At 41.4% G+C, this 128008-nt stretch overlaps 3 protein-coding genes and 1 long non-coding RNA gene across 5 annotated transcripts in view; 2 read left to right on the top strand and 2 right to left on the bottom strand.

Moving 5' to 3' along the window:
* Positions 1 to 6537: 6537 nt before the first annotated feature.
* On the bottom strand, positions 6538 to 75502 carry ablim2 (actin binding LIM protein family, member 2). The gene is given in 23 exon segments (XM_034217856.1): positions 6538 to 7488; positions 7583 to 7590; positions 8391 to 8451; positions 10148 to 10206; positions 10303 to 10411; positions 10581 to 10618; positions 12765 to 12818; positions 13877 to 13961; positions 13963 to 13985; positions 17175 to 17456; positions 18457 to 18574; positions 20550 to 20582; positions 21074 to 21217; positions 21406 to 21483; positions 22899 to 22940; positions 23586 to 23644; positions 24487 to 24574; positions 30446 to 30539; positions 32377 to 32503; positions 33747 to 33859; positions 34977 to 35160; positions 63971 to 64129; positions 75299 to 75502. Coding segments are annotated over 23 exon segments (2082 nt in total). The 5' UTR covers positions 75315 to 75502; the 3' UTR covers positions 6538 to 7380.
* A 25312-nt stretch (positions 75503 to 100814) lies between these two features.
* LOC117547267 lies at positions 100815 to 101408 on the top strand. The gene is made up of 2 exons (XR_004569151.1): positions 100815 to 101066; positions 101318 to 101408. It is a non-coding gene; the product is annotated as an uncharacterized LOC117547267 (long non-coding RNA).
* A 9534-nt stretch (positions 101409 to 110942) lies between these two features.
* Positions 110943 to 128008, top strand: part of zcchc4 (zinc finger, CCHC domain containing 4) — a 20418-nt gene continuing 3352 nt past the window's right edge. The window contains exons 1-7 of the mRNA XM_034217877.1: positions 110943 to 111176; positions 112108 to 112309; positions 116760 to 117032; positions 117361 to 117441; positions 126811 to 126883; positions 126956 to 127106; positions 127203 to 127303. Coding sequence (XP_034073768.1) covers positions 111089 to 111176; positions 112108 to 112309; positions 116760 to 117032; positions 117361 to 117441; positions 126811 to 126883; positions 126956 to 127106; positions 127203 to 127303 — 969 coding nt within the window. The 5' untranslated portion in view covers positions 110943 to 111088. The remainder of the gene's footprint in view (positions 111177 to 112107; positions 112310 to 116759; positions 117033 to 117360; positions 117442 to 126810; positions 126884 to 126955; positions 127107 to 127202; positions 127304 to 128008) is intronic.
* si:dkey-219e21.4 (nuclear factor 7, ovary) lies at positions 117154 to 126918 on the bottom strand. 2 transcript variants are annotated; one of them, XM_034217878.1, is made up of 7 exons: positions 126560 to 126918; positions 125904 to 126137; positions 122698 to 122793; positions 119553 to 119789; positions 119443 to 119462; positions 119217 to 119347; positions 117154 to 118190 (listed from the first exon to the last, which is right to left on the bottom strand). In XM_034217878.1, the coding sequence occupies exons 2-7, from the start codon at positions 126129 to 126131 to the stop codon at positions 117592 to 117594; spliced, it is 1311 nt and encodes a 436-aa protein (XP_034073769.1). In that variant the 5' UTR covers positions 126132 to 126137; positions 126560 to 126918; the 3' UTR covers positions 117154 to 117591. The 2 variants fall into 2 exon arrangements, with proteins under 2 accessions (XP_034073769.1, XP_034073770.1); XM_034217879.1 differs by having other exon boundaries at positions 119553 to 119720.

Genomic DNA, 128008 nt, shown 5'->3' with positions numbered 1-128008 from the left:
GCGTTAGAACTATTAACGAAGCACTTTTATACTAATAAAGGACTGGCTTACCTAAAGCCAGTGGAGTAGCACTTGAAATGTTTGGCTCTATGAAACCTGATGTACTTATATTATTCTGTTTTCTTCAAGGTTGTGTCTTCCTGGTCGAATGTACTTATTGTAAGTCGCTTTGGATAAAAGCGTCAGCTAAATGCAATGTAATGTAATGTAATGTAGATCACCACATTATGTCTAATGTTATGTTGATGTCTCGTTTCGGTCATAATGCCATTTGCTGGTTTCAGAGTTATCTAACCGACCGCTCTCAATGCGTCAGGTTGGGTAGTACTGTCTCTGACCCTGTCACCTTGACGAAGGGAGTTCCACAGGGCTCTATTTTGGGGCCCTTGCTCTTTTTATTATATGTAAACAATATTTGTAATCAGATGCAATTTTCTACCTATCATATGTATGCTGATGACACTATTGTATACTCATATGCTCCTTCTCTGGATATGGCCGTTTCCAATTTAAAATCTGATTTTATCACGCTGCAGAATGCACTTCTTGATTCTAAACTGCTTTTGAACAGTAAGAAAACCAAAGCAATGCTTTTTGCTCCCAAGTCAGCGTCCTCTTGCCTCTCCATTGACACCCTTGATGGCATCTCTGTTGAGTTTGTCGATACCTACAAATATCTTGGCTTTTGGTTGGACAGTAATCTCAACTTCAAACACCACATTGAAGTTCTAACTAAGAAATTGAAATTCACTCTTGGCTTCCTTTACAGACTTAAATGTTGTTTTTCAACTTCATCCCGTAAAAGGTTGGTCTCTGGCTTATTCCTGTCCCAGCTGGACTACGGTGATACCATTTATAGATTTGCCTGTCCCACTGTGTTGGCCAAACTTGACCCACTCTACCATGCTGCACAGCGTTATATATCAAATGCACCCTATAGGACTCATCATTGCAAACTGTATAGCCTAACTGTATGGTCTTCACTTAGTATGCGTAGGATGCAGCATTGGTTTTTATTAATGTATAAAGCCATTTTAGGAAAGCTTCCACTGTATGTATGTGCCAGATTTGCTCCAGTTTGTGACTCTTACAACCTCAGACCCAGTGCCTGGATACGGTTCTAGGTTCCTGCTGTGCGGAGCCTTTTTTATTATGGTCCTTGGTCTTGGAATGACCTTCAATCACACCTCAAACTGACCGCACTTGTCTCAATAGCATGTTTTAAATTGAAGTTGTCAGAGGATCTTACCACTAGCTGCTCTTGCAGTAATAAGTAGTGGACCTTTCTTACTGTCCTAATGTGCACAATGTAGTGACTGCTTTTTTGTCTTTTGTTTTCTTAGTTATGTTCTCTGTATTTTATATGTTTGTGTTATGTGTAACGTTGCTGCCTTCTTGGCCAGGTCAGCATTGCAAATGAGATTCTATCTCAATGCTTTTATCTGGTTAAATAAAGGTTAAATAAAAAAAATAAAAAAAGATATGTGCTCTGTGTTCTCTAAAAGTGAACTGATAACTTAACAAAACAAATTGTATTTCAATTTGAAAGTTCACTGCTATGTGTTCCAGCAGTCCAGATGGTACCAGCGTTCTCTGTTCTGTGTTGATGGTTCTTCGACAGGCTTAACTCAAATGAACCAGATGTCTTGAGTCCTTTGGCTTGGTCCTTTAAAACTTCAAACTGAATCAATGGAATCATTCCTGCCACAGACCAGCTTTACTTCTCTCTCCCAATACTGAATACAGTTTACTCTCAGGCTGACACAGAAGAGATGTATCCAATCCTTAAATCTTGTTTGTTTTCACAACAAAACCAGGGGTTATAATGCCTTCTGTGTTAAGGTTTTGACATATCAAATTCCACTGAGAAGTTCATCCAAACACAACTGCTATCCAAACACATGAGAAACCACAAGTAAGAAATGTAAGTTATTATTTTATAATCAAACCATTATTATTGAATTTGTAAGCATATTTCACACACTTTAATGTTTTTATAGAGTATGAGTTCATTATTTGTTTAAGAGATTAATATATTTTACTCGCATTGAAGCACTTTAAACATTTAATGACTCTGATCCTCCTTTAACTGTCAGAACAGCTGTGCAGCTGGGGGCGGAGCTTTGATTCAGAACAGCTGCAGTGAGGGCTGTGCAGCTGGGGGCGGAGCTTTGATTGAGAACAGCTGCAGTGAGCAGGCTGTGCAGCTAGGGGCGGAGCTTTGATTCAGAACAGCTGCAGTGAGCAGACAGCTGGGGGCGGAGCTTTGATTCAGAACAGCTGCAGTGAGCAGACAGCTGGGGGCGGAGCTTTGATTCAGAACAGCTGCAGTGAGCAGACAGCTGGGGGCGGAGCTTTGATTCAGAACAGCTGCAGTGAGCAGACAGCTGGGGGCGGAGCTTTGATGCACGAGTAGCGATAACACCTCTGTGTAGTCTACACTCATGTATCCTCGCTCTCGTCTCCTCTGGAAGCCTCGCCCTCCTCTCTCCTCAACTCCTCTCGCCTCGAGAGGAGTGGAGGGACATTGGGATGAACCTCCCACTTCCAGTCTGTAAGCCAGGCCTAAACTACATCCTGAGCTTCTATGTTCACATCAATAGAAATCTGTATCAATCTTCTCATTTCACTGTCTGGAGGAAAGCAAACAATTTGTTATACTTATTTTGTTTCCTTCTTGTTTAACTATTTCTCTGCACTGTGCACTAATCCTGATGGATCTTTGTGTCGTCACCATCCCACAGCAGCCACAAGAAACTGGTCAGAAATGTCCCATTCGGTTGTATTGCCTCTTGATGGAGTGTCTCTGTCTTGGCTTGAGTTTGATTTTTGAAATTGGTTGAGCAGCTGATTTTTTTGGAGCAAACCAGCAGCACTCTGGGGTCAGGGATCAGGAGCCATGTTTGGTAAAACAGAGGTTGCACTATACTGTATGTGACGCCAAAGACAGGGAGTTCTCATGTTAGGCGTATCGAAGGGTTCAATATTTTATTCGGCCTCCCAGAACGGTTTCAGGAACCTTTTTCCCTGCTGCATGGCAAAACTCAACACAGTTATATCATTTTCAAATGGGGTTTTAAATCCTATGTGGAACTTTATTTGAGACTACTTCACTGACAATAATTCTTCCTGTTTTTAACTGAGGAATCTCAATCTGTAAATAGGTAGTTTAAGAATAACAGGGTTCATACACTTTTTCACCAATGATTTTCAATGACTTTTCCATGACTTCTCCATGACCTATAACCTAATTTTCCATGACCAAAAACATTACTCTTTCTCAGCGGTACCACTGAAAATTGTTTATTTTAAAATGGAACAGGAAAATAAGGTCTGCATATGAAACATGTTGTGCCTATCTAAAAACAAATCCAATAGGCTTACTAGCTTATATACGCTAAAGCAACTAAAATCTCTCACCAGCAAAATACCTCGTCAGTTAAATGCCATTTTACGTTTCATTACTATACGATACAGTATTTATTATCATTATAGTTATTTCGGCGAACACCATGACGTTATTCTGCTGTCCGTCAGCCTCTCCTGGTGTCAGCCTCTCACCAGATCAACCACAGTAGTGTTAGTTTGGTTGAGGACTGACGGAGACTAATGCCAGAGAGTTGAGAGCAGGGGCGGATCTACGGGGGGCAAGGGGGGGGCAGCTGCCCCCCCCCCCCACTGTAGAGCCTGCCCCCCAGCTGCCCCCCTAACTTTTGTTTCCCTAAAACTGTACTAAAACAAACCTACACTATTTCCACAAGCTTCTCAAGCAACAAAACAAGCATTACATTAGTTAAATTGAATCATTTAAAATATCATTTTAGGCCCGTTAAAAACGCAGCTACGGCCTGCATTAAACTGCGGAGCGGCGTTCACACAGACCGCAGCTCACACAGCTGCAGAGAGGGAGCGAGCTGTCCCAGCACCTATGGATCAGCTTCCCCTGGGAGCATTTCCCTTTCCACTAGTTTTGTTTTTACTAAGGACGAGAGCTTGAAACTAAATATTAATAAAACGCTGCCGTGTTTGAATCGATAGCGTTTAACAGACGTGGCGCTGTTTGGGGCGTTACGTTACAAAATACTACGCAGACAGCGTTAGCTGGGAGATCGATCACTTTGCTAAACTACGCGGTAGCCTACTATTAATCCCACGTAAACTACACATCACAGCCATGAGGCCAGATCAATGAAACCAGGATACATCCTTTACCGTAAAAACTGGATCCAAACACAGCTTCATGTGTGCGCTTGATCAATACTTTTCTGATGTTATATGATATGCTACATATTAGCTAGGCTACATGGCCCTAACGTGTAAAAGTTATACAAGCATTTGTACCAGTGCTTTTCACAAGTAGACTATTGCAGGCCAGAGTATAGGAGTGATTCAACAACAACACAAAGACATATGAGAAGTGATCAGGACGAACAGAAGAGGAAAAGGAAAAGAGAGCTGAAGAGACCAGGAGGGTCAGAGCAGGAGGAAGAGGAGGAGATGAAGAGACCAGGAGGGTCAGAGCAGGAGGAGGAGATGAAGACATTAGTGAAGAAGAAAGAAATGTATGTGAGGAATAAAGATGAAGTGTCAGAAAGAGGGACAGAGGCAGGGATCAGGAGGCAAGAGGAGACTCCAGCTGGGACCACATGGTATGTTCTTATTCTACCTTACATATTCCATTACAGCAGCTCAATCTAGCAGCTCTTAGTATTGACAAATATTGATTGAAATGTGTTGCTGCACAGGTCACCTTCAGCTCTCTGAAGAGATGGGTGATGTCATTTGTGTACTTAATTATAATTAAGTACTTACAGTATGCAGAATTCTGAGTATTCTCTGAATCGGGTGCCTTTTGGGTCTTTATATCTTTGAAAAATGAAACCGAAATGTTTTGGTCATAACATCTGGTAGTGGACTACTTACATTTTCCCACCTCAGGCACAAAATATAAATAATTACTAGGAATTTCCTTGAAAAAATAAGGGTTGAAGTTTTTGACAAAAAGTAGGCATGAGACCTTGTTTAGCTAAGATATGGCACCACATGGAAGTCAAGGATATTACAAAATTGTAATATTTTGCAAAACTATTGTTTATTTTTGTAATAAACAATTATTTACTATTATTATTCATATAACAGAGTTGAAAATGTTGAGCTTGTCAATCTTAATCTGAAATACAAAAACTGAAATATAGGTAAGAGAAGAAACTGACACTTTTGTGATGTAATTCCCTCAATGCAGATCACACATGGACTGATCCATTATTTTAATAGGAGGGTAAATGGTATGGCGTGACGGGGTTGAAACAAACTGAGGGACAATATTGCAATTTCATAGATAATTCAAGTATTTTTTCAGAATTGATTTTTGATCAGTTAAAGTTGACAAGCATATGATTATATTAGCAGCAACATTTTGGGATAATTGGCCATTTTGATTTGTTTGATATTAAATTAATATGTAATAATGCTTAGTGAGGACATGCAAATATGTCTGTCTAAGACAACCAATTTTTTAAAAAACAAAATATATATTTAATTTTACATTGTAATGCAAAACAACCTGTTCCATTAATTAATTGCTTTAAAATACATTTTGTAGTTTCCTTTCATTTAAAATGGTTGAGGTAAGCTTGGGGGACTCAAAGGGCACCCGATTGTTTGTCTGAACACCTTGTTTCTCTTGTGCATTAAGAACACTTGTGTTAGGGCATGAATTAACAATAAATAGGTTATATACAGTATAAAATACCACGTACTGTCCGCCCTCCTATGCCACCCTGGCATGACCTCTTGCCTCCCCTTTGCCCCCCCATGTAAAATGTTCTAGAACCGCCACTGGTTGAGAGGACACTATTGTTAATACTGTAAAATAAAGCTCTCATCTAAATAAAACTCAAGGCTTCAGTATCTCACATAAACTAGCATTATGATGCCTGACGATGGAATGAATCACCAGCAATCCAAGCTGGTTTAAAAGGGGACCTATCATGCAAAAATGCCACTTTTGTACGTCTTTATACATGAATATGTGTCCCCGGTGTGTCAGGGAACTCACCAAGTGTCAGAAAACACACCCCTCCTCTTTTCCTCCATACCCAAATCTCTAAAAATGGGGGCTGCAACGGATCTGATACAGACTGATCCAGATTTCAAATTGAAACGGGTGCTCCGCCTATATGGGCAACTCTCCACCTATCAGGGGAATGAGAGGTTGCGTGGCATGGTACAGCATGGTAACAGCATGGTAACAGCATGGTAACAGCATGGTAACATGACGCTCGTGCCTCGCCCCCAGGAGGTCAGCTGCAGCTCATTTGCCACAGAATCAGCCCTTGTGAAGACAGGGCTGGAATAGAGCGAAATGAGGCATGGCTAAAATGCATGATCTGTTTGGTATTTTGAAAAAAAAACTTCACAGACATGTTTTATATAGGTATGGCCCTACAATATATGTTTCAAATATAGCATGATAGGTCCACTTTAAGGTACCATTCTTTAGAACACGTCAATGATTCTAAAAAACACTGTTTACTTTTACTGATGTAGCAGGATATCTAAAGATCCTTCCATCAATGTTTCTACTTTGGGTGGATTAAACCTAATTCAATAAATTAACAATTGAAAATATGCTATCTGATCTGAATTAATATGAAATCCCTGCTGAATCCATTTGTATTGAATCAACATTGAACTGAAATGGATGTGAAATGTATCTTTAGGTTTCTGTAGGTTCCTAATTATTCATCAAGTCATTTGAGGATAGATACACAGAAGGCTGTAGAGCTCAAAATGGTAATTTCAACCCCCTAAATTAAACCCCCTACAACATTTATTTTCACCAGCAACAAAAAGTAAATCTGCATTTTTAACTTCAATTAAATGTAATGCCAATTGTATCCTATCACATGATACTCAAAATCCATTTGCAAACAAGCTGTCAAGAATATCATTCGGGTAGAGAAAAAATGAAATCGATTTTAATTGTATTATATTAAACTAAATTCGTTTTTTTTCTTTCTGAAGTAAAGTGAAAGATATGTAGTCTAAAAATAATTTGGGCACTGGGCATTAAATATGAGCTCCTGTGGTTTTCCTTTTTCGTTTGTACTACAATTGTTTTATTTTTCTGGGATAACACTTCACTCAGAGCTGCTCTCTGACACGGAGCCTAGCCTGTATCATGATTCATGACACAATACAATTCCAATAATGACACCCCTGTCCACATATTTTGGCCAAAGAGTTATCCATTGTTTATAAAAACAAAAGGAGGCCATATGGAAACCATCTTTACAGAAATGAAAGACCTGGCTGATACTTGATCCTTCCTATTTCAGCTCTCTGGCTGTGCCTTCACTTCTCTTTTAACAGCCTGTGTTAGATTAGATTAGGATTAGAGCTCACCTCCAGTCTGGTGCGGTCCACGTCCCTGGGAAGCTTCACTTTCACTCTATGCGTCACTGCCAGAACTTCATAAGGGTAGATCTGGCACACAGAGAGTAAGCATTGTGGGAGATTTATTAGGCTAAGCAGCCAAGGCTGTTATTCGTAATGTATTACCAAATGAGGGACATTTTACCTTGTATTCTGAGAGGCATGAAAAGAGAGAAAGAGAGAATTAGTCTGCGGGAAAAAAACGTTTTTATTTGAAACGCACACAAGCGTACACACACACACACACACGCGCACACACACACACACACACACACAACACACACACACACACACACACACACACACACACACACACACGCGCGCACACACACACACACACACACACACACACACACACACACACACACACACACACACACACTAATAATTCTGCAGCTGGAAAGATGACATCATCGCCCACATTGTTACCTCCAGTAACTGATCTGGAGCCAGAGCTGCAGGGCTCTGCGTGATTGGTCACAATGTAATCAGGGACTGTAAACTGAGCTAAGATATGTACTAAAGGAAAGATGACACAGGCCGTTTTACATTTTATGGTTTAAGATTATTAAATGATACTATTATCTGGAGGGAAAGGGTCTCTTTTTGGGGCTTGTAATATATTGTGAAATAATATTTGGGAGTTCTACTTAGTGTTTCTATAATAAACATCCATTTATTTGTTTGCTAACAGCTATAGGAAGTTTAAGACATTCAGCACTTTTACTATTGTTTTTTCATATCTGGGTCAGAATTTTTAAATCCAAAGTGTCAAAAAGATTAGAAAGTCTACCGTCCAAATGTCTGCAGGTTTTGCAGTGTGTGCTTGAGTGTATAGTATTTTACATTTTCAATTGAAGCACTGTTAGCACTAAAAAAGCTTGCAAATCCTACCATGAGGAGGAAAATAACACAGAAGAGGAGATAAACATTGTGCATTGATTTTCACTCACCTCTCATGCCTCCCCAGCTTTGGGAGTCTGGGTCCACTTCATCCTCCATCATCTCAGCAGCCTATAGGAACACACACACAAACACACACACACACACACACACACACACACACACACACACACACACACACACACACACACACACACACACACACACAACACACACACACACACACACACACACACACACACACACACCACACACACACACACACACACACACACACCACACACACACACACACACACACACACACACACAGACCCTTCAGACCTCATTCACATGTCCTGGCCCACTTCATGTTGCCAAGAACAGGTCTTCATCGTCAGTTTCACTGCTTTGCCTTTGCTTTGATCCCATTCTTTCGGGTTGACCAATAGGAAGCCAATATGACACATTACTCTGATAGTGAGCTTACATTTCTTAGTTTGGAGTAGAAGGGCAGAACCCTTTCTCACCCTTTGGTATGGTGAGCTTTGCAACACTCCCCCATGAAAGATTACAGGCTATCTCAAGGGGCACGACGGGCTGTTTGTCCGGTCACCTTTTCTTAGTTCTGAGAGGTAAGCGTTTTTCTGATTCTAATTGTTTCTGCGTTGTGCATTGGTCTGTGTCTTCCGTTAACATTTGTTCAATTCAAATGTTAAAGAGTATTTTTTTAAAGATGTCAAAACTCTGTTTTTGTATAACTTTATTAAGTGCACTTGCCCAGTAAGTGGATGTTTAATGGAAACTTGTTCAATAATGTATGACCATTTCTCTACCAACACTGAAAACAATACAAAATAAAAATCCCATTATACCTATTCCAACATACATGTCAACAGTGTCAACACACTAACCAGTCATTAAACAATGAATCTTTTAAAGATTTGACACAGCACAACCTAGTGGTCGCAAACAAAACTTCCAAACACCTCAGCCATTTCTCTGAAGAAGCAGCCAAATATTTACATGTCCTCTTATTGCAACACTTCTGGATCAACCCAGACGCACCTCATTTGCCTGAGTCACAAAGGTAAGGGTCAATCTACAGCAAAACTTGCTGTATGCAGAATGATGTAATTGTTGAACACATCTGGAAATATGAATGATGTATAGTATATTTTATTTTGGGTTGTATATGAGTAGCTCTGGCGAGGGTTTTTTGGTCAATTCTGATGATCAAAGTACATGCTGGGATCCAAAGGGTAAGATTAGCAGAGAGAATGTTAACAAAGTCCCAAGTAATTAAAACACATTTGTGTGAAGTGCAACAGTAATTGTATTACCCATCTGTGTACTGCTCAATCGTTCTTCCAATATTAAAATACATTTTTGTCACGAAAGTAGCAATAGAGGCCCGTGACTGAAACAAGTTATTTTGCATTGATAGTTTTCGGATGATCAGTTAAAGGAAGTGAAACGTGCAATATATCCTTTGGCAATTCTACTGTGCAATAACCATCATAATTGTTTTTGTGCAAAAGATAATTTTGATAATACCTCAAACCTTAATACGTTCATGTTCACTTATCTATTAAATGCTGCTACACATTTGTTTAGGCATGGATTAGTACTTTATTGTCTTTATTTAATTTGTGCTTTTTCTCTATATTTAACATGTTAGCTACTTAATAATTGCTTGCCTTTGTATCTGCTATGTCACATTTGCTGTGGTGCTGTAAATGTCCCGCTGCGGACTAATAAAGGGATTCTGTTTCTGGAGCACCGTGGACCGTATAAAGTTCTCATTTCCTTCTGCAGCTGCAGCTCACCTTGTAGATGCCATTCCTTCCATAGCCAGGTAATGATGCAGTCTTATTGTAGGGGAAATCTGATAAATAAACACATCCATACACATGAGCTATCTATCACTGGATATTGTTGGATTCTTGTTAATGACAGCGGGCTGAATTTGAGATATCCTCACTGGGCTGCGAGGTGTCGGTGGGCAGACTGCAGGTGGACTTGCAGGGGTCCAGCTCCTCAGGGCCCATCTGGCCATCTATCTCACTCTTTAAAATCATCCAACTGGTCCTCTGTGAGGAAGAGAGACGGGGGGGGGGGGGAGAGATGGAGGTGATGGATGATTGGATTATGGCAAAGTATGAGTTAATTCATTAGTAAATGGATGTAAAGTATTTGTAAAGTTTAGGAAAATGACTTGAATAGAGAAAGACAAAAACACGCATCCGCACGTAGACCCACCTTACTATCCTCCCCATCCTGCCAGGATGTTCTAGAAGCTGTGAACACAGTCAGATGTTAATGTGCTAGATCACACATTGAGCAGAGTTTCACTCAACAAGTATTTCAATGGAATTAGTAAATTGCTATGAAATCAACAACACCGACCATTGCAACATTACAGACGGTCTAATCTATCCTGGGTTTAGTAATCATGGCAATCTGTGCTACTCAGCAAATAGACTCTTGTACTTAATGTGCTGTTGCTTGTCCACTACTATCCAGTTAGTGTTACGGAAACACGTAACACTAAACAATGCTTAATAACACAATTCATAAACTGTCTCATGGAATCAATAAATCCTGTAGCCGACACAAACAAATCTCAAATGATTCCTCTCTGTGAGGAATAATAATGACACAAAAATATCCATGGCTCTCAATCCAAACAATGTAAACTAAATTGCATTAAAGCGTGGAGCACCTTTCGTGTCAACATTATTCTAATCTTTGACATAAATGACCAGTTTAAGAGAACAAATTATTTGGACAGCATGATTTTCTTTGCAAAAATTAAGCTTCCTTTTATTTATTTTGGTCAATGGTAATGTCTATGGTGATATGATCCACTAACCAAATACCTGCTAAAGCATTAGCACAAATGCTACACAGTTTTAGCTAAATCACATTGGTAAAAAAACAATGATCTTTTATCAGTTCATAGCTTATCATTGCCCCACACAAATAAGTGTAGTCCATTGTCCATGTAATGTCAATTTATACAACTCCAAGGTTAAATCATTAGATACACTCTTAACCTTGGATAGGAAGATACATAATACCCCCCCACACACACTTTTTGGCAGAGAGCACACACCTTGTCCAGTGACCTCATGTCTGCGTGTACACACTATCAAGGTGCTGACAGCAGTTGTATCCATCTGTAGGACTATGCTGTGTGCAGCTGATTAACCTGTCATATCCAATCAAGAGGAATGTTTACTCGGATGATGTAGCTGATAAGAGATCTATGTCAGGATGTTTTGAGTAACCCTGTCATGTGAACACATATGTTGAGGGCAACTACAATGAAAAGTGCTCATCATAAATTGTCACACACAAACAATGGTGAGGGAAGAAGACACATGACCGAAACAGTGACCGGTACAACAGTGATGCCACCATACAAAGGAATCATGTGCTCAACTCCTCACAGTGGAACACACAGTCATAACCATCAAATGGGCTGGTGAGATGAGTGCAGAGACATGCATGCAAAGGGGGGGGAGGCACAGTTAAGAGCCTTTCTCAAAACTATTTGAATCTGTCTGGGGCTCTATGATAGCCTACTTAGCTGAACTTAAGACACTCAATTAAGAAGAAAGGGGGGGAACTACGAATGTATGTGTTTTTAGGTTTTCTTCCTTGTGTCTCTTTTTATCTGTTTGTTTTTGTTATATTAATTTTTTTATTTATGTATTTGTTCTGTCTTTGTATACATGTATGTATGTAGGTACGTGTATGTATGTGCATGTGTACATGTACACACACGTATGTGTATGTGTATATGTGGGTATACATATGTGAGTATATGGGTACATGCATTACCCTTACTATTCTTTATTCCCTTATCTATACATTTTCTTTTAATATTATCTTCTACAGTACATTACTTTACTTTTAGAAGAGCCTTTCTTACAACCATCAGTCCCAAATGGGTTTGATTATAACAATCTGAAATCAAAGTGTTGCTGTATTGCCATGTCAGATCAACCCTTGATATTAGCTAGAGGGAGGAACTGGGCTCCCTCTTATTAGGCTGACATTGAGCCAACAACTGCGGCTGCACAGGCTTCTAGAAGCAGAAATGTTCAATCATGTTAGAGTCTGGCACAACTTCAATTGATAATGTCACAGAAAGTGTTTTGCTAACTAATGCAAAACATCCCTGGTGACATCACTAATTAGAATGTGGTTAGAATTGCAACATATGTGAATGCTTCATCCTGTGGGGTCACCAGAGCTATAGTGGGTTTAATACCCTCGCTGCAGTGCTCTTACACCAGCCCTATGCATGTAGCTCCATGGATTCTACTGAAGGAGAAATAGATGAACAGGGATAATCACGAGGTGCTGACGGCAGGCGGCATGCAACACATCGTGCAGAGACCAGACCAGAGGATGTTAGGAGGGAGGAGACTGTACCATGCTGTTTGTAGATGGGGGGTTTTCTATAGATATTATCTTTGACCAGAGTCTCTGAAGATGTGAACAGACGCAGAGGAAAGAAAAAGGAAGAAGCCAACATGAGAGGGGGAGAGAGAAAGAAAGAGAATGGAGAAAAACAAGCATGAGTTAGCCGTTTTGAGGGATGAGGTATTTTAAAACAAAGTAAAAAGGGGCCGCAGTTAAAAATCAAGACATTTTTCATTTTTATAATTGCAAATCAGACACAATATTTTTCATGCAAAATATTCAAAAATATATCAATGATATTGGTCTCTGAATTAGAGGTTATTTAATGCAAAACAATTCAATAGTATAAGAAACCACACATTGTCCCCATCAAACAGTATTAGCATTCTTTTTAGATTTTTGAATAAAAAAAGGCCCCTTTTATTCTAGTTTATTCTAATGTTGAGGACCAATGTTTTATGTTAGAGATGTATATTACAGGTCCCTAGCACATAGACAACTGCCGGATGTGCATCTAAAGTATTTCCTTTTATCCAATTCCCTCTAGTTAGAAGACACATTTGGTAGAATTATTTTTTCAAACTTACCCCTTGAAATGCTGTTTGACCAAATCATGGGGCAACATACCAAGTGCTGAGGACACACATGGGGCTAAAGGCTCTGTTTCTATGCTTCTACAGTCTTCACTCATACAACCCACAAATACCAAAGCTGTGGCATAGCAGTTGAAGTTTATAGTCATGGAGAAAGGGGTCCAATGAACAAAAAAAAAACTCATATTTGTGAAACATCTTTTTAAACTGCCAAGGGTTGACGTTTGAACCAGGATTTACAGAGAGCTTCTTATCTTTCAGTCACAGGTCAGGAAATAATGCTACTCGGTAACCTTACCTAAACCTAAGTATCAAGTTACAAAATAATACTTACATTTTTACAAAAGATTGTTATAGTTAACAAATCAGTTGGCAACAATTATTTTGCGAAAGCTTGTATATTTATAGTAAATTGTTACAATTGTATAGCTTACCTTGTAATTCATCTCTATATTACTAATGTCAGCCATATAATGTGTTGCAGGAAAATGAGAGAGTTGCAAGCCGAGCAGTGTGGTTGTTGCCTACCTGGAACGTGGAAATGCCGCGGAGCAGCCACATATGTCGAGGTAGAGGAAGGGGATTTGCCATCAGAATAGGTGGATAAGCTGGGGGGTGCTCCGCCCACTCTCACTGCCTTCAGGGGGAGGAAGTTGGGTAGGCATTGCAGATGAGAGGCAAAAGGGAAAGGGTTTGGATAAAACAAAGGGTGTTGGGGGGCAAAAAGGCAGCATTATGGTAGGCAGATCCTCTTGGAGAGCCCCGAGCACCAGGTGAGCACCAGGTTCACTTGAATATTTTACACTACAAAGTCATGACATTTTTGTGTATTATTATGATTGTCAATAGGATAACGCCAATAAAGGTAACCCTATGTGTTATATGACATGTGTCTAGTTTTTGTGTTTGTTGGGAGTGTGAGATTGTTACATTCATTAACATTTAGCTGACTTCCTTTATGTGTTCCTATTGTTACATCACAGGCAGGCTAGGTGATGAAGGCACTGGCACCCTTAGGCCAAAAGTAATAAACACTCTACATCCAGTTTAGAGAAAGAAACAGCAGAGAGAGAGTTTAACATTGTGCAGGAGAGCGAGTGTTAGCTGAGAGAAAACACACTCTCCCCCCTCAGACAGAGAGGAACCATCAGCAGAGATCTTGGATGAGATCACTTACATACACAGCAAGGCTGTTAGTGTTGGTGACTGATCTCAACACACACACACACACACACACACACACACAACCACACACACACACACACACACACACACACACACACACACACACACACACACACACACACACACACACACACACACACACACACACACACACACACACACACACACACACACACACACACACACACACACACACACACATCACCGTACTCTTAGTGCAGGTCTAAACGATGGGCAGATCCTCAATAAAACATCTGGAGCGATATGGAGCCTGATAGGAGTTGTTCGAGGCTTTGGGAGTTTAGGGAGGAGATGTGTAATAATTTATGTGAGCAGATTAAACATTCGGAAAAAGGTGAAAGCCAATAATTAATCAAAACCTTATAACACATTCACAGAAGGGGGAAGAGAGTTTTGGGTTCATTAACAAAAAATAGGAGAAGTAGGGAAATGATAAAAAAAAAGCATGCATTATTCAGCCTTGCAAGGGCATACACTCTCTCAAGTTTCCAAATGATACAAAACAGCTCTAGGTAATTATTTCAAACAGTTCAGTGTGTGTTACTTCCATATGTATCGCCGGATGATAAGAAAATGGAAATCGGGCTTATTGCCCACTGATGAAAACACTTGAATTGAAGTAGTACAAACTGGGAGTCATGCCCTGGAAGAATCACAAACCGGCATCAACGCTTCTTGCCATATGTCAGAGAGATTGTAACTTTAAGTCAGACTCCCACAGCGCCTTCTACAGTATGACACTTATAAGGGGAAACCTGACAGCTCATTCAAGTTTAAGCCTTTTGTATAAAAACAAATCTTTTTCACGGCATGTAAGGAAAAGTTAAGGCCTTAACAAGAACAACGACCAATGTTTTTTTTATTCTACTGGAACTGGCAACCAAATTACTACTCTGTCGCTCAAGCTATTTCCTTTGTCCCTTTCATCTTTCCCATTGGAGAACTCCCCTCTCAGCCTCTCTTCACTGCTAAGGAAAAACCACCAAAACCCTTGAACGCGTGTTTGTGATTTTTCTGTGCAAAAGTGAAAGCTCCCACTCCTCCTTTTAATCCGCAAGATCCAAGCTAGCATATGTGAAAAACATGTGTTCCTACTGTAAGGGTTCTGTGAGTAAAAGCAAGGCTTTGGAACATTCTTGGTGCAGTAGGTACTGTTTGAAGTAGGGCTTTTCCTTTTAATTAGAAAAAAACACTTTATTTGTTTAAATGCATGCCTTGTACAGTCTTGTCAAACCCTGGACCTTGATTACTTTATTGGACTGTACTGAACATCCCTTTTCAAAGGTAAGGCTGTTGCAGCTCTGGAGGCAGTGGTCCCTTCAGACCAGGTGGAACATTACTTGAGGTAGACCTCTCAAAATAACAATGTAAAAATGGTGATTGAACAATCTATTTCAGGATAAAGCTATTTGGGTTGAAATTAGTTTAACATTAAAGTGACAGCCTTAACCTAATGTTTTAAAAATAAGTCGCTGAATATAGTCAAGAGAGTTGTTTGGCAATGTTCTTGTGCTTCTGCAAAAACAAGACCTCACCAATCATTATCTTCAGCCTCCCTGCACACCGCTGTCATTTTATCAGTTAACAAAACACAAAGCCTCAAATCTCGTTCATAATCACATCAAGGACAAAAGGACAACAAACGAGTGTTCATTCAGGAAAACAACAGGGCAGATCAGACAAAGGCAGGCAACAATGAAGTTATCAACCTCCCTCCGAATGCCAAATGTGTCAGGTTCAAGTTAAACCATGCAAAACAACCTCCACAGACACAAGTGAACAAGCAAAATGAGAACACTGAGTGGTCCAACCAATGTACCTCGATGCACCCAATGAAACCCAACAACACCACAATATTGGACAACAACATCACAAAACCTGCTTTCCATTCCACTGGGGAGGGAGACACAAAGAGGAGAAAGACTTCAGGGGTTTTACCGTTAGGAGGAGGTAAACTGAGATGCAGGGATGTCCTAGCTTTAGAGTCAGGGGGGGGGGTCCTGTTTGAACCCTGAAGGGATGGGCAGATCAGGGGATGGGGAGAAGATGAAGCAAAGGGAGGTGGTTGGATAAGCCTTTCTGCAGGAGTTACAGCGTGCAAGTGGAATGTGCACAGTACTGGTTTGTGATGTTGATTTCAAAGACGATCAAACTGTGGTTACCCAATTGCAACACAGCAGCCCAGGCCTTCCCTTTCTCCTCATGAGTAATGGGTCTATGGTGAACCAGGATAACTAATCTTGAGTGTCCAACACATGGTTAATTTGGTGCTAGACCCCAGCCCATGCAACGTGAAGTTAATTCAGTGGTCATATCACAGCACTCCATTCTTAAAGAACTTTGGTCGAATACAGAGAGGACTGATTTTATCTGCTGTAGGGAAGCTGTTTCCATTTTTCTAGTCCTTAATGCAAGGTTTGTACGTTTTCTTTTCAGCTTGGAGAACATATTAGAAACTGTGCTTTAGGGGCACTATGAAATAATAATAATAATAATAATAATAATAATAAGGATGACAGTTTTTGGTTTTGTCTAGGGTTTGACATCAAAAGAAGTTCTGACAAGTTGTCCACTGTCTGTATTGGACCAGATCTTGGTCAGTCTCCGCGTGCTTTGATACCTCTGAAGTAAGGGATGTAGTTGTGCTGCTGCAGCATGGCCAGGGTGGTGGGGTTCAGGTGATAGGACAAGCCTGCACTGCCCACTACTGGTGTGGGCGACAACTTGCCACCACCACCCCCACTCTCTTCAGCCCCAGCAGGACAGTGAGCAGGGACAGAAGGTGAGTCCCTGGCCACAGTGGAGGGGCATCTAATGGCCCCCACAAGGGTTGGAGGCAGGGGGAGAGAGCTGGAGTCTCGGGCCTGGCTGCTGGGTCTACCCCCAAGGCTTACCTCTGGCCCTGAACGTCCAATCAGATCAAACATCATCTTTAATGGAAGTTGGAAAGTATTGTGTATCTTTACAGTTACCTTTTTGTTGCAATTTAGCATGAAAATAAAAGCAAGACTGATGAAGTTAAACAATGAATGATACAATACATATTTAGATTTTAAAGCCTCTATTTATCAAGCTTAGGAAATTGCTGTATGACACATATTGCACTTAATTAATAAAAGATTCACCTGCTTTTTGCCAAATTAGCGTACTTTCCCTATTATTCAAGCCAATCACTCTTTAGTAAACAGCTGTCAAAGATACAGTATGTATTGATTTTGAGATAATGTTATAGCATACATTATTACAGTATTACTTTAGGTTCGGTTTTATTATACTTTATTGGCAAATAATCAAACTAAATCAATAAAGTAATACTGCATCTATTTATTTTGTATCTGCACACAGAGAAAAACAAAAAACAAGTCACGATGTCTACTTTGTGGTAGCTCTTAAGTCTTACAAGAAGCTGGAGTGATCAAGTCGTAGGTACAATCTGTAGAAGGGATTCTAAACTCTTGATTAAACTTTTGATAGATGATGAAACATATAATGAAGCAATGACAGGTACATATTTACAGCCTAAAAGCAGATATTAACTTAGCTTGACAACCATGCAGTTTTCAGAATATCCAATGGATTTTGACAGAGGAATTTAAGGGTTGCAGCTTTTAATCACGCAGTAGAGAAGCATGTCATTTCATTTCTGGTTTTGGGTATCCGGAAATCTTCTCAGAATACATGAGAATTTCATTTCGGATGTTTGTAGCAGATGTGTTCTAAATATAGTAAGCAAGCATTTTTCCCAATCATCTTGTTTCCTAATAAATGTGCATGTCACCTTACACAAATCATGGCTAATGCTTCAAAAATGCAGAATTCAAAAATTAACCTAGAAGTTTTCACAAAACAACAGCAATATATGGATAACGTCTCTGTGTAATGTGTGTGCACGAGGCTGGTACCTGGACGGCTGTAGTTCTGGGGGGAGCGGCACGGGGTGTAGCGTCCGTAGCCCCCCAGAGAGCTGTTGGAGCTGGGGCTGGAGGGCCTCCGCTGACGGGGGGACTTCTCCCCATCGCCCTGGAAACACAAACACATAAAGTAAAGAGGTCAGTGCTTTTGTGAAAAAAATAAACACCCTCACTCCATAATCACCCCATAATGGGACGGGTCAATCAAGGCTTACAAAGATCTAGGTTATACTGTATATACGGAGGTTAAGGTTAAAGGTGGGGTAGGTAAGTTTGAGAAACCGGCTCGAGATACACTTTTTGTTATATTCCATAGAATGCTCTTAACATCCTGATAGCAATGAATATCTGAAGTGCTTTGGCAAAACATCCATAAAAAAATGTCATCTGTGGAAGCTGTAGTACTGTAAAAAGCACGACCAATCATCTGAGCCGGCCCGGCTAAAGTAACTGGATGGCCTACCTGCCTGTCAGCCTTCCATCTGGGCACAAACTTATCTTGTGCCCTCATTGGTCCTGTGCGCGTTGTATGTGTTGGAGGAGGGGCTCTGTGAGGAAGTGGCAGATTTGTTCCGGTTGGGTATTTTCAGATTTTAGCGCACTCAAGCTGGTTTCTCCAAAATTACCTACCCCACTTTTAAGGTTAGTTTATTTGTATAGCACATTTTAAGACACAGAGGCAATTCAAAGTGCTTCACATAGGCATTTAACACATAATAATTAAAAACAAAACAAACACATACACAAAAACAAACAAATAAAAGACAATTCATAAAAGTGATAAAATACTGTCTGCAGCTAAAAGTGCAACGATAAGGCACGGTTAAAGGATCTCAGGATAGGCTGCATTAAAAGGAAAGGTTTTGAACCTTGATTTAAAAGAACCCAGGGTCGGGGCGGACCTCATCATTTCAGGCAGTTTGTTCCAAGCTTGTGGTTCATAAAATCTAAAAGCTGCCTCTGCAAATGTAGTTCTGACTCTGACAGAGAACATGAAGACAGACATCACTATATGTCATGTAAAGTTAGCAGTGGACTAATACAAAAGACCATTACACTCTCATCTTTACTTCAAATCTCTTTCCACTCATTTGAAGGTTGGCACACAATGCCAAGATATCGTAAATGTAAAAATCACTATACTTTGGAATAATTTCAACCAGAATTTCCCCTGACTAGTACATGAGAAACACGGTGCATTATAACTCATGTTAGGAGGACAGCACCTGCAGAAGGAGCTGTCAATATCTCCCGGCTCTCATTGGTTTTCTTTAGCTGTTTTCTCATCCAAAAGGAAAAAGTGAAAGAACAGTGCCCTTAGAAGAGAAGCTCTTCAACAGAGGCAGAGGAGCATTATTTTACTAAATTAAAGTTAATTAGTTACATCTGTACTTATGAATTAGGAGAAGAATGGACTGATGTTGGTGTCTCTCTGGTGTTTGGAGTAAGCACCTACACCTGTCAGCAATGTTTTGAAGCCCATGTTAACAAACAGGTGGATACTGGACCTTCAGATCCAGGGGCATCAACCCAGCAGAAGTAAGACGGCTAGGCATTTCGTCTGGTCGTATACCTCTCCCTCGTTAACTTTTCAAATTGAAAAGGAATAAAATGCAATCCCATGGTCCTTTTTTGTTTTGATGTTGGTTGTGGGATTGGCTGTTACAGCCGACGACACCACAATGTCAACCAACTATATTTCAAAAAAAGGGGAAAAGGTTTGCTCTGCGTACAGGTCAATGGGTTGTGTTTGCTTGTACCCTCCAAAGATGGCTGACTTTCTATTGATGACGTCACATTCCTATTCCCTATAGCAGTGTGTTTTTACAAATACAATGTTATCATAGCTGATGCCAAAATTAAGAACTTCAGACCAAAGTCTTCAAGAAATTACATTACATGTTACTGTGATTCTTTAAGCAAGTGAACATATTGGCCTCATTAGTTGAAACAGTGTTTTCTGTGTTGGTCATTTAAACCCCTATTAGCCTTTTAAGAAATCCATTCGCTGAAAAGATCTTCATTCAGAATTTTAACCCAGATGCAAGTCACCCCCACCTTCCGGACGTGGTGCATTCAATTACCTCAGAAGGGGTAGAAGGAAACAGCTGTGGGGACTGCAAACGAAGAAGAGGAGAAAGCCAATGATTAAGACAACTCATATGTTATATGAGAGTTATTATTGGCTTTTTGTGTGAGAAAAAGTCGCTGAATGACTGTTACTGACTTTACTGTCAGAGTGGGTGACAATGATGATGTAGGGATAGCTAAATTAAAATGAAAAACTTGTATCTATGTGGGATAGAAAAACCATGAAACCTTTTGGGTCAATTAAATTGCTTGAAAGAATAGAGCCATTGTCATCACTTGAAATAATGTGCATTAAAAATGACTGTATTCTTATTATATTTAAAGAGTATAGGGCCCTCTTGTGGCAACACAGTTGTGAAACTGCGATGCAGCCTTTCATTGGGTTGTACATACTTATGTACAAATTCTTAATGAAAGATGTCATAGACAATTTGAACTGTGTGGATTTTCAGAAAGAGATGTAAAGCTAGAAAGAGGAACTGAAAGAGGAATAGTTGAGAGCTGTGAGGGGCTTTACCTCTCCGTAGTGCCTCTCCTCAGACGGGAAGCTGACATACGGAGAGTAGGACAGCATGTCTGGCCGGTCGATGTTGTAGATGGCCTTGGTCTTTGGGAGGGCTGCCAGGTCCTTGTAGTCTAGCATCTCCTCTCCGAGTTTGGCCTGGCAGCAGAGAGAAGAAACACTCCTAAACAATCAATCAATCATGTTCTGGAATATTTGTTTTCTGAGAAACATGTATTGGACAGTACGACAGATCATTCGTATGCTGCAGGAAACTGAGCATCTCCTGCCTGGATGTGAGGAGTGTGTGTGAGGAGTGGATGTGAGGAGTGTGTGTGCAGTCTTACATAGATGACTCTGCTGGGGGAGCCTGAGGCGCTGGAGGCTGGGACCGAGGTGATGCTCTCAGAGGAGGTCCGGGTCACCTGACACACACATTGAATAGATGAGATGCACACAGGTTAGGCCAGGTGACAAAAAAAAAGAGTTATTGATCACCGTTTTTATCCATTAAGGGCATGCTTAAGATATTTAGATCTGATTTACACTTTAAATCTCCCATTTGTCTTGTCCTTTAAGCAAACATATTAAAGCAGTTCATTATGTACATAATCAGTTTTTTACCATTGTAATTAACAAACTAGGTTTTTGTTGTTGTTATCCAAAATCTAAAGTTACATCTTCCAACTATTCAAAACACTAGATAGATTCCATTTACTAATATATAAAGGTTCAAATGTTAGGTTAAATCTAAGTATCTACATTTTAAATCATTTTTTATAATTGTTTCCCACCAAAGAGCACATTTTTGTTTCATTATGTTGGAACAGCACATTTGTGTAGCACAGTGAATTATAATTAGTGAAGCTCTGCCTAACGTGGGATATCAATCAGTTGTGTTAAATCACATGTTGAAGGCCCTTTCCTTTCCTAAGGCCTCTGTTTCTGACCAGTTGTGTGCGTGTTAATCTCTTCATTCATCCTACAGATGCAGGTACTGAAACACATCACTCATGTTAGAGCATCCTGTACGTGCACAGACTGATGATCAGCATGGGACAGCATCATCAGTCACTGACCAATCAAAGGTCTTTAGACCTGCTGGCTGCTGCTACATGGAGCAGCTACAGAAGCATGCAAAGTACTTAGTGCCCAGCACTTAGTGCCAGCACTTAGTACCCCCATGGAACTAAATACAGATTGCGTTCGCACCGGAATAAGTTCCCTGAGGGAAGATAACGCAAATGAAGCCGCTGCCGTCACTTCTTCTTCTTCTGCTTTGGGTCTACTGGCAGGCCGCAAACCACTTCACGGCCACCCGAAGTCCTCGGCCCGGAAGTCCCCGGAGTTGGGGACTGGCTTCAGTAGAAGCTGCTGGGAGTCCCAGCAGCTTCTACTGAAGCCTTCAGAGTAAATCGCCAGAATGCCGACACCTCCTCATCTCCCACCGCTCCCATGTTTTTTTTGTGTTGCCATAAGTTAGTCTCTCTCCGTTGGTGCGCATGGCTAATGCTAATAATGCTAATGCCAGCAAATACAATGGCGGCTTCACAAAACTTTTCAGAGTTTTACGGGGCGTGGTTTGCAATTCGCCCAGCCAATCAAAATTGGTACTTTTTTCTCCTTACCACCTCTCTAGCAGGCACTAAAAATGGGGGTAAAAGTTCCGGAACTAAGTACTCTTTTTGGTGTGAACGCAACATTCCAGGCACTAACGGAACTAAACGGGAAAAGTACGAGTAAAAGTACTCCGGTGTGAACGCTATGGTGTCAGCAGCTCTGAGAGCCCATGCAGCAGATGGGTGGGGGTGAGGGGGTCAGGTGGGATGTTCACACCAACCTGCTGCTCAGGGACTTCAGTGAGCTGGATCCGGACCTGCTTCTGGGAGGGGGAGGGGTTACGATGAGGGGAGAAGGATGGAGATGAAGGAAGGGCAGATACTGGATGTAAAGCTGCAGGGTTCTGATGAAATGCTAAAACAATGGCTGTTGGTTCTGAACTGTAAATAACCCTCCTCTCTGCTCAAATCCTGCATGTGTGTACTGTTTGTCTTGAGGATGATCTTGTCATTTGAATAGCTTGGTGAATTTTTGTTAAATAAATCCAATACTAACATTAAAACGGCTGCTCTAATATTACTTTTATACTGTGCAGAATCCATGAATGAGTCATAGACTAAAATGTAGAAACACTGTAGTGTTGAATATAGACAGAGCACTTTAGTCCATGTCTGATGATCACTACATATCATTCAAATGTTCATTTAGTCTTTCTGACTATGACTGTGATTTACATTAGATCTCTTTTATATAAACAAATACATTTTAGACATTTAGCAGGCTTTATCAGGAGTCTGGAAAGTTGTTAACGAATTTCGATTAGAGAGGTTCAATTTAATTACTTTTGTGTCCTTAGCCAATAATTTGAAGCAATTTTCCTCGCTTCATTATTAGCTGTACAATTAAGAAACCCATAATATCTCTGGAAAAGTAATTATTTTGGCTCTTTGTTGTCTTCTCCACCCACCTTGCTCTTCTCCTCCTGCTTGGCTGCTTGTCTGCATGGGGGGTGCCATATGGAGGAGCCTGAAGACACAGAGACGTACACAGTAACTGGGATTATTCCCAACATTTCACCTGGGTCTAAAACTGGCCAACAAATCTGGTGAGACACTTTAAAGTAATGGTGGAAAAATAACTCAGATCAAGTAAAAGTTATAATACCACAGTGTAGAAATACTCTGGAATAAGTAAAAGTACAAAGTATTATCATCAAAATTGAAAAGTACCAAGTATGTAAAATGCAAAAAAAATTAAATAAGAACCTGCATAGAAACTGGTACTTAAACCTGAGTAAAGAGAACAATATTTTATTCCAAATTATAGTTGAGTAGAAGTATGAAGTAGCATAGAAAGGAAATACTCAGGTAAATTAAGTATCTTAAATATTTACTGAAGTGCAGTAATTGAGTTAATGTACTTAGTTACTGCCCAGCTTGTGAGAAACCCAACAACCAATCCCTGATCCCCTCTCTGGTGCCAGCTGATGGTCAATATCATGGATGGAAACTTTACTAGAATATTTTCTGTGTTTATGATTCAGGCCTAAAAGACTAATGATAACACTTTGATTTTTCACTTTCAATGTGTGCTTGGAGGTCATTAGAGGTCATTTAGATTTTTTTTGTTTAAGCTACTAGCATGGTTACAGAATCTTAGTCTTGAGACATAGAAATGTAATACTTTTACCAGAGTCTAGAGGGACTCAATTAGAAATGTTTTTTGTCCAACAATGGACAGTCAAGTGTTTTAGGATTCAACACTTTCCAGAAAGGCTGACACAGTATCTGTCTTGAAGCTATAGGAGCTATTAAAACATATCAAAGATTGGAAGCCTATTATTCTTCAGATCCAAAAACTGATCTCACCTTGCAGGTACATTTCTTCTCCCTCTGCAAACATCTGCTCACAGCGGGCACAGCGGGCACATGAGGGGTGGTAGTGCTTCTCTCCAGCCTGTGAGGAACAATCAAAAGCAGGTTCTGACCATCAGCACGTTGTTATGACTTGTTTTGCCTATAGGTTAATTTCTAAAAAGGAAAAAATTGTGCACTAAGATGTGGGAACAAAATCTAAAGTCGAAGAACAGAAGAGCATTCATTTGGAATGAAAAACAGGGTCTGACATAATGCAAATCAATAACATATTTGCATTCCCTGCTAGGGAAATGCTCGCCATTTTCAAATTCCCCCACACCAATGTTTCCTGTTAGATAACCAGTGTTGAGATAGCCATATTAGGTTGAACACTTAAAACGAAAGTTAGTTATAATCAATTATATTCTTGTATAACCCACAATGAAAATGCTTCATATTTTATGGTCTTCTATATTTACAGTATAAACAAAACACAAGTGGTTTGTTAAGTTGAGTGTAAGGCCTATTATGGTTTATGGGTGTCACTGATAAGAAAGAGGAGACAGTTTCTACCCTCACAGCAGTACACAAGGGGGGGGGCTCCTGACTTGTTGGAGAAAGACTGAGGCCCCAAAAAGGTGTTTGTGCCATAGCCGAGAATAATATTTTAAAAGTCCTGCACACTAGAGGCCATGCCCAGTTTCCACAAATAGGGGTATGGAGGAGGTGTCTTTAGGTTTTTCTGTCCTGTTTCGAGCATAAAAACACTAGCAGAGAGGGAGCAAACTCGAGCGAGGTTTTTTTTTTCCCTGGTATGCTCTCTCCCGGTAAAGCTCTCTCCCTGAGAGCTGGGTTTTCCTTCGGTAAGGTTCTCTCAAACTTGGTAAATATTGCTTACATTTCTGTTTATTGAATGCTGAGTGAATTGTTGAATGAAAGTTTGAAACTGTTAGATCCCACTGACCATTTACGAGGAACTGCCTCTGAATGTAGGTTTGAATGTTAGTCCTGGCGATCTGTGAGGAGATTCCTTTGGATTATGTCGGAAGACTTTAAAGTCTACATTAAATCGGGTTTATTGAAAGCTGAGTAAATTGTTGGATGAAAGTTTGAAACTGTTAGATTCCACTCACCATTTACGATGAACTGCCTCAAAATGTTGCAGGCTATAGGTGTGAATGTTAGCCCCGGCGATCCGTGAGGAGATTCCTTTGGATTATGTCGGAAGACTTTAATGTCTAAACTATGAATTAAGGTTTCAGATTAGAAAATGACCACCGCATGATATGTTTTATATTATTGTCATATTGTAACGAGAGAAGGTAAAACCCTGTTCAAGGGTGGACTAATTTTTCTTCAAATAAACTGATCCCACCTTTTGGATTGGGACAACTTGAAATACATCTGCGCTATCCTCTCCTGCTTGAAAGATAAGAAATGCACACTGCCACACTCAGACCATTTACCGGTTCTGTTTACAACCTCGATCCCTTCCGCAGGAGTCGAATCACGTGCCCCTGCGTGTTGTCTACATTTGATTAACCCCTTGACTGCCTCACAGTTTTCTGATGTTTTTAATGCTTCCCTGATCTGTAAATTAGAGGTGAACTGTGCTCTTAGTGTGGATGAGCTGATCTCCATGTTTGACTCGACATGTACACTAATATTGGATTCTGTTGCTCCTTTTACGCTTAGACGCACCAAAGTTCTCTCAGAGACGTGGCTCAATGACTGTACTCGTGCTCTGACACGCTTGCAGGCGTGCAGAGAGAAAATGGAAAAAGGATAAACTCCATGTCTCCCTAGAAATCCTTCGTGCTTGCCTTTCCGACTACCAGACGGCAGTCAAAACAGAGCACATTTCTCTGTTAATCTCCAAAAACAGCCATAAACCTCAGGTTCTTTTTAATGTCCTCAACTCTATCAATAATGCCTGTGATGTTTCTTCAACTGTGCCATCGACTACTCTCTGTGATTTATCGAAAAAGAATCTGCTCTTAGGCTAGCCCACACTAGTGCTACCCCAGATTCTGCTCCTTTTCTGTGCCCTGCTGTCCTTGGCCATTTTGAGCTTGTATCCCTCTCTTCTCTCTCGGATGTAGTCAAGCACCTGCGGCCGACAAACTGCACCTCAGACATCATTCCCTCTCGCCTTCTCAGAGATGTTTTCGAATCAGTTGGAGCAAGTATTTTATTACTTATAAACACCTCTCTTAGCTCAGGATGTGTCCCAGCTGCCTTCAAACATGCCATGGTGCAGCCACTACTTAAAAAGAAAAATCTCGACCCCTCCATTCTCGCAAATTTTAGGCCCATCTCCCAGCTACCATTTTTATCTAAAGTCCTGGAGCGAGTAGTCTATGCCCAGCTGCAGCCTTTTTTAACCATGCATGGCATTCATGAAAAGTTTCAGTCTGGCTTCAAACCTATGCACAGCACTGAAACAGCCCTTTTAAGAGTTTTTAATGATCTGCTCCTAGCCGCCGACTCAGGTAGCCCAGCTGTCCTGGTGTTAGACCTGACAGCTGCCTTCGACACTGTGGACCATAGCTTCCTGTTGTTGCGGCTCGAACAGTCCGCAGGCATCACAGGCATCACAGGCTCTGCGCTTGCATGGTTCAGGTCCTACCTGACAGACCGCAGCTTCTCAGTGCAGCTAGGAGCCTTCTCCACGGCCAAATCCCCTCTTACCTATGGGGTTCCCCAAGGCTCTATTCTGGGCCCCATCCTTTTTCTACTAGGTTCAATTCTCACAAAACACAACATCCCCTTCCATTGTTATGCCGATGATGTACAGATCTATCTGCCTCTCAATTCTAATGTCAACTCATTACAGCTATTGATGGACTGCTTGACAGAGATCAAATCCTGGCTGAGCCAAAATGTCCTCCACCTCAACGAGAACAAGACCGAGGTCATCTTTTTTGGACCCCAACCTCCAGCCTCTCCGGTTGATATTCTGGGCTCCCTCAATAAAAACATCCTCCCCTCTGTCATGAACCTTGGAGTGATCTTCAATAGCGCTTTTAAATTTGATAAGCAGGTCAGCAGCGTAGTCAAAACCTGCTTTTTTTTTAAAATACGACTATAGGCTAAGACCAAGTCGTTTTTATATTTTAAAGACCTAGAAAGGGTTATTAACGCCTTTGTAATCACAAGGTTGGATTATTGCAACGCTCTATACGTGGGTATATTCCAGGCGTCAATTAGACACCTGCAGCTAGTGCAGAACGCAGCTGCACGTCTTCTCACTGGGCACATCACCACAATTCTGGCCTCATTGCAATGGCTTCCAATTTGGTTCCGAATTGATTTTAAACTCCTTTTATTTGTTTTTAAAGCACTAAATGGGCTGGCTCCTGCCTATATAGCAGAACTCCTCCATCGCTACACCCCAGCCAGACCATTAAGGTCGGCTGACCAGCTGCTGCTGGTAGTGCCCAAGACCAGGCTCAAAACCAGAGGGCACCGAGCCTTCGCAGCAGCTGGCCCTAGGCTCTGGAACACTCTGCCCCTCCATGTGAGGTCGGCCCAGACCCTAGGTTTTTTAAAAAAATCAACACTAAATACTCACTTCTTCTCCCTGGCCTTCTAGTCAGAGCGGAGCATGACTCATGACATTTCTCTGTGTTTGATTTTTATATTTGCTGCTGTAATTGATTGTCTTCTGTTTGCGTTTGCAGTAATGTGTTATTTATTATTTGCATATACAGCACTTTGGCTCGACCAAAAATCATTTTAAAATGTGCTATATAAACAAAACCTGATTTGATTTGATGCAAAAATATTTGTGTTGTACTCCTGTTTTCACTTTAGAGTGCTTTTAGAACTTATAGTGTTATAATTTCAGTGCCCCACTCTCCATTGCTGTTTATGTTGAAAATAAAACCAAACTTTTCATAACCACAATATTTTTAACTGATTTAAATGCGGAAACTGGGGTTATTCATCAGCATTTCGTATGACTTGACTTGTGACTTGCTTGGCCTGAGCAATGACTTGACTTGACTTGCTTGACTCTGACCACAGTGACTTGGGACTTGCTTGAGACTTGTAGGTTAAGACTTGAGACTTGCTCATGACTTGCACATGTAAGACTTACTCCCACCTCTGGTAATTCCAAAACAAATATGTGCATTTGTAAAAAGTGAAACAATCTAATTTCAATGACAGACTTGCCCCATTTCAAAGTCCTTGCAAAACAAGTCTGATTATATAGAGGTCGAAGAAAAAAGAGCAAGAGAGAGAGAGACTCTCTGTGGACCAACACACAGCCGAGAGAATACTATGAAAAAGATGATAGCAGTACAAGACAGAAAGAAACGTCTCATGCTATAATTCAATAGCTACATTAGTCTCTCTTTCCACCTGCAAGTATTGTCCTTTCAATTCCATGAGCCCAGGCTGAGGCTTCTATACATCTGTAGTCTCCAACTTCACTGCTAAACTATTTATCTACAGTAGCCTACACAACTTGTTACTACAATACCCCACTTTGCAAAACTATTATCTCAGACTTGATGAAAGACATGTCATTCTCTGTTTATATTACTTCAATATTTTGATCCTGCAAATTACACAGTAGAATCAATAGTATACAGTATACTTAGGCTATGTAAGGGTAAAAGCACCAGTGTAAGTGAATACGTTTTCTGAACAAAATGAACTGTGTTTCTTTCTTTGTTTCTAGCTGCAGTCACTAGTAGGCTAAATAACTGTATATGACCTATATGACCTGACCTGTATTCTAGTTGATGAATTTATCTATAAATCCAGAGGCGCGGGAAGGTATTTTGAGTGGGGGTGCTGAGGTGCTGGACTCGAGTGAACACTATTACGGGCACTATAGAGCACGCACAAAAGCACTCCCCACACGCAAACACACAGGAAGGAGCGGACCTCACCTCCTCTAGGGGGGTCCGGGGGGATGCTCCCCCGGGAAGATTTGTTTTAAATATTGAAGTTAAAAGCATCAATCTGGTGCACTTTGAGAGCAACATTAAGAGATCTGGATACATCTCTCAACACCCAGATGAAACACAACTGTAAGCAGATGTTCTTTTTCTTTATGGATATTTTACAAATCACTCCGCTTTCAAACTGTATTCTTGTTTTACTGCCATATAGTATTTCATAACTGTTTTTCCTTTATTCTCTTATTTATAACTATAATGATCATATGAAGGTGTGCCGCGGAAATAATCTTTTGAATAATTTGTGACCAAACCGTTTGAGACCCACTGAGATAACTCTCAGTGGGTCTCTCTCTCTCTCACACACACACTACATGCGCTATTTCCACACACACACACACACACACACACACACACACACACACACACACACACACACACACACACACACACACACACACCACACACACACACACACCACACACACACATACACACACACACACACACACACACACACACACACACCACACACACACACACACACACACACACACACACACACACACACACACACACACACACACACACACACACACACACACACACACACACACACACACACACACACACACACACACACCACAGCCGAGCTTGAATGACACAAGCACACTTTTATTTCCATGATGAGGTTGACGTAAAGCACGGTTAATGTATTATATTATTGAGGTAGAATTGTCCGGGGCTACAGAATTGAATATTACACAGATTATGCACAGCGGGAGCAGCAATAACCGTCAAATAATAATTCAGACAGGGGAGCTCCGCACCCCCTGCCTGCCGCTAGGGGGTGCTGCAGCGCCCTCAACATCCCCCTTCCCGCGCCCATGTATAAATCCATCAATAATCATCACAATACATTACATTTAATTTGGCAGACGCTTGTAACCAAAGCAACAACAAAGAAAGTGCAGATAGATTCACCTCAAGCAAGTCATACCGTTGTGAGTGCTGGTGAATTAGTTACAGGTCTAAAAGTGCTTAGTTATGTGATGGTACCTCCAGGACTTTTCCGGTGATGTAGTTCTTGCAGCTCTCACACTGGATGCCAAACATGGCGTGGTAGTCCATCTCACAGAAAGGGATTCCATCCCTTAAGAAACACACAGTCAGCAGGTCAGTCAGCAGCAGATACAGAGTCGTGTCTGAGCGTTAGCATTACACACAAGGAAACATTTCATACGTGGTGCAAAGCAGAGATGGAGTACTCGAGTCCTGGACTCGGATTCGAGTGCCGATTTTCGGGACTCGGACTTGGACTCGTGAATTCTCGCGCACGATGACTTGGACTCGACTCGGACTCGACTCGGACTCGTGAAGTCTCGCGTACGATGACTTGGACTCGACTTGTACATTGACGCTCCGACTTGGACTCGAGCAAGTTTTCTCTGGAGTCTGATGTCCTCTATCCTGGCGTGTGCACCTGTGAGGCGAGTTCACGTACTGGGCCCCGCTATTCCAGTCTAATGATGTCTAGAGACACACCCCGCATCGTGCTGTATGCTTTCACACATTCTGCTTCCACATCGGAAAGGAGCAGCGCAAAATGCTCCTTATGTGGAAACAATATTGAAGAGAAGGCTCCGTAACACATTACTCTAAGGATCGAGTTCAGACATATAGGCTGTCTTGAACACTATCATCAGAGTAACGTGATCTAATCAATAAATAAAGATTCAGCTGATAACACGAAAGCACATGGCTACTTAACATGCAGAATGACATCATTTTGCATGCTAAGTAGCCATGTGCTTTCTGGGGCTCCATAGGAAAATATTGGCATACAAATGTAATCACTTCTCTAAAAGGTAACTCATTTTAAATATAGTTAGACATATTAAAGGTCATTTACAATAATAATAATATTAATAATAAGCTTTATATTTGTATAGCACCTATTACAAGAATTGTAGCCAAACTGGCTTCACAGCAGTTCAATAGACAGATTAGTATACATACAGGATAAAAGCAATGTAGAGGAGCAGCTACATTTCAACACATATCCACGAAGATTAATACATGAAGACTTGTGACTTGGACTCTTCTTAGGTGACTCAGACTTGGACTCGGACTCGAACACAGGTAATGATGACTCGGACTCGGACTCGACTCGGACACTCCTTGGGTGACTCGGACTTGGACTCGGACTCGAACACAGGTAATGATGACTCGGACTCGACTTGGACACTCCTTGGGTGACTCGGACTTGGACTCGACTACGACTCTCCCTTGGTGACTCGGACTCGAAGAGTGGTGACTCGAGAGTGACTTGGACTCGTGAATTGGTGACTTGACTACAACACTGGTGCAAAGTAACTAAGTATATTTACTTTTTTGACATATCTGTACTTTACTTTTCCATTTAAATCTACTTTATACTTCTACTCCACTACATTTCAGTGGTGAATATTGTACTCTATTTATTGTAACCCTCACACTTACTCTGTACATATAAAAACACAATTTGCTGATATGGTATAATGCAGTGCTGTACTACTTTTCCACACAGTATTTCTAGTATCTACATTTGGTCCACATTGAAGCAGTGATTGGGGTTGTGATTATGACTCTTTTAAGTTGTCTGTAACTGTGCTGCTGCCTATCTAGGGCCAGGACTCTCTTCGATCTATCCTGGTAAAATAAAGGTAAATAAAACAAATAAAAATGCTATATGCATTTATCAGGATAATATAATAACCATAATAATAGAATACTGTAAAGATCCATTTTGCATAACGAGTACTTTTGATACTTAATGTACATTTAGCTGATAATACTTAAGACTCAACTTAAGTTTATTATTCATATTTTCTATTTAGTTTAATATTAGTTTATACGTTTACTGAGTGACATCCAACACTAACCCTATGACAAGTAGTACTAGGTGTGATATTAATGGAGCAGTGTGCTCACAGCAGCTTCAGACTTACTTGCTGATGTACTCAGCATTGAGCACCTTGTTGCACACTTTGCATTTGAAGCAGCCGAGGTGCCAGTGCTTGTCCAGTGCCACCAGAGACTGTTCGTTCTTAAACTCCTTCCCACAGCCGCAGCAATCTGTGGGGAGAGGATAGCAGAGAAGAGGACATTCCAATACATATGACACTTAATAGTCTGCCAGCATTGTGAACCTGGAAATGTTGAGTTTTATGTCACAAATGTAAAGTAACTTGCATACTGTATGTTGGGCAATTTGCACGACTAGCATAAATTGCGTTAATTAGCATTATAGCCTGTGCAGACAATAGTTCAGAAATGGCTTGGCCGATCCGGACACTTTGGGAGTGGGCTTGGGATTATTGAGGATGCTGAATCAATTTCTGACAGTTTCAGGACTACAAATGCCAGTTTTACCCAGAGGGCTCTGTTTGTTCTCCCGGAGGGTAATTTTTAAGTTTTAGGGGAGTCTGGATTATTTGGATCAGATAATTGTCTCTGCATGGCAGTTCCTTCTTAGGTAATTTGGTTTCATGAACCAAAACAATTAAACTAGCAGTGGACATTTTGGTGTCCTGAGAAAAAGACTAAACGCAATTTAAGAAAGTTCCAATTTAAGGGATGGGGCACAACATGAGGATAACAAGCAGTGTGACGTATCATAGTTTGCAGGGGGCACAAGTCTACTTTTGGCATGATTTCTGTTTGGAGAGAAGGTCACAGGAGACAGAGACAGGGTCATAGACAGGGTCAGAGACAGGGTCAGAGACAGAGACAGAGACAGGGTCAGAAACAGAGACAGGGTCAGAGACAGGGACAGAGACAGGGTCATAGACAGGGTCAGAGACAGAGACAGAGACAGGGTCATAGACAGGGTCAGAGACAGGGTCAGAGACAGAGACAGGGTCAGAGGTAGAGACAGGGTCAGAGACAGGGACAGAGACAGGGTCAGGGACAGGGACAGAGACAGGGACAGAGACAGGGACAGAGACAGGGACAGAGACAGAGACAGGGACAGAGACAGGGACAGAGACAGGGACAGAGACAGGGACAGAGACAGGGACAGAGACAGAGACAGAGAAGAGACAGAGACAGGGTCAGAGACAGGGACAGGGTCAGAGACAGGGACAGAGACAGGGACAGAGACAGGGACAGGGACAGAGACAGGGACAGAGACAGAGACAGAGACAGAGACAGGGACAGAGACAGGGACAGAGACAGAGACAGAGAAGAGACAGAGACAGGGACAGAGACAGAGAAAGGAGACAGGGACAGAGACAGGGACAGGGGACAGAGACAGAGACAGAGACAGGGACAGAGACAGGGACAGAGACAGAGACAGGGACAGAGACAGAGTACTGACTGTGGACGGCCTGGATGGGTGCTGGGCTGCTGGCAGGGAGGGGCTCGGTACACTTCTGGCAGATACACTCCTTCCCGTTAAATGTCACTCTGTCGCCGGCGGGGAATGGCTGTCTGCAGACAGGAAGCAGAGGAGGAGGTCAGACTGATCCCTGTGTGCTGCCCACAGCTTACACAGTTTATCTGAGCCTCTGAAACAGAGTGTAGGCTGCTTCAGAGGCTGAGGAGCTTTAAAATGTTTCACTGCAGTTACAATAATTACATACACCCAAACCTGAGTGAGTTCTCTGATCTGAAATACGAAGTAAAAACTATTCTAATGTATTTATTACGAAGCAGCAACATTTAATTTATATATTTATGTACTTTAAATAACAAATGTAGAGAGATTTTGAGTTAATGAGAATAAGTATTACATTACTCAAGTATCTGCAAAAGACCCAGTGTGAAACATCAAATTGTCAAATAGTTATTTCATTCATTTTAGCTTGGAATTTATATGGACACCCCTTTTCCCAAATGTTTGTGTCCTTTGGTGACGGTGGTACACTTGAGCATCATGTTAAACAGAGTTTTATGTCTGAAGGCATTAAGACAAAAGAGTGTAGAGAGAGTAGAGCAGTAAGTAAAACAGTCATCTACATATAAGTGAACTTCTAAAGGTTTCGAACATCCGAACCAAGTTTGTTACTAACGTTTGAAAATGTGACCCCAGAACTAAACTGATTGATTCAAGCTTGGTCACATTAAGAGACCAATATTGAAGTGCTTTTACCAGCACATATTTTGTAATGCCAAATCCCTTTATAGACATTATACTTTTTAAGAGGAATATTATATACACAATGAAACAAAGTTAATGTCTCCTGGCTATGTATGTGCCACTCCAACACAGCTGAGCTGAGATTACAGATGATTCTTGTATAAAAAGTTAAAACAGTACATTGATTGATTTGCCCTATTTAAATATTCTGCATAATAAGCCTGTGTGTTTGGCTATCACAAAAGCAATATTTGTTATCAGATAAGAGCACAGGATTTTAATGATGACATCACAAACCTCAAAACCACACTGGAACATTGTGATCTCAGGTTCAGCATGGATATGACCAAGGGTATCACCAATGTATGATAGCATAGGCACATGCACAGCACTTTTAGGTCTTCTTGTGCATGTTTGCCTAAAAGTGTAAGCCATTGACACATGGAAGTGTGTCACACTGTGTCTTACTTGCAGGAGGCGCAGACGAAGCAGCGGGGGTGGTAGGTCTTCCCCAGCGCGGACACCACCTCCCCCTCAATGAAGTCCTGGCAGCTGAAGCAGCGAGTCCCATACATTCGCTGGTAGTCCAGAGTACAGATGTACTCCCCCTGACGCACGAAGAAGCCTCCCTGGGCCAACTCAGCTCCACATACTGTAGAAAGTTTGGAATGCAGAGAGGGAGGGTGGAGGGTTGTGGAAAGGTGAGAGGTAATGGGAAAGATCGAAAGAAAAATGGAAAGAAGTGTGAGAGAGATGAGACATTGGAAATACACATGCTTCCCTGTACATTTACATATTTAAGATAATTCCAAAGCAAAGCCATAGTGCAAACTAGAAAATGCATTTCCTGCAGAAGATGCGTGCAAATGCTGTAAACTGTGAACATTTGTGGCTGAAAATGCAGAAAAAGCTGAATATTTTATTAGCTGAATGGTAGCTGCTTTTAGCTACAAAAACCAAGTAAGTGTGTTGCTGACCTTAGCGGAGAAATGCAGAAAAGTGAAATGATGTGAATCAAAATTGTTACAGCTCAAAAGCATTGCAATTACTTTGTTGGAAACTTGAAAGTGAAACGTTAAACTGGAAGAGTAGGAAAAATAGTGAAGAAGCTTCATATTTAAAAGAAAAAGTTTAAAAAAGGTATAAACAACAACATGTATAGCCTCAATGTCCTGAAATAGCTGAATAAGTTAATAGTAATAAGAGCCGTCTATGCACAACAACTGCCTTATTAGGCCCATATTGAGCAGAGCATATTAAGACCAAAATTCATGTACAACAACTTCCTTACTTGCAATAAATAAGCACTAATTAGAGGGTTATTGAGGAAAAACTCTCAACTAATGGCTTATTACTTGTAGAATATGGTCATGTAGAATAAGGCATTAATAAGTGTTTTATAATGACTAATAAAGAGCCAATATACTGCTAATATGTTGATTAACAACTAGTTGATGGTTAATTTGTGTACCTTAATATAAAGTGTCACCGTTTTTTTTTGGGTTTTGTGTGTAAAATGTGAAGATGGGAGCAGTTTGTTTAAAGTTTACTTCTCTCTGTTCTGAAGAAAGTTCCGGAAACATGTAACATGGGAGTCTATTGGGAGCTAGGAGGTAGACTTTTTGTCACGCAATTGAGCAGGCCAGACTAATTAATTGCTCCTGAAATCTTTTGAAATTGTTTGAATAGAGTATATTTTGGCTCTGAGAGCAGTTTAAAAATATGTTTTCCGAAGATTTTTAAGACCCTCACTACACTCTAACGCACTCTAGCCCTGAGGAGTCCCTCCCATAGACACCCATTATAAAATCGAAAAGGCCTGAAAATGTACCAAAACGTAAACGTTGATAAGTTAAACACTGTAAAGGATATCAAAAATCTGAAGAACAAGTTTTATAGCTGATCATTTTAAAGTTGGAATGAAGTCTCTAGCTGAAAGTATGTGGAAGGAGTAGCATTTGGCGCAAGGTGTATGTAAAAGAGGATTTGAAGGTTCCTCCCATTGAGTTCCATGTTAAAAAAAGAGTTTAAAAAGCTGAATATAACATATTTTGAAAAAGTTGAAAGTTTCCCATCATGTGCTGAAAAGGCTGAATAGTTTGATATTTGAATGGTTTCTGTAGCTGAAAGTATGCTGAAGTTATTGAGAGCCAAAGTATTAGTTGAAATAAGAAGAAGAAGAGGGGAAGATTAAAGATTTGAAGAACTATAGTGGAATGCCTGTTGTATATTCACACAAAATATTACAACAGGCATCCATTTTTCCTTTCTTAATGCTTCTGCCTGGCAACAGGATATATATGTTATTGTTTTGTGTGTTTTGTCCCATGACAGTCACCACTTGGGTTCGAACTGAAATAAATTGTTGATGACTGAAGTGTCTTGATACTCTGACATCTACAGTCCACAGATGTCTCCCTTGGCACCACTATGAGGCTAATATCTGCTCTGTGTGAGCAATATAAATTGTGGTACAGATATTCAGGGTTGACACGTCATGTTCCCTTTCTATCATCTTCACGTCGAGATCCTCACCTGTCATCAGGGCACCTTTAATGGTGTTTAGTGCTAATCAGAAGCAAAGATCTGGAGCTCAAGCAGTGTAGTAGACATTAACATTTGTATTGTTTTATAAATTGGTGTTTTGTGGTCTTCCATTTTTCTAAATCTCCTATTTATGTGTTTTTTTAATGTATCATGGTCAGTTATAAGCTTAATGTTCCCAGAGCTGCTAGCATGTCTGCACCATAGACTGTTTATTGTCTGCATACACTTAGATTAGTAATCATGTTGGCCTTTTACCTTCAAAGAAAAACGTATAGAATTTGATCTGTACTACACTGCACTATACTTTTTGTACTGTGCTATACTATATTAGTTTTAGTACAGTATATGTATAAACTAAATCATTAGAGAAACATAAACAAACACACCCACATACAAATCTATTTATAGACATTCATTTGAAAAGCAGTTAAAAGAGGAGGGGGCGTTTTGGTGAGCAGAGGCAGTTTTACACATCTGATTGTTTTCCTAAGAAATTCATTTAAAAAAGGACTTTTAGAAGGAGGTGTGTTATCATGCATGTGTGTGTGTGTGTGTGTGTGTGTGTGTGTGTGTGTGTGTGTGTGTGTGTGTGTGTGTGTGTGTGTGTGTGTGTGTGTGTGTGTGTAGGTGTGTCTCTATTGTTTGGCTCTTAAAAACATATGACAGGAACTTAAAATCGCTGTCTCCACTTGACAACACACAGTGATTACACACAGTTACCATGGCAACCACATGACATCACAGACCAGCCACACCCTCAGGGGAAGTATCACTCTATCTTTCCACTCCTTTAGCAAAAACACAACCACTCCTTTATTTTCCCTTCATTCTTTATTTCTGGAAAAAACCAGCAAAGAGAAGATGTTTGGGTTGGTCAACATGCTCAGTGACTCCTCTGTGAACCTGCGTGTGCACACACACACGCACACACACACACACACACACACACACACACACACACACACACACACACACACACACACACACTTAGGTGGTGAGTCATTGTAAAACATGACGTGCAGTCAATGTCACACCTGAATAGCAGAAAGCACATAGCACATGTATATTTAACCCTGCTCACGCTGTCACTCACAGGCACAGTGGGGGTCATTGTGAAAGACGAGGTGGGGGCAAGGTCACCCCTATGTGAGGGCATAGCACATACATATTTGATATGACATGTCCTGTCTGTGAATAATGTCTATGGAGTTGTAGTGAGTGAAAAATAAATACACTTTTCATTTTTTTCCACACACACAAAGACACGCACACACACGCACACACACACACGCACACACACACACACACACACACACACACACACACACACACACACACACACACATATACCATGTATACATCACTTCAGGGGACATTACATTGACTTACATGCATTTCCTGGAGACTTATCCTAACCTTAACCATAACCAACACATGCCTAACCCTAACCCTTGCCCTAATCCTAACCCTTGCCCTTAACCTTACCCTAACCCTAAACCTAACCAAGTCTTCACCTTAAAATGAATGATTCCCCTCATGGGGACCTCCAATTTGTCCCCATAAGGGAAGCCAGTCCCCACACGTGACATGTGTAAACAGATTTAGGTCCCAACAAGTATAGTAATGCTAGACCACACACACACACACACACACACACACACACACACCACACACACACACACACACACACACACACACACACACACACACACACACACACACACCACACACACACCACACACACACACACACACACACTCAGAAACATCACACACTGGACAGGCTACCTCAGATGTGCCTGTATATTTAAATGTTCCGCAACCAGCTCCGGGCTGCTGACTCGCATTAGGCTTAATCTATTTTACATGAACTACAGATTCAATTCATTTGAAGGCCGTTGTATCCAATATGGTTATCCTCAGTGGAGGGCTAAACCTATATAACCTACATATAGTTAAAAAATAGCCATATCTGTATCTGATAGGGTCGCATACATATACTTAGAAAACGCTTTTTCAAAACCTTAAGTTAACGTAGCCGATCAAAGCTTCTTTACAGTTTCTATAAAACCCTTTTTTCAATTGACCAAAACATCTCAAATGTTCAGCTTTGTCCTAATAAACCAGCTTCAATGGAATGCCCTGAAAGTGCTAAATCTTTATTTAAAGCATTAATAATAAATGTTATCGCAGAACCATATAACAAGCTAAAAATCACCGGTCTGATATGTATATCACAAACAAACAAATTTGATTTATTGTATATTTAAAATATATGTAAGTTAAGTTTCTGATATGGACTGTATCAGTCCACCTTTAACTATGAAATTAATCTAATTTAAAAACAAACTTGATTACAAATCTGGCCAGTCAATAGCTCTCTGTCCTGTCAGAGTTTACACATTTGGTTTGGTCCCAAAAGTATTCAGGTCTGGTACCCAGAGCTTGTTTCAATAAAGGAGATGCTCCATATTATATTTACAAATAACACCATGGCAAATTTGTTGCACATCCATCTGCTCAAGCATGTACCTCCCTCACTTAGGCCCATTCCCAAACCGCCCCCTACACCCTACCCCTACACCCTACCCCTCCGTTTGCGCGTTCACGCGGAGGGTCCGCCATATTGAGAGCTGTTCCAAAGCAACGAGTGTGGAGGGGGAGTGGGCTATCAAGCCCTCAAACAGCGAGTCTGCAGCGGTGCTGACTTGAGACCGGTATCTACCTGACCGGAGTCACGCTGTGTGTGTCCGTCAGGAAACACGCTGTTTACAAGTAGTTCCAGCAAACATCCACTGATAAATTGCGATGTTAACAACCTCATGATAACCTCATATGTTTTTAACTTAGGATCATACCTGTGTTTAGTCTAGAAAAAGGTAAATGTGTGCATTTTATTATAAAGTTGTGTATATTTACAGACCGTTGCAAAAACTAAGAAGCTTATAAACATCAGGTTTAAAACTAAAAGAGCTTTGAAACACAATGAAAGATGTTTGGAGTTTTATTTGAGTTATTCATTTAAACTTTTTGTCAAAGAGATGCTGATTTGAAACCGTTGTTACATACAGTTACGGCATTTCCTGTTTCTGCCGGAGAGAGGGGAGGCCGTCCCAAAGCTTGCTGCTGTATTTACTCCCTCCATCTGACAGGAGGGAGCCTCGTTGAGCTGCGAGTGTGGCTACAGACGGAGTTCACTCCATCACGGAGGGGTAGGGTCGAGGGAGTGGTTTGGACTTGGGCCTTAGTCTCCAATTGAACTGAAGGACAAACTGTGGTTCTGAGGTCCTCCAGCGGGGAGGAAGCAGATTCAACAGCCAGTGGAATTCCTCGAAAAGCCTCTGAGTGCATTCACATTATGTAAGTGGATCATAGTGCACAAGATAAGCCTCCCAAGATGGAAGTTATCAGTTTCCTGTAAAGTAATCTTCCTTTCAGCCTTGGAGAATGTTGTAACAAGCTGCCCTGTAAGCTATATACCTTACATTGGTCATTTGAAAAACTCAAGTATTCCTGGACTCACTGTCATAGCGTACTTGTAATTATGCAAAATTAGAATAGTGCTCTTTCATTTTTTTTAATTCATTTTACTGGTTCTGAAGTTATAGCTCTATACTACTGGGTTGTTACAGATAACCATTTGGTTTTCAGCCCCAAAATAGTCTTCTCGAACACGGACTCATGGATATGTGATCCTGCTGCGAAACATTCTGTCATCTGAAGATAAGATAAACCCACTCCTCATCTGCATCTTCATCTCAACTGCCCCCCCCCTCTATTGTCTTAGAGATGGAGGGTTTTTAAATGATGAAATCAAACATAACATTTCATTCCATTACATTTGAGTTGGTTTCAGGATGATTCTGATACATTTGAATTGCATGGCTGCTACAGATATTTTTTCTGTTGCTTTACCATTTCTTTGCTCCATTCTTCTCCGGAGTTGCTCAAGGTGTGAGGCGCCGGGCGGGTGTGGGGATACTCATAAGTCCCCGGTTAGGTGCTTCGTTGTTGGTGTTTTATGTGAAAACTCTGACTGTTGTGTGTGCTTATGCACCAAACAGCAGTTCAGAGTATACGGCCTTCTTGGAGACCCTGGAAAGAGTCGTGTATGGGGCTCCTGAAGGGGACTCTTTAATCTTGCTGGGAGACTTCAACGCACATGTGGGCAATGATGGAGACACTTGGAGGGGCGTGATTGGGAGGAACGGCCCCCCTGATCTGAACCAGAGTGGTGGTTTGTTACTGGACTTCTGTGCTAGTCATGGATTGGCCATAACAAACACCATGTTCGAACATAAGGATGCTCATAAGTATACGTGGTACCAGAGCAACCTAGGCAGAAGGTCCATGATCGATTTCGTTATCGTATCATCGGACCTGAGGCCGTATGTTTTGGACACTCGGGTAAAGAGAGGGGCGGAGTTGTCAACTGATCACCATCTGGTGGTGAGTTGGGTCGAGTGGCGGGGGAAGCCCTCTGGATAGACCTGGTAAGCCCAAACGTGTAGTTCGGGTGAACTGGGAACGTCTGGAGGAGGCCCAAGTTCAGGAGGCCTTCAACTCACACCTCCGGCGGAGCTTTTCGGGCATTCCTGTGGAGGTTGGGGACATTGAACCAGAGTGGTCGGTGTTCAAAGCCTCTATTGCCGAAGCCGCGGCGGGGAGCTGTGGTCTCAAGGTCCTAGGTGCCTCAAGGGGCGGTAACCCTCAAACCTCCTGGTGGACACCGGTGGTCAGGGAAGCCGTCCGACTGAAGAAGGAGGCCTTCAGGGATTTGTTATCCCGGGGGACTCCCGAGGCAGTTGCAAGTTACCGACAGGCCCGAAAGGCAGCAGCCTCATCCGTGGCCGAGGCAAAGCAGCGGGTGTGGGAGAAGTTCGGAGAAGACATGGAGAAGGACTTTCGGGCGGCACCAAAGTTGTTCTGGAAAACTGTCCGACACCTCAGGAGGGGGAAGCAGGGAACCATCCAAGCTGTGTACAGTAAGGATGGGACGTTGTTGACCTCAACTGATGGAGTGTTAGGGCGTTGGGAGGAACACTTTGAGGAACTCCTGAACCCGACAACTCCGCCCTCTATGTTAGAGGCAGAGCTGGAGTATGACGGGGGATCAACACCAATCTCCCGGGGGGAGGTCACTGAGGTCGTCAAACAACTCCACAGTGGCAAAGCCCCGGGGGTGGATGAGATCCACCCGGAAATGCTGAAGGCTCTGGGTGTTGAGGGACTGTCATGGTTGACACGTCTCATCAACGTTGCGTGGAAGTCGGAAACAGTACCGAAGGAGTGGCAGACCGGGGTGGTGGTTCTCCTTTTTAAAAAGGGGGATCAGAGGGTGTGTGCCAATTACAGAGGCATCACACTACTCAGCCTCCCCGGGAAAGTTTACTCTATGGTACTCGAAAGAAGGGTCAGGCCGATTGTCGAACCTCAGATTGAGGAGGAACAATGCGGATTCCGTCCTGGTCGTGGAACGACGGATCAGCTTTTTACTCTCGCAAGGATCCTGGAGGGGGCCTGGGAGTACGCTTATCCGGTCTACATGTGTTTTTGTAGACTTGGAGAAGGCGTATGACCGAGTTCCCAGGGAGTTACTGTGGGAGGTGCTGCGGGAAGTATGGGGTGAGGGGGGTCTCTACTCAGGGCCATCCAATCTCTGTACTCCCAAAGCGAGAGCTGTGTCCGGGTCCTCGGCAGTAAGTCGGACCCATTTCCGGTGAGGGTTGGCCTCCGCAAGGGCTGCGCTTTGTCACCAATCCTGTTTGTAATATACATGGATCGGATTTCGAGGTGTAGTCATGGGGGAGGGGGTCTGCAGTTCGGTGGACTAAGGATTGCACCACTGCTTTTTGCAGATGATGTGGTTCTAATGGCTTCATCGGTCTGCGACCTTCAGCACTCACTGGATCGGTTCGCAACCGAGTGTGAAGCGGCTGGGATGAGGATCAGCACCTCCAAATCTGAGGCCATGGTTCTCAGCAGGAAACCGATGGACTGTCCACTCCAAGTAGGGAATGAGTCCTTACCCCAAGTGAAGGAGTTCAAGTATCTCGGGGTCTTGTTCTCGAGTGAGGGAACAATGGAGCGTGAGATGGGCCGGAGAATCGGAGCAGCGGGAGCGGTACTGCAGTCACTTTACCGCACCGTTGTGACGAAAAGGGAGCTGAGCCAGAAGGCAAAGCTCTCTGTCTACCGGGCCATTTTCGTTCCTACCCTCACCTATGGTCATGAAGGATGGGTCATGACCGAAAGAACGAGATCGCGGATACAAGCGGCCGAGATGGGGTTTTCTCCGCAGGGTGGCTGGTGTCTCCCTTAGGGATAAGGTGAGAAGTTCGGTCATCAGGGAGGGACTCGGAGTTGAGCCGCTCCTCCTTCGCGTCGAAAGGAGCCAGTTGAGGTGGTTCGGGCACCTAGTTAGGATGCCACCTGGGCGCCTCCCTAGGGAGGTGTTCCAGGCACGTCCAGCTGGGAAGAGACCAAGGGGTAGACCTAGGACCAGGTGGAGGGATTATATCTCTTCGCTGGCCTGGGAGCGCCTTGGGATCCCCCAGTCAGAGCTGGTTGATGTCGCCAGGGAAAAGAAAGTTTGGGGCTCTCTGCTGGAACTGCTACCCCTGCGACCCGACCACGGATAAGCGGGAGAAGATGGATGGATGGATGCTCCATTTCTTTAAAAGTGTTAACTTTCCGGAAAACAAAACTCTTCATTGGAACCAATGTTAAGGCTTCTTTAGCTCCCACCATGTACTGCTTTCTTTTTGCTATTGACTGGACTAGACTAAGTCATTTCAGAAATAGAAAGATGTTTATTGTCACTCTAGATTCCCACTAGACATTACTTTTTAGAGCATTTTATTTCATCCCCTGCCTAGTCATCTTTTATTGGTTACCACCTATTTAACATTTATTTTTCTCAGAATAAGAACAAACTTGAAAGTCAACTTAACTCCTGACTCAATTTAACCTGATTTACTGCCTCCCACATCCTGCTTTGCCTCATTTATTTCAACCTCTCATTGCATTTTAACACGATCCACATGCATAGGGACGAGGGGTTGTTGGGGAGGAGAACAACAAGAGCACAAGAAAGGAATAAGAGGAAGACACACATCAGCTGCCCGACTCGCGGCGGAAATACACTGGACCATGTGTATTCCCCTTTTCCACACATGTTTCAAACACTCCACCATCGTTCCTGTCAAAGTCAAACCAGCCTCAACGACTACCGCCCAGAAGCACTCACCTCCATTATCATGAAGTGCTTTGAGCGGTTAGTCAAAAACATTCATCACCTCCTCCCTTCCTAACTCTCTGGACCCCTGCAGTTTACCTACAGAGCAAACAGGTCCACAGACGACGCCATAGCCCTCACCATCCACACTACCCTCTCATACCTCTGGTCTCACACCTGGACCAGAGGAACACATATGTGAGAATGCCGTTCATTGATTACAGTTCAGCTTTCAACACCATTGTACCCTCCAAGCTGGTCATCAAGCTCAGAGACCTCGGGCTCAATAGCGCCCTCTGTGATTGGATCCTGAATTGACGAGACGGCGTACAGAGAGAAGGTTTAAAACCTGATATCTTGGTGCCAGGATAACAACCTCCATCTCAACGTCAGCAAAACCAAGGAGCTGATTGTGGATTACAGGAAGCAGCAGAGAGAGGGACACGCCCCCATCACCATCAATGGGACTACAGTGGAGAGAGTCAGCAGCTTCAGGTTCCTCGGTGTCCAAACCACTGAGGACCTGACATGGACTCTTCACACAAACATCATCACAAAAAAAGCTCGACGGCGGCTCTTCTTCCTCCGCAGGCTGAGGAGGTTCAACATGGACTCCAGGATACTCTGCAACTTCTACAGGTGAACCATAGAGAGTATCCTGACGTTCTACAGGTGCACCATAGAGATTATCCTGACTGGCTGCATCACGGCCTGGTGCGGCAGTTGCAACGCCTTCAATCGTAAGGCTTTACAGAGGGTGGTGAAAACTGCACAGCACATCACCAGGACGGAGCTGCCATCCATGGAGATCTTTACTCCCAGCGGCTCAGGAAGAAAGCCTTCAGGATTATGTAAGACCCCCATCACCCCAGCCACAAACTGTTCTGTCTGCTGCCGTCTGGCAAGCGGTACCGCAGCATCCGGACTAAAACCACTAGACTCAGGGACAGTTTCATTCCACAGGCCATAAGACTGTTAAACACCTGAACTAAGAACATCCATAACATTCACCTGTTTGCAACTCACAAATGATGTATCACCTGTATATAGACTCTTATGGCACTACTTCTATTCTATTTTATTGTATTTACTTGCACTATTTTATCTGTTTTATTGTGTTGCACTATTGGAGGAGCCTGGGACCTAAGATCTTAATCAACATAACTACACTGTAGCTATGTACGAATGACGAATGACAATAAAAGCCTTGAAAACAGCTTTGGCAGTATCCATTAGGGATGATGGACAAACTGAAAGAGCATCCCCTGTCTCCCCCTTACTTATGAAACACACTGTTTGAGCTACATTAGAGGCTAGGTCTCCAACTTGAGCTCATATTGGATCAGCTGCTTAAGCTACTGATTTATAATCAAAGTCTATGTGCCAAAGCGTAACGCAGGTATAAACACTGATTGAAAGACTAGCTTACACAAAGCTGTACTCTTAGTTTGGTTTTATTTCTCCATTCTAAATCAGTCACTTCTGTCTGAAGGCATCTCTAGTAAAGTCAGTCGGTCACTGTCATATGTCTTATCATATTGTTTTAAGATTTTACCAAAACTCTTGAAGGTCAAATCGAGGCCAGGTCTCAAGACCAGGGCTCTGCATTGAGTTAGTTAAAATCTAAAGAGCTATAAGCTTAATGTACTGCTAGAATCTGCTTTCCACCTTTGTAATTGGAATTGTAAAGAGGTTCTATAAGAACTACACTGAGACGGTTCCTTGTTGAAAGGTGCCGTAAAGAGTGTTTTGAAACTCAATAACTACCTGGATTCAACCTTTTTTTCTTATATCACACAATGACTAAAGAGCACTTGCAAACCCCTTTTTTTACACATATACTCATTTATGCAGCTCTCCACTGTGCTGGTGTGTTCTCCATTAGCCCGGAGATGATCTCATTCAGGCTCTGAGCGGATGTAAGGGCCGCTAGCAGCCGCTGGAAAGTCTGTCGGCCACTTCCTGAGAAAAAATTCCCGCTCGTATTGTTGTGGTGGTTTTAGCATGCCGTGACCCCTCTGAGGGATTGATAACAAAGTGAAATGATGCAATTACGGTTTTCCAACATGTCATGTTCATGTTCAAGTTTTTATAAGGGTGGGAAATGTGGTATCTTACACAACAAGAAGAACAATTATCTTTCAGTGTAGAGAAAGGGAATTTAGACTGAGGAATATTGGCACAAACATTTCAGGATGTTCTAAGTTATTTTGAATTGGTGTAATCCCTGTCGGAGCACAGTTGATGTTACACCACACGCGTTCAGCTATATATGTATCTTGTGTTTCGCTTGCATGGAGAACAACCTCGCCTGGAAGAAAGCATCAATGCTCTTAGCTCTTTTTAGAACATGGGGTGTTCCCTTCTGCCACTCAACAAACACCTGATCCACACACAAAAACCCACCTGTCTTCAAAGATAAACAATAATTACTTAAAAAACATTGCGTAAAAAATAGATGAATGAAGTGTAAGAAAAGAACCACGTGGTCCCGCTACAACATGCAGCCTTCCTGTGGGCCAGTCCTTGTTCTTTATTCGTGCTGGAATGGTTTCAGTGGATGTTCTGCTGGCTCGACTCTGCTGTCTGCCAGCATCATGGACATCACTTCACACTGAGAACTACATCAGAACTGTGTCTAAGATTATTCTATTAAAACAGCTGCATGTCTTATATCATGTGTGGGCGCAGGGCCGTCTCTCCCTACAGGTAGATCACGCAGACTGTGTGGGGCCTCACCTCGCGGAGGGGGCCTGATCTTGCGGAGGGAGCCTCATCTTGCGGAGGGAGCCTCACCTTGCGGAGGGAGCCTCAACTGAGCCGCAAATACGGTGCACCTATGCGCTGCAATTAGTGTCGCCGCTGCGATGCTCCACTAGCTCCACTAGCTCCACTAGCAAGGACTGGCCCACAGGAAGGCTGCATGTTGTAGCGGGACCACGTGGTTCTTTTATGTGTGTGTGTGTGTGTGTGTGTGTGTGGTGTGTGTGTGTGTGTGTGTGTGTGTGTGTGTGTGTGTGTGTGTGTGTGTGTGTGTGTGTGTGTGTGTGTGTGTGTGTGTGTGGTGGGATGGGGGGTGTGGGTCAGGTGTTCTCTAGTATATTCTATGACCTTGACTGCATCAGCTATGAGACTGATCTTGAAAGAATGAAATTCAAGGTTGAGCAAGCAGGCGTCGTCTGATGAAGCAGAAGGCAGGGGGGGGGTCTGTCTGTTGTGTAAATCAGTGGGCTACTCTTTATCTTCTAAGTAGATTAGGGTTTTAAGCAAGAAGTAAAATCTAATGTCATTTATTTCCATTGGTGACCAGAATGAGACAGGTTGTGATAAGGCTCGATAGTTAGCCACATTATTTAACTATTTATTTTGGGGTCATCCAAAAATGAGCTCACTCTAAAATGTTACCAGTCATCCAAGATAAGAGACTATCAACAGCCACTAATTTAAGGAAGTGCAATGTAAACTCATTTCCACAGCCAAAATGAGATATTAAACTGCAAAGACACCACAGTAAATGCCAGTGTTTGATTGACAGGTGCTCTCTAGGAAGGGCAGTGCTAAACATCACTGCATTTGCATCAAAGACAGACAATCTGACTCTTCCTTATTCTATATCACTTCAGATCCAATCCTCCCCAGGTGTCATATGCACAATATAGCATTTATATAAAGATTGCCCAACAACTCAACAAGTGGCTATGCTTTCCTTTCGCCCTAAACACGTGTGTGTGTGTGTGTGAGGTCAGTGCTCCTGGACAAATGACGAACCCCCCCCCCCGCCCCCGTTCTGGTCAGCCTGCGTCCAAGAAAGAGACAATCCAACAGCCAACACCCTACTGAGAACATCACAACCATCTGCTGTTGTAACACCCCCGATCCACCATCAGGGCTTCAACATGTGGCCAGCAGCGCCTGGGTAGATGTATAAATCTGTAATCTATTATGGAAATGTTCTTACAAAGACTTGACAACAGAGCCATATTTTAACACAAACCTATAACTATAATGTTTAAGTGAAAGTTATTTTCTAAGTAGAAAATCCACTCTTTTTCAGACTTCAGCAAATAGAGATGGTAACGTGTCATTACACAACCTAAATCTGGACCCCTGTCACATGATAACACCTCGGTTGTTTATGAGCAGGAGATCGTAATCACTATCTCAGTTCAAGGATGGTCTTTGACGTTCAATACGATTGGCTGCTATCAATTCCTTCACGGCTTTGATCTATCCTCCAGCTTAAGAGCATTGATAACATAGTTATATTTTTTATGGGTTTTTTCTAGACCTTGCCCATTTTGCACAAAAAGAGAAATCTGAGAGCAGGCCGTTTCACAAGAAGCCAGAATCAACCTGAGTGTGGCAAGAAAAGGCTGAAGCTAGAGTACAGGAAGTGTGTGCAGGAAACAAGATATCCAAGTGCACACAGTTTGAGGAGAAGCAGAACACATAAATCCCAGAAGGGATAAGTGTGAGGGCAGGGTTTTGTGGGAAAGGGTTACGAAACATGACCAAGAAATCAATGAGTCATGTTCTCAATTGAAAGAACCATTTAAATATATGAATCCACCACCCAATCAAAGGTGTAACTCAGTGTTTCCCATAGGATGGAGTCATAGCAGGGGTGCTAAGGCACGTGGGCCCAGCATAATGTGAGCATGGAGCGCGTGGAATTTTTTAGTGTGTGCGCGTGCGAAGTGCGCCCCGCCAATTTTTTTCTATGTGTCTGCCAGCATAAGAAAGGCTCTTGAGGCCTAGTACCAGGGCCGGTTCAAGCCAATTTGCTGCCCTAGGCGAGATTTTATATATAAAGAATAAATGAAAAATCTCTACAAAAGACAAATACACTACAAAAGCAGAAACTTATTGACATAGGTCATATACGCCAAAGTGGCTTCAAATGTACTCCATATTGTATGAACATGTTTTAATTGGAGGGTGGACGTAACATCCTCTAGGGGGGGTCCGGGGGTATGCCCTCCCGGGAAGATTTGTTTTGAACATTTTAAAGTAAAATGCTTCAATCTGGTAAACTTTGAGCACACAATTACTAGAGACCTGATCTAGGAGGTACAACTCTAAAACACCCACATGAAAAAGATCGGTTTACATTTCAATAATCAAATAAGTATGTGAATATAACCAATAACCAGGGCTGCACATAACTGGTGCGCTGGTGCGCATGCGCACCCCCCGCCAAAAAAGAGCACCGGATCATTTGAAAAAAGGCGTACCAACATTGAGAGAGAGAGAGAGAGAGAGAGAGAGAGAGAGAGAGAGAGAGAGAGAGAGAAAAAAGAGAGATGAGAGATGAGAGAAGAGAGAAGAGAGAGAGAAAACAGAGAGTAAAGAGAGAGAAAAGAGAGAAGGGAGAGAAAAGAGAAAAGAGAGAGAGAGATATTTGCGAGTTGCATAAGCACTGGTAAGATAGCAGGGTTTCCCACACATAGACTTTACTTGGGCGGGCCATTAGCGGCCGCCAAAGTATAATTCGCGAGCTATATGGTTTAATTGTTTTAATCCGTCCACGAGCACGACGGCATCTGCGATCCCTCGCTCTACCCGTCGCTATCGCATGAAGGGTCTGCTTAATGCGCTCCGCACAGTAACCCTGCTGCGTGCTCACTAGCGCACGTCCCCCCCCCCGTTCATAAAGTCAAGTACCCCTCAAAAGGTCCGGTTTATTTCATTTTAAGGATGCGCACCAAGCAACATCTTTGAGAACCAGGGCAACAAAGTTATGTCCACCCCTGCCAATAACCTACCATAGCCAATAACAAATAAATGTAACTTATTTTATTTTTGTTGTTCATTTATATCTTATTTTACCAGTTAACATTTATTAATTTATGCATATTTTTGTATCTCACCAACTTTAAACGATATTTTTGATTTACTGTCCTATAGTATACATTGGAATGATTTCAAACCACTTTTTATTTATCCTAATAATTATAAAGGAGTGTCTTGGAAATATGTGTTTACATAATTTGTAAACACATATTTGTTTGAGACCCACTGAGATAACTTAGACTAAAGTGAACTATCTAAACACTCAGAGTCCTTTACCTCACTGAGCCTCTCAGTCTGACAGGAGAGCTCTCCTCCACCCTGGTTGTAGAAACATCTACTTCTTATATCCGTTAGCGCAGCTAGGACCAGATTCTAATAACAACAGCGCCGGTACCGGTGAGCCCTCTCTCTCTCTCCCTCGCTCGCTCTCTCGCTCCCACGCTTGCACTTTGGCTGTGGGCTGCAGGCGCCTGACAAGCCAACTATGGAGTCAGATTTGGGTCAATATTCTAGCGTGCAAAACAAGCTACTCACAAGCGGAAAATGTGCTTTTACACGCGCATGAAATATTATTTTAAACAGTATAGAACACTCCTATAGTAATAGTATGATATTGTCATAATGAATGCATATTATTACTATAGTGTTTGTAAAAGTATTACACAATTAATGTGTCATTTTTTTATATCAAATTAATTGAGATATATATATATATTAGGGCTGTCAAACGATTAACATTTGTAATCAGATTAATCACAGCTTAAACATTTATTAATCATGATTAATCACCATTCGAACTATGTCCAAAATATGCCATTTATTTATGTATATTGTTGTGGGAATGGAAAGATAAATGAAAGAAGGCGAATATATCCATTTAACATACAGTATCTATGTTTATTAAAACATTTTTCTGCGTGTCAAAATGAAAGACAACCCACACACCTATCAATCATCAAACCGTGGGGTCTTAATTCATTACGTGTTGATTTCTATCAACGGGGGAGTACTTCAGGAAAGTCGACAGAGGGGGGGGGGGGCGGCTAGTGGAGTACTTCGTGACCACAGAGTGTGAACGTTGTGATCAGCTGTTTTAGCGCAGTTCTCCAGTGAAGGGGGGGGGGAGAAAGTCTCCCTCCGCAGCCGGTTGGCGTAGTTTTGGCACAATTCCGTTGTACAGACCGACGTTAACAGCAGCCCTGTCTGTGCACACGGAGACCGACTCTGTCGTCCGGTGATCTAACCGCCTTCTGGAAAAGCTTCACAAGTACGTCGGTACGCAAATGCGCTTTGTGACACAAGTGACGGTACGCATTTCAGATTACGCACATAACCTGCGTACCAGTTATGTGCACCCCTGTACTACAGCAAAAGTATTCTCCGTCGGGACTTCCAGCAACAACACCACGCCGTTATCAAAGATGTTCTATTGAGAAGACGATCACTACGTGACAAAAAATTTCAAAACCGTGGCTACTGAAATCAATCTTACTAACTGCTGTCTGTGCAATTTACTCCGCGCGAGTTGGCAGACTTTATTTTGCTTACTTTAACATCATTTTTCATGGTGGGGCTAAGCCATTTCTTGGTATGGGTGTAGCCTACCCCAGCCATACCCTGGCGCTGCCACTGGTGGCATGTATGGGGCGGGCCATTCTGCACATGCGTTAAATGCGTTAAATATTTTAACGCAATTAATTCAAAAAATTAATTACCGCCGTTAACGCGATAATTTTGACAGCACTAATATATATATATATATATATATATATATATATATATATATATATATATATATTAGCTGTACACTTTACGAATATAATAGCTGTCACTCCTCGGCTCTTGGTAGTTCAGGCATTTATCAAACCTGGCAACTCCGGGCTTCCTGGCAGCTGTCAATTAAAGTCCAGTGGCTCCGCCCCAAAGTGTCAGAAACTTTTCACGCGCACAGACAGACTCCGCGAGCGAGTGAGGCTGACACTCCCGCGAGCGAACAAGAGGGCTATCTCGCTCGCTCGCTCGCGCATAGCCGCTTGCAGGGCTTTAATCTGCGCGCGAGGGTCATTTCATGTGCGTGTAAAAGCACATTTTCCGCTCGTGAGCAGTGTTGTGCTAGTTACTGAAAACCAGTAACTAGTTACCATTACTAGTTACTTCATTTCAAAAGTAACTCAGTTACTTTACTGATTACTTACACCAAAAAGTAATGCGTTACTTTGAAAAGTAACTTTTTCGTTACTTAAAAAAAGGGCTCCCATTAATTATAGCCTTCATTTCAGTACTGTTATTGCATTGGAGAATAATACAATCTGTATCAACTTGACATGCATTATATGCAATCTGGATTGCATCGATATTAGCTGGCTTTCCATTTTTGTATATTCTTTCTCCAGGTAATTGGAAAAAGTTTTCCGTCCCATATGCCGTGTGCCGCCCGGACATGCTATCATGCTAACTAGCTCCCTGAAAGCGGGTGACTCCACTGTAGCAATAGCCTGCATGTGTTCTACAACATACCGTGCAATGGCTTTATCGACTTTTCCCTGGCTAGCAGTCCCTTGGTTAAAATCCAGCCGCTGTTGCTTAGGTGGAGGTGGAGTGGCGTCGGCTGAGTCTCTGTGGTCTTAGCTACTAGCTTCGTCCCAGCATGTTGTTTTTGCAGATGTTTTAAGAGATTTGAATAACTGGTTTGGGCAGTAGATAGGATCTTTGACCCGCCAGGACACAACTTACATTTAACAGAAACTTTCTTTTCTTTGTGGTCGACAAAAGTGAAATAGTGAAAATATCTCCAGGTGGAGAAACTAGACTTGAGCTCCGCCGCCGCCATGATAGTCTTGTTAGTAAACAACACAAACACGCCCACAGCCCGACTCTCCGCATGTGACACAGGAAGTATCTAAGTACATTTACTCAAGTACTGTACTTAAGTACAGTTCTCATCTCTGTTCGCCTGGCTGTTGACTATACAAAAAAACTAACGGAGTAACGCACCATGTAGTAACGGTAACGGAGTTACTGAATTAAAAAAGTAATGCGTTAGAGTACTAGTTACTGCCAAAAATAACGGCGTTACAGTAACGCGTTACTTTGTAACGTGTTAGTCCCAACACTGCTCGTGAGTAGCTTGTTTTGCGCGCTAGAATATTGACCCTAATCTGACTCCATACCAACATCCCCCACTTTCATCACTTACAACGCCTATGTCAAAAATCGGCCCTGCCAGTACATACAGTGGCAATGTCTCAAGATTTAGCAAAAATACACCTTTATTGAACATACATTAACACAAATGCTACAAATCCACATAACAAACAAGAAGAGCCGCTGCTCCGCCGCTATTTGTATATAGGGGAAACACTGTAACTGTTTCGTTGATCATCTTCCCCAAAGTGCTTACCATTACAGAAATGTGATGTTCCCCAGAGCACATGATGTCATGAAACCCTTCTAGCTCCATCTGTTGAAAAGGACCAATGAGGCTGCTCTAACACCTTCAGTTTCCTCTTTAACTCTCACTCTTCTTTTTTGTGGTATTAAAAATTAGTAAAAAAGTGACATATTGAGATCTTATGCAACATCAATGTTTTAAGGCAGAGAGAAACTACGTCTATAAGAGGAAAGCGTGTCGGTATTGTTTTCCCAATTGATGTGTAATTGGCATTGAGAAATGTCTAGCTTAGCAGACTAAAACAATTCCATGAATAGATCAGCTTTATGGGGAAGCAAGTGGTTTTCAATAAAACATACCACTGTTTTTAAGGGTGTGGTGAGAGGGGAGTCTATGGATGACAAAGAAGGAGCTGTGTCTGATATTAATGAGTCCTTTCATGTCACCATTCCAACTTTTATACTCTGTCTACACTAATGAATGTAATGCAGGCTTGTCAACATCAGGGTGTCACCCCATATTTTTCCATTTGAGTATTCCAATGCTATTTGGGTGAAGTTCTTTCTGAGTAGTTTGGAATTGTCCTCAGCTCTGTGCTATTGATGGTGTCAGATTAAAGCAGACATAACAGGATGTAGTGAGGCAGGCACAGTGGAATCCTAAATAAATCACAAATACTCAGCAAATACCATGACAACAGAAATGAGTGCTCATCAGATGCTGCAAAACTAAAATATGCAATATAATAATAATACAAAAGAATATCAAATGTTGGCCGTGGACTAACATTAACATTAATTATAACATGATGGATTATCCTTTTTTCATTTAACATTGTCTATCTATTGAAGGAATCTTTCGTACAATGAATGACAACACAAACTGTTCAGACAACTTTCAAAATGCGGTTGATAACTGGGTTTGATGTGGCTTTTTTTGCTAGTGTTATTTTGAACGCCTTTAAGAGTTTCAGCAGTTTGTTTCAATTGAGCATATTCTCACCATGTGGAAAGTTAGTAAAGGCCTTGTTTTGTCTTGTTTGTTTTTTTACTCTAAATTGAACCCATAGTAGTGGTGAAACGGTCACCATATTTTATTTGGAGCATGTGGCCAGAACATAGCATCTTTAATTTACCAGTCAATGGGGGTCCTGATCTGAGGCAGTCCAGCAGGTGACCCCAAGTACAAACATGTTGCTACAAACACTCAGGCTGTGTTACTATTTGCAGCCCAGAGGTACCCTGATTTCAGGATAGTGCTAAGGAGGTTAACATTAGCTCCCATTAATGCAGTCCTCTGCTCTGCCTGGTGTTAATTCCACATGGCTGGCTGCGTGTTGACACTCCTCCCTCAGAGCTGCCCCCCCCAGCCTGCTGGCCAGCACTCAGCCTAGTTGTAATTGGCAGTAACACAGCAATATAGTCAGGGGTCACTATGATTATTATTATTATCCAGGTTAATCCTAATATCCTGAATATAGTGAATGGGCAAGAGGTTTGGTAAAGGAATGTATGTGTTTATGAAAGAAGATATTTCACCTGGTTCATAAACATGTGATATACGTCAAGAAAATGTCCCGCTGCAGGACTAATACAATAATTCTGATTCGGGATTCTGAAAGCTAAAATAACTATACTGTGTTGAATTCAGATGTCTTTTCATCCGTGTTCAGCCCCACCATGCCTGCTATGGTTTATTGTATTTCCACCCTGACTTTCAGATTCATGCCAGTCCACATATGGATGTTTGAGTAGCAAAGTGCACATCCAGCCCGGAGAATCAGCACATTTAAAAACCCACATTTGTTGGATATTTCATTAATGAATTTATAGATAGAAGAATTCCCAGGCCTTTTGAGCTGGTGGAGTGAGCTCCTATGAGCTCTTGTGACTGATTCCTCTAAACCAGGGGTGGGGAACCTCCGGCCTCTGGGCCGTATACGGACCGCGAGACCATTTGGTACGGCCCTCGAGGTAATTTATAAACACACGCAAAAAAGAAAAAAATGTAAGAAATCTAGAAGAATTAAACAAGCGACTGCCTGTTTTTCCTGGCCAAGGTCAGGGTCCTTGAACACAACACGAGCCTAACGTGTCATCACGTGGTATATGTCTCGTTCAGTTTTTGAGTGGCTGTGTCTTTAGTTGAAAGCCCAGTGGTGATCTGTTCATCTGTCATACTGAGCATACAGTCAATACTTTCTTTGTTATTAGCATCTGGTTAGCTAGCTATGCTAACGAATATAAGAAGCTTTTTCTCCAACCAGTGAGGTAAAGGCACATCTTTATATGATCATTATAGTTATAAAAAAATAAGAGAATAAAGTAGACAGGTATAACATACTATATGACAGTAAAAAAAAGTTGTTATTAATAAACAAGAATACAGTTTGAAAGGAGAGTGATTTGTAAAATATCCATAAAGAAAAAGTAAATCTGTTTACAGTTCTGTTTCATCTGGGTGTTGAGAGATGTATCCATAAAGCTCTTCATTTTGCTCTCAAAGTGCACCAGATTGATGCTTTCAACTTCAACATTTAAAAAATAATCTTCCGGGGGAGCATGCCCCCGGACCCCTCTAGAGGAGGTTAGGTCCCCCCCACCCCACTTAAATCATGTCCACATGGATAGGAAACTAAATACATTTGCACACATCTTGTGTCCATATCTTTCTGTTTTGGTGGTCATGCCACGCACGTGCATGCATGCGTGAGTCATGGCAAGATATCTGGATTAAGAGGTTGCTTTTTCTTTGCACAGCATGAAAGAAAGGTAAAATGAATGGGCTGTGATTTTAGTATTTTTAAGCAGAGGTCAATAATTTGTACGGCCGTCGGAGGATGTTGAAAATTGAAATGGCCCTTGAGAGGAAAATGGTTCCCCACCCCTGCTATAAAGGGTATTAATACTTCTCATCTCCTTAAGTTATCCAGCCCCATGCTTACTAATTAAGCCTTTAGAACAGGGGTGTCAAACTCAAGGCCCGGGGGTCAAATCTTTTATGTGGCCCACAAGAGCTTGCAAAGAATATAATATGTTTATTATACGGTTACATGGCGATTTACAGAAGCACGTTGCCCATAAACTACATGTACTGTAGCACAATGCATCTCAAATTTGACTTTTTTCTCAGAATTAGACTTTTTTTCTTCAAAATATGCCTTTTTTCTTAGAATGTGCCCTTTTCTCCGAATTTGACCTTTTTTTTAATGTTATTTTTTTTCCAAAATGTCACTTTCTTTTATTTTTTCTCCAGAATTTGGCTTTCCTTTTTAAATCATTTGGTGACATTTACACTGAAGAGACTTGCAATTATTTTCCCTAGACTTCTGCTTTCAGACGTAGTTAATTATGAAGTTATTACCCTATCCGATAATAATCCTATGCAGAGGAAATAATGTAATATAATAAATTATTTTATATATATAAAATATTTATATATGTATTTTATATAGTCTTAAAGTTACAACCGGTCCTTTGAGTGCAACCATAATGCTGATGTGGCCCGTGATGAAATTGAGTTTGACAGCCACATAACTTTCCTAGTGAAGAAAACATGCTCTGTTCATTTAATCATGACCTCCAGTAACTGTGAAATAGTGACTTTCAGCTATTAACATCTGATTACATTTGTATGAGTCATATCTGTATGTATGACCCAAAAGTGTGTAATTACCACAATTTGCTCATTTCTTCTCAAGGCTGCAGCCACACAAGGACGATAACGGTCGTATCTGCTACAGTTCTCTATCAGATAGACGGTTCAGCCACACGAGGCCGACATGGAAACGCAGAAAACGATAACGGGTCCCAAGGTGGGTAGATCTGTAGACGAAACGCTCTGGGGGGCCAAGCGGCTCCGTGATTACGCCCTATAACGATCATTTCCTGCTAACGATGACGCAATAGCCCCAGTGTTTCGAGCCAGGTCCCGGTGTCTCGCAGGACAGTGCACCCAGCAGGAGCTTCCAGCTAGATTTGATCGATATGGACATAAACGCGAGTGAAGTCTAATCGGACAGGAGAGGAGACACACAGCTCTGCATGATAACCTGCAGCTCCGCCCGTTGGAGCGATGAGCGGAACAAAACACCCACTTCAAGTTAGATCATCACCCTTAGCTATTTTAATTACCTCTCAAACTACCTAAACTAGTTATAAATATGTTTATTTTTACTGTCGGGTCACTCATTACTAGATCAGCCAGCTGCATGAGACCACGGATACTGACGGGCTGTCAGGAGAGGGGGAGGAAAAGAGAGGCTCCGTCCTCCGTGTATTATTCTTATATTATTATATAGAGTCGTTATTCATTTGTTTTAAAGCTCAATAAATAACAAAGAAGACCTTTGACCGGCACTTTTCTAATTTTGTCCGGAACATTTAAACTTTAACGGACGTGTTTGACCGGCGAAAACCCCACCTCTGCTGCTAAATCCAGCGTGGAGAATAAACAGAAGGGCAACCCTGGCAACCATGCATGCGCGAGAAGTCTTCTTCGTTGCTTTTGGTGTATTTTGTGGCAGAAGTACAGCGCCACTTACAGGCCCGGCATATGTACTACAGCGTCTCCAGCGGTTCGAGCTGTCTCGTGTGGACAGACGCGTTTCTGGTGCCTATTGCGTGTGGACGGAAGACTTTTTGGATAACGATTTTGGTGCGTTTCCGTTATCGTCCTTGTGTGGCTAAGTCAAAGATAAAAGCTTGGCATGAAGGAACAAATTCAGCCCAATTATTAAGGCATCACAGTATTAATAACTGCACAAAATTAATAACACATCATGGATTAGGTCATAAACCATAAGCCAATGAAGAAGTACAATTATATTATTGTTAAAATATGTATAGATTAATATCCTAATAAAATAAATGGTGCATGATTTCCTATCTGCCACAATGTTCCCTAATCTTCACTATTTACTTTGCAAGTCCAAGTTGTAATAAATGACAAACAGATGACACATGCGTCATCTATCGGCTCTGCACACACCCTGCTATGTCCTCCCATGTTTCAAGATGGAGGAGAGGGGGGGGGGGGCAGGGTGTACAGACAGGCAGTCTGCTGGTCAGTGCAAGTTTGAAGGCGATAAACTCAGGGAGCTGCCAACATCGTTGCAACACCAATGGTAGCCTAGCAACCTGAGAATGTGTTGGCAACAACAGAAATCTGACACAAGGCTCGTGCTGAGGGTCTGGGAGGGGCGCACACAGGGCTATAAAGTTCAGTCACAGCCACCACACACATATAACACACACGTTTAAAGTATCTGACACTCACCACCCAACCCAAAATACACACAAACACCAACCCGCTTTATACACACTCATTCATACAATCATTAGACATTACTGACCCATCCGTATTCACTCTCTTAGCACATTTTCTCTTGTTGTCCAACTACCAATAACAGCAGACCGGCGGCAGACATACGTCTCTGGGCGGGCATTTGATTTACCAGGGCGGGCCCACCCACCCCGAAACTTACATTTCCCGGGATATCTGAATTGTCAACGGCGGCGGGCGCTCGTGAATTGTTGTTACGGAAACAGAGGGGTTTTAGGTTGCCATAAGGCTGTTGATGGTCTTATTATAGGCTACATCCATTGGTTGGTTTTGTGGCACATTTGTAACGCTGTGCCAACTTGGGCAAGCACGCAGGCAAACTTGAGGAGCGCACACAGGGTGGAGAGGTGGAGTGAGGGAGAGAAAGGGAGAGAGAGAGAGAGATATTGAGCGAGGCAGAGAGCGTGTGCAGCGGTCTGCTTGCGCACAGAGCCGGAGTTTGTGAGAGAGCCGGCTTGAGAGTCAATTTCTCTTCAAAATATAATTGATTGCCAGCCTCCCTTGTCCCTGGCTGGCTTGCTAGCTCGTTGGTAACGTAACTGATTTCTTTTGTGCCTGCATCTGGCGCTGAGTTGCCATATTCCTTTCATGAACCACTTCCTGATATCCATTGTTGCAGATACATATAAATGATAATAGCCAAACTAACCTAGCAAGAGTAAACTGACAGGCTGCTGTGCCGCACCTCACTCAAAAACCCACACGACTCAACCCAGCGAAAAACCAGTCTCGCGCGCAGCCTTTCATTCAGAATTTCATTCAGAATTTCATAGCAAAATAAAAAAATGATATTAAACTAATCTTTCAACATAGTTTAAAACAAAAATAAATATTAGGACAAAGCCCTACAAATAACAACAATAAACATAATAATAAAACAATTAAAATGTTGTATTCAGCCCTTAAAACAGCGGGCCCAAATCCTGGATGGGCGGACCCAAATCCTGGATGGGCGGGCCGGGTCTGAATAACAGTATGATTATAAATAATTTGATAATAATGGAGAACACGTATAATATTTCCACCAAAACAAGCAGGTATATGCAGGTTTGCTAAATACAGAGAACCTGCTAGAAAGAATGTGATAGACTTTGTTTATTTTGCCAGGAAGAAGCCTGCTTCTCTGTCCTATTTCCTGGTGTCCAGCACTGGAAGCAAGGTAAGTGAACGGTAGAAAGGTAAAAAAGTAACATTGGTTACCCTTCAACATTTTTTTTTACTAATTCAGTCACACTTTTAAATTATTATTATGCAAAATCAATGTTTTCATGTATTTTATACATAAACATGTGTCCCCTCTGTGTAAAGGAAAACGGAAATGATGTGACGAAAATATTCTCTCTCTTTTTGTCCTGATCTATTTATATAAAAACCTGTCTGAAAATGAGCTGATCAGATCTTGGCAACTTTATGATGTCATAACGATTTTTTGGCTTAACTAACCATTAGCCAATCACCAACTAAGGTAACCCCCACCCCCCCCCCCTTATCACCTGAATCTCCTCCTCGAGCACCATTGTGTTATTTTTCACCAAATATCTCTCAGAGGGGCGTGGGGAGTGGCTCATTATTTTCATCTAAAGCAGGGATGGGCAACTTTGATGGTGGTGGGGGCCACATAATTGATGTACTGGCCACCAGGGGGCCGCAGATTCACTTGGAACACACACAAATTCCATGTGTTGTATGTAATTATTAACACATATACTAAGTCTGACATCTTCATTGACATTTTACAATCTTTCAGGGAACATCCTCTAATAAGCTCACTAAACAAATATCAGTTCACAGAAATGTTATTTCATTTTTACAAGTGTTTGTATTGAACAGGTTATTAAACAGTGGAATAAAACTATTTTAAACTATTGGAAAGCACGGAAAATGTGTGTGTATTGAGATTAACCATTAGATGACATACACATGAAGTCATGAACACTAACCCAGACATTAGTTGTCTAACTTGAACCTAAAACACTTGTAGCCTGTCTCTGCATTCCCCTTATTCCACAATAAGGGGAGTGTCAACACAGACACCTGTCAGCCAGCACTCTGCTGTTCCTCAGCGCTGCCCCCCCTCCCTCCCGCTGAAATTATGAATGAAAAGCGTAGTAATCATAGATAACACGGCAGGGTCCGTGACAGTTTGTTTTCATCTGATTTCAAATAAACAAAGTCTTGGTTTTTAGAATATTAAACTTGTTTCGCCAAATTCAGATGATAAATACAACTTGTAAGTTTGTAAAGGCATAATTACAAGAGGCAACTTAACGTCACAGCAGGCATAACAACAGCCGGTGTTTCTTCTGAGCGTTTCCCCGGGAAACACAATACACACAAACGCGTCACAGATTTGTTCGCGGTATTTGGCTGCCGAACGAAATCATGTAAGCAGCTCGCGACGTAACTAGGAGTCTAGAGCAGTGGTTCTCAAACTTTTTTCAATAATGTACCCCCTTTGAAAAAAAAATGCAGCCAAGTACCCCCTGATCAGCACAAAAATGATTTGTTAAGGAAAACATTCCTATATAAAGAGGTACAGTACAGTGCTGCACCATCAGTGTCTGATTTATTAAAACAACAACATTGTAACTGAGAAACACTTAAATGCTACATTTAAAATGTTTACAATCCCTCACTAAATTCATGGCAAACCAATTTTAACATCATGCAATAACACTGAGATGACATTAGTTGCATTGAACTGATCTTTTTAATAAGTTGTACTTACAATTCAGTGAGAAACATGGGCTTGTGCTTCACTTTGTCATTCTGACAGGGAGGCAAATTGCAGTTATTACACTTCGCGTTTTGAAATATGTGTAACTCTGTTAATATAAAATAATTATTTATTTTGGGGCGTGGGGAATGAAGAAAAAAAAGATATGAGCATTTTATGAGCATGGGATTTTGACCCCTCATATAAACATATTATGCATAATGCTGCGCTATACTTTGTGGCCACACGCCGTTGCCAAGCAACGCTTATTGTTTAGGTGTCCTTTGATAAGCAGGCAGTCATATGTCATTAGCTAGCACTAGCTAGATCTGATAGATTTGGACATAAACGCGAGTGAAGTCTAACCGGATGAGAGAGAGATCAGATCAGCTGCTGCTGACGGAGAACACGCAGCTCTTCCGGATCACAGCTGTGACGGACCGTTGAGCGGAGCAAAATACACTAAGAGTTAGACCTAACACACTTAGCTAGTTTATCTACTCTGGAACTAGCTAAACTAGTTATAAATATATGTATTCTTTACTGTCGGGTCACTCATTACAGGTTCAGCGAGCTGCACGAGACTGACAGGCTGTCAGGAGAGGGAGAGGAAAAGAGAGCACCCCATTTATTTTTCCCATTTTATTATCCAGAGTTTCTGTAAACCTTTGAATAAAGTAGTTCATCTACTATTAGTAGTTTGTTTAAATGTTTTTTTCATTAACATCAAATCAATCTCACGTACCCCCTGCAGTACTCCAACGTACCCCTAGGGGTCCGTGTACCCCCATTTGAGAACCACTGGTCTAGTGGACGGTATCAGTACTACAAGTTTTAAAAAAAACAGTGTGTAAGGATTATTTTATCTTTTTGGTTCTTTCAGATTATTGCTCTTTTTATTGACCTCTACGGAATCATATTAATGTCTTTTCAACACAGCGTCTTTGTGCTCACCCGTAGTTGTTTGGTTTAAGTACGTTTTTATGATTTATTTTCATAAAAAGCTCCCAAAAGAATCTTGACAAATAGACATAAGTTTATATTATTCCCCACCCAAAGGGTCATAATGTATTATCTTTTAGAAAAAGCTCTTAATTATTGTGTCTGCTTCAAGAGCTCCATGTAAAAATCAGTTCCTTAACAGTAATTGATCTTCATTAGGAGCCTCATCCCAATACCCCTCCCCGACTCCTCTCTTCCCCTCCTCCGGGACTTGACCCGGAAATCGATCAAGACACGCCATTTTGAAGGACGTCCCAATAGCTGAAATGCACACGGAGGAGTCGAGGAGGGGTGAAGGAGGAGACGAAAGGGAGGATACACGAGAGCAGACTACGCGGAAGTGTTTTCACTACTCGCTTATAAAAGCCCCGCCCCCACCTTCACAGCTGGTTCATTTCAACAGAGGAAAACCGACAACTGGAAGATGAGTGGAAAAGTGTCACATAAATGTATAAGTGCACACAGCTCTGTGGGAATTATTATGTGCAATTCATTTCTTAAGGTTATACTAACAATTTAAGTCATGTTTAATGATCTTTACCATCACTGAAACATAGCTATTAAGAAAGTTATTTCATAAATGGCTAGATATTGATAAATAACAATTATTTGTATTGTTTTGTGTTAAGATATTCACGAGTTAAATTATTTAAAATGCACAGTCCTGAATGTGGGGATCTACAGGACACACATTTTCAGAGTAAAGGCTTTCCCATTATTATAATTTTACTGAAATGTACATTTTACACCAAAATGGAACACAAAAGCAGGACCAACCATCATACATTGAATTCCTTGACTAACAAGAGAAAGATTCATTTAAATAAATATTTAACAACAAATGGGCCGGTTCTAAGGGGTTCTTCAGTTCAGCCCGATGAGAGGGGATACAGCTGTGCACATGTCATCATTAACAGACGTCGTTTAAGAGTGACGTTTGAGTGAACGAGGACATCCCAATTAATACCTGAGGACTCCTCTGTCCTCGCGTCACCTCCTCGTGTCTCTCGCTCGCATCTTACGGAGGCAGAGCTAAGACGCAAGGAAGGGAGGCGAGTGAGGGAAAGGAGGAGTCGAGGAGGGGTATTGGGATGAGGCTAATGTATATTTTATCTTATTAAAAAGTTAAAATGAATTGTTTTCTGCCACAACTCTTAATTTTCAGAATACTTAGTCAAAAAGATAAACGACGTTAGTGTTATTGGTTAAAATCCACATTTTAATGATTTCACCATAGTAGTAAGCTCATTTTTACTTATGAAAGTATTTGTATATTTGATCTAGAAATGGTAGATATTGGAACGTTTTCAGTTGAACGCAACAAAAGGTCCAAACTAGCTATGTTCCTACTTTACAAGCAACATTCCTGTCTTATGGTATCCTCTTAGGGTGTGGAACTTGAAGGTTGTTTGGTAACAGCTGGCGAGGACATACCTTTACAGGCGAAGCACTTGATGTGGAAGTGTTTGTTCTGGACCCGCAGAGCCTCTCCTTTGCAGGGCTTGCCACAGTTCTGACAGGGGACGGGCCCCCCCCCTCCAGTCTTCTGTTTCTTGGGCTGCTCCAGAGGGCTGTGGACCTGCTGCTTGAATACTGCAGGAGACACAGAGACAGGAGGAGACCATTTAATGTCCTGTGGTAGTGTACAGTGTCAAGGGGTAGAGTGGCAGTTCAAACATAAAATACCATGATGGTTTGGGGTTTTCGTGGCAAAATTGGTTTCAGTAGTTAAAATTGTATTAAAGGACATTATGAAAAACAAAATACCTTCCGCTAGTTACAACACAACACTACCCTAAATTGTATTATCATTATAAACCCTTCTTTTGGAGGGGGGCCACAGGGGGTCAAAGCTCATTGCCCCCCCCCCACTCCTTCTAGAACATTATACATATTGCTGATGACGAAACCAAAAACTGTAAAGGCGTTTGATGCAATACTTAATAGAATAACATCTGTGTTGACACAAGAAGAGTGACGCTAATAGACGCCACTATTTATTCTTAATACGGTTTACCTTCTGAAGAGCACAATGAGTAATATCCTGACTGCAGAACATACCTCTAATTTTGGAAGAGCATTTTCAACTAAGGACTATTCTGAGGATCAGGGGGAAGATTGAGGGCTAAAGATAGCATGATCTAAATCAGTAATCTAATTAGTGGAAAAGAAGAGGATTGTGGGGGAAATACTGGATATTTGGAAGATAAATATTTAAGGTATTGAAATATATAATGTCAAATACTGCTTGTATGTAACCTAATCTTAAACAAATCTGCATCAACTCTGGCCTTTGAAACACTTATAAATAAAATGTGTGTCTCGATTTGGTTCTTCAAGCTTCATTTTAATTCAATTCTAAAGGTCTCCTATTATGCTATTTTTAGGCATATATTATGGGTCTCAGATATATAAAAAATATATAAAAACATGTCTATGATGTGTTTTGCTCAAAATACCAAACAGATCATGCATTTTATACATCCCTCATATCCCTCTATTTCAGCCCTGTTAGAGAACTGCTGATTCTGGGTCAGGAGGGGGAGCTTGTGCCTGCTCAGAATTCTACCAACTCTAAATGCTGCCATATCATGTTCCAAACCACTTCAAGGATTATTTTTGAAACAGTATGGAGCTCAAATGCTTTTTCTCTCGCGGGTTTACCACAAGGTGAGTTCCTTTTGTTATTTCCTGCTTCTTTACACATACTCTCTCCAGTACAGGTTAGCTCTGAGTGTTATCGATGCTTGCTTATGTAAACAAAGACCATATTACGTCCAATATACAGTCGGGCATTGTTTCTGATAGCAACGTTTTTAATGCTGTGGGTCCACATTTCAGATATTCCGTCATATCGGACGCAAATCTGGATCAGCTCCATTGTACCCCCGTTTTGAGAGATCTGGGAACGGAGGAAAAGAGAGAGGGGTTTTTTTGACACTTTTTGAGTTCCCTGACACACCGGGGACACATATTTAGGTATAAAACACATCAAAAAGTGCATTTTGCATGATAGGTCCCTGTTAATGTTTATAGGCTCCCATTTCAATATCACGAAAACCAAGTTATCATTTAGGATGTCACATCAGGCAAGGGTATAAAAAAACAACTTTCTTATTCCTCTTTTATCTTTGACTCACGACACACACAAACACTTCTATCACTTCATGTACTGTAGTTATAGTTATGTATGTTTATTCATAGAGACTAACCATCACGTAACCAAAACACATATCGCTAACATTAGCCATGAACCAGGGAGCAGCTCTGTCTCTATCAGGGAGGCAAGGCCCAACACACACACACACAAACACACACACACACATACACACAACAATTATGAGGTGATGTCATACATCTCCTCAGTACGGTTCTCTCCTCTCACATCAGAACCCACAGAATAGGCTCCCATATGGATGGCTTCAGTCCTGACTGGGGCATTGGCTAATGAAAGGCCCTTTGTGTTCTCAGGAAACAGGCCTGTTGTCAGACTGGTTTCACCAGGCCTCCATGGTTACCAGTAATTGATTTAGAGAGAGAAGGGGGCATAAGGATAAGACAGGGAGGATCCTTCTTTCAGGTTTGCAACATTCATAGGGTGCTAATTGGGTGTTTTATTGGCACATCACTTATAACATTGTTTTACTTTCCTCAACTCTATAATGTGGACAAATAAAAGGCACATTTAGCTAACGTCACACTATTCTCTCTTCATTAAAGGTGGGGTAGGTAAGTTTGAGAAACCGGCTCGAGATACACTTTTTGTTATACTCCATGGAATGCTCTTAACATCCCGATAGCAATGAATATCTTAAGTGCTTTGATAAAAAAATCATAAAAAAACGTCATCTGTGGAAGCCGTGGTAGTGTAAAAAGTACAACCAATCATCTGAGCCGGCTAAAGTAACTGGATGGCCTACCTGCCTGTCAGCCTCCCATCGGGGCACAAACTCATCTCGTGCCCTCATTGGTCATGTGCGCGTTCGTGTGTGTTGGAGGAGGGGCTCTGTAAGGAAGTGGCAGATTTTATCCGGTTGTGTATTTTCAAATTCTAGCGCACTCAAGCTGGTTTCTCAAACTTACCTACCCCACCTTTAAGATTGGAAAGAGTGCTGCTTCTTAATATTATTTAATTTAATCAACGCAAGTCACTTTTTCCAGTCGGATCACATGCCAACTCCAAACACTTTAGTTGGATTTGAAACAAACAAAGTGTTAATTTGTCTATGCATTTAAAAGTTGGGTAGCATCTGTAAGCATAACGACTAGAGGCAGATGTGACATGGTTTTTATATCTGTAAGAGTTAAACAAACAAGACACAACGCGATAGATTCTAAACTTTATAAAAGAGTCATGCTAGCTGTTTCAGTCTTAATGCTATTCATTATATTTGGTTGAGTTGAATCTTCTTTTTTATTTATTTATTCTCATCTTGTTCTGAGCATTTTTAACAAAAAATGTGAAGCATTTGTTGAATTGAGTCTTGAATCCATCTGATTCCACACTACTCTCCCTCCACTGTCTCTCTATTGGATTGATTCACATGCTTTCTTATGTATTTCTATAACATATTTCAAATGTAATACCAATTATACTACAACACAGTACTATATACTGTTATAATTATTATGGTTTACTTCCTCTAAGCACCTGTATTTATTTCTGACTGTTGTTATGACCGGCTCGTTGGCCACAACAGAAAAACCAGGAGAGATGCTCAAAGTTTCCAACAATCTCCGCACTTTATTCGGAAACACTAAAAAACCGCAGAGAGGGGACGAGGGGAAAGGATCACGGTCAGTTCCTCCGCAGCAGGCTTGGAGAGAGTCAGGGCCGCCCTGTGACTGCGGGCAGCTGGGCTTAAGTAGCACCTCCGGCCAGGTGTCCCCGATCACGCTGATTGGCTTCTTCAGCTCCACCCCATCGCAGGACCTGCAACATTCACACACACTCACAGGCCCCAGGCTCTGGGGCCGTCACACTGTGTATTATTAAAAATAAAATAATGTTGTAAAATTGTGATTAACAGAATTTGCAATAAATAAACTTAAAATAAGAAAAGAATGATGCTAATTCTAAACATGTACACTTCCAAAGAAGCAATTTGGATTTGTGACCTGCTTGGTTTAGGGGTTACTTGACAGGAGAGTAAAACCAACAGCAGTTTCCAGATCCACAGGAGCCACACATTCTTCACTTCTAAGGACCTGACTCAGTAGCTTTATAGTGTGTCTGTGAGTCCAAGACAAACACATCCTCCAAACCTCTTAGATCTCCTCAGGATGATAACCTTGCATCATTACTTGTTGGCGTTATGCCTGGGTTCCCATTAGTCCAAGTCCCATAAAGATTTGCATTTTTTTTTAAAATACTTTGGGAATACCAAATATTTTTGGGGTTAGCAGTTATGATGAAATATTCATGAAGTTTTCTTTGGAAAATCCACAGATCTTCTTTTATTAAATGCATATGGCTAGATTGCAATCTCATCACTGACTTAAAATTGGATGAAGACCAGAAAAGGGATTTTAGACACCGTTGTCTAGAGGCCATTGAAGGTAGAAGATGTGTCTTTTTGGGGGGGCGTACGGTGGGCATGCTAACCAATAAAGACAAGAATTTAGGAGGGAAAGTCTTGACTCCTGAGGCCCAGTTGATTGGAACCATATGGAAAAGACAACGGTCCAAAAGCAAGAAACGGCTGGGAGGAGGGGTTGCAGGGGAACTGGGAGGGGTCCGGACTCCTGATCTGACCCAGAGTGCAATGCTGTACCCCAGCACCTGTTGGATGGATCCAGTGTCTTTACTTCCTCTTCACAGTGACTTCAGATAGAGACAGGAGATGGTCTTCTGGGCCAGATGTAGAATCCAGCAGGTTGTTCCAGACATTGAGGCTGCAGGAACTAGGACATTTGTAGTGTCTTTGAAAAGGGTCCAAAAATCTGCCTGTCTATAAAATAAATAATGAGTGGTCCAATCCATGTGATGTTATTGCTCTCATGTACTTGGGAGTTTTGCCAGGGAAGCAAATTGCATCTTTATCCTTTCCATTCCAACATTCCAAGTAATCAGGGTAACATTGATCTGTTTGGCCCTTTTTCTTAGCTGGGTCCCTAACTAGATCATTTCCTTAGTTTTGAAATGTTCATACCTTGCCATCAGTCACAAACTAAGTGCCAGTTTGTCAGTCAGTGAGCAACAAATCGTTCATGAAACTGTAAGTGGATACAGAGGTACAGATAATGTTCAAGCAACTAGCAGTAAAGATCTTAAAGGTCCAGATCTCCATGCTTTCACATTATTACATGTCACTTGTTAGACGCTTTTATCCAAAGCGGCTTACATACCCTGCTCCTGTGGACAATCCCCACAGGAGCAATTTGGGGTGAAGTGTCTCAGGGACACAACGACATGCTGACTGCAGTGGGGTTTGACCCCCTGATCCGAACACCTACGGACAACCCACTACGCCACACACCTCCACATGTTGTGCTTTTAAAGAACGCGTGACATTTGAGGGTAAAACCCAGGACATCTAATTCTGGTTGATTAAAGGTTCCTTTCTATGATATTGAGTGTCACTTTGCTGTGTGCCTCTACTGTCCCTCCACCCGTACAGTGCCGTCTTCTCCACCAGCAGTTGTCCTTATCGTCAATCAGCCTCTCTGCTGTCTGTTCCCCGGCTGACAGCCACAACTGCCTTTGTCCCAAAGGTCGTAGCCAGCAGGCAGCTCTCATGTCTGTGCTTCTGAGAACACACACTGACCATGGATAAAGGTTTGCAGCTTACCACCCGCACACATATTCACTATAACTATTTGATAGTATATATATTTAGCATTTCTCTTTGATGCACCATGAAGCATAACCCAAACAGCTAATGGAGACACATTTACTGTCTGGCTCAAAGACACTTCATCAGGGCACATTTTGTTTGTTGCTGGGATTTAAATCGAGAAACTCCCCATGTTTACATGACACTAAAATCCATAGCGAAACAAAGATCTTGTACCTCTTGCAACAACTATATTCTTTAACATGAACACTATTTTGAAGGTACATCTATAAAATAGCCCTGCCCACCACAGTGGAACACACAAGCAGTTATCTCTCAGATGCCTTTTCAAGGAGCCCTGCAGCAGCCCCTCCTAAAAATAGAGCGTCCTCACGGGGATCTACGAGTTCTCTGCAACAATCCGGGTGTGAACCATCTGCAGATCAAAATGTTCACATTAGTACAGCACCAGTACTCTGTGGTGCCGAGCTGTTGACCTTGGGGATATTCACTTTCTCATGTCGCTGAAAAATGTCCAAACGTTATCCTTATTTTCATAGGAAAGCCATTGGCGTATATCATATTACCAAAATGATGGTATATGAATTCAACAAATGGTGTTTTCCTAAATCTATGAACCATAATGTTGGAATGCTTTGTAAATATACAGAAGAGATGAAGGGCAATTTCCAGACCTTTGTATTGCCATTACTTCATCCCAATAGAAAACTCACTTCATTTCCTCACCCTCTGTAGATGCCAAGAAAAATGAATGAAGCGAGCCTACAGTGCAAATCCACTGCTTAAAGTCCTGTTGTACAAACAGCCAAAAGGAACAGACATCTCGTTCTTTGTCACAATCACAAGTTTCTTCACAGTATTATATTGATTATTTGGATAACGATACAACATCGTGTTACATTTATTAAATCACAAGAATATGAAACATACAGAACATGTATTTTTGGGGAAATCGTAAAATAAACTTATTTTGCTGGTAAACACTTGTCACTAGAAAGAGAATAGCTGGTCTACCTTAAAGAGCACCTTCAGTTGGCCTGGCCCTGTTCCGCTCCTTTTATTGCAATTTGCAGGTGGCTGGCAAGACCAGTGGGCTTCAGTCTAAATGAGTTGTAGCATTTATTTACAGACAGAAAAACTGTACACACACTATAGCTCCCTCTCTCTATCTGCATTGATGCTATATATATATATATACATATACATTTATTCATGAATCTCACCCCTTAAAGTGATTTATTGAACTTATAGCACTATAGATACACAGACATTATGAGTTATTACCTATCCTGCTCACTTGTGCAGTCACGCCTGCAATCTGACCTTAACAGCATCTGACCTCTGACCCTGTGTCAGCAGTTAACCCCTTACCTCTCTAAAAGATGACACCACACGACCGTGTGGCTCAGGCCTTGTAAGGACAATGGCATGTCATATAAGTTACCTGAGTGAGAGTAGTAAGCATGTTTAACACTGGATTCATTAATATCGCTGATGCTACTACCAAAAATACTACTTACAATATTCACAATAATATAACAGTATAGTAACACTAACCAGAACGTTTTTAAAGCAGTCAACATTGCCCTGATAAGAGGAGTAAGATAACTAGTGATATAGTATGCTAGTATGACTAGTTTGCTTTCTAATGAATATTTTCTGTGAAACATGATGACTGCCGTTCCTCTGACAGATGACCAGACACTCCTTCCACATGGACTGTGAAACCAGCAGATGTGATCCTCTTGTTACTGCAGCTCTGCTGGACCGCTCCCTGTAGTTCAGAGGTACCTTACTATTCCTCTTCTGATTTCAGATCATTAATAATTAGTCCAACATCTCTGCTATGTCAAAACTCAAAAAGTCTAGTTCTCAAATTCACCTCCATATATAGGAATTACATTTGTTAGGCCGATTACACATGATGTACATCAAGTGCCAACATTTAGTGCAGGACGAAGTTTGCTCTTAATGTAGTCAAATGGAATGGTTGTGGGTCAAATCCTACTTTCAAACAGGAGAGAGAGTCCGTGTTTCATCACAGTCTGGCAAACCTTGACAAAACCATAGCTGCCATCAACATTAAAAAAGGTAGAATATGAAATATGTTGGCAGTGGAGGTAAAAATAATAATATGAATGTAAATGTACAGTACTATACGAAGGTGAAGATAGGGACAAAGAGATGACATATCATACATTTGTTTTTACATTTGGAAATGATGCTCTCATCAATAACCTGTCTGTCTGAATGTGAAGTTTGACAGCAGGGATCATGTGTCTGGATCACAGAGGCTGTGATGCAGCAGAAACAGTGAATGACTAAGCAGGTTACACTTCATTTGTGTTTGTACGTGTTTATAAATGTATATGCTTTGATGATCTAATAACTGAAGAAAAGCTGATTGGGAGGTAAACAGACAGTGAGGTATTAGAGCGGTGTGTGTTTGCTAAACATTCATTTCAAGAGAGAAACAGCATGACTCATGAATATAAAACATCCTGTCAGCTGTTTGAGCTGGTGCAGGAACATGGCATACAGTAAAGGTTCATCACCTCAGGACAACAGCAGCTTCACACACACACACACACACACACACACACACACACACACACACACACACACAACACACACACACACACACACACACACACACACACACACACACACACACACCACACACACACACACACACACACACACACACACACACACACACACACACACACACACACACACACACACGCACAGGCAGTATCCACAGGACATGATCATGTTGAAGTGCACAAAGACACTAGTGGGACAGCTTGTCACCAGTTACTGATTGGTGTTTCAATTGCTACCTGAGGAATAATACCAGATTGATTTTATATAAATGCATGAATGTTCACAGTTCATTATGCATTGACTGAGAAATTGTGCTTTTCAAATCTGCCTGCCATTTTATAGCGATATACATTTTTGGATGTGAATGTTAGAAAGACAAAATGTTTACTGGTACAGCTAGTGTACTGGCAGACAGATGGTTTACTGGCAGGTCAGGAATAGTGAGGCGTCGTTGTGACTGCTGACCAGCAGCCAGCGATGACATCACAGGATACATGAGACAGCCTGGGGAAGTGGGCTGTGTTTCTGCATGTGCTTATTTACTAAATGTCTAACGTACCTACGTGCTTTAACTGTGTATACATACATGTGGATGTGCATAACAACATGAACATGTTTTCCTTCTGGTCATTCATTTTGATTTGATAAGAAAAATATGAAATTCCTAAATATAAAACTACAAACATTATTTCCAGTAGTTTGTGTGTGGAAGCATGTGGCCTGTGTGTGTGTGTGTGTGTCTGTCTGTCAGTGTGTATGTGTATGTATGTGTGTGTGTGTGTGTGTGTGTGTGTGTGTGTGTGTGTGTGTGTGTGTGTGTGTGTGTGTGTGTGTGTGTGTGTGTGTGTGTGTGTGTGTGTGTGTGTGTGCTTTGTTATCACATCATAATAGCAGCATACACACCTCCCTTCCTTCTAGAGGGAATATGTGTGGTGTGTTTATGAGGTGTGTTTTATACTTTTACAAGCAGCTGGCTGCTGGGTTGATGTCAGTAGTGGAAAGTATTTTACTTAAGAACTTAGCTTAGTTCTAAGCAGTGTTAGGCAGTAACTAGTACTCTAACGCATTACTTCTTAAATTCAATAACTCAGTTGCCGTTACTACATGGTGCGTTACTGCGTTAGTTTTTTTATATAGTCAACAGCCAGGCGAACAGAGATGAGAACTGTACTTAAGTACTTGAGTAAATGTACTTAGATACTTCCTGTGTCACATGCGGAGACGGGCTGTGGGCGTGTTTGTGTTGTTTACTAACAAGACTATCATGGCGGCGGCGGAGCTCAAGTCTAGTTTCTCCACCTGGAGATATTCTCACTATTTCACTTTTGTCGAGCACAAAGAAAATAACGTTTCTGTTAATGTAAGTTGTGTCTTGGCGGGTCATAGATCCTATCTACTGCCCAAACCAGTAATTCAAATCTCTTAAAACATCTGCAAAAACAACATGCTGGGACGAAGCTAGTAGCTAAGACCACAGAGACTCAGCCGACGCCACTCCACCTCCACCTAAGCAACAGCGGCTGGATTTTAACCAAAGGACTGTTATCCAGGGAAAAGTCGATAAAGCCATTGCACGGTATGTTGTAGAACACATGCAGGCTATTGCTACAGTGGAGTCACCCGCTTTCAGGGAGCTAGTTAGCATGATAGCATGTCCGGGCGGCACACGGCATATGGGACGGAAAACTTTTTCCAACTACCTGGAGAAAGAATATACAAAAATGGAAAGCCAGCTAATATCGATGCAATCCAGATTGCATATAATGCATGTCAAGTTGATCAACAGATTGTATTATTCTCCAATGCAATAACAGTACTGAAATGAAGGCTATCCTTATAGCCTTCATTTCAGTACTGTTATTGCATTGGAGAATAATAAATGGGAGCCCTTTGTGTAAGTAACAAAAACGTCCCGTCACGTTTCACAGTAACGCATTACTTTTTTGTGTAAGTAACTGAGTTACTTTTGAAATGAAGTAACTAGTAATGGTAACTAGTTACTGGTTTTCAGTAACTAGCACAACACTGGTTTTAAGGCACTCCACTTAGAGTCCAGCAAGATATACGCTGTTGCCCATAAAGTTTGAATAATTCTGTTTTCAGACACATTCCTCTTTTTATTCCTATTAACACAATCCTTTCATGAGAAGATGTAACAAATATTTTATTCCAACTCTATGGGCTATAGCTTCGGTGATTCAATGCAACACAATTCTAAAATAAATTAGCATGAACAACACATAAACATTCAAATCTAAAATGTTTTTTCAGGAAAAAATAACAAGAGTTTATATTCCACGAAACAAAAACTACAGATCCAAATCAAGAACTTATATGATTGTAACCTCTTTATTTCTGGTACCCACAAACGTAGGTTAGAGCGTATTAGATATGTTTAAAATACTGTATTAAATTACCGGTATGACCTACTTCAAAAATTGATAAAATTGGAAGGAACCATTGAGGAAGGTTATATTCTAGAGCTGGATTCTTTGCAATAAGTGTTATCACATTATGAGTACTATTCTCTTACGTTTAGATCAGACCATTTGTCATGTTGACCCTCTACTTTCTAATGAGCCACTCTGCATAACAAGTACTTTTTACTTTTGAAACTGCAACATTTAGCTATTTGTAATTGAGTATTTGTCATGCTAGGTTTACTTTCATATGTTTCACTACTAGAAGGGGTTAATTATTGAGACCGGTTGAATCTATTAATATTGCACTTGGATTGATGCCAATATATTTATAAAATCACATAACTTTCATTCTCCGTTACGCAAGCACTAGAGAAGGGCGATTTAAATACCATATACCTCACTGACAACAAGTCATCAAAGCTAATATGGTTGATTATGTGGATTCTTTAGGTCCTCATTATGGAGACAAAACTAAAGCTTTAAAAGGTCAGTATACTTTGCAATAAAAGACACTAAATCACATTATAACAGTGATGTCCTCTGAGCTCCTGGCCCTCGCCCTTCTGTCAGCGGCCCGGCTCCCAGTGGTGGAGTGCAGGCAGGAAGACAACAACTGTGTGCCAGGGATGTTGTTGTCATTCACATTCACACCATATTCAACAGAAAGTACCCTGTGCTTCTGACAGGAGTCACATAATAGGAGACCTGGAGGTAAGGTAGACAGCTGGAACCAGAAGACCCTTATCTGACATAAAACTTTTGAATGATTTCCATATTTCTGAGTAACAGGATTATTATGGTTTGGTAAAAATGTTTTGGTCAGAGAGTAATTCATTGGTAAGTCCTTGTTTTTACAACTAATCCTTGGCTACACAGTCTTATCTCACAGGCAGGTGAACATAATACTCATGAAAGGTTATTAAAGGTCATTTTACCTTTCTCCTCCGGCATCGTCACTCAGCTGTTTTCACAAATGTGAGATCTTGTTATGTCCTTTAGAAATAGTAATTATAGACAAAATCCCAAAATGGTTCAGAGTCCTCTGATAGTGTTGCAACACATCCTCTCTGCAGCGCGGTGTAAGAATAGATGGAGCACAGAGTGAGTGTCTGCTCCAACACTATCTCTGGAATGAGCTATAGGTCATATAACTCCCAATGTCTCTCTCTCCCTCTCGCTCACTCTCTCTCTCTTATTGCAGATATATGTTATAAATAGAAGCATGGAGAGTGACACCTCTCACTGGTGGACTGTCCCAGTCTGCCCAGTCCCTACAAAGCTCAACTTAATATCAGTACACACTCCAAGGCATTTAACAAAATAATGGAGCAAATCAGATTGGAAAATGTTTTGGCATCTTCAGGGGCCTTTAGGATTCTTGTTCTAGAAGAAAATGAAGGTAATTTGAGAACTTAAAGCTGCTGTCATGTCTCGAAAGATTATTTTTAAATTATATTCTTTAAATTAGCTTTGTCATGTCCCTTTGTCTTGTGTCTTCCCTGTTTTATTTTGAAAAGTAATTCTCCCTCTCGTTTCAGGTCACTGTGCTCCCCGCCCCTATGTGTCTCCTGCGTTTGTGATTGTTTACCCCGCCCTGATTGTTTCCACCTGTGCCCCTTACCTTGTGTGTATATATTGTCTCACCAGGTGGAATAGCACCCATTAACTAGAGTGGCCGCGATCTTTGCGAACGCCGCGGCGCAGCCGTAACACGGGCGTAACGCGACGCAGACGGACCCGGTAGAATCTAGGGGTTACTCTCCACCTGTCCTGTGCCAGTTCGTCTCTTCTCATGACTCGATATACCCTCAAGCCTGTTCCATGTTTGTTATTTTTGTTTCAAGCTCCATAAGGAAGTATTTATTTTTTCCTCGATAGTGATTTTTTGTTCTCCGTTTTTGTTACTGTGAAAAACCCAGTAAAGTACTTTTGCAACCATCTGAGTCTGAGTCTGAGTTCACCCCTTGACAGCTGAACTTATCAATGTCCATTCAGGGTTTCCCACACATAGACTTTACTTGGGCGGGCCGCCCAGGTATATTAACGGCCGCCCAAGTATATTTCGCGACCCATTTTTTATTTAATTTTTTTTTAATACATTTTTTAATTCGTCCGCGACCACGACGCCAACTGCGATCGATTAACTTGTGGACAATGATCCCTCGCTCTACGCCTCCTGTACCCAGTCCCAGACTGGCCATCGGGAGGGGGGTTTCCCGATGGCCTGGCCTGCTGGCCTGAGGATTTTTTTATTTATTAGGGCCTGAGCACGAAGTGTGCGAAGACCTATTGTAATGCATAGAATTCTTATTCTCCCGATTCTTGTTCTGGGGACTAAACCTGGTTTTGAGGGCTTTACGACGCCATTCATGTAGCGACATTTGGCAAAGTTCGCAGGACGGGTGAAACATTTTACATTCTTGAGTCGATGGGTTAAAAATTAGCGCCACCTGTGAAAATTCAGTTTTGGAAAAATGTAGCAGCGTAAGTCTGATGGACCTGACATTTTTAATTTTTTGTTTTTCAACACCAAACACAGTGTACAGCATGAGTGGAGGGTCAGACACATTACCGTAGGAAATGAGCACCATGTGTGGAAAAATGTGGCCGACATCAATCGAAACGTATTAGCAAAAAGGTGTGGCTTAGACATAAATGCTTATAATTCATCCACAATTTATCCAAATATCACAGATTTTGGTGGATAGGTTCAGTCTGTCTTGGGGAATAGGCACAACAAAACGAAATATATATATTTTGTAATAGATATACTGGCAGAATGAGTATAAACTGAGATTTAAAGTGTCGCAACCAATGACAAATGTGGGCGTGTCCTACACAGTTTTTTCTCGAAATCGAAGGGTTAAAAACACTTACGGACACATAACTTTGTGTTGAAATTAGTTACGGCCTTTACACTTGGAACACCCGTGACAGCCCATGAGCTTTTCCAAACTGTACAAAAATACGTTTTTGCAAATACGGCTCAATAGCGCCCCCTATTGTGCGATAGTCACATACAGTTTCTCCGAGCTACCCGAATCTTGGCACAGACATTCCTCATGGAATTGCGGACATATTTCAAAATGGCTTCCATTAGCCCCGCCCCCCATAAAGTTGGCCATTTTAAGGACATTTTTGTGAACTCCTCCTAGGGGAATGATCGGAAAAATTACAATCTAGGACAAGTTCAGCCCCTATCCAATATGATGCTAAATTGTGAAGCCAATTTTTGATAGCTCAATCATGGAGGTCGTAAGCTAACAGCGAATACACAATTTTTGACTATTTACATGTCACAAATTAATCCAAACTACTCGCATAGAGTTTTACCGATATTCACGAAACACTGTATATACATTGCTCTTATGAATCTGGACATATTTAAAATTGCCTTCCATTATCCCCGCCCCCCAGAAAGTCGGCCATTTGGAAAAATGTGCGTTTTTCATGCATTTTACGGAAATGTTTGCAAACTCCTCCTAGGGCAATGATCAGAGAAATTCCACTCCAGGACAAATTCAGCCCATATCCAATGCGATGCTACATTGGGAAGGAATAGTCAGTCGCTCGAACGGGGAGCTCACAGGCTAGAATGTACAATTTTCCACCATTTAGATGTCAGATAAGCTACTCTGCCTTCCACATCCTCTCTCTCTCACACACACACACACACACACACACACACACACACACACACACACACACACACACACACACACACACACACACACACACACACACACACACACACACACACACACACACACACACATCAGTGTACCCTCGGTTAAAGCTCCTCCAGAGAGCCTCCTCTCTCCTCTACATCAGTGTACCCTCGGTTATAGCTCCTCCAGAGAGACTCCTCTCTCCTCTCTGTCCTCTAAGTCAGTGTGTCCTTGGTTACATTACATTACATGTCACTTGTTAGACGCTTTTATCCAAAGCGACTTACATACTCAATACTGTGGGCAATCCCCACAGGAGCCATTTGGGTTGAAGTGTCTTGCCCAGGGACACAACGACATATTGACTTTGGTTTGAACCTGTGCTTGAACCCTGATCCGAACACCAACGCACAACCCACTGCATCACATGCCACGGTTACTGCTCCTCCAGACAGCCTCCGCGATAATCGTTCCTCGACGAGCCTTTAGAGAAATTTGTTTTCCTACGAGGCGGCGCGCCCACATCCGTTTCCGGGTCGCTGCCGGAGGACCGAGGAGTCCAGGGGTGTTTCTCAATCGTGAGTACGCTTGCTTGGTAGCACATGTCTGCCGAGCATCTTGCTTCAGAAGCTAGGCAAGAATACTTCCTGGCATTCGGAAAACAAAGAGTGGAACAGGCTAGCAAGTGTGCGTCATATGAGAGGCCCCGCCTTACATTTTCCGCCACAGATTTGGGGAAATTGGTCCGTGCGCAAAGCATTGTGGGGATTTTAAGACCGCGGAGTCTACACATGTGCAGCCTCGAAATTTCTCCTAACGAAGTACGCCGGGCTCGGTAGATTTCCAAGTATGCTGGAGATTGGAACAGTACTTCCAGTACACTCGATGATGTAGTATGCTTGAAATAGTGGCTCTGCAGCAGCTTTACTCACGATTGAGAAACACCCCAGGACTTGAACACTTGAGAAATGACAAACGGCTCATTTCAGAGGACTCGCGCGTGTCTGCTTGACACCGGGACGACCGGCGACCCTCCCCGACAGGCACTCGGACGCGAAGGCCCGCCCACAACTGCATGCACATCTGTGACCGCAGTTTTAATTTTGTATGTATTGTGAACGCAACGCTGCGCAAATCTGGGTCTGCCTCACACAGGGTGACTGGCTGTCTACATTATGTCTGTGACCCCACCTATTGTTCATTGATAAGCCTGAAACATGCACTTGTCAAGGTTCAGAGGCAAATATGGTAGTAGCCATCGATCATCTTAAGATAAGATATACTTTATTGATCCCAAGTTGGAAACATTTGCGTTACATCAGCATGTGTAACAGTTGTAAATATGCAGTGGTGTTTATTTGTAAATCATTTAGTATAATCACACAAATTCTGTGTTTTATATTTAATAATTCTGTATTCTTTATTTATTGAATATTCAATACCTGACAAGGTCGGAGATGAAAAACTTGGGTCGCAGGTTCCTCAACAGTGCATTACAAGACATCTATCAATATGTCTGTATACCTCCACCACTAAACTGTCGTATTCTGCACATTTTTTATACTATCTACATACATCTTATAAGAGTAAAATACGTATAATATCAGTTAAAATAAGTGCTTAAACATACAGTAGTTAACATTGCAGGAAAGCAATATATTAGTACTTTGTCAGGCTTAATATGTATACCCCCAAAGCTTTTTTCTTATTCAAAATAAGACCTTAACCTAAAGTATTCTTTAATGTTTAAATAAAGCCTTATTAGTTTGTCTGTCTGTGTCTCCTATTAATATCTAATAATTAGTGGTGCACGATAATTATCGGCCCGATAATTATCGGTCCGATATTACGAATTATGACGTCATCCCGATAAACCCGATAACAGTATTAATAGCCCCGATAATATACAATATATTTTTTGGGTAAAAAAATAAATAAAAATACTGCGGTGTGGGTGGATTGGGATGAGGGACGCTTGTTTTTCACTCGGCTCCTCCCGTTTTGCCAGTACTGTGTTATTAGTGGTTTAGGAAGAGGGGAGTTTTTCACAAATCCAGCGCTCCCTAACTCATGCCTGGCTGTGACGTAAATGGTGTGCGGCCGTGAAGCCAGGACAGTAAATAAACATGTCGCCGATAGTATGGGACTATTTCAAAGTTTCAGAGTTAGATAGTTCGCTTGCTATTTGTATTAACAAATGCAATGCAGAAGTTCCACGAGGAGGGAAAAAGGCAACGAGCTATAATACTTCCAACCTGATTTGTCACCTGAAACATCGCCATCGCTACGATGGTGTGTTAAAAGCGTACGAAGACGCCTGCGCTGCTAAACTAGCGGCGAATCCAAAGCCAGCTGCAAAGGCACCGGGGCTTTTACCTATCGACGAGGCTTTTGAAAAAGGCAAGAAGTTTGCCAGAGACGACCCCAGGGCTAAAACTATCTCTAACTTCATCATAGAAATGATGGCGCTTGACGAGAGTCAAAACTGTTCTTGGATTTGTTTTGTTCATAGTAGTAATGCTCATGTTATTTGCTCACTACTAGTCTTTTTTTTACCACCAGGTGTGTAAAAACTACAGGTACATTTAATATATATATATATTATATTATTATCGGTTATCGGTATCGGTCTTGAGAAGCAGGAAGTTATCGTTATTGGTTTCAAAAAACCAATATCGTGCATCCCTACAAATAATAAAAATAATACAATTCAATAACGTGCTTTAACCACCAGGTGTCCCTTTCTATCAGCTGTGCACCGTTATGGTGTAAATATACCAATATACCGATTGGATCAAATACAAAAGTCAGCCGAATTAGTATTGATACTGCAAGGAGACTTATATTGTGAAGAGAAATTGAAAATGTTGTTTAATTGCTGATATACTGTATTTATGATCCACGTCACATATTCAGTTTCGGCGGCAGTTCTTCCTATTTGTCTAGAAGTCTTCTCACCAGGGCTCTATAAATAGCAAACTACGGCAGATACGAAATATTTAATGCAGCCGAATCGTGTATTACAATGCCGTTATGTGAACTAAAATGTCCGTGCGGAACAATACCCCAACACATAGATCCGTGGGTGAATAATGTCAATCACCACATTACACACATCCCTTCACATTTAAATTTAAATTTACATTAAAGTATTTTGTGAGGCCTTCTAAAATGTTTCTAAATATAATTAGGGTTGTAGTTGAAGAGTTTGTAATGGACAACGGCACGTCCATTAATTCCACAACCACACACATGGATTAACATTGATTTAATACATTAATGTTTCTGCTAAAAGAGGTGTCAACCAGTTGGGGCAACAAGAATAAATAATTATGATATTAATATTGACAATAACAACCGACCGCCAGGGAGCGTTCTCATGGCGTTTATTATCAACGCTATGGGAGGTCTATGAAGGTCTATGGGACGCCCTGCCCGTTGAAAATTGACTGTTCTTTTGTTGCCACGTCACTGGAACTAAACTCATGTAGTGCAGGATGACCACGACACATAAGTTACACATTGAATAATCATCCAGCTTACCCAAGCAGCAGTGTAATACACTCATTACACATGTTGTTCTACTGTAGCTCATCTGTTCAAGGTGACTTCGTATTGAGCCACTGTTTGTTTGTTGGTATGTGGAGACTGGCTTTAACTCTCTCTATTGATCTGATCTGATATCTAATCAATTTCCAGGGCAGCATGCCTAAGGGATTCATCATCAGTCAAACTAGCTCTAAATTCACAGGAAACTACTGTATACTCAGCAAGAAGGGGATAGACCAAAAATAATGTAAACATCATTAAAAGTGACTTTGAAGTCATCCCTATAAGGAGGAGATCTCAGAGGCAGTAGGTTATTCAGTCTTTAAATTCAGTCTCAAAACATTTTCTATTACCAAGCACAGCAAAAAGTTGCGTGGTGTGACTGAAACATTGACAGTAGAGAGAAACAATGAGATCATTCTTCATTCTGCTGCTGTGGGATCACCTTAGGGGAACGATGCTGGACCTTCTCCATCTTTTTGGCCCCAGTTAATCAATGGTCCCTTCAAAAGTGGTAGATCTGCAGGCACATTCATTAGGCCATGTGCCAAGCTTTGGGAACATAACTGAACCAGTGTTTCATTCAAATGAGCTTAAAATGACAAGTGTTACTGTCTCGTGATAATTAACACTTGTTTAAGTAGTTTGCTGCATAGTAACTCCAATATTTAAACTTCTTTTTTTTAAAGTAAATAATTACAATTTGCAAGTACCAACAGGTTCTTCTGCTTCTGTGTGTGTGTGTGTGTGTGTGTGTGTGTGTGTGTGTGTGTGTGTGTGTGTGTGTGTGTGTGTGTGTGTGTGTGTGTGTGTGTGTGTGTGTGTGTGTGTGTGTGTGTGTGTGTGTGTGTGTGTGTGTGTGTGTGTGTGTGTGTGCGTGTCATGTTCAGGGACGTGTTCTATGAGTGGTGCAAGTATTTTATTCATGGTAATTGTATTTGATACATTGTTGAAGTCGTGTGGGCCGATCATGTAAGAGTTATGAACTTTGAGCACAAAGGCCAGCCCAATTGAACCGCCTGATTACAGATATTAAAGCTAGAAAGCCACGGTTAGTCTAACATAGTGGCAAAGCAGATGCATTCAAAAACACCAGTACAACAGTTACTAACCCACACTGTTCTTAAGTTATCCTTAACAAATAAGGACACAAATCTAACATTCCAGGCTACACCTCTGATTTCCGGGATGAATATCGATTGAAAAACCCTTCCAAGTCATTTATCAAAGTTCCAAACCCAATGATCAACGTTCCTGGATGTTGAGATAGTAAAATATTGAATTCATTTCTCTACAGGCAAAAGGCCCAAAAGTTTGAAAAGTGACAGTTAAACAACTGGTCAAAGAATTCCAGAGGGCGCTAGATGCATGCCCTGATTCAAACATGCACCGTCACTTTGTAAAAACTCACCAACAACATTTTTAAAGCCCACCTGATCCTGACGACAACATGGAAGTGGAAGAAATTCTTATTAGGAAATTATATTCCATGGAAGAATTATGTTAAAGATGTTAATTGAGGGTTAAAAAAATGAATATATGCCAAATGGTAACGGTACATTTTTGATCTCATATTTGTGTTATAGCCCAATAAGGAACGGGTCAAATTATTTCTCTACATCTACAGTAGACTATTGAATCGCTTTTTTATCTAGCACCATCAGCTGGTGAACAAATTGTCCATTACTTAATACTTGTCAAAAAATTAGATCCCCATCAACTTTATTTGTACTTTGTGTTTAGCAGTTATTAGCAAAAGTTAGCATACTACCAGACTTTAGGTCACATGGTAAAAAATGCTTAGTATTTAGTGAGTCCAAAGCCTCTTAGGGTTGCTGCATGTTTGCACTGTCATTACCCTCCAGACCACAATATGTCCGCTTCTGGAAGTTCCAGTATTGGCCAGGAAACAAAGAATGTCACTGGAACCCTTGCACGCAGTGGAAAGGAACAACAGGAGCTGCTTCAGAGCAGATCAGCAGGAACCCAGAGAGGAGGTTATTAAAAAACGACCAGAAATAACAGACAGGATGAACCACAGAGGCTGATTGTCAGCGCACATAGAGAAATGCCAGAGGGACTGACCCCTAGATTCCACCGGGTCCGTCTGCGTCGCGTTACAGCCGTGTTACGGCTGCGCCGCGGCATTCGCAAAGATCGCGGCCACTCTAGTCAATGGCTGCTATTCCACCAGACGCGCCGCATTACGGCTCAGAAGCGTCCCAGAAGCGTCTCGGCGCTGGGCTTTGCTCAAAATAGGATTCAAGTCTATTTGTCGACGCGAGGTGTTGCAGAGGCGCCGGGCAGGAAGTGGACCGGTCAGAGCATCCGGCCCATCCCCAAAATAAACTAATTTTGCCGACCCTATCCCTCCGTAGTCTTTCAAGTAGGAGGAGAAATGCCAGCGTTCTCCTCCGGTTTACAGGCACTGTATAAATTATATATATATATATATAGAATAGTTATGATGATGAATGCATTTTTTTTTTACTACTAAAATACAGCAACACATCTTTGATTCATGTCGTTTATAACTGGAATATTACAATTATTATTAACTTTGTCTGTACAAAGTAGCCTGTCCAGGAAATATGCCCAAATCAACAAAAACTGCAAGCCGGCAGGCAAGACGCTCTGCTTCTGAAAATGCGCCCGATAGGGTATGACACCGGAGGAGGCCGGACTAAAACCGCGGCACAGCCGTGACGCAGACGGACCCGGTGGAATCGAGGGGTGAGAAGGGAGTACGGCCTGATTTCATCTCCAAAATCTGCATTGCAAATCATGCAACACAAGAGCTTTTTCTTGATCTAACCTTTTACCCAAATTTCCATTTGCTACAGGGATTTAAATGGCCTACCAGCCTGATCTCATGCCTTTTAAAGAGGCACCATCTGCTCATCTACATTTGAAAAGGAACCCATCAAACCTCACCTTAAAGCTAAATCTCTACTTTTGGAATCCAATGTAACTTCAAGTGCTTTCGTTTCTGAGCTGTAACAATAAAGGTGAATCAGACACATTTCATTTAGCTAACGCTTTCATCCAAAGGGACGTACAATAAGTGCAATAAACCATAGAGATACAAACTACCACAAGAACAATGCACATATATTCACTTCAAACAAGCCAGACCAATGTGCTGGTGCATTAGTTTCAAATGGGCAAACTCTTTTTAGTGCCTTTAAAAAAATGTTTAAGAGATTAAGTTGCAAGTGAAACAGGTGGGTTTTCAGTGAGACAGAAGATATGTAATGGTGCATTTCCACTGCAGCGCGTAGCACGGTTTAAGCGTGCCGTGCCATCCCGGCCCGTATTTTGTTGCGTTTCCACTAGGGGTAGTTCCGGCTAACGGGTACTGTTTCACAGTTTTTCTGGCTCTCCAAAATCCAGGTTCTTTCCGGGCCAACAACCGGGCTGTGTATGCTAAACTATTGAGAGAATCGCTGGCAAGGGGGCTACAACTACAACAAAATGAACATATTTGACCGTGATTTAATTGTAATACACGTTTCAAAATGATGCCGAAGTAACAACATACTGATACCGGTTAGTAAAAACCATGAATTAATGCTTTGACAAGTCTGCAGACAGACGGCAGGTGAAAAACCTTTTAAAATGCGTGTTTTCTGAATGGAGATCGGCTAAGCTAACGTTGTATATGCTCCGACCGTCCACACTCACAACAACGGCCTATACAGACATAAATAAAGCAGCGACTGTATTTGCCATGACACAGGCAGTCTGTGGTTTGTACTTGTTTCTGAACAGATATTAGGAGCTGTGAGCTCTGAGTGCTAACAGCCAACGGCTGATGTTGGTTTTGTTTTCCGCATTGAAGATGACGTCACGGCTCATCACTGCGTTACTATAGTTACTACCCCAGTTCCTAAACTGTAATGGAACCGCAGCATAAAGTGAGCCTGGCCTACCAAGGCCTAACTATACTCTTCTAAGCCGTGCGAGCAGAGGCGCGGGAAGGTATTTTGAGTGGGGGTGCTGAGGTGCTGGACTCCAGTGAACACACTATTACGGGCACTATAGAGCACGCACAAAAGCACTCCCCACACGCAAACACACAGTACACCCGCGACTGTTACAATGAAGGCTCGATAATCAGCTCACGGCATATAGGCAGGGGTAAAGTGCTATTTTTTTACGAGTGGGGAGTGGACCTCACCTCCTCTAGGGGGGTCCGGGGGAATGCTCCCCCGGGAAGATTTGTTTTAAATATTGAAGTTGAAAGCATCAATCTGGTGCACTTTGAGAGCAACATTAAGAGATCTATGGATACATCTCGCATCTCGATGGATCGGTTCGCAACCGAGTGTGAAGCGGCTGGGATGAGGATCAGCACCTCCAAATCTGAGGCCATGGTTCTCAGCAGGAAACCGATGGACTGTCCACTTCAAGTAGGGAATGAGTCCTTACCCCAAGTGAAGGAGTTCAAGTATCTCGGGGTCTTGTTCTCGAGTGAGGGAACAATGGAGCGTGAGATGGGTCGGAGCAGCGGGAGCGGTACTGCAGTCGCTTTACCGCACTGTTGTGACGAAAAGGGAGCTGAGCCAGAAGGCAAAGCTCTCTGTCTACCGGGCCATTTTCGTTCCTACCCTCACCTATGGTCATGAAGGATGGGTCATGACCGAAAGAACGAGATCGCGGATACAAGCGGCCGAGATGGGTTTTCTCCGCAGGGTGGCTGGTGTCTCCCTTAGGGATAAGGTGAGAAGTTCGGTCATCAGGGAGGGACTCGGAGTTGAGCCGCTCCTCCTTCGCGTCGAAAGGAGCCAGTTGAGGTGGTTCGGGCACCTAGTTAGGATGCCACCTGGGCGCCTCCCTAGGGAGGTGTTCCAGGCACGTCCAGCTGGGAAGAGACCAAGGGGTAGACCTAGGACCAGGTGGAGGGATTATATCTCTTCGCTGGCCTGGGAGCGCCTTGGGATCCCCCAGTCAGAGCTGGTTGATGTCGCCAGGGAAAAGAAAGTTTGGGGCTCTCTGCTGGAACTGCTACCCCCGCGACCCGACCACGGATAAGTGGGAGAAGATGGATGGATGGATGGATGGATGAATGGATACATCTCTCAACACCCAGATGAAACACAACTGTAAGCAGATGTTCTTTTTCTTTATGGATATTTTACAAATCACTCCCCTTTCAAACTGTATTCTTGTTTTACTGCCATATAGTATTTCATAACTGTTTTTCCTTTATTCTCTTATTGTTTATATAACTATAATGATCATATGAAAGTGTGCCGCGGAAATAATCTTTTGAATAATTTGTGACCAAACCGTTTGAGACCCACTGAGATAACTTAGACTAAAGTTAACTAGTCTCTCTGAGTCTAAACACTCAGAGAGTCCTTTAGCTCACCTGAGCCTCTCAGTCTGAGAGGAGAGTTCTCCTCCAGCTTGTTGTGGAACCAACAGCTCCGTATGTCCGTTAGTGCAGCTAGCTAACCAGATGCTAACAACACGGTCCCTGCTGCTGGCACCGGTCCCTCTCTCTCTCTCTCTCCCTCTCTCTATCTCTCTCTCTCTCTCTCTCTCTCTCTCTCCTTCTCTCTCTCTCTCTCTCTCTCTCTCTCTAATCTCTCTCTCTCTCTCTCTCTCTCTCTTTTCTCTCTCTCTTCTCTCTCTCTCTCACACACACACACGCACACACACACACACACACACACACACACACCACACACACACACACACACACACACACACACACAGAGCCGAGCTTGAATAACACAAGCACACTTTTATTTCCATGCAACTCTTTGATTGGTTCTGGTGTCTTGCCTCTGTTGCATTCAATGAACACGGGAAATTACAGTCCTGCCGTCCTCCTCTAGTGTCTTGATGAGGTCACGTAAAGCACGGTTAATGTATTATATTACTTGAGGTAGAATTCTCCGGTGCTACAGAAAAACATTCGGGGCAGGCCAAAATATTATTTTACCAACAATGTGGAATTTATTGGCTACATATTACACAGATTATGCACAGCGGGAGCAGCAATAACTGTCAAATAATAATTCAGACAGGGGAGCTCCGCACCCCCTGCCTGCCGCTAGGGGGTGCTGCAGCGCCCTCAGCACCCCCCTTCCCGCGCCCATGCGTGCGAGGCCCTGCAGTGGAAATGCGCCATAAGACTCTCTGCTGTCCTGATATCAATGGGGAGCTCGTTCCACCATTATAGAGCCAGGGTAGCACACAGGGAGGGCCATGGTACAACTGTCAGTGAGGGAGAACTGTCCATTGGCTGATGCAGAGCAAAGTGCATGTGCTGAGTGTATGGTTTAACCATGCTGAGCCTCACTGAGTTCAATGGTGTTCACAAGGACTGATACAGGAAATCATTCCTGCCAACAGCAGTAACACTTTACAAAGATCACCTCTGGCACAGAACTGCTCCATAATTTTAGTTCTCTATCAACTATTCGCACATCTGCAATTTATAGACTATCATATGTACAGTAAACAGTATATGTCTCTGCTCTTGTAGTATACATCTATATGTCTGTTGCTGCACTTGTTTAGTCTTTTATTTTTATTTTTTAAAAGCTACTGATTTGGTCGGTGACCGTAGACTCTGTAGAGGAAAGAACTTACAGAATTGACAGGACTTGGATAAATGGCTAGACTGTAGATATGTAAACAAGTGTATTGGATTGCATTTATCTAGGTTTGAGACTCTTAAAAAGTTTAAATGTAAATAGAAAGACACAAGTGAAAGAATTGTAAGTTATTGTGATAAAATACTTAAGTAATTTCTGCAGCAACATTATTGCAACTAAGTCCAACAAAAACAAGTTGTAAACAAGCCCAAACTGTTTATCCAGGTTATATAAACCACTTAATGGAGGTCATAGTTAAAAAATAAACCAATAATAATCCCTTGTTATATAACAAAATGATGTCTACACAACTATGACAAATACACATGGCTAATGTTTTTTGCTGAATTGGCTATACAGTGTCTACAAAAGATAAGAAAGTAAAACAGAAGTTATATAAAGGCCATCATATTTTGTTCTCTGTATCAGGAAAGAAATAAAACTTCTCTTCGTGCAACACTATGGGATGTCTTGGATTAATAAAACTTGTTTCAAGCTAGGCTGACCTAACCTATAACCATATGTTGGAGAATAAATCATAACCTAGATCTGGAATTGTAACAGGAATATTTTCCCTCACCTCTGTTCTCTCCAAACCTGTGAGATTTTGCCACTCCAGACTCCCTTTAGCAATGTCATCGCACTGCCAGGATAAACGTTGGACCATTCATCACTCACACCCTGCAGTGTTTAACTCTAACAGGAAACCACTGGCCCATTATACAGCAGGTTAATGCAGGAAAGAATTCAGCACTGAAGTGAACAGGACTGTCATAAAGGATTCACTTCAAAGGCTCAGATGAGCATATCACTGGGAATACGGGGGGGGGGGTCTTTCTTCGTGCAACAACAAATTGGTCGTTGCTGCAAATGCAATACAAAGTAAACACTGTATAGGGTACCTTTTTCCTCTCAAGGGCCATTTCAATGTTTTCAACATCCTCCGACGGCCGTACAAATGATTGACCTCTGCTTAAAAATACTAAAATCACAGCCCATTCATTTGGCCTTTCTTTCATGCTGTGCAAAGAAAAAGCAACCTCTAAATCCAGATATCTGGCCATGACTCACGCACGCATGCACGTGCACGTGCACGGTTGTGGCATGACCACCAAAACAGAAATATATGGACACAAGATGTGTGCAAATGTATTTAGTTTCTTATCCATGTGGACATGATTTAAGTGGGGTGGGGGGGAACCTAACCTCCTCTAGGGGGGTCCGGGGGGCATGCTCCCCGGGAAGATTATTTTTTTAATATTGAAGTTAAAAGCATCAATCTGGTGCACTTTGAGAGCAACATTAAGAGATCTATGGATACATCTCTCAACACCCAGATGAAACAGAACTGCAAGCAGATTTATTTGTCTTTCTGGATATTTTACAAATCACTCTCCTTTCAAACTGTATTCTTCTTTATCAATAACAACTTTTTTTACTGTCATATAGTATGTTATACCTGTTTACTTTATTCTCTTTTTTTTATTATCAACTATAATGATCATATAAAGATGTGCCTTTACCTCACTGGTTGGAGAAAAAGCTTCTTATATAGTTATTGACTGTATGATCAGTATGACAGATGAACAGATCACTGGGCTTTCAACTAAAGACACAGCCACTCAAAAACTGCTGCATGTGTACGGCTCCTTGTGGGTACTGACATTTCTGAAGTGCCGGAGCGGCGTTCTGGTGCTCTCAGTCAGAACTGCACCCGTCAGACGAGACATATACCACGTGATGACACGTTAGGCTCGTGTTGTGTTCAAGGACCCTGATTTTGGCCAGGAAAAACAGGCACTCACTTGTTTAATTATTTTGCGGTCTAGATTTCTTTTTTTAAAAAACGTTTTGCTTGTGTTTATAAATTACCTCGAGGGCCGTACCAAATGGTCTCGCGGTCCGTATACGGCCCGGAGGCCGGAGGTTCCCCACCCCTGCTGTAGACTGTAGAACCTGCTCGATATCTGGGAGTCTTGTGTTTAAATCATTTACATATCCAGTGTCAGTTTGCAAGTGACCCCAAAGATCTGGGTCTTTTGTCAGCACACCCCAAAAATGCCAGAGAGTTGAACATTTAGACTTACATTTTGTAGGGTAAACTAGGCCTTACACAAGGCAAATACAAAAATATAGCTAAAAGCTCAAATATGTGGAATTCTACAATTCTAACTTTGTTACAGAAAGATTAATTCCTTCCTACATTACCCATAATGCAACCAGACGACCAACAGTTAGTGGGAAAATGGGGTGAGTCATGCTAGTAGCAGCTAGTGTAGCCTTTAGCCTGCAGAGATCAGGATACATAGTCTGCTGAACTTACTGCTAGACGTACTCCAAGACAACTGAAGGCACACTGTCAGGTCGCTTTTAGATATAATTCCCCTTTAACAGCATATGTGTTTTCACACTGCTGTGGTGATGGAGAAGTGTTAGCATGAATTCTCGCAGTCTCGCCTACAAAAACACTAATGTTTTCTTTATCAGAGACACAGAGGTATTATATCTTGTACCAGCACAGAACAGAGAGCCAAAGACAACAACCCCGTCTGCAGAAATGATCGATCAAAGTACAAGAACACACACACATGCAGTAACACACACTCAGGAGAAAGTGAATTGATGAATAATTCACTGAAGTTATCGATCTTTGTGTGTCTCTCTTTCTCCCCACATAGCAGTAATATGATCCAGGTGAGCATAGCTCCAAAGGTACGCACACATTCCCAAGATGCATTTGAAAAAACACAGAGGGCAACATGTTCTGTTTTATCTGAACTTTGCTTTCAAAAGATAATAATAATAATAATAATACATGGGACTTTTATAGCGCGTTTCATGAAACTCAAAGACGCTTTGACAGAGAATTAAGAGGAGAAAAAAGACGAGAAAAAAAAAAAAAGATAACAAAGAAATACAAAAAGAGATAAACAGAACATAAAATAGGGGGGAGGGGGGTGGTCAGTGGTTGAATGCAGTATTGAACAGGTGGGTTTTGAGTGATGTTTTGAATGCTGTGAGGGAGGAAGAATCTCTGATGGATTGGGGTAGTGAGTTCCCGAGGGTGGGTGCAGCAACGGAGAAGGCTCTGTCGCCCCAGGACTTGAGGTTGGTCCGGGTGGGGAGGGACAGGAGGTTGGCAGCAGCAGAGCGGAGGGAGCGAGTGGGAGTGTGTCTGTGCATGGAGGAGGTCAGTCAGGTAGGATGGGGCCAGGTTATGGAGGGCTTTGTATGTCATCAGGAGGATCTTGTACTGAATTCTCTGGGGGATGGGGAGCCAGTGGAGCTTGATGAGGATGGGGGTGATGTGGTCACGGATTCGGGTGTGGGTGAGTAGATGGGCGGCGGAGTTCTGGATATATTGAAGAGAGGACGGGTGAGGAGGATGGAGTGATTGATGGTGTCGAAGGCAGCGCTGAGGTCAAGGAGGATGAGGATGTTGAGGTTACCAGCATCGGAGTAGAGGAGAAGGTCATTTGTAATTTTGAGGAGTGCGGTTTCGGTACTGTGGTTTGAGCGGAATCCGGATTGAAAAGTTTCATAGAGGTTATTAGCAGAAAGATGATGCTTAAGTTGTGACGCTACAGCGCGTTCCAGAACTTTTGACAGAAAGGGTAGGTTCGAGATTGGTCTGAAGTTATCAGGGTTGTCAGGGTTTAGTCAGGGGTTTTTTCAGAATAGGGGTGATAGCAGCTATTTTTAGGGACGGTGGGATGGTGCCAGAAGACAGGGAGGAGTTGATTGCTGTAGTGATGAGTGAAGAGAGAGTAGGAAGGCAGGCCTTAACAAAGCTGGAGGGAATGGGGTCCAGGGTGAACAAATGTTCATCAAATTAAGATTATTGAGATTTGGACAACATGAATATTTCTAAACAATATATTTATTATTGACTACTATGGACAGATAATATATTCATTAGTGACTAGGGATGTAACGATGCATCGAGAATCGGTTAAAAATCGGTGCAGATGCGTTAAGATAAAAATCGGTTGAGCTAAAAAATGAATCGCGATGCAATTTTTTAAACGGCACAGGGCGTGAACTAATTTAGCTTGTATTTGATTCGATTCGCTGGAACAGCAGTCTGGACATGATTGAACGCTATCTAGAACAACAACTTGCCGTTGCAGCTGCTCTCCTCAGTGCAGACGTCCGATGAAATGCCCGTGAAATCGACACACTGGATAACTCGGACATCCATGATGCCGAGGAGGCATCCTGTTTGTGTCCCCCCCCACTTTTCAAATGTGTTTATTATTACATTTTAACGCAATCTCCACGGAGGAGCACACATCCTCTGTGTGTGCGTGTGTGGCACGAGCGCATTTTGTGACAGTGAGCGAGCGAGAGAGAGCGTGCACCAGTTACTGGGATTGTTGGTGTCTAGGTGCTAGCTGCGCTAATGGGTATACAGAGCAGTTAATACAACAAGGTGGAGGGAGAGCTCTCTCCTGTCAGACTGAGAGGCTGATAACTACAGCTCAGTGAGGTAAAGGACTCTCTGAGTGTTTAGATAACACTTTAACTTTAGTCTAAGTTATCTCAGTGGGTCTCAAATTGTTTGGTCATCTATGTAAACAAATATGTCCAATGCACACCTTTATCTATTTAATATAGTTTTGAAAAACAAGGAAATAAATCATTCCAATATGTAGGACAGTAAATAAATAAAAAATACAGTTTAAAAGGGGAGTGATTAGTAAAATATCCATAAATAAAAAGAAATACAGTGTTTCCCCTTAATGTATCCCCATTAAGGATGCTTTATCCAGCATTACAATGGATATAAGTAATATAAGTAAGACTCGAAAGGATGATAGCCTAACAATTAAAAACTTCTGAAAACGGTGGAAAACACGGAAAGGATCATGAAGGAAAAAGATGAACAGATTGTGATGCTGGAGAGAAGGATCAGTACACCAGAAAAGAGGACATCGTGGACTGCCACACACTTGGAAAGCCGTCGGAAAATGGAAAGACAAAAGTGTGCACGATAGGGGTGTAACGGTTCACAGAAGTCACGGTTCGGTTCGTACCTCGGTTTGGAGGTCACGGTTCGGTACGGGTTCGGTACAACAAGAAAAAGCAAAAAAAAGTCCCAAATGCCTAATTCCAGGTTTGTTGTTATTTCTTTTTGAACAGTAGTGAAAGTTTCAGTTTAAAAATAAGGAACTCTGACATTTGGAATAATTAACTGTATTAAACAGTTAAAAACAAACCACAAACAGTACCACACACACTCAGATGGCCATATTATCTATAATGACTGATGTCAAACAAAAAGGTTTCATCAAGCTGTAAAACTAAAAAGAATGTCTTGAAAATATTACATCATAAATAATAAGAAAGTGTTTCAAGAGCGCATATGCCAAAAGCTTCCGTTATTTATTTTGGTCTCTCGGCTTTCATGTCTGTTGGTTTATTAAAAACAGCGGGGATCAGCTGTTGAACTGCTGCTGTCTTTTGCCGAGCTCCAGTGATTGGCAAATCTGGGTGATCCCTTCTGATATGATTTAGCATGTTTGGCGTGTGTTTCTATTAGCATACCGCACCGCTGTCGAACAACGCCGACACACCGTCTTCGTTCGATCCACCACTCGCACACTTCATCGATATTGTAGTCCACAGGGAACTCGAAATGTTCCCACACAGCTGATTTAAAAGAAGCAGGTGGGTTCTAGCTCCTGTGTGTTATCTGAAATCGCCATACTAACTTTTCTTCTTCTTGTATTTTGTTCGTTTTGTTGTTTTGTTTCTTCTTGTTCTTCATTTGTTGTTTAAGGGCGGCTGGCAAACAGCTTTTAGGCGCAATACCGCCCTCTGGATTATAAATAGTGTAATGGATACTGCCCTGAATGACAGACTTTTTTCCCACTTGTAAAAAAAAGGCGTATTCGTCGTGTGACTGCATGTGCCGAACCGTGACGTCCGAACCGTGATGGTACGGGACGAATACGGATACCGTTACACCCCTAGTGCACGATGATCAACGCTAAGAAACTGAAAAGAACGTGAATCTACAATAACTAGCATCTGACAAAAAGGAACGCTGGGATGGCAAAAACGGCAACGGACCTCATCAAGAGCAACGAAGGAAAAGTCTTACTTGTGAAAAACAATGAGGACTTATCCAGATATTCACAATGTTTGCAAGCTGCCACTTTATCAAGTATGATAGTAAGGATAACGGCCAAATGACCTTTGGAGAACAACAAAGAATAAAGACCTAGATTTCGTAAATGAAAATCCCCAAAAAGATAACTGCTTCGACAACCACATTGATCCAGATTACATTTTTTACAGAAACCTAAAAAATGCCGCTACTACAGTGATAAACTCTTCTATACACAACTCCACTACATTAAAGGCCTTTCATTAATCCACTTTAACGTTAAAAACACACTCTGCCAGATTGGTATAAAGTCTCTCCGCCTGTCATAACAACCTCCTTGAATCTGTCACCGTAGAAATTGAGCTTAAACAGAAGAAACATATATTTGTCTCATGCATGTATAGAACACCAGGTAGTGATATTGAGGAATTTGATGACCTAGTGCAGTGGTTCTCAAAGTGGGGGGCGCGCCCCCCCTGGGGGGCGCAGAGGCATGCCAGGGGGGGCACGAGAGACCAGGAGGAAAAATGGTTATATTAAAAAAAAAAAAAAAAAAAAACATAATTTGAAAAATTATTGATTCGAAAATAATATAATGCAGTACAGTACTATTACGTCTGGGTCTCTGTGTTTCATTAAAGCTCGACTGTGTGTGTGTGTGAAACGAGCCATTTTGTGTGCACGAGCGAGAGAGAGCGCACCGGTAGGCTACTGGAGATCGTTGTTGTTAGCTTCTGGTGCTAGCGAGCTATGCTAACGAATATAAGGAGCTTTTTCAACAACAAAGTGGAGGAGAGTCCTCTTCTGTCAGACTGAGAGTGAGCTAAAGGACTCTGTCAGTGTTATCTCAGTGGGTCTCAAACGTTTTGGTCACCATTAATGTAAACAATTATTTCCGAGGCACACGTTTATATGATCATTATACAAAAACAAGAGAATAAATGTAAAACAGGTATGAAATACTATATGACAGTAAAAAAAGAATAAAGTTTAAAAGGATGATTTGTAAAATATCCATAAAGAAAAAGTAAATCTGTTTACAGTTCTGTTTCAAATGGGTGTTGAGAGAGGTATCCATAGATCTCTCCATGTTGCTCTCAAAGTGCACCAGATTGATGCTTTTAACTTCAATATTTAAAAATAAATCTTCCCGGGGGAGCTTGCCCCCGGACCCCCCTATGTGAGGTCCATGCACACACCACCTATAAAAATAGCACTTTACCCCTGCTTACACCTATATGCCGTGAGCTGATTATCGAGCCTTCATTGTAACAGTTGCGGGTACACTGTGTATTTGCGTGGGGATTGTTGCAGTAGAAAATTCCACTGTAGCGCCGGGACATTCATGGGAAACCCTAAATGTTTGAGCACCCTCTATGAAACGTCAAGCTACCCCACAGCACCCCCAAAATAAATCTCTGGCGCCGCCACTGAGCCTGACTATTTGTGTTGGGGGGGCCCGACTTTTTTTTTTCTCCAAAGGGGGGGCCTGACAGAAAAAGTTTGAGAACCACTGACCTAGTGGAAGAAATGCTTGGACCTTATTGGAATAAAATTCTCTATTTGTGTGGAGACTTTAACATTGATCACCCTTGGTCTTCTCACTTACAACCAATCCAACTAGGATAACTGATTAACTGAAACGTTAATTGACAACATCTTCACTAATGTTTTAGAAATGGAACACCACAGTGGTGCTTTCAGAACAGATGTCAGGGATCAATTGCCCGTTTTTGGAAAGTGGAAAATAACCTGTTCTTAATAAATACAAAATACATACTTTTTTAAACGGAAAATAAATGAAAGATCTCTGAGCAAATTAAACATGAACCTAAAAAATGAAATGTGGCAGGCTGTTAGATAAGATAATATAAGATAGAACTTTATTGATCCCAATTTGGGAAATTTGGGAAATTTGAATTCGAGCTTCAAGATGTCAATAAATCCTATAATGACATAGCCCAATATTATGCCCCAGCCAATATGGATTACAGAAAAAACACTCCATCTCATCTGCAGTGATTACATTGGTTGAAGAAATCACAAATAACATTGAGAAAGAATGTACTGGAATATTCATTGACCTCAAAAAGCTTTGGATACAGTAAATCATGATATCTTTCTAAAAAAAACTAGAACATTATGGCATTAGGGGTCGAGCTAATGAGTGGGTCAAGAGTTAACTGAGGACAGCAATATGTAGAGATGGGAGAATCAAACAAACTTCCAATAATATGTGGAGTCTCACAAGGTTCAATTTTAGAACCAAAACTATTTCTGATTTACATGAATTATATTACCAACACATCAAACATGCTGACATTAATTTATTTGAAGATACCACCATTCTCTGCTCTTACCATAACTATTGCTCCCAAATATGGGGAAACACGAACATAACAAATATACAAAAAATAATTGTATCCCAAAAAAAAGTAATAAGAACAATATGTGGGGTAGGGAAATGTGAACATGCAACTCCGCTACTTAAAAAACTAAATGTATAAAAATGTGTTGACCTTGTTAAGCTAAAACAGTGCTGGTGATGCCACAACAAAATGCCTCATAATGTCCGAAATCAGTTCCAAATTAAAGTCAGCAAGTACCCTTCTAGGCAGACTAACACTTTTTGTAGAAAGCCCTACCATTAAACCACACAGCTTATCCACACAGCCCTCTCAGGTCAGCGGAGCAACTGCTCCTGAATGTGCCCAGAACCAAGTCAAAGCGGAGAGGGGACCGTTGCTTCTCTGTAGCGGTTCCCACACTGTGGAACGATCTGCCCATGCATATCAGACAGGCCTCCACACTGTCTGCTTTTAAATCGCTTCTTAAAACCCACCTCTTCACCTTAGCGTATTAACATATTTTAGAGTGTTGCTTTTATTGCTTTTAAATTGTCTATTGTTTTTACTTGTACTTGTTTTATGGTGTGTGAGCTGTGCTGTGCTATTTTTTGTATTTTTTGTTTTGTTTATTTGCCTGTACAGCACTTTGGTCTGGAGGTTTAAAGTGCTCTATAAATAAAGCTGTATTGTATTGTATATTAGGTCCAAATCAAAGCAAATCAAGACTCTTTTATTTTATTAGCAGACTCAACCTAACCAAAAACGGGTATACCTAGCTGCTATTTTGTTTTTGTTTTCTTGGTCATTGTGCCTTTGGTTTAACTGAAAACAATTATATGGATATATGATAATGATATTTCCACCACCTACTCTGTTAAGAGGGATTACCTGAACTGTGATAATAAATATACCTTTTCTTATATATTCAAGACTTTGTCTCTGGGTCGTGCATTTGGGTTCATCAGTTTGTGTCAGGCTGCCAAAAAAAAAGAACAACAACGAATATCCGAATAACGAAATTGAAAACCGAATAGTAGGCCAATGACCGAATATTCAGATATTCGGGTACAGCCCTAGTTCATATTGCAGCTGAGATAGGCTTCCATATTTACAGTGACACATTCTGAGGAGCTTTAGTATTCACTGGATCAGTGAGTCCTTTTAGATTGTCCTTTTGCACTGCATGGGGGTGAGAATAGATTTCATTTGATCTATTGGTAAAGGGAATATTGTTAGGTATTTATGATGGTGACACATTTGGGGCATCTGTTTTTGTTGCTGTTCCTGTTCATACAACGAACTCTGTGATGCGCATCACGAATGGAGTATGATTTGTAACATTTCTCAAGAAAATTACAAAAGTCAAACTCACTCCACTGAACCAACTTGTGAACACTTTAAGCAGCCGACAGGTCACATAATCAAAGGTGAAACATACATCAGCCAGAATCAAGATGTATGGGTTTAAGACCAGCCTGTCCTCCTACAAAAAACGACCATATAGGTCGATTGTTCAGCAGCTAAATACGACCCAGAGTCACGTTTTAAAGTGTAGCACCTCTAGTGGTCGTGTAAGAAACAACATGCTCCTGTCGATTGCAAACGCTCCGGAGGGTCGTTTATTCACAAATAACCCTCTCTGGAAAATCCTAAATTGTAGAATAGTTTGGCCATTAAAATGCTTTTTTATTAGATTTCTAGCGAGAAGTGTATATTGTACTTTTATAATCTACGTCCAGTGGATGTGTAGGATCTACAGTTTGATAGATATACGAAGATGATTTGAGGTCTCGCCAGGAGAACGTATATATGGGGCAGCTTCCATGTAAAGTTAGCGTAGGTAAAAACAGTTTTTCCGGTCTCGAAGTTTTCATAATAAAACCGGAAGTATTCCCCACACTGTCAAATGATTACACAGTGATATCTCCATTACTCATCCACTAAAAAACATCAGTTTATCCTTGTTAATTACACAATATTGATTGGTTTAAATTGTGTACAATGCTTTTGTGTTTTTAATAGGGCTGTCAGTCGATTAAAATATTTAATCGCGATTAATCGCATGATTGTCCATAGTTAATCGCGATTAATCGCAAATTAATCGCACATTTTTGATCTGTTCTAAATGTACCTTAGAGGAATATTTTTCAAGTTTTGAATACTCTTATCAACATATGAGTGGACAAATATGCTTTATGCTAATGTTTACTATCATTTGAACAATGACAAATATTCTCATGAATATTAAACACAACAACCTCTGAACATTACAAATATTCGCCTCAATTCAACCTGGAACCTCTCTCATACAATAATACAATACAACTTGTGTGTGAGTGTGTGTGTGTGTGTGTGTGTGTGTGTGTGTGTGTGTGTGTGTGTGTGTGTGTGTGTGTGTGTGTGTGTGTGTGTGTGTGTGTGTGTGTGTGTGTGTGTGTGTGTGTGTGTGTGTGTGTGTGTGTGTGTGTGTGTGTGTGTGTGTGTGTGTGTGTGTGTGTGTGTGTGTGTGTGTGTGTGTGTGTGTGTGTGTGATCGTTGGAGCTATGTGCAACTCAAGGCATATGCTCGAACGGGGGCTGTCTGGACGCTGCAATCATGTTGCGCAGTATCCGTGCTGAGTGTGCTGACTTCTCGTACAATGTCCCACTGTCTAGCTTCCTGCATAAAGTCAAGTGCTCGGCGCAGTTGTGGCGAAATGTCGCTTCTCTGTTTTCATTTAAACAGCTCCTTATATCCGTTAGCGCAGCTAGCTAGCACCAGATGCTAACAACAACAATGCGCGTAAGGTCTCTCTCTCGCTCGCTCCCAATAGCCAGTCGGTGCCTGCCGGTGAGCGTGGAAGTGTGGTCTGCTTGCAATGGGCCTGGTCTACAAGATCCACTACACCTCTATGGTACCCATGTACATGTCAAAATTCTTCCCAAAGGTCAAGGAATACCATGATCATAACACCAGAGGGAGCTCCACAAATCATGTGAAACCCAGATTTGGCACAAAAAAGGGAGAATACACGTTTCGCAATTATGCCACATCAAGGTGGAACGCTCTTCCCACAACTGTAAAGGAAAGTAAAACTATATTTAACTTCAAAACCTCTCTTAAAGAGCACCTTCGGGGGAGAGCATTGCAAAACTGGCCCAGGTAATGGTACAAATCTCAACCTGTCGTACAATGGACAGCTTCCCCCCCCATCTATATACTCGCATTTTAGACTCTGTTACTAACTGTATATCTGTAGACTTGGTAGGCTATGTCTTAAATGTCCGGTTAGGATGTATTAGAACGAAATCTAAAATTAAAATTGTAAATAAGCAATCTGTATGTAAAAAACCACCTGTATGTAAATTGTAAATAAGCCATCTGTATGTCAAATATGTCTTATATGTCTTAAATGATATGATGAATTGGAAATGGGGGACCCTGATGTAAACAAGACAAAAGTATTTCTCTGGTCTGCATCCCCTTAACAATTGTATGTTTTGAGCTGTACAGTACCCAATATACAAGCTGTTAATAAACTTTTCAATCAATCAATCAATGCCACAAGCGGGCGGCAGGAGCGGGGCTGTCAGCATCAGCTTGTAGATGGTATTTTAAACTCGATGCGCTCTGAAACTACGGGGCGGCAGAGGAAAAAAAATACACATGCGTTAATCGCGTTAAAATAATTAGTGGCGTTAATTTTTTGCGTTAACGCGTTATTAACGCGTTAACTTGACAGCCCTAGTTTTTAACCTTCGATTCGGAGAAACAAATTGTTTTTTCGGAGTTTAGACACTACAGAGTTTCCGAAGACACTACACTACCCAGAATCCCCAGCTATCGTTTGGGACTACAACATCTTCCTTGCTTTACAAACCCCGTGATTAGCCCTCAAGCTCTGTGATTGGATGTTGGAGTGGCAGTGCGACAAGGTTACGCCGAGTGTCAAACAGCTCTTTGAAATGGAATGGAACCAAGGCAGACTTTCCAAAACTGGACTTGGACGGGTCCAGCCCAGCCCTCCCCCCCAGAATAGACCTATCGCTAAACCACGCCCCAAATAGAATTTGTCCAATCATATCACAGCAAAAATCCCTCCTGGCAGTAAACTCGGACATCACCAGAAAAGCCGTTTGTGGGGCGCATCAAACCAAAACCAGACGTCTGTGATCGAAAACCACTGTGAAGAGTTCAGTTTCTATGTTTATTATCTAGCTAATATCTGATGGTGAAACGCTGTGCGTGGGGTACCTGTAATTCGGACACCAGGTACCCTAAAAGACTGGATGGAGGAGTATATTTCGTACCTTTTCCGAAGCCCAAAAGAAAACTCAACAAATGCAAGCGGTGGATTATGCTGTGTCGTCGACCACATAGCACATACACAACTGAATGTGAAGACAATTACCAAGGACACTTATTATTGCTCAAAGGTAAGGTCAATTCATAAAGACATAATATTTGACGGCATGTATTAGAAACGTAGACCAAACTATTAGTTTGCTAACGATTGACTTTGACTGCCAACTAGCTAGCGTATATCCAGCCCAGCTAACTAACGTTAGCTGCCAACTTGTTAGCCAGCTAACTAGCTACAGTGTTATCAACATCAACGTTTGCTGTCTGACTTTTCGTCCTCGCTAGTTAGCTGGTGTTTTTAGCTAACTGTCTTTTCACCTCAAAGCACTTCAGAGATGGGAAGCCAACTCTGGAATATCCAGATCCCATCCGGGCTCTCGTGTGTGCTGCTCCGAAAAGACACAGACCCTCAACCAGAAAAAGGTAACGTAACAGTCAGCCAGGTGCATAACAGTGAAAATGATGACCAACAAGGACAGTTATAGTTATAGATTTAATGTAGTGACCACCACTGCTAACATTGACTTGAACTCCCCCCGCGGCCATTGTCAACAGTCATTCACGGTCGGCTTTGTTTGTCCGAGTTTTCAAAGGGGGCGTGGCTTAGCGATAGGTCTATTACACATGCTGGCTATTGTGTGTTTCACAACATGTTCTATGGCACGACTGGGAATTGTAGTTTTAAAACACGTTTTCATATTTCCCACAATTAGAAGTTGCCAGTATTAAACTGTATACATCCCTGGAGATGTAGGGGATACGAAACACATTGGTGTTATCAAATTTAAAATATATAATTAATACATGGGTGAAAATGGCTTGTGTCCATAATGGGCAGCATTTAATATACCCACATGACAGCTAAGGTCAGAAGAGGTTTATTTAACAGCTGGTCTTATGTCTGTGACCCCTCCTGTTGTTAATTGATAAGCCTGAAACATGCACTTGTATAGGTTCAGATGCACATTAGCAAATATGGCAGTAGCCATCGATCATCTTAAGATAAGATAAGATACTTTATTGAGCCCAAGTTGGGAAATGTTTTTGTTACAGCAGCATGTACTACTTTGTTCTACTCCACTACAATTCAGAGGTTAACCTGGTATTTTTACTCTACTACATTTATTTTTGTTACTTTGCAGATTCTGATTAATGATGTAAAATATAAACAACCCTTAAATCAGACTTTAGTTACACCTGAGTCAAATTCAGCCTTATCAGTTTGTCTGTTTTGCACATCCTCCTGTTAAAGGTCACATGTCATGCTTTTCCGGTTATTACCCGTCCCCTTGTGTGTTATGAAGGTTTTTATGCATGTTAACGGTGTGCAGAGTCAAAACCCTCAAAGTACACCATGTAGCGAGTAAACTCTAATACAGAAAATACCTCCCCAAAACGCCTCGTTGGTGAAACGTCATCATCCATTTGATTCTTCCGGGGACATCTGATGTCATGTCGTACCCGGAACGAAATGGACCAATCCGTGGAGCCGTTCCGTTACGTCCGCGGAGCCGTTACGTTAAGCCCCCGCTGATTGGTCCAAATTGACCAATCCACGGACTTCCTCACACACACAGTGCATGCAGCTCTGCTGATCTCTCCTCCCTGGCTGATAACAGACAGTTGGGATCGCGGCGAAATTCTCTCTGCAGACCCATTCTCACAGCGTTTATCAACCTTTTTCTTACTCAATATCAAGCCACACTTATTGTTTTTACTTCGGCTGTGACTTTGTGTGTGCTCAGGGTGAGTTTGGCTGCGTTTCGCTGTGTATCGCTAAACAAGGAAATCACACCTCCACGGAGCTTAGCGCGATTCACAACGTCCCGACTGGTCCCGACCAATCGGAGCACACTGGGCTCACAGGGAGGGGGGGGGCAAGAGCTGCAACGAGCCGTTTAGTGGAGAGAGTGAATACACGTAGTTTACAGAGATGCTGTATGCGAAACAATGTGAGTTTGGAAAATTGCACAGTATAAATCTATTCTAGTATACCTCAACAATGGAATTATGATCAGTGGAAATGGCCATGACATGTGACCTTTAATATCTTTGGATGTCCTGCACTAAACTGTTTTATTGTAGAGGTCACTACAGTATCTGCTTGATATTTTATTTTCTATATTTCTATCATTGACCCCTATTTTGTATGTAGGCTACTCTTAATATTAATATTTTGTTTTTTATTTGTGACAGCTCCCAGAGCTGTCAGCGCAGCGCCTCCACAGATCTGGCGCACTAGGCGAACATCATTGCCAGTGCGACGGGCCGGCCCTGGTCTCAGGTTACGCTGTAGGAAGTGTAGGTACAACGCTACATTTCCCGCCCCGCCGCAGTCATACAGTAGGCTACGGAGAGCGGCGAGAAACATTTCCTCAGGCATCGAAAAGCGGAACCGAAATTCACATTCCGAAATGATGCCGTTGGAATCTAAATGTAATTCGGTATCCAACCCTATCTTTAAGTCAGTATCACAACAGAATGTTCCAAACACTTCACCATTTACAAAGCACAACTGAAGGAACAGAACACCTGGTATTAGAGAAAATGAAATACTTTGTTAAAAACGATTTAGCCTAACCATTAATAAAAAGAATGGATTGTGTCAGTGTTGAATGTTTCTGAGATGATTCTCACAGCAGTTACAAACATTACCATCAGTTTGTCTAAAGAATAAACCAGCAGCCAGCTGTGTGTGTGTGGTGTGTGTGGTGTGTGTGTGTGTGTGTGTGTGTGTGTGTGTGTGTGTGTGTGTGTGTGTGTGTGTGTGTGTGTGTGTGTGTGTGTGTGTGTGTGTGGTGTGTGTGTGTGTGTGTGTGTGTGTGTGTGTGTGTGTGTGTGTGTGTGTGTGTGTGGGCTTAGCACAAGTGAGGTCAGCCAGCATTTATCCCGGAGAGAAGAGCTGTATGTCAGCCGGACCGTTATTTCATCAGCAGAGCATCACATTTAAAGAATGAATAAGATAAGGTATGTTACTAAAGTATTTTCTCCATGTGACAGTAAGAAAAGCAACATTTGTAAATTAATAAAATAAATGATGGCTGAATTCCATTTAGCAGGTTTTTCAGGTTACCAACACGTGTACAAATGTAGCAATTGTCTACCCTGTTCATTTCCTTATTGTGAAGTAATGATAACACTTAATTCAACATGACATAAGCCATTGATAATGTAGGAAACATCAGACAAGTGTACATAATCAATTGCAAAAATAGTTTGGAAATGTGTTCAAAAGAATTGAGAATCAATAAATAGTTTTGTATGATATGCACAATTGATGATGATGTGGAGGTTGAACAAGAATTTAGATTTTTAAGTAAAAATTGGAAAAAAAGTCTTATATCTTCAACAACGTGCTCTATGTTCTCCCCTCTACACTAACTGCACATGTGTAAACAAACATTTCATCATTCCTGACAATGGACACACAAAGAACCACAGCCAGAGGCACACGCCTTTCAGGGCAGAACCAGGGAGTTGTGACACATGGTTTAACGACAGAAGGAGTCAGAGGGAATGAGTCTGACTGCAACATAATCATATAGTGTGTAATTGCTCACTAACCATCACTTACTGGTTCATTACTGGTTCAAATGTAAGCACAAATCTTTGTCACATATTATGTTCCACAGTGGTCTAAAACATTGATCTGAATGCCAGCAGAAATATTTAAGTGTAGGTTTTGATCTTATCATGAAATTAGTTTTCAGGAATAAAATAGGAATCCCATCAAATGTTGGCATAAACACGAGATGTCACTAAAACTATAAGCAAATAATAGCAATGGTTTGGTAGTTTTCTTTTCCAGCCCAAACTGATGAACCGTTTGCAGAGCTCTGCAAAGCACCAGCCAGGAGTTCAGAGCAGCGGGCTGGCCGCTGCATGAAGCTTTGGGATAAGGTTGGGTTTGGTTTTGGTTCTTTATATTTATATAGAAGTATAATGAAATATAAAGACTTATATCATTTAGCTATAAATAAAGACATGGTTTCAGTTTCTGACGTCTGTTGCCTGCTAAGGATTAGGTTCAACTCTACACAAACAGGAAGGAAACAGTACTGTAGGGTTTCTTGGGATTTCTCCCGTTTACGCTGCGGGGGTCTAAGGACAGGCGGTGTTTGCTGTACAAACTGTTAAGCCCCCTCAGAGAAATGCGTAATTTGTGATATTGGGCTGTATAAATATATTTTATTAATTGATTGATATTGATCAGACTTCTACTTCTGTGGGTTAAGCAGGAACCTGAACTTGGATTTACAGGCTATTCTACCATCCTCCATCCATGTGGTGGTTAAAGGGCTCCATGTGTCTCGGCTGGAAGCACAAAGCCAGTTAGTGATCAACAAAAGAGTGATTACATGTATTGTGAAAGAATGCAGACTGGCCTTCAGATTGATTTCTCTCAGGGTGTGTTCATGCCAAGCCTGTTCTGAGAAGTTTATTTAGACTTGATTGCACCACTGGTACAGGTAAACAGGTTCAAACAGAGAGTACACTTAAAAACCACGCTAAAACACCTGCAAGTCCCAGTAAGTGTCTTTCTAACTGTTCTTTGTCATTTTTAAAGAGAAACATCATCTGAATTTAGGGTTAGAATTGTATCCAAGAATCTCATTGGGTCATGCAGGATTTTGCTAAAATGCCAGGACATATTATATTGTGTTGGTAGGATCAGGGTGGATCAGGTATTCTGGGGGGGGGGGAGTTCTAAGGACTGGATTTGTTGGGACGTTTTTTTCTCCACACTAAACAAATAAAAGTAATCCCAGAACACAAATTCTAAAGCCAAGCTACATGATACAAATCCATTATAAATTGTTATTTAAAAGAGGAGCTCTGGGATGATTCTTAATCCTAAATTATGGTTCTATGGAATGTTTTAGTGATATCATATATTGAGATATCATGATACACAATTACACAAGACATCTCGAGATTGTGGTTTTGTTTTTATATGAAAATCTACATTATCACCACTGGAGATCATGTAACCAAAGTCAGTTTATAGCTGGACATTTTTTACTTTTTTTTCTATCATTTGACTTTTAAGTTTTATGTCAATTTTGCACAGAAGTTATTCATTTAATGAGAAACACTGTACAATAAGCGTTGAGCCCCTTGTGCCCCCCATAAAAGCAGGGTTTATAATGATGATAACATTTTAGTTGGATAGCGGCATTATCAATTTTATGTTGTTTTTTTTGTGCGGATGACTCTATACAAAACTAGTCATCTTAAAATGTTGAACACTGTCTTTGTCTCTTTTGTCCCACATTAAATGTGCCCCTCTCAAAAAATAACCGGCCCCAGCATGGCCCCCCCAGTCAAATGTATCCAGGACCGCCACTGCCAATATGTCCCTTCATATTTAGACCAGCTGTAATCATAAACAGGTAGAAATGTGAAGAAACATTTCATCTCCTGCCCCTCACATATCCAGGCAACATTCTTCACAGGTCAGGTGGAACTTCCACAGGGCCACACAAATTAGAGACAAGGTTCCAGACCAACGCTGACCTGTGTTTGCCTCCTGTTTGTGTGAGGATGTTTGCACTTTACAGCAGAGTGCTAATGAATTCCTCCTGTCTCCAGCCCCAGACAAACTGCAGTACTCTCATTAACAGCAGATCTGCACAGGATGGATGGTCTCATTAGAATGTGGGGCCCTCCATGCTTTAATTTGCTAAATTAGCTACAGTATTTATATTTATTTATCAACTTACATATTATAGAAGAGAAACCAGATCAAAACCTGCTCGTTTTATATATGCTGTACCTACTATTGACTGAGTCACAGTTACTTTCTGGTTTTATTTGATGCAACGGCAATCACTGGTTACTATGGAAACATTTTGACATTTATTTTGTTTCTTTCGCCAAGTCCAGGTACATTGTAGCTGTATCTTTGACTCAAAATTACAACTAGTTAGGCCCGAAGACTTGTGTTACATTTATTGAATCCCCCAATCCCACAACCAGGTGAGACAGCAGCCAGCAGGATTCAATATTCAAAGGTGTATTGTCATAACATAGACACAAAGGTGTAGTTATGTCATGTATGACAAACTTAGATCGCAGGTTCGTCAACAGCGCAATAACAAAACGTACAAAATAAAAACAATAATAATAAAAGAGGAGTCAGGAGCCAGCAGATCTACTGTGGGCGATTCTACTTCCGGTCTAATTAGCCCATATGACATGCAAGTTCACAGAAACAAATGTGAAACTATGTCAGAGAACCCTGAATGCTAGGTGTAGCATCACATAGTGGTGCAGCCTGATGCTGCTCTAATGACCGTATACATTATAAGATACAGGCTAAAGCTGTACAGTATATTACAGTAGGCCTATAGTGTAGCATAGTATAATATAGTACAGTAGGCTATGTATCTATCGATCGTAAGGCCTTCTAATTCTAAATGCATATGTTTAATCTAAATAAATGATTATTATTGTGCTGCCAAAGCAGGTGACACATAGGGAAAATAAGGACAAAGCCCAACACAGCTGGCCCTATAGGAACATTAACAGTATTTTAACCACTTCACGAGAAAAAGCCATTTAAACCTCGTATTTAAAAACAGGTCTTACCAGTGCTGCTCATGGTGCCAGTGTTCTCCTGGAGATGCTGCTCAGTACGCCGTTGCCACTGACAGGAGGACCGCAGGGGGCAGATCCACACAGCGGAGGACCCGCTGGGGGGGTGCAGAGGGCGGTGCAGAGGGGGGTGCAGAGGGGCTGTCCCTTGCTGTTATGTCGCAGAAAGCTCCCGAAGCAGCCGCACTGAGAAGACAAAGTCCCGCAGACACTGCAGTGTGCGGCTCTCTGAGCTGGGTGTGGGCACGGTGGAGGACGCGACAACAGTCAGGCTACCAGGAACCATAGGCAGGGTTTCCGGTGGAACATTTCAAAATAAAGGTTTTCTGAATGTTTATACTACTAGTCACCTATATAGGCCTATTGTTCTATTTATTAAGTGTTGGTATTCAGTTTCTGTACTTGTTCTTTACCACAATGTAAATATACAACATTTCAAGTAAAACTACTTAATCGAGAATGGTTTGTAACTGGTACTAAAAAGTGTTTAAGTACGATTAGGAAAATGTAGTCAAAGTATTTGATGTATAAGTGCTTATTACAGAAATAAATATTTTTAAATATTTTAAAGCAAAAGGAGCAAATCTTCACATTTAACTTTGAATAGACTTGAACAAAAAAAACAAATTGCTGCCAATACATTTTTTGTCCAATACATTCATAGTTTTAGTTACTTAAATATAATGTTTGATGGTTAAACCTGTAACAAATATGTTTAAAGCATTTTGTGTCAAACTCTGCATTTATAAAGTATATAAATCTATAAAATAAATGTAATGGAGTAAAAAGTACAAAATTGGCTTCCAAAATGCAGTACGAGTATAACATGACATGGAAATACTGTACTTAAGTACGGTACTTGAGTACATTTATTTGGTTTCTCTATCTGATCTGATCAAAGAAGGGTAGGGCTCTTAAAAGGTGCATATTAAAATGCACCTTATTCATGAATGTAGCAATAAAAAACCGAGTAAATAATATTATTTTCAATCTCCCAACGTTGAATATATTGAAGTAAAGCGCAGACTGGTACTGGAGAGGAGCCAGTTCACCTTCTGGGCCACTGCCAAGGTGCACTTGAGCAAGGGACTGAACCCCCAACTGCTCCCTGGTGCCAGGTAGACTGGCTGCTTCTCCGCTCTGGACCTCTCAATGCATGTGTATGTGTGAATATAACTGTGTGTATTTGTATGTACCCGTATAAGAAGCATGTGCGTGTATAAAAAACAGAGTGGAAAACTGAAGGTTTATGTTATTTTTTTTCTTTATCAGGTTTGGGGTGAGATTTATCTTTCCAAATAGGTGCTTGACTTTGATAAGTCTACATTGTACTTTAAATGTAAATTGTAAACACATATAAGTATACATCAAGTTGTCCAATTGAACTGACCTGCAGTGAAACTGGAGGTGTTGGGGCCAGGGCGTGGTTTTTGGGGATTTACCCTGATAATCCAGCAGGGGTTTGCTTTTTCAACATACGGATATACTAAAACCCAAGGCCTATAACAAAAATTGCATACTGTTATGAACATAGCCACAAAATAATGAATACACTTTCATGCTTTTACTTTGAAAGACTCGATACAAAGCTTCCGGTCTTATGCTCGGTAAACAGGAGCATCTTGTCGCTATTTGCTCAGCATCCACAGACTGCTCCTCATCACGGCACCGGGCGGACAGCGACACTGTACCGGGGACGCGGTTTCCATTGGGAATGTAGTCTTTTAGAAATAAAACGCACATTCAAATGAACAGTGCGCAGCTTATTCTGGACTACAAGCCAGTGCAGTGTAAACAAACTGCGTTGTGAATGTGCCTGGCAGAGACAGAACTGCATTTCATTTTTAAAACAGGTTGGAAAATCAGTTAGGATGTAACGATGAACCTTTGCACTGCGTTTATTTGTTTGAATAATGTCAAAGCACTTAAGCACAGTAGCTAGACATCACAGTGCTCATTTTGTTTCGGTGTCATCTCTGTGTGTGTGTGTGTGTTGTATAGCCTACAATTAACTGGGTCGGTGATCTTTTTTTAAAAGCCTCCAGGAAAAACTGAGGCGGAGGAAGTGGAGGAAGATGACCAGGAGATCACAGCAGGAAACATCTTCAGTGAAGAATATGTTAAACATAAATACAGAGCAGATTTTTTGTTTGAGATTTGATCAGTCAGAAATGGTCTTCCAGTAAATGCACTGTTTTTCAACAAACACAGACCTTATTTATATGAAATGATCTAAAGTGTATATAGGAAGAATAACACCATTACCAAGATTGAACTAATTGTAAAACATATTTGCAGAATAAAAGGTACCATAAGAATGGAACGTATATTATCTTTTGATATGATTCAATAATGTATTATGACATGATCAAGGGCCTTAATAGTACATAACTGCAAATCTATAGAGGAAGACGATGACATATGTGTGATGTTTATCCCATGGGTTATCCATAACATGTGTGTGGCCCACAATGGAACACAAACATGGTTGTATTGAACGTATCCCCAAATACAAAAGACAGCACAATGTGGCTGATATGTCAATTCTCCAGTATCAGAATAAGCATCAAATAAGCAACACTCCATAATAGAAAACCAACAAACAATGCAATATAAAAACATTGCAGTTATGTGGTTTTTGCTGCTGTTCACCTCTCATCTCTTGAGCTATTCTGCTCATCTCTCAGATGTAATCCTCTTATCAGATGAGTTTGTTTTCAAGTACATTTAGTTTTACCATAAATAATGCAGAATTGTAATTAGTTTCACACAAAAATAATCATACAATTGAGTCAGTGAATACAAATGTGTTGAAGAGGCTGGCTCATAATTTCAAATATTACATTTTAAAATTAAGATCTAGACGTTTTTTTGTGCATTCATTTTATATTATTGGTAATACATAATTGATACTTTAATAACCATGTGTTTTTCCATTCAGTACCAATTCAAATGAGTGTAAATAAGTAAATACCTGATAGGGCCTATTAAAAACAGTTGAATTAAATAGGGATATATTTTTTTTTTTAAAAATGTTATTCCAGAACATCATTTATTTTGTATACAAAATACATAAAGTCATAAAAAAAATGACATAAAATAAATACATAAAAATACAGTTTAATTTGTCTGATTAAATATACACAATTAGTTTTGATTGCCTTTTTATTCATACGGTTTTTAATGGCGCTACTTTATTGTTCCTTGGAAATAATGTGCTTGGTTTGGAGCATGGATGTATAATAACAACTGGTTTGGTTTGGAGCATGGATGTATAATAACAACTGGTTTGGTTTGGAGCATGGATCAGCGCCATATGGCATGGATGGTATAAGAACGTTTGGAGCCCATCTATATGTTTTATTTGTGTCACTGCGACACCATGGACATGACGTCATAACTGCGCGACTCCAAACAGCATGGCTCTCACTTCTCAGGCTTGCACTCGTGTTGAAAGTTAAAGTGTAAAGTGAATCAGAGTTATAATATAACGAACGACATGGATGTTCCCGACGCTAACGACGACAGTTTCGGAATAGAAGTGATTCTTCCTGACGGTGGGAAAACAGCGCCATGTTGTCCGCATGGTGAGTTTAAATCATGGACTGTTTAAATATAAAGCTGTTTAAATGCACTGAAGCACCAAGCTGTACACATCCAACATACTAATAACCAAACTTCTTTATGTTAAAGTTGCTCTGCTTTGTTATAAATGCACACACTTTCATTATTTAAACGAAAAAATGGCGTGTGAAAATGACAAAATGTAGCTAGTGTCGCAGTAAAATATCACATAAGTTGTAATCAGCAGTGGTGGATAAAGTATTCATATCCTTTACTTAAGGCAAAGTACTAATACTACCATGTACAATTACTCCATTATAAGTAACAGTGCTGTAATGATGGTACTATCTACTTAAGTAAACGTATTTAAGTAGGCTATGCTCATATATATTTAAGAAATGTGTCTAAAGGCAAAAGCAAAAGATCTTCACATAGGGTTTTTTTTTGCAGAAAATTACTTCCAATTTACAATATTGTTCCTAATTCATGTTCTGTCTTTTCACTCAATGGTTTGGTTTAATTGAATTACATTTTAAAAGTTCTTTATAATTTATGTTTGTAAAAATTAAAAAGTACATTATTTCCCTTTGAATTGTAGTGGATTAGAAGTATAAAGTTGCAAAATTGAAATACTTAAGTAAAGAACAAGTACTTCAAATTGTACTTGAGTAAATGTACTTGGTTACTTTGCACTACTGGTAATCATATATATTTCACAGAGATTGACTAAATAACACGTGTAGGCTATTATGTTGTATTAAGCCATATTGCAGGTAAACAAACCCATCTCTTTAACGTTAATGTCTACTCACTTTGCTGTTAATGTGTGTTTAAGAATTGATGCTATTACATTCAAATTAACTCTTTTTTTATCACTGAGTTTTTTTTAATCTTTTAAGAAGTACATGGCGGCACACCTACCAAAATCACCCTATGTCACTTGTGTTTTTCCAGGTCCAACCTTGCTATTTGAGAAAGTGAGCAAAGGAGGGGAGAAAGGCAGGAAGTTCTATGCCTGCTCTGCCTGCAGAGACAGGAAAGACTGCCACTTCTTCCAGTGGGAGGATGACAAGGTGTCCGAGGCCAGGCTTCTGGCCAGAGAGGCAGAGAACCAGTCAAAGAGACCTCCCTTAACCCAGCAAGAGCGCGTCAAAAGGTCAGAAGTCAATTTACAAAATGTGTACCAGATCACAGTCCTGCGAGGCTTTCTCTGGACCTTGGTCACAGATCATCTCATATTAGCTTTTACTGGAAGAATGTGTATCTGTTTAATAGTTCACCTCTGGCTAGCAGAGGACTCGCATCTCCATAGTTTCTTATGTTGCCCTGCTAACTGGACTCCATCACTTTACCCTTAAAAAAACATACTTCTTCCATCTGTATATATTGTCTTCTCACTGTTCCTACATTTATATTGAATTTCAAGGTTTCAAAGTTAAACGTTAAAGCGAGCTACCCGCTGCAGTGGAAACGCGCCATTATACTTCCGGTTTCCGGATAAGGGGTTACCAAAATAAGAGCACTGCGTGTAGCAGTATAATTAAACATTACAGGTTGTGAGTGACATTAGTTATCAAATGTATATATGTTTAGTAGGTTGTGGAAGTGCGCTCCAAAATATTTGTTTATCTTTATTGGTATTTATTATTTTGATATTATTTATTGTATATAAATGTATAATTTATTTTTTATTGGTTTTTCAGTTGAATTATACTTAAAGTTCAGGGTAATCAACTGTTAAAAACATACTGTTCAAATTATTATTTTAATTTGTTTTAAAGTTCAAAATATTGATATTTTCAAAGTCAATGAATAATCGTATTTAATAATCGTGATATCAATATTGACCAGAAATAATCGTGATTACGATTTTTGCCGTAATCGCACAGCCCTAATCGAAAGTTGTCAATGTTAAAGAGATATTCATAAATTACTTTAGTTTATTTGTAAATTAATTATAGTATTCACAGATCTTTTTTTTATTTGTGAAAATATTTAGCGTATTTGCTGATCCGTTTTACATTTACACATTTATTTATGAGTTTGCAAATCTTTTAAATGCATTTGTGGATTGTGTTTTACATTTACAAATCATATATTTATACTAGGGCTGTCAAGTTAACGCGTTAATAACGCGTTCATGCAAAAAAAAAATAACGCCACTAATTATTTTAACGCGATTAACGCATGTGTATTTTTTGTCCTCGGCCGCCCCGTAGTTTCAGAGCGCATCGAGTTTAAAATACCATCTACAAGCTGATGCTGGCAGCCCTGCTCCTGCCGCCCGCTTGTGGCAGACCACACTTCCACGCTCACCGGCAGGCACCGACTGGCCATCTGGAGGACCGGGAGGGTGTGTGTATGTGTGGCTCGAGCGAGAGAGAGAGACCTTACGTGCATTGTTGTTGTTAGCATCTGGTGCTAGCTATCTGCGCTACGGATATGGAGCTGTTTAAATGAAAACAGAGGAGCGACATTTCGCCACAACTGCGCCGAGCACTTGACTTTATGCAGGAAGCCAGACAGTGGGACATTGTACGAAAAGTCAGCACACTCACCACGGATAGTGCGCAACATGATTGCAGCGTCCAGGCAGCTCGCGTTCGAGCATATGCCTTGAGTTGCACATAGCTCCAACGATCACACACACACACACACACACACACACACACACACTTTGTATTGTATTATTGTATGAGAGAGGTTCCAGGTTGAATTGAGGCGAATATTTGTAATGTTCAGAGGTTGTTGTGTTTAATATTCATGAGAATATTTGTTATTGTTCAAATGATAATAAACATTAGCATAAAGCATATTTGTCCACTCATATGTTGATAAGAGTATTAAAAACTTGAAAAATATTCCTCTAAGGTACATTTAGAACAGATCAAAAATGTGCGATTAATATTTTAATCGACTGACAGCCCTAGTTTACACACAAATTATTTTTATGTTCACACAAATATTTATGAGACAAATCTAAGCCCATAGCAATGCATCTCGCCGCTTTCTGTACTGTTAGGCGGGGTAGGGCGGGAAGTGTAGCATAGTGGCAGGGTTGGGAAGCAAAACTCAGTTCCGAGTAAGAACAAATAACAATTGACCGGTACCGGGATTAAAAAGAGTTGTGAGGACAGGAGGCCGAGCCCCGCGGACCGCAGCTCTCTCTCTATGCTCCGTATCAGCTGATCGCTGCACGGTGCAGCTCAGTGTCTCTCTCTCTTTCTACACACAGTGGATCCGCTGCCCGTTTAACAGCCTCATCTTTATCAAACTTTCTCTAACACGTAATGAAGGTTATTAAACGTTTTAGCTCCTATGTTGTCAATATTGACCGCCATTTCCTTTATGAAGTGAAGCAGCCTCCCTGTCTGTGTCTTCGCGCTGTCCACACATCCCCGGACCCCCAGACTCGGAGGAGCACAGGGATGTCAGTATTGTTTATGAAGCAGGGTATAGAAAGTACATTATTGAAATGAAAATACTATTATACTTTTACAAACATTGAGCAGTTGGGCAGCTGCAGCATGTGCATTGCAGGACATGTGTTGGGCACAGACTGTATGTTTGGAGTCTGTCTCACAGACAGGTTGCAGTGTAACATCAGAGGAGACTGGGCCAATTGTACATTCTCAAACTGCACCACTAACTAAACAATGCAGAGATTATTTTAATATAATTGTATTCAATAACCGTAAGAAATTAAACAGTATGAAGTGATTTGTAAATAGGAATACAGATTTGACTTAATGTTTTCATAAATATATTTTTCTCCCAGTTTGTCATGGGACTTATTTTCAGCCTCTCAAAGAACCGGAATCGAGAACCGAAAATAACCGGAATCGAAAAGCAGAACCGGAATCGTTAAAATCCAAACAATACTCAACCCTATGTGTGATGCAGTAAAATCTTACCGCTCACTTACGTTACTGGTGTCGTAAAAACCGTGGGAAAATGTCAAATACGATGCCGAAGAAGAAGATTCCAGTGGCCCCAATCTTTCAGTAAATTGCCAAACTTGCTTGTCTCTAAAAACTTTTTCTTACACTGACTTAATGTAAATATTTTCCTACTTTTACATTTTGTTGGCTGTAATTGGCCCTTCGTAGTGTATAATGACAGATAGTCTAGATCAGGGATGGGCAACTTTGATGGTGGTGGGGGCCACATAATTGATGTACTGGCCACCAGGGGGCCGCAGATTCACTTGGAACACACACAAATTCCATGTGTTGTATGTAATTATTAACACATATACTAAGTCTGACATCTTCATTGACATTTTACAATCTTTCAGGGAACATCCTCTAATAAGCTCACTAAACAAATATCAGTTCACAGAAATGTTATTTCATTTTTACAAGTGTTTGTATTGAACAGGTTATTAAACAGTGGAATAAAACTATTTTAAACTATTGGAAAGCACGGAAAATGTGTGTGTATTGAGATTAACCATTAGATGACATACACATGAAGTCATGAACACTAACCCAGACATTAGTTGTCTAACTTGAACCTAAAACACTTGTAGCCTGTCTCTGCATTCCCCTTATTCCACAATAAGGGGAGTGTCAACACAGACACCTGTCAGCCAGCACTCTGCTGTTCCTCAGCGCTGCCCCCCCTCCCTCCCGCTGAAATTATGAATGAAAAGCGTAGTAATCATAGATAACACGGCAGGGTCCGTGACAGTTTGTTTTCATCTGATTTCAAATAAACAAAGTCTTGGTTTTTAGAATATTAAACTTGTTTCGCCAAATTCAGATGATAAATACAACTTGTAAGTTTGTAAAGGCATAATTACAAGAGGCAACTTAACGTCACAGCAGGCATAACAACAGCCGCTGTTTATTCTGAGCGTTTCCCCGGGAAACACAATACACACAAACGCGTCACAGATTTGTTCGCGGTATTTGAAATCATGTATGCAGCTTGTGACGTAACTAGGAGTCTAGTGGACGGTATCAGTACTACAAGTAAAAATAAAAATGTATTTTTAAATGAATTACGTTGTTTATAAATTAATCTGAGGGCCGCAAACCCTGGTCTAGATATCCTTCACTGTCATTTTGTATATATTATACTTTTTAGTTCAGTTTTTTATCTTCTATTTGAGAAGTTTATATGTTATGTTTGTCTGTTCTTTTTCATCATCACATTGTGTGCAAGGCCTTGTTTACATGCTGCTGTGATAAAAACATTTCCCAAATTAAGAGCAATACAAATAAATCTTATCTTGGTCTTAAAAGACTAATCCGTGCATGTAAGGGGATTTCCCTTAGCTACTGACAGGTAGAGAAAAATAAAACTATACCAGCAGCTGTAAATGAGCAGAAAACAAAAAAAAGTGTTTTTATAGATAAACGTTTAGTAATCAAAGCTTTAATCAGAGCCCTCAGTGCCGGCTGTCGTGTCTGGAAACTTTGTGGCATACATCACATGCTCGTCTGTTCACAGCAACTTAGATTTTATTTAGGCCGACTTTGACTTGACTTTTGATTTGAATGGTTATAATGTCAAAACATCATGTCCAAACTCTTAGCTCCCATAACAAAAATGAGCATAGTCATCAACTTTTTCTAAAAGGTCTGTCATTTGTCCCTCAGGTTTAAAAGGTTGGGCTCCCTGCGGCTGGATGAGAAGAAGTTCTGTCAGGATTGTCAGATGTTGCTGCTGCCAGCAGAGCATGAGGCCCACTCCTCTCACAGGTCAGTGGGGGTCTCCAGTGCTCAGCTGAGGAGACCCAGTGTGCTGCTCCGTCCTCTGCTTAACAAGAAGAGCAACGCCCAGTACCTGTTCACCGACCGCAGCGCACACTTCCTGCTCGACTCCCTGGCTGCTCTGGGATACAACAAGGTGCTTTGTGTGGGAACGCCCAGGTGAGGGAGATTACAAGATTTGTTATCAAAATAATGCTGGGCTAGTTTGCCCTAACAACTGAATTCTAACTCTCATTCAAGAATTAAAAAACAAGCACGTCATTTTGGCCTAGTGGTCAAAGATACCTTTATTACAAAGAACTTAAAATACCAAATGCATATGAACTGGAATGCAGGTGATTTGAGCTGATGATGATACATGTAGCAATGCATGGCACTGTTCAAGGCTTCCAACTTTCTTGCATTTACGCTGAAAATAAGCAATGAATGACCTTTTAAACATTTATCTCGAGTTATTTTAAGTCAATAATGATGAAAGTGTTTCCAGACTTCAGGAGCTGATCACGCTGCGGAACCTGGAGGGGAAACATGAGCCAATGAAGAGCCTGCTTCTGGACATTGACTTCAGGTTAGCTGTCTCATCTGTTATCATGATGTCTTTTACTGTACAGCTGCTCTCATATAAACCTATGAATACATTCGACATTAAAGAATGCACACATCATTAGCAAAACATCCAGATGTAGCCCAGATCACTGTCTGGTGTGACACTGCAGCGTCATGCAGTGCTGTGGGGACAGAGCTCCAGGTGATTGGGCCACATCTGGTTCTCTGGTGGTCTCAGGAAGCGCACGGCGAGGTACACGGGCTGGGTGAAGTGGTGGTGAGCGCGGTCGAACACTGGTGTCACCGCTGCTGAGAACCTTTGTAGGACCGCCATGGTGTCTGCGTCGTAGAAAAGCAGCTGACCCTTGTCATAGTTCAGCCATATCCCAACCTTTCCCAGCGGCGTTTGCCCGACACCTTTGCACGCCACATGCCGGTCGTTGTGCCACGCAGACAGATTGCCGTTGCGGAGCTCCAAGCACCAGGAGTTCCTGTTCCGGCCCAGTTTGCTGCCCTTATCCCGGCCCTTCCTCTCCATGCTGGCGTAGGCCACGCCCAGAGCCCAGGCAGAGCAGCAACGCACGTCCACCTCTGAGTACCTCTGCCCGGCTGTGACTGGAGCTGAGTCCAGAGCACAGCACACCTTATCAAACTGGAGGGGGTGAGCTGGTCCCGAGCAGGCGGAGCCGGAGAAGGACAGGCCCCGCCCCTCTAAGGTCACCGTGATCTGGCTATGGCAAGTCTGCCTGTCAATCACCATGGGGGAGGAATCTGAAATGACACACAGTTTGAGATTTGTGGATGATTTATTAGCCTTCATCAGTGATGAAGATTGAGTTAGGGTTTTTTTTTGTTTTAGATTTTTTTAGACATTTATATTTTGACACTTTCATTCAACCATTCATCCTTAGTATCTTTATAGCTTTAAGTCTGCACCTTTTTAACATATGAATTCCAAATCTACTGTATTACGTAGAAAAATACTTTATACTGATAGTAAATACCATAGGTTTCATGTCAACATATAACATTCAAAAGGGCTTGATTAAATTCCAATCTGAGGCTTTTCCAATCGAAGAGTACCTTCCCAACTTTCTCCCGATATCATGGCCCGCGTTGTGGGAATTTGTGTGAATATTAGTCTCTTAAAGGTGGGGTAGGTAAGTTTCAGAAACCGGCTCGAGATACACTTTTTGTTATATTCCATGGAATGCTCTTAACATCCCGATAGCAATGAATATCTTTCATCTGTGGAAGCCGTAATACTGTAAAAGTACATCCAGGCTAAACGGATTGGATTGCCGCCCTGTCTGTCAGCCTTCCATCTCGTGCACGCACAAATGTATCTCGTGCCCTCATTGGGCGTGCCCTCATTGGGCGTGCATTGCATCAGTACTTCAATGACTCGCCAGCAACAGGCGGCCACTTTCACCAGTCTGCTGACGTCATGTGCGTTCATGTGTGTTGGAGGAGGTGCTCTGTAAGGAAGTCTGAAGGAAGGGGCGGATTCTTTTCGGCTGTGTACTTTCAAATGTTAGTGCACTCGAGCCGGTTTCTGAAACTTACCTACCCCACCTTTAAGCAGGTGGCCCCTTGTAAGGCAGCATCTTTGAGTGCTGCTAAAAACTGAAAAAACAATTTTTGTGATATATAAACAAAATGTAAAAAGTATTTTATCACTATTGACATGATTGTCATCTGCCGTAATAAACTAGGCTTTACTACAACTCCCTCTAGCCCCGAGTGCTTTTGCTTGTGTAAGGTATTTCCATGATGGAGAGATAATGTCCTCAATACCTAACAGCAGCGTCTTCCTCTGCAGCTGAGCTTTAAGTTGTTTGGAGATGGACGATAATGTTTTGAGGAGCCTTTTAAATCTCTCTTCATTCAGGCGGATTTCCTTCTCGGTGACATCCGGTTTCTTAGGACTGTGATTTATTTCATAGTGATCAAAGAGCAGATGTTAGACAGAAAGTTCTCAAACTGAGTTGTAAACGTTTCATCAAATGGTGCAGTGTTTTACCTCAGATTCTCTGGCTGACCCTTGAAGTGAGACAAACAGAAACCCTGATTAAAACACCAGGAGACAAGGACCTTATGTTACTTTATTTGAACAGTGTGCATTGAACAGACCTTATCGTCTTTGTCTGCCAAGGGACTGTTGCTCAGAGCTCTCTGCATGCTGCTGATGCTCTTAGTGACCTGGTCCTGGTGGAGCTGCCAGGTCTTCAGAACCTGGTCCAGTCTGGTCCGGGCCTGTCTCAGGTCCAGCTCTAGAGAGTCCTGCACTGCTTGCTCGTCCTGCTTCAGGACACAGTGCATGTTCTCGAAGTGCTCCTGAACGCGTTGTTTCATAACCTCTGTGCTCTTCTTCAGGGGGGACATGAGATTATGACAGCCAAAGGGTTTATATGTTATTAGTCTAGTTGCCAGCATAGTGTACCCTGAAATGTTCAGTACCCCACATTTTTACGTTAGAAATGTACAGTAAGGGTCCCCAGCACATAGAATTTGTGATTTCGACCACCATGAGCAGTGTTGCAACTAGGGATGCTCCGATCGGCAATTTCGGGGCCGATCGCCGATCGCTGGAATCAGTATCGGCCGATACCGATATCCGATCGAGTGGGCGGGGCCTAAATGGAAGATTTAAACATCACTTTAAATCTTCCATTTAAAGTGATGTTTAAACTCAGTTAATGGGGCTCATTCACTGGAGCTTCCACAAACAACAATCAACTTAATTATTACATTCAAATGATGTACATTATTCAAGTTGACATTCACTTTGGATAATAACACGGGAGAAATGAGCGGAAGCGCTCTCTTTTCCTCTCTCTCTCTCCCCCTCTCTCCCCCCCTCTCTCTCCTGACAGCCTGTCAGTATCTCATGCAGCTCACTGATCCAGTAATGAGTGACCCGACAGTGAAGAATAAATATATTTATAACTAGTTTAGCTTGTTCCAGAGGTAGATCAAATAGCTAAGTGTGTTAGGTCTAACTCTATAGGTGTGTTTCCTTCCGCTTACCGGTCCGGCGGGCGGAGCTGCAGGATTTCTGCTTCACACACGTTGCATACCGCTATTTTACTGTCTTTTTCGGACACCTTAAAATAATGCCAGACCGGTGAAGCCATTTTGACCAGCTTGTTTTGCTGCACACAGAGAAAAGTGTCATGTATTTTACGTCATGCGATCGGCTCTCGCGATCGGCATGTTTAGAGAGCACCGATCGATCGGTAGAGAGTGAGTATCGGCCGATCTCGATCGGTGACCGATTGATCGGAGCATCCCTAGTTGCAACTATTGGATATAGAGAGCAAAAGATGAAAATTCTTATCTCTACTGTGGAGCACTTTTTTTTTCAAATTATCAATCTGTCCAATGTATGCTACATTTTCCAAATCGACCCAAAATGCATAAAAATAAGACCACAGATTACAAATATTGGCATTTTCTGATACTGAAAATGTCAGAAATGGACTCTGCATCCTCAATTACCCACATTGTCCACATACTGTAGGCCAGGGGTGCTCACACTTTTTTGGCTGGTGAGCTACTTTTGAAATGACCAGCTCACCGAGGTCTACCAACCAAAAATAAAATCCCAAATTGCAAGGGTTGCTGAATAACACGTTTTATTTATACATGGGATAATAGGGCTGCAACAAACGACTCATTTGATAATCGATTAATCTATCGATTAATGAAACGACTAATCGACTATTCAGACTATTACTGTATGCCTTGCACAATTTCTCAAACGCTCTTGTTTAGCCATCAACTTTTAGATTTAGCTTGAGGTTGTTTTAGGCATGTGGAAACTAACAATGAAGACAATAAAGATGAATACTTGATTCAAAAATACATATATTATTAAATTAACTAAACAAATTGTGAACAAAATTAACATTGCTGTTTATTTAAATGGAATAAATAATATTTCACATCAAAAGAAACAACAATGTTTTAACAAATCGTATTAAATAATGTGATGACAGAACTGTAAACAGAATAGCTGAAACTTTAACAAAATAAATAACTCAGTTTCCTCTAATCATTAACCCATGTTTGTATAATGTAGTTAACTCTGTGTGTTGCTGCTAGCATACATAACACCTGACGTGGAAACGTTACTCGTGGATGGGGCTACAGAGCTACTAGAGAGACGGTCGAACCCGGTGCATTCCTCCGTCTGAATGTGGACCACTTTTGCTAAATGTTTAGACAAATTGCTCGTGTTCCCGCCCTTACATGCTAAACACTCTTGGCAACGAGCATTGTCCACATCGAGACGGGTAACATTTAACCACACCTTGGAGCACTTCTCTCCGCCATCTCCTCCGTGTGTTGCTGCATGTAGCAGCTGCGTGTGTGTAAACTGCCCCGCCCCCTCGCACACAGACGGGGGAGAGAGAGATCTCGTCTCGATTGGAAAGATCAAAAATACACCGACCATAGACGCATTTGTTTGTCTTTTTGCATGTTAGAAACGAGTTGGCGACACTAAGACTGCGAGATAATGTTTGTGTAGCAATAATATAGACCTTTCTCTTTCTCAACTCGCTACTCGGAGGGAAGTCGCTGTCATATGCCTTGTGAACACTCCGATAATGCCTCTCCACGTTACCTTTCTTTGGCAGAGCGACGCTTGCTTTACAAATAAGGCAAATAACCTTTGAATGTGACATCACAAACAAATACTCTTCCTCCCATTCTGGGTGGAAGTGGTTTGTCTTTAGCTTCTTGCTCGGTCCCCCACTCATTTTGTTGTTTGTCTCTTTAACTTAATTTGAGTTTTCCCGGCACTTGACTGATTTTGTATCGCTTTGCATTCTGGGTTAACAGACTGGAAAGCAATAGGTCGCTTTTTCTGTCAATCAAGTAAACTCCTGAATTAAGTGGCAGGGAGGCCAAGGGAGGAGGGATCAAAACCTGTTTTGTCTATTTTAACGGAACAGGATTTTTTTTTTTATGAATGACTCGCGATCTACCAGCTTTGCGACCGCGGTCGACTTACTGGGCACCTCTGCTGTAGGCTATAATGGTAATTCATGCTTATTAACACAACTTGTGCTAAATGTGCAAATTGCCCAACATATGCAGGTTAGCATCCGGCAGTTTCTATGGGCTGGGGACCCTACTATACATCTCTAAAATAAAAATGTGGGGTTCTCAACATTTCAGGGTTCACTTTAGGACTCTATGAGCTGGCATCTAGACTATATTGCCTGTGGTGTTTATTGGAAGTATTGAGAGCTTCTGGTCCCGTACTCACAGAAAGATCTGCCTTGCGTTTCTTTAGAGACTGGATGTGCGCCTCAGTCCTGGTCCTCTCTGCCTGCAGCTCCTCCACACGTCTGGACAGCTGATCCTGAAGGGTTTCAGTATTGACATGAAAGTAGCATACCTGCCAACCCTACCGATTTGGGCGGTAGTCTACCGCTTTTTACATGTTTCTACTGCCTACCGATTTAGCTGGCTTTCCTTACCGATTTCAATCTTCACAAATTATGAAAAATAAAAATGCCCCTTGGCGCACCATAGACAATGGACTCGACTTTGGCTCCTATCCAATTAAATTGGATTTGCTCATCACGTGATTAGTGTTCGGTCTTGTCGCCACAGTGTTGTTTATTCACATCAGAGATGTTCAACAATACACAAAGCTACAGGTTTTGATATGGAAATTCCGCGATGAATAGAACCCCCGAGAAGAAGAAGCCCACCAAGAGGTGGGACAATGTGTTTAACCTCTTAAGCCCTGAGCCTGTTTTTCAGGTTTCAGGCTCGAAAATGCCACTAACACAACAAAGACTATATCTTCACTTCTAAAAGGGGTAAATTAATAATTTTTTCTCTCAAAGCAAGGTTACATCTGTGAGTTGGATGTAGAAGTGTCAGAATCAATATAGATGTTTTTATTTTAAAGTAAATTCAGATGGAACACAGTAAAAACATGTAAATTCTAACGTCCTCCTAAAAAAAAAACATTACTTATAGTGAAAATCACCCTTGAATGATGGGCTAGTAGACTAAAAGCTTTAGGAATCCAAACTATAACATATAATAAGTACCCTGTATAAAGATTGATGCAAAACAAGTGAAATTTGACCTTTTTAGAGAGGTTTAGAAAAATAAAGTCCAAGCGGACTCACCTCTGGGTAATTTGGGAACCATCAGTTCCATTTGAACTTTTTCACTGTAAAAATCATTTTATTATTTTGAATTATCACTATAGGTATTCATTACATCCAAATACAACTGTTGTGATTTTTTTTTAAATAAAATAAAACATAGGCCTACTCTGTTATCCTCTGAGCCTCTGAATTAGCCCCGAGCGAAAAATGCTAACCTATTACTGCACCGAAAATCACTCCTAGCTCCCTTATTACTTATCCTAGCTGCACATCCAACACATCGTTTATGATCGTAAAGACACAGAATCTAACGGTGCCCACCTCAACACTGAAAGATACAAACTCGCGACGTTAATAAACAAAAACGTACATCAAAACAAATGGCGCTAGCGCTAATGCGTTAGGCTAACATGGCTTACCTTCCTCTTTGTCTGGTCTAAACTGGTCTTCAATGGCATTAAAACGATAAAAACGATGATGTAGTTAATCCATAGGTTAATATCCAATGTGGCTGTGTCCCCTTTGAAATGTTCTGATAATCTATAAGCAATAAAACTGCAATTCCGTTATCTGCTGTCCGCTCCGTGCTCAGAGCGGGTCCTGCTGCAATTCCTGCTTCCTTACGTAGTAAACAATAAGTAAAGTCTCCTGCGTAATGTACTTAAGCTGGCTGGCATTCTTTATACTTTACGCAGGACCATATCTCTGGAACCCATTGGTCGATTTGGGTGATTTACAACTTTTTCTTAACCATTACATCCAATAGAATCGATGGGCAGTTCCCAAATCCACGTAAACATTACCATAGCGGACGTAATAGAGAAGCAAACGAAGCATATCTGAAAGTACAAGCCTGGACGGCAAAACTTTATACCCAGTATATTGCCATAAATATGATGATGGATTATCAGTAAAAATGTCTACGTGACACAAAGACATTGGATTAACCTTGAGCGGCGTTTTTATTCCGTTGAACACAACTTTTGATCACAAATCAAAAAAGGTAAGACGTAATTATTGTAATATTTTTTTAAACCGGATGTTGTTTACTTTCTCTTTTCTGGCTGATAGCTCCAGGAATTCGAGGTCGGACAGTGATGACATTACATGTGTGGAATCTGTGGAGTCTCAGCTTTAAATCGTATATCTTGTTTGTGCAGTTAAGATAGTAATAAGGGCATTTCTACCGTGAGTTCTGTGTAAAAAAGCGTTAGCATTAGTTGGCATTTTTTCGCTCAATGCTAATTCAAAGGCTTGGTATTACTCTTGTGTTTTTTAGCTGACAATTGTTCTTATTGTCAGTTAGCGGAGTTTCTTACCTTTTTAAAAGGGTATGAAACATTAATAGTTTCATAAATGTTAAGAAGCCCTGAGACATAGTCTCGTAAAAAAACGGTGGGAGGGGTCCACTGGGGGGACCTTCGGGCTTAAGAGGTTAAAGCCAAGTGGACAGCAGATCACGAGTTTATCGAGGTACACGAAGGTCTGTTGGCAGGGAAGATAAACATCTTCAAAAAATCCACCTGCTGCAACTGGAAACCAGACCCTGAACTTCTCAAGAAAGCCAAGTCTGCTAGATACCAAGCACTAAAGTGACTGAAACATTGTATGACCAATTTTTGTGAAAAATGCAAAAAGTGATGCAATATATTAAATACATGGTTTATACCTGTAATTACTGTGGTTTCATTTCTTCTAATTACCTAATTTTGGCGTGAACATTTGCCACGTGCAAACATTTATACAGTTCAATTTGAAATGTTCTTCAGAAACATTCTAATTAGCTCACTTCTGTTTTTTTCTGCGTTTCCATGTTCGTTTGACCAGCTTTGTTGCACATTTCTGCTCCACACTTCCTCGTTTTAAATCAGAACAGCTCTCCACTTTCAATATAGTATATATAGTATTTGTCATATTTTATCATATTTTTACTGTGCTCAGTTTCTCACATAATTATATTTTGGGTAAATATCGTCTTTATTTTTAGTTTGGTACAATTGTCTTAAAATAGTTTTTTAAAATAGCTTTTTATCATTATTCTTTTTTTGTCTTAGCATGCACATTTATACCAAAGCAAATTCCTCGTCTGTGTAAACCGACTTGGTTATAAAACCGATTCTGATCCGAGATGCACATGCACTTTGATGTACTAATTTCAGAGTGCACAGGTGTATTAAACTACACTGTGGTTTCTAAAATGACTCATCAGTTTGAGCTTCGCCTGTTTGTTCACATCCTTTAAGCTCTGAGAAATAAGTCTTCTCTGCATGCAGATGAGACTGTATGTGAAATCATTCCCAAAACTCAGCTATAATATCTATATAATAATATAAGTGTGCCTCACCATGCTCAGGTTCACTTTAGAGGGTTGTCCAAAGTTGGCAATCTTCTTTTGCAGTTTAGGAGAGCGAGGGAAGGGCTGGACCCGGTCACTGCTGGAGTCCAGAGGAGAGAAGCCCCGGCCCTCCTGCAGTGCACTGTGGGAGCCTGCAGGGGAGCCTGCGGCGGGTGCCGCAAGCCCACTCTGTGCTAACTGTCCATCACCAACAGATAATGCTTCCTTTCCTGCCATTTCTTTCTAAAATGACAAACGTACATATATTTACCCTCTTTCTGACAGTCCTCCTTTCACACTGTCTAGGCATTCTCTGTGTTTTATCTTCAACTGTAAAACAGTAAACCAGTTCTTCAGCTTTTACAAAATCTGTGAAAACATGTCTATTCTGACACCATGACAAGCATTTTACACAAACTCTTTCAAATACTTTCTCAGCAAACTTAACAAAAAAAACAGAACCAGTTAAAAACATTTCTGAATGTTAAGCATTGCATTTTGGCATATTTAGCATATAAAACTGCAAAATACCAGGTGTTGGTTCAGTCACACAAATCCTTTTCTACTGCGGAATCAACTCTTAGACCTCCACAGGTTGTACAAATCATATAATCAGATACAGCCCTTCATTGTATTATTACGCATTTTTAAATAAAGTTTCTTACCTGCAGTGATTCTGTGCTGTGTCTCTGCTGTTTCAGTAAAGAATGTGCAGGGTGTGTTCATGAGTTACGAGCTGCAGCCTGTAGCACATTTATTGGAACTTGGATACACACATACGTCAGCTGTGTTACAGTAGATGAGTTTAAACTTGCTCTTGTTTTGCAGCCTGCTGTTAAGAGAAGCACCAAACAGAAGCAAAGTCATTTGAATTTGTAAATGGCGACTAACACATTCTTTCTTCATAATGTTTCAGATACGCTCAGTTCTACAGCCAGGATGAGTTCTGTCACTACAACATGTTCAACCACCACTTCTTTGATGGAAAGGTACAGTCCGAACACCTTTGTTTTAGATATTGAATGTATAGTATAGGATAATAAAGCTCCTTCTCTTGTTAGGCTTCCAGTGCAGTCCTTCAGGCCTTCCTCACAGAGAGTGAGGGGGGGAAGCTGGTGATGGTGGCGGACCCTCCGTTCGGGGGCCTGGTGAAGCCTCTGGCCAACACTTTCTCTCTGCTCTCTCAAACCTGGAGGAAGCTGCAGAGCTCGGGTCAGTTTCACTGTGGAGTCTGACGTTTATCCTTTTCTATTTTCCAGATTTCTGTCTATTTGAGGTTAATTAGAAATCTACTGTGTTTCTGTGCAGACGCCAGCGGTGCTGACATGCCCATGATGTGGATCTTCCCATATTTCTTTGAGCCTCGCATCTTGGAGTGTCTCCCCTCACTCACCATGCTGGATTACCAGGTGATCACTTTCATGATGATGTAATGAACATATTGATCAAAAACAGCTTTAGAATGTCACTGTCATTAATCATGAGAAACCGTTCCTGTGTTGGAACGGTTTCATTTAACCAGTTAAGCCCCATGCCCCCGGTTTCTTGCGACATCTTGCAAGAAACAGCGTCTGAAGGCTTCTTAACATTTAACAAACTATGAATGTGTCATACCCACTTAACGGTTAGAAACTCAGCTTTCAGACAATATTAACAATGTTTAGCTAAACCAGGGGTGGGGGGCCTCCGGGCCGTATACGGACCGCAAGACCATTTGGTACGGCCCTCAAGGCAATTTATAAACACACGCAAAAAAGACAAAAATTAAAGAAATCTAGACCGCAAAACAATTAAACAAGGGAGTGCCTGTTTTTCCTGGCCACGGTCAGGGTCCTTGAACACAACACGAGCCTAACGTGTCATCACGTGGTATATGTCTCGTCTGACGGGTGCAGTTCTGACGGAGAGCACCAGAACGTCGCTCCGGCACTTCCAAGCTGTACCCATAAGGAGCCGTACACATGCCGCAGTTTCTGCGTGGCTGTGTCTTTAGTTGAAAGCCCAGTGGCGATCTGTTCATCTGTCATACTGAGCATACAGTCAATACTTTCTTTGTTATTAGCATCTGGTTAGCTAGCTATGCTAACGAATATCAGAAGCTTTTTCTACAACCA

Source organism: Gymnodraco acuticeps, unplaced genomic scaffold (genome assembly GCF_902827175.1).
Source record: "Gymnodraco acuticeps unplaced genomic scaffold, fGymAcu1.1, whole genome shotgun sequence".
NCBI lineage: Eukaryota > Metazoa > Chordata > Actinopteri > Perciformes > Bathydraconidae > Gymnodraco > Gymnodraco acuticeps.
The sequence above is the reverse complement of the archived record's forward strand: the minus strand, read 5'-3'. Positions and strand labels throughout refer to the sequence as shown.

Excerpts from the sequence above, each read along its gene's own strand:
- si:dkey-219e21.4 (XM_034217878.1), bottom strand. The coding sequence starts at position 126,131 with ATGGCAGGAAAGGAAGCATTATCTGTTGGTGATGGACAGTTAGCACAG. Across the intron at positions 119,790-122,697 it reads AACGCAAGGCAGATCTTTCT|AAGAGCACAGAGGTTATGAA; the intron begins GTGAGTACGGGA and ends TCCCCCCTGAAG. Across the intron at positions 118,191-119,216 it reads GAGGAAGACGCTGCTGTTAG|ATTCCTCCCCCATGGTGATT; the intron begins GTATTGAGGACA and ends GTGTCATTTCAG.